The sequence below is a fragment of the Phaenicophaeus curvirostris genome, chromosome 2 (assembly GCF_032191515.1).
Source record: "Phaenicophaeus curvirostris isolate KB17595 chromosome 2, BPBGC_Pcur_1.0, whole genome shotgun sequence".
In the NCBI taxonomy this organism is placed as follows: domain Eukaryota; kingdom Metazoa; phylum Chordata; class Aves; order Cuculiformes; family Cuculidae; genus Phaenicophaeus; species Phaenicophaeus curvirostris.
The window spans coordinates 94,939,634-95,083,812 of record NC_091393.1 but is presented as its reverse complement, the minus strand read 5'-3'; the positions used below and the strand labels follow the sequence as shown (position 1 = coordinate 95,083,812).

The 144,179-nt window shown below is 45.1% G+C and overlaps 1 protein-coding gene across 8 annotated transcripts; it reads left to right on the top strand.

The window, feature by feature from the left end:
- The first annotated feature begins 47,378 nt into the window (after nt 1-47,378).
- On the top strand, nt 47,379-130,615 carry SERTAD2 (SERTA domain containing 2). 8 transcript variants are annotated; one of them, XM_069850094.1, is made up of 3 exons: nt 47,379-47,670; nt 75,798-75,914; nt 125,527-130,615. In XM_069850094.1, the coding sequence occupies exons 2-3, from the start codon at nt 75,901-75,903 to the stop codon at nt 126,473-126,475; spliced, it is 963 nt and encodes a 320-aa protein (XP_069706195.1). In that variant the 5' UTR covers nt 47,379-47,670; nt 75,798-75,900; the 3' UTR covers nt 126,476-130,615. The 8 variants fall into 8 exon arrangements, with proteins under 8 accessions (XP_069706195.1, XP_069706202.1, XP_069706194.1 ...); XM_069850093.1 differs by having other exon boundaries at nt 47,651-47,670; nt 75,802-75,914; XM_069850097.1 differs by lacking the exon at nt 47,379-47,670 and adding an exon at nt 49,791-49,808 and having other exon boundaries at nt 75,802-75,914.
- The last annotated feature ends 13,564 nt before the right edge of the window (nt 130,616-144,179 follow it).

The window sequence follows — 144,179 nt, the reverse complement described above, 5'->3', positions numbered from 1 at the left end:
CCTCGCTGGTGGCAGGAGGCGGATATGTTAGACAGCTGAGGATTTGCCTGGTATTCAAGGATTAATGCACAAGCAGAGCATGCCTTGAATTGTTTACATCAGCTGTATGGAATAAGCTGTAAAAAGCTGTGTTAGGAGAGAAAAAAGGAAGAGCAACTTCTGTACATTGGTAGTGATTCAGTAGCTAGAAGCAGCAAGGTTGTCTCTATCCTTGCATACTTTATGCCTGATTATGGTATGATAATGAATACTGTATCCCTGATTATGGGTGACAGTAAATTGGGATATCAGTAAAGCTTCTTCCAGGGAGCATAGGGAACCATGTGGCTGCTCATTCCCCACTGGGCTATCCAGGATGTCTTCCCATTCCCTCAGCTTGCCGCAGGAGTGTGACGGTGGCCGCAACCAAGGGCTGTGGGAGCACACATGTGGACCAAAGAGGTCTCTGAGAAGTAACTGCAACTTTAGAGATATTCAGAGCCATGCAAAAAGAGCAGCAAAACATCAGAAGAACAGTCATGGAAAGGAAGAATAAGCAAAGCAAAAACGTGTGGTATTTTCTGAGAATGTTTTCTGAGCATCCAGCAATCTGCAACTCAGATGTTTCCAGGTGCAGTCCTTTGGGTTTAAAAGCCTTCCATGTGTTTTCCTCTTGCAAATTTGTCTGCTGTTTTTTTGAAACCCATCATCTCTTTTCCAGAGATGTTTTTAGTCCCTTTAGAGCTCTTTGGATGCTTTTATCACCCTCTGCACCTTTCCCAGTTCTTCTGTACCCTCCGAGACCAGAGCACAAGAGTGTGGCACAGACTGATGACAGGTGAAAACTTCTCTCTTGCCAGCTACAGCCAAGGCAGCAGAATCAGCAGGCAGGAGCTGACGAAGGCAGCCCGTTACGACCAGAGAAATTGTTTCCCTACTCGACACTGCGCTTCAGTAGTAACACTGCTACATGCACTGCTGCCAAAGTCCGTGGCCCAGCCAGTAGTAACAAGGTCCCTGATGGCTGTGCACTAAATAGGCAGGAAAGTAACCAGCCTGGAGCAAAGAGCAATTGTGTGTGCTCGAATGTTGCAGTAGTGTTGTAATAGGAGTAAAAGTGTCAGGGAGAAAGCAGCTACTCCCATTTTTCAGACTGCTATTTTAGCATTGCACCACTTTGCCTGAGACTGTTAGATGCAGTGTTACTATAACAACTACATTTCATCATCAGGTGTACCCGAAATAATGTGTATGTCAGAGTAAAGCCTTCCCCTCCTCCCTGAAAAATCAGGATTACATCTGATTGGTGTAAGAAGTAGAGGCTATTGAAGAAAAGAAGTACTCGATCATTTATGCCAAGAACCCAGGACTGTATGAGTTTCTTACAGGGCAGTGAGAAGCAGGTAGCTACCAGGACTACATCTGACCTACTGCAGAAGGTAGCATCTGGCCAGCAATGTGTTCTGACTTGATTGATTGATCAGGTGAGTATGTTAACCACCTGTGTGAAGTACTAAACTACTAAAAACTTGCTGTGTTTGCTATATCCATGAAGTACAGATCTAGCAAAGCACTACAACTTCTTTGCCTCTGCCCTCCAAGCTGTGGTTCAGCCACTGAGTGCAATTCCCTCCCATTTCCCTCCTTTGTGATGAAGGGAATTTGGCATTCAGGCCCAGGAGATGCCCAAGATCAACCTGTCTAATGAGCTTGTAGTCTCCAAGGCTGTGAATCCTCAGATTTCTGCTCAGAGTAGTCTCAGAAAGCACCTCAGTGGAGGTTTCTCTTCAGCAAACCTGCCTATTTTTATGAAACTCCCAGAAATACACTTCCTTTGAGATGTCCACCCTTCAGTGAATTTTTTGTGAAACTGCATACTAGAATAGAGAGCTATTAATGAGGGATGAATGGAGGAAGCCACTCAGAAACACGTCTCCCAGAGCGTGTGCCAATGTACAATTTTTTTATGAACAAGGCTAAAGCCTGTCTTGTGTCTGCTGTTGTCCCAAGTCTCTGTGTGAATCACAAATTAGTTGTCCTAATATCAGAGAAACAGATGATGTATATTTTCACTCTAATCCTGAAAAGATACATAGAAATATGTGGAAATGTGGGGGAGTCACAAATACAGAAGTAAATTGGTAAACACATACTCATTGCTTTCCTGGGCAGCAAAATTTAAAAAGAAAAACCAAAAAAACCCAACAACCAAAGTTAAGAGAAAGTGGAAATACAGAAACTTATATAATGAGACTACAAATTAGTATGAAAATAACCTCAAATTCTTGAGAAGTCACAGCAGCATGTCACATTGCCACTCTCTCCCTTTCCTCCCATCATGTCTGCATCACGGAAAAATTATCTTTTTCCTACCGAAGTCCACAGTTTCAGATGTTTCTTAGCCAGACCTAGAAATGTAAGTACCTTATGGTTTTCTGGGGTTGTAATTCTCATTGATCTCAAAGCCTTTGAGAATCACAACTTCTGTCATCTATGGTACAATTCTCAAAGCTGTCTAGTGTACCTGCTAATGTGGGCATCTGAGATAACTGCTGGGAGACGCAAAGGCTGAACCAAAGGCTGAGCCTGAACCAAAGCAATTGTCTCCCTAATTAAGTAGTATTATTAAGAAATCCAGGAGAAAATAAACAAGCAACAACATACCTGTGCTGAGTAGAATACACATTACTGTGGCCGCGTAAGAGTCAGAGTAACAGCCCTGCTGGGAATTAAGGTGAGGAAAACAAGGCAGGAGGAACACACACTTTCCACCTGCCTTAAATCAGAGCCAAGATCTCCTGCACTGGGGAGAGCGTGATCAGTCCCTGGCACGGCACAGCCATGGTGCAGGGTGGCAGCCCCAGGCTGAAGGCCGCTTATCCTGCATTAAGGCTACTGACCCAAAAGGGTGTGTGTACTCTTTTGGGGGGGTTGGAGAGGTCCTGACTCAGCCTTGTAACCCCCCGCTTGCTAAGAAGCCTTAAGAAAAATACACAGAGGCAACACCATCTCACATGCCACCTCTTTTCAGAGGTGAAAGAGTGGCTCTGTTAGCAGCAGAGGATATGCCGAGCAGAGCCACTGCATCTTTATGGGGGATAAGGAGACGCAGCAGAGGTGGCAGCTGGAGCAGGCTGAAAGCTTTTTCTGAGTGCCACAGGAAAAGAAAACATTATGAGAGCATGCTAAAAGCCTATTCATTGCTAAGGAAAGGGCTACTGAAGAATGTGGGACACACTCCGAAAGCTGCCAGCCAGAGCAACAGGAAGATTATTAAAGCCCTTTGCAGAGACCCCTGTCTCCTTCCCTTGGCAGTCGCAATTCTGGACATGGAGTCATTTCAGACCTAGCCATTGAAATCCTGTAAATAGCTGTCTGCAGGGAGGGAGAAGCTGGGTTATAGCTAAGGGGGTTTCTTCGTGGGAATTGTAGGTGAAACGCCAATACTGTGGACAAATACAATTAGGAAAGAAGGCAAATGCTCTCCCTGGAGAAGCTCTCCTTGAATTATCAGACCTTACAGGGAGTAATTTGAACTTCTAAAGGGAGAAAATGTGGCTGTTTTCAGCTGTGCTCCTCATCTGGGAGCAATGCTGATCTACTCTGCACCAGCTGCTTGGGTGAGGTCTGTGCAAGCAGGAGGCTGGGGCTAAGAAAGACTTTTTGATCTTCAAATAATTTGCCCTCAGTCAGCAGCTACCTGTTCATACGGACACAAGAGCTATCTCCTGCTTACTGTCTCCCAGTTTCTGTCTTCCTTCCCTGCCTGCTCTTCCATTTCTTTCCTTCTCCCCTTCTCAACTTTTTATCTCCTTAGAGCTGCTTGAGAAGAGTGCCTGTGAGACAAACCTTAGCCAAGTGGCACCCATCCAAGGAACAAAGCCCCTGAGAAATTCCTTCTACAAGCCAGGCTATCCCTTTTGCTCTCTAGTGGTGATGCTATTCCCATGGCTCTTGAATAAGATTGCTGTGCCCATAACTTTTACTTTTTAGGAGGTGATTCAGTCCCTCCCAGCAAGGCACAACCTAGTGGGAACCCTGTAGTGGTAGATACTGTATATGGCAAGTAGAACTGCTGCCACCAAGGGTTTCTGCGGAATGAGAAGCGAGGTGGTAAAATGCTTTGCCCACGGTTACCCAGTATATCCAACCGTTTGATCTGCTTTGTCCCGTGCTGTCCCCTCCCTGAACTGTACCACATATTAGAAGGTAACAGAGCTCCAGGCTGGAAGTGTTGCTTTCTTGCCTCTAGGAACAGCTTAGCATGGAATTAGGCACGAAGGAGGAGGTGAGGCGGTACACTTGTGGGGTTGCGATGGTCTATTGACTACTCTTGGTTGCAAGGAGACTCGAATATCACTGCTTTCATACCCAAGGGTTTAGAAGTCATGAGACTAGTCTCTCCAAAATCATGAGACTTTACAGTTTAAAAAACACAGGGTTTAAAAGAAAAATAAGTGCATGTTCTTAATTTGCCTTTGGATCTGGAGCCCTTGGGTCATATTTTTGAGCTCCCCCCAAGACCACAGTATTTATTCTGCCCTTTAGTTAGGGAACACAGATCATCCTCCTTGCCTGCTCACTCACACATACTCATGAGACTTTTCAGAACCTGAAGTCTTTGAACCCACTAAATCTCTGTCCGTCTTCATTAAATTTGTCCAATAAGTTTGAGTTGTGAGGAAATCAACAGGAAATCAACATACCCACACCTAGCACCATTAAATAAACCTTGTGTCCTTATAAAACTGGCCAGAAGTAGAGACGTAAAAGGTTACTTCTACTTTTTTAAAGGATAAAACTAAATCTTCTTGGAGTAGAGGAAGGGAAAGACATGGAAGCACTTAATATGTTGGAAAAACAGCCCACAGGCTGGACCAGGAATCTCTCTGGAAAGAAGAAAGCACATTCAATAACCAAGCTCAGCTAAAGCAACACCATAGAAAGCAAACTGTCAGGAATCTGGGGAAAGGGCCAGTACTGGGAAAGGGGGAGAAAAGAGCACAGAGAATTATTTAGTTCAAGTAAAAACAGAGCAGCATATCTGAAGAACATAACAGAGAGGGGCATGTTACAGCTAGTCAGGATGAAAAGAACCAAAAAAGAAAGGAGAGGCAAACAGATTTAGAAGTAATGACAGGGAAATCAGATTTTCAGGCAGAGCTCAGACATGTCAGCTAAGTGGAGCCTTGTGAGCACTGCATGATGCTTAATCCAAAAGGAATCCCAAATTCCAGTAACAATATCCACTTCAAGCCAGCAGACGCACTCTCACCTACGCCCTTGGGGCACAGAAAAATGCTGGTATTTAGAGTCTGCTCTTCCATGCATCCATCCAAAATCCTTTCTTACCTATGCAGGCTCCACAGCTCCTAGCAAGGCAGGAAAGGAGAAGTTCAGCTGGGCTCAGCTAACAAAAGGGTTGGAGATCTGCCTGCAAGAGCCTTGTGGCGCTTTCACCCCAGCATGGCCAGGAGACAAGTGGCTGAGACAGGAACGCAGGTCACTTTGATCTCTTCGATTTCCTTCCCCAAAATTAAATCATTGGGTTCTTATCAATTCTCCTCCAGGGGACCACGTGTGCTGCCAAGGAGAGCGCAGATACTTCCAGTGCTGCAGCACATTTTTGCAAGTGGTGGATGGGCAGTACTTGGTGTCATAAAGATCTCATGCTAAGCAGAAAGAAAGAGGAGCAGACAGGGAACCCCAGGCCCTGCACAAGGGTAAGGTATGGCCGTGAGCCCCACGACTGGGGTTTGGGTGCCCCTTGCTGCCATCTGAAAACAGCCAGAAAAGCGGGTCAGGGCAAATTACAAGACTGATCCTGAGCTGAAAACATGAAGTTCTTGGGGACTGGGGGTCAAGTACTGTGGGTCTTGCAAGGCAGGAAATTCCTCTATGATAAAATATTGCTGCCTCCTCCTTCTGCTCAATCCAAAGTGAAGTGTGAGTGGCCAGGCACAGCCATGTCCCACACTTTGTGGCACACTCGCCCATCTTGTTAATTCTGTTCCTTCCCTGTGAGACAGGATGGAGCAAGATTTGGCCCTTTGTCTCTCAATGCCCTCACAGTCTGTGGGCTTGCAAGCAGTGAACTGTTAAAAATGAAGAGTTGACAATTAAATGCTCAAAATCTGCTAGGACTTTGTCCGAAGTGGGCTAAGCAAACAAGTACAGATGGAGTGACCTATGATCTACACAGTTAAGGGTGTACTCTACACTGCTTCATTTATTTTAATCATATTAATTTATGACCCAGGTTTTTTGCTTAATTAGTGGAGTGAAGAGTGAAAAGTGAATGCATAGAAGTAAGTCTTGACTTGTTCAGCTGGCATATGGCCCCCATTACTGAGCTGGGAGAGTTGTGTTGATTCGGTGTCTGAAGGTTTAATGTGCCTGGCCACGTGGTGCAGAATATGGTGAAGAACTGAACACACAAAGGAAAGGATAGAGTTTTTCTATACCCCTTAGCCTCCCAGTGAAGACCAAGGCAGTGACCACTGGATGTCCTTGGAAGGACTAATATGGGCAAAGATGTATGCAAGGCTTTGAGGTTCTGCGAGGCACAACATTTGCCTGCAGAACTGGAGCAAGGTTCCCGCTTCATCCCCAATGATTCCACCAGGAACACAAGGAGATCATCAGAGCGTAGTGTTTTTCACAGAGGAACATCACTAGCCAGCTCCAGCAGGTTCCGGATGTATTATTCTTTGCGGGACATTGATCACTGTTGATCCTGCTCATGTGGAACAAGGTGACACCATCTCTCACGTGTCTCCAGGCAACTAAAGAGGACCACAGGGAAGACAGCAAAAAATCTTCCCTGGGTCAGCATTTTCAGACAGAAAGCTGTTTTCAGGGAATGAGTTCTGATGATAAGGCAGGATTGTTTTTTTCCACTTCTCAACCAATCTTTTTCTAGCTTCAGAGGGTTGTTCCCTCCATACTGTCAAACAGGAAAAGTAATTAAAAAAATCCTGTTGCAAATGCCTCAATGTTATTCTCCCCTCCCTTCTTTTTATTTCTGCTGCTTTTAATTTTTGGACCAGCCCTGTTATTGGATAATTGCATTGTCTAATTACATTTAAACAGCTTTAGCAAAATGGGGTAATCAAATACAGAGCAACTGGGCTGAAAATGCACAGGATCTTGTAGAAGTATTTCACAAAAGGATGAATCAGACAAAGATGAAGGGATGCTTTAGTTTGTGTGAGGTTACATGCATACACTTACGTTACACAGCTCTGACTCTGAAACAGGGAAATAAGCCCAGGACCTGGGTGTTATAGAAAGAAATTCTGTCCAGCAGCGGGAGAATTCATGAATATGCCAAGATTTTCATAAACACCAGATAAACCAATTCCGAAAGTGAAAACCCCGCAGATGTCTTAGGAGGTTCTCTTGTCATTGTATTAACAGTCTCATTGGCAAGTACAACTTTTATTTCTGAAAACATTTGGTGAAATTCAAGTTTCTAGTAATTAAACCGTTGTAACCATGTGTATAATGGTACTCTTGGCTCTCTTACAGACAGCAGGAATGCAGCAATTACCCTTTAGCTTTGTCCATATTCAAAAATAATTTCCTGGGATCTTACAGCCTGCCATTTCTAAAGCAGTTGTCTGGTATGAAGGGGACATGGGATGATTTTACCCAAATTCTTGTTGCTAGCTCCTTCCTTAGCTCTCCCTGCAGCTGGCTACCACACGTAGAATTCCCTCCCCCAGAACTCAGTCAGATGGGAAGATGGGTGGGAAATGCCACAGATTTTGGTGGTCTCCAGACAAACCCAGAGGTTCTTCAGCCATGGAGAGCTGTGATGGAGCCCTAGACACGTAGCACATGGTCACAATACTTGCCAGAGACCCATGGCATACAAGCAGGAGGTGTTTTACCTTCCTAACACTGTGCTTCAGTCCTGACAAAGAAATTAAATCCCTTCATTTTCTTCTCCCAGGGAAGGGTTAACTGAGGAGCAGGCAGGAATTGCATGTCAAAAGCCCACTAGCAACATCTCTGATATAGCTGAAGCAATTTGTGGGGATGAAACCTGCACCAGTCTGCCTATTTACCCATCTTCACCCTATCTGTCTCTCTCATCTGTAAGCAAGACACAAGTTCGTGAGTCACAGTAGCCTAATTTGAGAAAGCTGAAGCCACTTCTGAGAGCCTCAGGCTCATGGGCGAGACTCTGGCCCCACTGGAACAAACCTCCTGCCAGTCCCACCAAGGCATCTGACTGAGACAAAACATGACAAAATGCTTCTCATTAGATAATTCTGGCAGAAATGGTTTCATGAAGAGCATCTTGTTGATGCTTAGTCCTTCAGGCCAAGGCTGTGAATCTTCCACATTAACCATAATGTCCACATCCTGCATGAAAAGGAGTGATGGAGAGCAAAGCTGGGTGCACAGGATTAAGTCAAGGGCTTCAGCGTTGGGGCTTTCGAGGCATCGCAGCCTGCGTGGGCACCAGACAGGCACAAGTCTGGCTGAATCTTGACATCTCCCAGCTGCATAGGCAGAATTTGATTTTGCTACTGAAAGGACAAGAAACTGGGGCATGGTAGGGATAGCCTTGGGACAATGAGCTTCTGCTCCAGTTGGAGGAAGAAAGAGGGAGCCTAGCTGGGCTTATTTTAGGGGAAACTGGCCCCACAGTCTCTAGTGTAGGTGACAGGACCAAGGTTGCCTTGCCTGATTTTTCAGAAAACCTCACAGATTTCACTGCAAGGGCAGAACTTCTTTTTTTTCCATCAGCTTATGTACAAAACACACTGACAGCAAACCCTGCAGTGGCAGACACAGTCACTTGGTGCTTCCCTGCTCTTGAGCACCGTACATCCAAGTAGAACAGGTGCCATTAAGTGAAAGTCTGACCCACGTGATTAGTACCCCTGAACCCCAAGGCCTCTGCCAAAGGGAGCAGGAAGGCTGATGTGTTGAGGTTTTTGCCAGTTTGGATGCTGAGGTGCTTAAAGACAGTGTGCCTCAGGGAAACTGGTATTTTCTCGCATTTAGACATCTGCCCTGGGACAAGAGCCCCTTGTTGTCCCATCTGGTCCTAGCAAGATGAATCTTGCTGGAGCTACAGTAAAGCACAGAGCATCACTGCGAGCAGGCAGGCTGAGCAGACCCTACGTAACATGAGGTAATGTAAACCCACTGGTGTCTGAAGCTAGGCTGATGTGTAGACACTAGAGAATCTCAAGTCCTAGCATGAAGTCCACAAAGTCATTTGTTTTAAAGCAAAGAAGAGCAGGGTATGACCTTGACACAGCTGTGAAAGGAGAAACACAGAGACACATACAGTTAGCACAATGTAGTTGAGATCGGTCACGAACTGGTGTCACCACTTGAGTTAGACATAATGATACCTAGAGACACCGGTCATGTACGTTGGTCTGGAAAATTAAAGTGTGCTTTGTAACAGCAAAAGAAATCGCCTCTGGAAGCAGAAAATGCAATACTCCACCTGGCACAGTTATGTCCTTTATTTGTGTAGCTCTTACAGGGTCTGTAATGAGTGTTCACTATGTTGCATGAACCCTGTGTATGCTTGCCCAGCCTCCCATTGCACTTCAAGAAGATTTGACGTCCATTGGTGTTTCCCCTGTGTTGCAGGGACCAGATTCCGAAATGCTGTGAAAGTCTCCTTTTCTCTAGGCTGAACCTGCAAAAGAAGAACAGCTATTCTCCGCAGAACTTCCTCCAAACATCTAAGAGAACAAAGAACTGATTCCAAGGTAAATTATAGACTTCTGAGGTTCTGGAGGTGCTCTCTCTTTGGAGGGAAGCTTGGTTCCACATCACCACTGTAAGCAGAGGCACCCCAAGCCCTCCTGGCAGCTAGTGCCAGTGCAGACCCCATTGCGTGACACTGACCATTTCCAGCTCACAGGATGTCTTTGTTTGCATTTGATTTCCCAAGCATGACTTATATCCTTGCTGATGGGTGTGTTCACACAGTCAGCATGCCAGGCTGGGCACTGCCTGTCCTCTAAAATGAGCCTGAGGTGCTGCGGGCACAGCCAGTGGCTCCCGGGGTCAGACAATGCTTTTGGCTCTGAAGATGTTTGCATTCCAGTTTCCTCATTTGGGTCTTCATCCGCCTCAGGGAAGTTGAACTGGCCAAGATGTGACAGAGTAGAGTACTCTTGGATAAAATACCCTCCAGGGAGACAATGTATTGTTGTTTTACATAGCCTCTATCACCCTGATTTCAGCAGGTTAGCACTGTTACTTGGGCTGCCTGAGTAAAGTGTAAGTACAGTGTTTTGCTCGTATCCTATTCAGGGGTTGTTCTCATTTAGGGTGAAACCAAGGCTTGTATGAATGTGGCTGTACCCGTGTCCTATTTGAAGAACCAAACAGAAGTCGTAATTCCCCTACTGACCTCTTTAAACACTGCTGCTGTTGAAAGCTGGTCCCATTACTCTTTTTAAAGTAGGGCCAACTTCCCAACAAATAGATCCTAGCAGAGCATCAGCCCCAACTGCAAACCGCGAGCAGCTCCTGCCTTAAACTCCTGGCAAGCACGCAGAGCAGAGATGGGAGACACTGACACCTCCTGGTATAATGTATCACTTGGAAATAATTCACCAAGCTTCACCTGAGAAAGTCTGATGTGGGATGTACCAAACACACCACACTGGATTTTGCTCTGGTGCATGGGCATCTTGAACCCCCGTCGTCCGTTGAGACGTCAGGAGATTCTGCATTTTTATCATGAACATGTGGGGTTTTTCTCATTATTTCTTTAGCATTCTACTGTTTCCCTCTAAAGGGTATGGTTTAAGTAAAAAATACCATTCACTTTCTAAACACAGTTTGCCATATCTTTGCTAATATCACAGAAGCTTTATTAATTTATTTGGACACGTCATTTTCATACAGCTCAAGCGTTCAGGACTCCTACCAAGTCTAGCAACCTGGGCAAACACTTCCGTGTCTTTTTCCCTCCTGATGAACATGACTGTACCATTGTTTATGGACTCACAGACCGCACCATCTCACTGTTGTTCACTCACAGTTGGTTTAGTTCGGCAGAAATTTTGCAATGGGAGCTGATTAGAGAGAGCCTTCTGATGAGAAAGTCCTAGGGGATGAAAGCCAGACCCCCACTACCTCACTTGCATCTCTAACAGAAGAGAAACACAAACAAAATTTGTTGCAGCAGATGCAAATCATGTTCCACATCCCTTGTTATCAAGACTGAGTCACAACACCAAATCCCAATATTTTGAAGTTATTTGTAGGAGAAAGAGTGACACAGATTAACACTATCCTGAAAGTGGATCAGTGATTATTCTCTGTGTTTTACAAGAAAATGGCCACCATACTTTATTTTTTTTGTAACAGACATATCTGGTTCCCTAAATTAAAAAAAAAATAAATTGATGAAGATCAAAACTGATACCAGGCTCAGCCTTCAGGGTAACTTTGCCATTTCTCATTTTCCTAGGGAAGCAGCCTCCGGGCAGTCTGTGGTTTGCTGTATGAGTTCCCCTCTGATAAACCTCAGCCTCGAGATGCTGTTGGTGTGAAACCCATGGTCCCTACGCCTCTGAAATTCCACAGCTCAAACCTCACCGGCCTGGAAGATTAAAATAGTGGAATAAAGGGGAAGCAAAACTATTTTGATTGCATAGTGCCACCCACTGTCGGAGAGACAGGCAGCACCGTGGCTGCTCCTCAGGCATGGGCTGCACATGGATGAATAACTACGATAAGACGTATCATTCAGATGTCTAAGACAGCTCGGATAGCGGGAAGGCAGATCTATCAATGAAGTGGGATTTATACACACAGCTGTACGCACACTGCTAGGGCTGGCCCAATGCAACTATTATGCACATGACTGTCCCAAGACCTGATGGGGCAGAGAAAGGTGATGTGAAGTGAGAGGTGCTGCACAGCACAGGAGATCCAGTAGGGAGGAGGCTTCACCAGAAAATCTCTGAGTGGGTCTGGGGGTCATGAGCACTCTGGAAAAAGTCAGTTGGGTGCCAGCCCCTCTTGGTGCCCTGCAGACGTGGAAGAGTTGGGCAAGGAGATTGGAATGGGATGGAGATATGGGGAAACAAGGGCCCATGCTCTTGTTTCTTCAGTGAAGATGCTTAGTTTGTTGTTTGGGTTTGATATGTGCCTTAATTATCAGCTACTTATTTGCATCAGTATGGAGGGAATTATGTGAAGAATCTCCTCTACCTGGGTGTCAGATGGAAAAAAATTCACCCAAAGCATCATGCCATGCTCTAGGCTATGCCATTGTAGACCTACAGCAGTAGAGGAGCTCAGACCAGAGCTTTCCAGCGCATCTCCGAGCCTATGAAACAGAGCACCCTGGGAAAATACCAAGTTGTACTTCTCTATACATCCACCATCACTTGCTAAAGGCAAGTCAAGCAGTCAGATAGCGGGGCATACTCTGGGGAGCCGGGAGCTCTTGCAGCACGCTGTACTCTTCTGCAGAGACGCCCTTAGAGAAGAGATCTTTCATTAAGATTGTCATTTGCCACCATTTCCATCTCTGCAGAGGCTGCCTCCTCCTCAGCAGGCACCATTCCTGGGGAGGGAGTGCTTGTGAAATATTCATACATCAGAAGAAATTGCATTTGTAAGCGTAGCCTGCAAGGTGACGTCTGGCTGGAGGGGTGAGCAGGGAAAAACAATAGGAGTGAGAAATTAAAAAAAAAAGGGCACAATCTGGGAAATAAAAGGTGAGCTGTGATTTGTGAAATGCAAGTTGAGTCGCACTGTGGCAAGGAGTCTCCTGGGCTCTGCTGGAGTTCACTTCTGGTGGCTGCAGAGACGCTCGCAGACCCTTTTGGGTCGGAGGCATGGATGGCTCTGAGCCTGTGATGCAAGTTGATTGTCTCCTCACTCAGGGATGTTTAAACAGCCTTTGCACTTATGCTTCTGTAAGGCTGGAGTATAACATCACCTAAGCACGTGCAAGAAGCAAAACCATCCCCCAGTTTTAAAGAACTTTAACAATAACAACAAAAAAAGCAAACTCACATTTCAGGATCTTTGGTCAAATTAGATTGAACAGCGAGGAAAAATGCAAAATCAAGCTAATTTAGTCCTGCACGACAGGAAGCTTCAAGTCCACGATGTGCAGGACACAGCTGGATGCAGGTGCAGCTCTCGGGTATCTCCAGTACTCAGCTGCAAATCTTTGACATTGTAATGGATCACTGTTGCTCTGTGAGCAAGATCTCCTTGAGAAATGTGTATTCCATCCTAAAACACCTGGTTTCTTTTCCTTTGCTCTCTGAGTTTCACACTGAGGACTGGATTTCTTATCAAAGTCTGAAGGCTATGATCTCTAGCAGGAACAATAATAGTAAAACCAGGAGTAATCAGTTTTTTTTAGTGCTGTAATCATTCAGATCCCCGCATTGCTGCTGCTGTCTGTTACCTGCTGCTGCTTAATTTACCAGGATACCTATAAGGAAGGAGTCCGGAAGCATCCTATAGATGCTTTCTTAAGGAGATTGTTTCCCCCCTGTGTAGGAAGGATCCTTACAGCCCTCCTGCACCCTCCTAGCTTGGTCCTCGCCTCTCTGCAAGAAGCCTACGCACACTTGCATGATGCAGGAGCAAGCTTTGACTATTTTAGGGCCTGAAATTTCTCTGTCGGCATGGCAACTTTCAACTCCTCACCTCTGACGGAAGCTGCTTAAAATAGAAAATCCAGAAAGCAGTCATTGTGCTCCATGCTCAGCAAGCCTGATTCCAGAACGGCAGGCAGAGTAAGATTTGGACTCTTAGGGCCAGAGAAACTCCAGAGCTCAGGAGGACAACCTCCAGGCCACCATCGCCCACAGTCTGCAACTGCAGTTTTTAAAACACCACTCAATCTTCATGATCTTTGTGGCCTAAAGGTATCCTCTCCCTGTAAGCCCTTCTTTGCTCAGCAAAGTGTTGTCCCAGTATTCTCAGATCCAGCCACAGCCATGGAACCTTCATATTTTCATGGATATTGGCTCCATCCTAGATATATTTTCCCCTGGAATTCTAAGGCTGTTCTGTGCCATGGGATTGCTGTTTTGAGAAAGTCGCTCCAGCTCTCTAAGTTTTATTTTTATTATTGCTTTTATTTTTTTTGCTTTGGAAAACCTATTAATTTTTCCAACCATGTTTTTCCAAAAGCATTTTTCCCCAGCTCACACATAAACAACTGCGACTGCATGGGGCCAAGTGGGCATGTGGTGTGTCTCCACTAATCCCTGCTTAACCTAATTCATTTTCTGTCTAAGAACAAAACTCTGTGAGATTCATTCAAGGAGCCTGGATTATGTCTCTCTCAGCCTACGATGTTCATATAGGATTAGGGAATAAAAAAACCTAGAAGTCACTGGTGAGCCACTAAACCTGAAACAACCTGAACACCTATAAAATCCCTTTCTATGCCTGGGTTTAAGCTAGCAGCCAGGGTGTGCAGGAAGAGCCTCTTCACTAAAATGTCATCGTCAATGCACAACTCAGTCCTCAGAGCTATTTTAAGGTCTTTGAGGATCCAGACCTAGCTGTCGTATTTTGTTTCTGAGGGATTTTTTTTTGTTATTTTCTCCTCTCTGTTACCCAAAGATTTCTGGAGAGTTCACTGGGGGGAGCTGGAGTGTCTGGAGGGTTTTACTTGTCTGTCTTGTGAGAAAGTAGGTAATCTGAAACTAGAAAAATAAAACTAATCTTTTATGTAGGGAAGAAGGTCTTGTTTTGTACAAGCACAATCACTGCTGCTTGTTGTTTCTTCTAGGAGAGGTTGTTGACATTTTTTCAGTCAAAATACTTTCCATTCTTCCTCCAATTGATGTCTTCTTCTTTTCTTTTTCTCTTCCTGCCCTTGAATTCTGGCAGGTAAATTTTATTTATCACATGTATTTTAAACAGTTTATAAGCTTCCACTTCAATGTGGTTTTGGAAGGGCAACAAACACACAAGCATTTTTGTCCCCCCTATCTACAACTATGCAGCTTTATTTTATTCATTCCCATCCTTTCCCACCACCTCTCTCCCTCCCAACTGCTCCAACCAAGGAACGGGAAACCGTCCAGTTCTCCTCCAGAGAACCTGAAGCACCCCACCAACCCAAGCTAGGCCAGTAACCTTTGCTTTCTTTAATAAAAATGGATTTACTTCTTAAAGGATTCCACTTTTCCATTCTGTTTCATAATTTGGGATCCACCTGAGCCACCTTTAACAAGGTATGTTTTGCAACACCCTGCTGCAGATTCTTGGTTCCAAGGGGAACCAAGGAGATAACTGGGAGAAGAAGTATCTCCAAGAACAGGGATGAGCTCTGGCCAGGAGCAAGCTGGGGACACTGTCCCCTCCAGCTCTTTCCAGCCTTTTAGACTCCCTAAAAAGCTACCACTGGAACTGGGGACCACTGTATTTCTCCTGGCTTGTGTTTCTCAATCTCAATTTTCAGATTCCTTTAGAAGAAACCAGAGATGCCTGTTCCCCAGACAAGAGAGAAAACCAGGTTTGCAACTCTTACATGTAATGTCAGAGGAGGTTTAACACTTAATTACCATGGGTGTGTGCTCTTGTTCGGCCTAAGAGGCAGCAAATCCTCATTCCCCAGGCAAGGCTCTTTCAGAGCTCCACTTAGGGCAGGGGAGCAGGGAAGAGTGTGGGTCATCAAGAAGCAGCAGCCAAGCTGGGCAAGCAGGTATTAGATGCTCACCCAAGAGACCAGTTGATAAGAGAAAAACAGCAAAAGAAATTTCAAAAGAAGAATATGGGGAAGGGAGGAGGGGAAATACACTCACAGCCCCATGTCCACGCTGGCATGGCCTGAGCCCTGCCAGGCCAACAAATTAGCTGTTTGGGAGGGATTTACCATGATGTGCTCACTCCAAACATAAGCTTTCCTGGAGCTACTGAACAGCAAAGCAAAGTTAATAAATTCATAGTTGCATTTATATATGGGTCTACTGTGTCATTAGTAACACGGTTGATCCCAGGAGTATTTTTCCTTGATTCCCCTGAGAGGGACACGAGTCTCAAGGTGTCCTGGGCATGAAGCCTGTCAGCCTGGAGCTGCAAGTGGGTTCCCACATGGGTGGGAGGAATACAAAGGCTGCCTGTGCTCTGGCTGCCCAAGCAGACAGGGTAAACACCTTTGGCCCCAACTATTATGGGAAAGGGCGAGCCCACAAGTCCTGACTCACTCCCTGAGGGACACCCAGCAGCGGAGCTCGCGGTCACCCACACATCTCTTTGCCGTGTCTGCAGCCGGCCCCCTCCAAACAGCTGAGCCTCTCTGACCTCTGTGCCTAAGGGAGTGCACCCTCCTTTCCCAAAGGCACCCTGTTTGCCTCCTGCTTCTCTTCCCATGCAGCCCCAGTTCCTCCTTGAGGTGCTCCTTTCTCTCTGGCAGGTACCAGAGGTGATGGAGCTCTCTCCAGGCCAGCCCTGGGCTGAGAATAGTCCATTGCTCCCTGCTTATGGTGTTAACCTTGGTGTGTGTGAGCAGGGTTGGAAAAAACTCATTCCAGATAAATCATAGGTAAATATCTAACCCCCCTCCCCTGTTTCAGGCTTGTCCATCAGCCTCACAGCCTCATCAGCTAATCAAGTGATGGCCAGGCAATCATGTTGCTTTGAACTTTGGCACAACAGCTGGGATGGAGGCTTTACTGTGTGTGTGTACAGAGGAAAGAGGATGGTCAGGATGAGGAGAAAGGATCAGGAAGTTGTGCAGCAGATTTATCCCAGCAAAGAAAGTTTCTCCTCTGCATCACCTTTGTTGCTTCTTCCCTCCTCCCTGCCCCTCACCAGCCACTGGCTGAAACCCAGACTGGTTTGGGTGCTCAGGCTCTATCCAAAAGAACAGAAATCTACTGTAAGAATCACAAATGCTGGAGTAAAGGGAGACAGGATCTCTTAAAATTATTTAAAAGCCAGCTATTACTTAATTTAGAATATATTTCTAATGAGAATTGCCTGGGTAGGTTGCACAGACTGCGACAAAGTCCCTTCAATACCTCATCATTAATCCGACCATTTAAAATCCTCTCCCTCCAAATGCCCCCCTGACTGCCGGTGCTTGCAGGACATCTGCCAGGGAAAGATGATAAGACAAAGAAGTAAACATAAATCACAGCTGCTAATTGCAAAGCCGTATGTGTCTGTCCTTGCCCTTTTGTGCCTTCGCCTTCAATCTGCGGCTTGCCCATCCAATCCATCTCCTTGTCATTACTGCTCTTTCACATCTCTCTATGCTGGTCCCCTTTATGTTTTGACACACAGCCGCTTCTTCTCCATAATCAGCTGGACTTCTTGTGTCTCTGTCCTTGAGCACCTCTGGCTGCCTTCTTCCCAGCTTGCTCACTCCTTTTATATTTCTCCTTCTCTTCCCCTAGCATCGTCACCCTCCTTATCTCCCTTCTTGTTTCTCTGAACAGGCGTACATGAAACATTTGCTGTTGCCATGCTTTTCAGACAGAAAAGAATTACGATCTACAAGCTGGCGGGTCAGCAGTATCATCCTTATTTTTGCAGCCCTTGGTCCCACTATGTCAACGCCTACACAAGGGTACATGGAGAAAAGATGAAAGTTTTTTGGGACATGGTCAGAGCCAGCCACCAAAAACCTGTAAAACCAGTAAAAAAGGGCTGATTCACACCATAGAAGCACTCCCTCACCAGCACAGGCTGCCCTTGGTGGTTGAGAGAAAAGCCACATCAGTGTCAGGAAATATTCTGGAAGCAAAGCTGCCAACCTTGGAGTCACCTCTTCATCCTTAAAATATTAGCCAGCCCCCAGATTACCAGGGACGGGATTTTTACTAGCCAGAAGAGTGTTGGGAAACTATAAGAGTCCACAGTTTAACTTTCAAGTGATTGAAAAAAAAGGATCAGTAATAAATCCCAGGGGAAGAAGAAAACCCCTCAGGGGTGATTTGGGATTAGTTTAGTGTTTCCTTGGTGGAAAAAGAGATTGCTGGACAAACCAAGAACTGACTGCCTCTATGACAGTGTTTGACTACCTGCAGGAAACAATGCCTGACATTTGCTGTCACTACCTTGTTCAAACCTGAACTACTTTCACCCAAGCAAAGTTGCTCCACAAGTTTCAAACCCTGAAAAATAAGAGGGATTAAAATATTTAGGAGAGCAAAGCAAACCAACAAAGTTGTTCCATAAGCCACGTATTGTTATGCTTTGCAGTATTGGTGGGAAACTTCTGGGCTACGGGACCTTAGCATTAGCAAATCTTGTTAACAAGCTGCTCAAGTGTTTGTGTGAGGCACCAGAAGAATGGATTTCATGTCTTATTGATTTAATGACAACTATCGCTGCTAGGAATTGATGCTTTCATTAGAGAAAGCAGATTAGCAATAGGCTTGTGGATGTTTGGCCAGCTCCGGAGATGGCAGGATACAAATGGTTTCCCCTATTGAAATATAACTTACAAGCAAGATCTAACAGAGGAAAACCCTGCTAGTATCATGGTGCTCTAACACAGCTCGTATTTATTGGATTAAAAAATCTGACAGTTCCTGATACCCACTGAAGATTATGATTACGATACGATGCCTTTGGAGAAGAGTGAAATACTTGGTGAAATGTAGCACTTGTTGCTTGTCTCTGAAGCCCTGGGAACAGGATTCAGTTTCCCCATATTGGAAACTTTGGCTGGTGATGTCAAATATCTTGGCTGATGATGCCTAGAAAAATATAGGCAATGTCAGGCAGAGAGAGCTTCCTCAGTTGAAAAAAAATCAGAAAGGGAAGTGGAGAGTCACAGAACAGTTAAGGTGGGAAGGGACCTCTTGAGATCATCTGGTCCAGACTCCCTGCTCGAGCAAGGTCATCTAGAGACAGTTGTGCAGAGCCCATGGTCCAGACGGCTTTTGAATATCCTGAAGGATGGAGACTCCATAACCCCTCCCACACAACCTGTGTTGGTGCTCACTCACCCTCACGGTGAAAAAGCATTTCCTGATGCTCAGGAGGAACTTTTTGTGTTTCAGTTTATGCTCATTGCCTCTGGCTGTGTCACAGGGTACCACTGAGAAGAGCCTGGCCCTGTCTTCTTTCCAACTCCCTTCAGGTATTTATACACATTGATGAGATTCCCCGGTGCACATTCTTTACTCCAGCTCTCTCAGCCCTTCCTCATGTGAAAGATGCTCCAGTCCCTTTACTGGCCCTTTACTGGACTCTATCCAGTATGTCCATGTCTCTTGCATCCTTAAGGACCCCATAACTGGACACAGCACTCTAGGTGTGACCTCATCAGTGCTGAGCAGAGGGGCAGGATTACCTCCCTCCACCTGCAGGCAACAACCCTCTTGATGCAGGATCATTTCCTCCCACCCAATCTGTTGGCCTTCTTTAGCACAAAGATGTTGGTTCACATGAACCTTGGTGTCCACCATGACCTGCAGATTCTTCCCTACAGAGACGCCTTCCAGCCACTGAGACCCTAGTGTGTAATGGTGACTGGGGTTATTCCTCCCCAGAGGTAGCACTTTGTGTTTCCCCTTGTTGAACTTCATGACAGCTCAGTTCTCCACCCTGTTGAGGCTCCTCTGGACAGGAACACAACCACCTAGTGCATCCGCCATTCCTTCAAGCTCTGTACTGTTTGTGAATTCACTGCAGATGCACCTTGTCCCATTGTTGAAGACATTAATGAAGACGTTGAACACTGTTGGTCCCAGTATCAAGCCTTGGGGTGCACCACTTGCCTCTACCACTCACTGCAACTCTCTGGACCCAGCTGTTCGGCTGGTTTTCAAACTACCTCACCATCTACTTATCTAGCCCACACTTTTTCAGTTTGCCTATGAAGATGCTATGGAAGACAGTGTCAAAAGCCTTGCTAAAGCCAAGGTAAATAACATCCACCACTCCCTGTGCACCCACCCAGTCACCTAATCGCAGAAAGCAATCAGGTTGTTTAATCGTGATCTCCTCTTTGCATTTCCCCTTTTCTGCTAAAATAATAGCAGAGCCCAGAGACATGATATTTCAAGAAAATGATGAGATTAAGAGACAGCCACTAAGTGCTCAAAGTGCTTCTGACAGAGATAAACTGCAGTATCAGTTTCTATCAGATTGAGAGCATGCGGCCTGCACTTCAGGGTAGAGGATTAATGATTTAATAGGGCTTTCCCATCCCTAGCTAGCAAACTTCAACAGCACACACAGGTATGTGAGCACCAAGCAGAGACAATAGCAGATGTAAATAAATAATTAGAAACCCTAACCCAGAGACTAAGCGCTGAAGAAGTTGCTTGGGCATATTTCATGCAAAATGCAAAGCAGGCTTCCCTGTGCTGGGTTATGTCCCACATCTCCCAGAGGAGGGATAAAGTTCAGCTCTCTTCATTCTTTCTACCACCCCTGGGGCTACAGCCTGTGTTTTGTTTGGTGTTTCAGGCTGTTTCACCGACACTTAATGGTCATGGGAGTGTACAGTGATCACACATGTAGTGGGAGAGGGGTCAAAGAGCAATTTTCTGGCTTCTGCTTCCTCTCTTTCTTCTTTTTCTTGCCTGCTTCCCTTCTCAACTTGGCCCCAGTTTCTGTTTCCCTGCAGAGCCACTCTACATTACCTTGCCAAACAAGGACATCTCATAGTATGTCTTTGCAAGCTGCCATCCGTTTGCAGCCTCCACTCTAGCATTCGATTAGGTGGAAACCTTGAATCTTTGATTAGATGGAAAACGAAGAAAGGAGAGAAATTTCCATGTGGTTTCTTGTGGCACAGCCTGTACCGTGTTTGCTGGGGAACAGGGATTTAAATCTCTGGCACCCACACTGACTTCATTACTGAGGAGGGATTTCCTCCACATCTCCATCTTCACTGTATAATAGTGGCCACCAAGGACTGATGTTTAATCATATAAATATGAGAGCATGTATGGACCCAATAAGACCTACCAAGTTTTGTATACAAAGAGAAGGGAAGCCTACATATAGCACCAAGTACTCTATTTCCTCTTAACTCAGGATTATCGTCATCTATTTACTGTGGCAGCTAATAATCACATTGTTTATCTTGATAAAATTAAGAAAAAAAAAAAAGCAAAAAGAACACAGTTGAAGATCAAGGACAAGTGTGCAGATCACCAGAAAGGAATAGTCCTGAAAATGCTATAAAGCCTACCAAGCTTCCTTATTGCTGCTCCAGGGGAAGAAGTTTTTTCAAGTACAATGGTATAATAGATGGCAGCAAATAGACCAAAGAAGAAAAAAAAAAAGTGCTTTCAGTGACTCCCTAAGAAATCCTCCTCCTTGCAGAAGCCTATGTGAAGCTTCACCTTCCTACTTATTTTTTAACATCCTGCTTAGACCACTGTACTCATTATGAACTTGATTAAGTTGGTCCTCAAAAATTGCCACATCTTCACGAACTTGCACCCCAGGAGGATACGGTCCCAAATCCCTCATAAGAGGCTCTCACACCCACAAGCTGCACACAATTTTTGGGTGCTCACCACCTCCCAGGCAGTGTGTATCCTCAAATGACAGAACTGAGAAGAAAAAAATCCAAGTTAAAAAATCCAAGTAAAACATGCTTCTGATGCAAAATTAGCATTTGGCAGAGAAGTGACTCATGGTGACTGAGTGCTTTGTGTTTCCCCCTTCTGAAGCAGCCAGGATCATCTTTTTGTGGCTTGTGAATCACCAGAAAATGGTAGATGAGCATATCTTGACCTAAGCAAAAACTGAGGGGGTTAAGGAAGAAGATGAACGGCTCTGCTCTGCACTCCAAAATAGCACTGCTGGCAACTTTGTAATGCCAGGAGGAGGGGAAACGGCTTTTTCAAGAGTGGGTTAAAACACAAAAAACCTCATTTACAGTGAGTTGCTGTCTGGGCAAGGGGAGAGATTGAAATACGTTTCATTTGTGATTGAATAGCTGTCCTGAGTGGATTTCCTGGTTGCTAAGGTGAAAATACCAGCCTTTCTTCTGCTTCTTGTTTCCTAATTATCCCCCTTGTCATACTTCATTCCTACTCTCCAATTATTTTTTTAATCCAGTTGACTCCCCACAGCAGCATCCCTGACTCAAGCAGTCTCTCACTCCAGAGCACAGAGAGATGTTGGTGATGATCTTTAGTTTTCTTCGCATCAGGTAGAATTAAGGGCCAGTTCTCACCACAGCTACAAAACATTCCCCACTTTCAGTAGAGGTTTCCCTTTGGATAATTACTCATCACAAAATAGTACCTTCCTAAGCACCCCTTGTTAATTATCCTCCTGGTCAAGGTTTCCAGGACCATCCTGTAACACTATGACACTGATGTCATGGTTTCACCTGAGCTGATCTTAATCAATCTAGCTCAGATTTTGTGAGAAGCGTAACCACAACTCAGGGTAAATATTCAAGGTGGTGCTAGTGGAAAACTTAGCTAAGCTGCGTTTTACAGCAGCAGTAGGATGTCAGTGATGCCAAAGGCACCTGAAGGATGCCTGGGCGAGTTGCTGGGTACGATGGTCATTCTGACTCCAGCCATACAGGTGGAAAATCCATGTTTGCCACTTGTGCTGTAAACTCTGGCAACTTCAGTCTTCTGTAATTCCCTTCCTCAGACTTGAAAGGAAAGTGAAAATTTCTTCCCCCATCACAGGAGAGCCACGCAGTGCTGGTGATAAAAGGCAACCAAGGTGGAACCTACAAAAGCTTTCTGAAGGGATGATATGCAATAGGATCATCCACCTGCATCAAGGTACCTGCTGAACCTTTCTGTTGAGTGGCAAAATAACACAAGCGACATCGGGCCAGGCAAGCAGAGCCGAGTACAAAACATTTCCTTAGTGAAGCTGCCGCATGGAGCTCTTCAGCTAAGCCTGGCAACAGAGACAGGTGGGAAAAAGAGGAGTAAAATTCAAACAGTGCCATTGCTTTTACAGTAATCAGTACAGCGTTACACAGAAAGATTTGTAATTTTACACTGATGGCTATCATCTTCTGGCAGCCACCATGACTTAAACAAATGTCTGATATTGCAAGGGGCTGGGGTCTTTGTGCCTTTGACAAGAATCTCAACTACAATAAGAAACCCAAAGAGAGGGAAATGCTTTTCTGCAGTCTCTGTTTCACTCCTGATGTATGAATTGTGGCAGTCCTTCCTTGGCACTCATTATGCTCAGTGTTTGTGCACTTTGATATCAACCTCACTTGAATTGCCTTTTGCATAGCAATAGAAGAAATGCCCTGTGGACTTTATTTGTAACAATCTCCCCTTTCTTATAATGGAGAGGTGCTCAGAGAAAGAAGGGATGCAGGGATAAACTCCACAGCTTGACCCAGCATGACAAATTTTTAATATGAATAAGTAATGCCAAATCAATATCCAGGTTCTTACTTGAGCAAAAACATTTTATTTTATTTTAATGCCTTCTAGATAGGCAAAACAGCAAATGCCTGGGTAATGAGTGATTAAATCACTTGTTAGCTGCACACTTTCACAGCAAATCATCAAGTCTTCCTTAAAACTCATAAAACAAGGGAAGTAGAAAAGTAAGAAGCGCAAAAGAACATAGAAAATGAGAAATACTCTGTTTTACTTTGACTTCTGTCTTTTCAGACAAATCTCTTAGAAATCCAAATCTTGAACTAGCCAAGTGACTTGGAGAGCTTCAGACTCATGAGTCGTCTGGTGCTGGACACTGAATGGGGTCAAGCACTAAATGGGACAAGGCTCCAGAGCTGGAATTCTCCAGTTTGGATTCGTTCATAATATTAATATTTCTCCTGCCATCAGGTCTTGTTCATTCAATAGATCTGGGTTGTTCAGACTCTCCCAACAACCACAAGAATACCCTGCCAATCCACAGTGATTTCCTATAGCACTGGTATTAAAAAAAAAGAAAATAGAATTTTTAATCAAAGAAAAATTACTTATGCCTGCGTTCCATTTGTGTGAGACCTGGCTGATTTTGGTTTTTGCTTAGTCTTCACTAAATTTTCAAGTTTTGATCGAAAAAAAAAGGAGGATTCAATACACTCTCCAGGAAAATTTCGTAGGGAAAAATTTTGCCTTTCAGGTAAACCAGCTGTAATTTGCCCAAAACTGACGCATACACACAGGACTTCTTTGGTTTCTGGGGATATTTCTAATTTTTGTCTGGCTATTTTAGATGGTTTATTTAAGGTGTTGTTGGCGGGAGTGAGGTATTTCTGGGCACTTCTCAAAAGACTTATTTTGCTTTTATTCTGGAAGGGCTCGTATGCCCAGCAGCTGACAAGCTGTTTCCAGCTCTAGCGGCTTGCCCAATAAAATATATTAACACTCCCTATGGCCTTGATACTTTTCTGGGATGCTCAGAAAAATAATGGGCTGCCTTTCCCACCTCAAAATCTTTTAGTACTCTGCTTGATATGTAAAACCCTCACTGTCCTGAGGCATTTGTATTTTGAAGTTGAGTGGATATAATGTACTATCCCCTCTAATTCCCGTTGGACCAGAATCAAGCCCACGTCCCAGTAGTTTCAGAAGACTTCGGCACAAATCCGTGGCTTCTTGTTTTATGATTATAAGCCACTTTTAAAAACCTTGCTTGATACCACCCAAAGCTCCCTAGCTGAAAGAAAGATGTTTTGCAAAGGTTTTTTTCCCTTGCAATACTCTGTTTTCTGGAGCTCCATTTTTAGGGCAGCGAAGTTTTAGCCAGCATCTTATTGAGATGTTGCATACTGTAAAACACGTGAAAGCCGTAGTGAGGTGGCAGAGGGACAGACCTCCAAGGTGGCTTCGGCATATCTGTCTGGGTTTTCATACACAGTGGCCCTTTCACATCTGGAAGCACATGAGCCTGGCCAGCTGGTTGATGAACATCAAACCAGCCCTATCCAAGTAAAGTTATTTTTATTTATATATGACGGAAGAAACAGGACAACACACAGTAATCAATATGATTCTTGTGAAGCCATTTAATCAAAGTTCATAACACATTTTATACCTTACTTAACTGAAGCAAGCCATTGTTTTGCATGCTGATTTGACAATTCTCCATTAGCAACAAGTAATCATTAGTTACAATACATTATTATATTTTCCCATAAGAAATAGCTATGTGAGCATTTCAGTTTACAAATTGATAGACTACGAAGTAACAAGTCAAGGACTACGGAGGAAAGCTTCCCGTGAGAAATGAGAGGAGCATAGTTCCGGGCCCCTCACCACAAGAAGGATGTTGAGGCTCTGGAGAGAGTCCAGAGAAGAGCAACAAAGCTGGTGAAAGGGCTGGAGAACAGGCCTTATGAGGAGTGGCTGAGAGAGCTGGGGTTGTTTAGCCTGGAGAAGAGGAGGCTGAGGGGTGACCTCATTGCTCTCTACAACTACCTGAAAGGACGTTGTAGAGAGGAGGGTGCTGGCCTCTTCTCCCAAGTGACGGCGGACAGGACAAGAGGGAATGGCCTCAAGCTCCGCCAGGGAAGGTTTAGGCTAGACGTTAGGAAAAAATTCTTTACAGAAAGGGTCATTGGGCACTGGAACAGGCTGCCCAGGGAGGTGGTTGAGTCACCTTCCCTGGAGGTGTTTAAGGCACGGGTGGACGAGGTGCTAAGGGGCATGGTTTAGTGTTTGGTAGGAACGGTTGGACTCGATGATCCGGTGGGTCTCTTCCAACCTGGTTATTCTGTGATTCTGTGATAAGGCAGAACAACTCTATTGTTGCAAAGAGAAACCTTGAAGACAGTGTGTCATTTACCGTAGCTGCTTCTTCTGCAAAGTTAGCTTTAATTCTGGTGCAAAAGCTGTGAGGCCTTATGCTAAGGTGCCTTCATTTCATTTAGCATAAGCTGTTCAGTGCTTGGGGTGCTCATTAAATGTCCTCTGGTTCATAACCATCCATCATACATACATGGCCACTTTCCTCTGGCACTAACAGTGAGCACTGCTTGGTAGCTTCTCCAGCCCTCTTCACCCCAAGCCCTAGCTGGGCCCTGGGCTTGTCTTATGTTTAAAATCTTCCTTTTGATCTCAGATTTAGCCTTGAGAAGAGCAAACTCTCTGCCGCCCTCCTGGAGCCAGCCAAGAGCTACTCCCCAATAAACATCACCTCCTTTGTTTTGCCCGGGAATGTTATCTGGGTCATTGTTTTACCTTTCCTGCTCAGCTCTGCTCAAGGTAACCCAAAAACACATACAAAACATAACATTGGGAGCTCCTAGTTTTCAGGGTCTGTCTTTACCCATTCTTTAGAAGCTCACTGCTCCTTCTCCATCCTACTACTCACCACGCTAAGAGCTTGTGAGATTACTCACTCCATCATGGTGATGTCCCACTGATCCCCCTGTGGGTAGGACTTGCTGGGGTAATTCTACAAGGAGGATGTGGCCAGATCCTCATCCTTTCCGGCATTTCAGGTGGAATGGGGTGTCCATCATTGACCCAAAAAGGAACCTTCCCTACGGCTCAGCTCTGTATCAGTGAGTAGGTCTGTAAAAATAAAAAATAAAAATTCAGAGAGCATTGACTTTAATTTCTTCGCTCCATTCTGTGTTTACCTCTGAACATTGGCACTCATGGCAGGACTGTGTTTCCATATAACACACACACCACCACCCCTTAGATAATTATACTTAATTGCTAGTGTCAGTGGAGTAAATGTCTGTCAGACTCCACTATGATTATGACGAGGATGCAGAGGAGCCAGGCAGATCCACCACGTGTGGTCCAGGCTGCACTCCGAGCATGTATGGTGTTGCACACACCCCCACCCAGCTCCCTTGGCAGCCCTGGAAAAATCAAAAAGACCTATGATCTGTTACTGTGAGATGCAGAGCTGACCCAAAGTGCAGGCATCTTGGGCCAGCAGTTATCCAGGAGGAGGAAATTGTCCTTTTCTTCTCAGCAAATTAACTCTGAAGGGTAAAGATGATGATGGAGCCTAGAGCAGCCTTTATCACAACTTTTAATTTAGAAGAAACAACCTGCTAATGTGTGCTCTGAGCAGATGGATGTCACACAAGCCAGGATTTTAGGAAGCATTCTCAGTTTTTCCAGACTTCTCTTCTTAAGACCTTCCCATTACCTTTTTTTAGCCCCATGGAGATCATAGAATCATAGACTCATAGAATATTTTGGGTTGGAAGGGACCTTAAAGACCATCCAGTTCCAACCCCCCTGCCACGGGCAGGGACACCTCCCACTAGCTCAAGCTGCCCAAGGCCCCATCCAGCCTGGCCTTGAACACCTCCAGGGATGGGGCAGCCACAGCTTCCCTGGGCAACCTGTGCCACTGCCTCACTGCTCTCATGGTGAAGAAACTCTTCCTTATGTCTAGTCTAAATCTGCTCCTCTCCAGTTTATACCCATTCCCTCTCATCCTATCACTACCAGCCTTTGTGAACAGCCCCTCCCCAGCTTTCTTGTAGCCCCTTTCAGGTACTGGAAGGTTGCTATAAGATCGGCAAAGGGCCAAAGTTGGATGATGGTGGAAAAACAACTAGGGAAATATAGGAGGGACTGGACAGAGCCCCTCTGACTCAGGATGGGGACCACTGAAGTTGATACAACTTCTGCCCTATGGGGATCCACAATGGATAACCCTCCTCCATGACCAGAGGATTTGCTCCTGGAGCTGTTGTTCCTGTGCTCATACACCTTTTTTCACCAGGGAATACCCTCTTTGAGGGACGGACCTCAGAAGCTTTATGAAGGCAATAGTCTGGCCCCAGCAGATAATTGAGATGCCAGATTTACAAAAGCCTGTGAAGCATTGTGTTCTTTCCTCGAGTGGTGTATAAAGAGAAATGCTGTTTTTCTGTCTTATTTTTCAAGCCCTTTGCTTGCTCTTAGATTAGTTTCCAAAATACCCAGCCCTGCAGGAAGGTTAGCAAGGGCTTAGTGTTTACCCGTTAGAGTAGAAGGCGGTGTAAGCAGGCATGCAATAACTCACAGCCTGCCTGGCTGGCAGCTCACTTAGGGATCTGTTTGTTGATGTGCACAGCACCAGGAATAGGGGGTTATGGCCAAATAATCCTTCATTCCTGAAAATCTTCTACCCTGGCATCCTGAAATATCAGGCGTTAAATGCTAATCTCAGTGATTCCCCGAGACACATTCACAGAGCTTGTTCACAGTGTTTATCTGTATTATTTCAGCCAAAAATTGTCATAATACTTCTTGGTAATTATTTGAAAAAGGCTTTGCAGTGTGCCAGCTGCCCCCCTCCCGGCAATGCGCCTGTTCCGTGCTTTTACTGGCAGCTACAGGAACCAGATGCCAATGTGTGGAAGATAATTACACCATGGCAAGGAACATCTGGCTTTTTGGCAAACTCAAAAGACCATCACGCCGACCAACCTCTCCAGCACTGCTTTTGGTTGTACAATAAGGTGGTACATGAACTGGCAGTATAATCTTGCTCTTCCAGGTATCTTCTGTTTTTGCATGTAGATGATCTGTTGCTTTCCCAAAAAAATCTAGTTTCTTGGAAGTTTTTCATCTTATCTATGTTGTCGTTGTTTCTCAGATGAACTTTTTCTCTAGCTTCAGAATTAAACCACCCTTCTGCTATTTACAGAAGTCTCTTCTTTCCTTCTAAGAGGCTTATATTATGTACACCAAGACTTACTGACCTTTTCCCCAAATACCTCACATTTGCCTTGCGTTTGTCTCACCTGATTTCAAGCAGTCCTCCAAAAAAAAACCAAAAAGGAGTTTTGTCATCCTGGGTTGCCCCTATAGCCAATGGCATAGAAGAGGCAAGAGCCATTTCTCCTAGCAGGAGCTACAGATAGGCAGGATTCTCCTCTATAGGGTGTGTCTTTCCACTGACTCTAGATGATGCCTTGAATGACCATGGCTCCACCTCGGGCAGCGATGCTTTGTCCAGACCTCGCTCAGCCAGACATCATACAGGTATGCAAAAATGACTATCACTAAGAGCTGGGCTACGGGGCTGGGTGGCATTGCCCACATCCCAGATCAGAAGGACTCTGTAGATATCTGCTTTGAGGAAGAACTACGGGTGTAAAATTCATCTCAGCTTAGGGCTCAGCTTGAGACCCAACAGCCACATGAGATGTGATGCAGGAAAGAAAGTAGCCTTCCACTGAGGATATTTTTTGGCTGATGAAAAACTTGCCTTTTGTCTTCCATTAAATGCATTAAAATGTAGACACGTTAAATTAATTTCTGCTTCCTTTCTTTTTTCTTTTATACCCAGCAGTTCTTTTCATATATTAACATTTGCTGTAGTAGAGTGGTGAATTATTGTGGTAAAGCTAAACTACTGTGGCTTGAACAGTTTTGTAAATATAGTTGTTTTATATTAGACAAACATGGATTTTTGGTTAGTCTGAGGTAGCAGCAAATGAAGCAGAAATGAAAAAAAACTTGGAAAGTCAAGAAACTGCTTTCTCTGTTCAGTTTTCTACTTATTTCAGAGGCATTCTTGATTTTACAAGAAAATTTCTTTATGCTACCCCTTAATCTGATGTTATTCTTCACCAGGACCTGGAATGTAAAAATTAAAATAATGGATCATCCTTGCTTATGATGTATTTACACCTCAAATGTAGCCTATTGCTATTATTAATCCATTATTAATCATCCTTTTCCCAGTGCAGGCTGGGAAAACCAGGTTGCTTTGAAAACAGGCTTCCCCAGTGTGTTGATGGATGGGGAGATGCTGAACATGGTTTGGGATCCACATCTTGTTGCTCCAGGGGCACTTCTGCCCATTCCTCCTGCCTGCAGGGGGAAAAACAAGAGTCTAGGAGTGCAACTGCCAAGCCAGAAGTCACAGTCTGCACCAGGTTCCTCCCCAAACCCATGGAGGTGCTCATGCAGGAGGGTTTCTCCCTTGGGGCTTTAATTTTGGCAGCACTAGCTGAGCAGAGAGGGACCACCAGGTCCCATTCACAGCCACGGGCAAAAGCCCCAGGAGAGCAGGTTAGTGCAAAGCTAGGTGTGGGACAGCTGCTCTTGTGAAATGGCTGCGGGTTGTGTCTGAGTGGAAAATCTTCATTAAGAGGTGCGTTGTGCTGCCTAAAAATAACTACCAATCTTTTATCCAAACCACATCCCTCTGGAGAGCTTCGGTATTTAAGTACATTTGGATGCTAAGAGGAATCCTAATCAGTGAGACATTTTGCTGTGCCTGCAGACTTCTTGGAAGTCACTGGGAAGCATCTGCAGAGGCTATGGGAGAACTTGGCTGTGACCCATGCCTATGCACTGCAGCGGCGAGTGTGCTGTTTTAGTGATTTCCTTTAATTAGGGCGATTACTCGCATATAGAGAAGCAAATTAAAATCCCATGAAGTAGGCTATATAAAGAAGGTCACTGCTGGGCGGACAAGGCTGGATAGAGTGACATGAGCAGGAGGTATCGCATGTCACCCCATCTTCTGCCCCGTGGGAAAAGACCTGCCCCCCGGCCACTGAATTTGCCTTTTCAAGAGTGTTTACTTGGAGGGAAGAGAGTCCCCAAGATCTGATGTCTTCCCACGCAGCGTACAATGAGGACACCATGAGCTGTCACACTGAGCCTGAGCCTCCAAGTTCGCTTCTTGTCTCCCAACCCTCCATTGGCAGGACCCCTGCATCTTGTGCTCAAACAGCCAGATGGGGTGTTGGATGGGAAGGGTCAAGGTCCAGTTGAATCCAGCAGCTCCAGTTCCTCCACCACTCTCACCCTGCCGAGGGCTGTCCTTCGTGGAGCTCATATTTGCTCCTTCCACAGCAGCAGATGATTTAAGTATTATTTATTAAAAAAAAAAAAATAAAAAACCAAACCACTTCCACTCTCTGAAGCTCTTCTTTCCTTTCTTTCCCAGTGACTCTCTTTCTTTAAATTTAACATGGTGCCAGTCACCTTTGCTCCAAAAATACACAAAGCTGCTGCATAACTATTTTCCAAATAATTAATCTTTCCAGTGGAATAACTTAAAGCCCCACGTTTCCTGTTATGTTATACAGCTGCAATTTGTAATGAGAGATCCTGCGCTGTGCTACGTGGGCAGAGGGCCAAGGACGTGGCACTTTACCTACACAAGAGCCCTACATAAATAATCCTTAGCCGCAAGTTAAACAGTTAGGTACTGTTCAGTTCAAGAAAAATGGAGAGGGAAAACAAAAGCCTTTCTACTAGTTGTCATTTCACAGTTCAGTCTTAAAATTTCAGTGGTATTTTATTTTGTAAGCTTCGGTAGCTGGAAATGCTCCATTCTTATGTGCCAAGGAAATAGGCGCTCAGTTTGACCACCAAAGAGCAGTTTTATTGATTAATTCATATTTCAAACAAATATTTTGTCTGCCATAAAGATTATAGCCTCCTGCTTAGCTGGGAGCTCAATATACGACAGGCATAGGCACAGCAGTCCTTGCTTCTATGCCCAAACCTAGACTTTGGGTGGAATTCATGGGAGATGGCCAGGAGGTAAAGGAAGCATCCAGTGCCCAGGCTGGGACAGCCCTTCAAGACTCATTGGAGTCAGGCATAAATCAGAGCTGCCCTTTGACAGAGAGAAAAGGTGCCAGGAGCAGCTCTGGTCCGCTGCCAGCTGCAGTACAGGGGCAGCCCCAGGATGATATAAAGCCTCCATTGGCAAGCGTTCGTCCCTCTGCTGCTTGGCACAACAGGCAGCACCGTCACGCTGGAACAGGGCGGGTCTGCACTCCCAAAATAGCTGAGCATCATTTGCCACGTGCCTTGTATGTATAAATAATATCACCATACCTATTGGCAGGGGGGATGCAGGATTTAGCTGCAATAGTAGCAGCGCTTATAGGTATTAAAAATCATCATCAGAATCATGCATACTGCTATTATACTTTCAGGATAATAGTGAGAAGGACTGGGATATGGCAAAAATCAGTCGTTAAATACTGCCTTCTCAAACTGAGGCAAAGAATTTCAAAGTCTTACCCCCTCAGGCTTTAATTCAGCAAAGCAGGTATACACAACGTGCATGCCCACAGGTCAGACTCCCAAGGCTATTTCATTCCCAAAGAAACAACAAAGAGCTTGGCAGAAGTTTGTTGTGGGATGAGAAGGTCCAATACCATATAAGCCAGTTAAGCATCTAACTCCTTGTGTTATCAGTGGGATTTTAGGCATCTATTTCACTTCCAGGCCCCTAAATACACTTGAAGCATCTAACTTATGGTTAACAGAGGATAACATGAGCCGAATGGGATCGAGTGGAGGATGTGTCCCTTGTAAGAGTGGGCACTGGCTCCTTGCTTCCTCTTTTTGGCAAGGAGATGAGGATCTGAATGCAGTCCCTACAGTCACAGCTCACCCAGTCCAGTGAGGGATCGAGTCCAGGAAGATTACTTCCAGCATCTCCTAGATTTGCAAGAGATCCTTGTCTGATCTGGGGGATATTGTCAGACCTCCAGCTGATGGAGTTTACTTGCTGTTAAGAGCGAGCAAGAGATCGGTGGCCAATGTTTCCCTTTGTTCCTATCAATGGCTCCTGCTCACACTGATGGGACTTATCCCAGCTGGTGGAGAAGAGCCTGATGCCTGTGTCAGGATGAGTCCTGGCTGGTTAGACACACTGCCCTGGTGTCCAGGACACATGGCACCACATTAGCTGCTATATACAGGAGTAAACCATCAAAAGGAAAACTATTTGAAACTAGGCAAACAGGAGTAAGTCTTCTAAAAGGCATGGAAATTATCTTGTTTCATGCTTAGAATAACCCCTTTACCACAATATCCTGAATGAATTATACAAAAATTTCCATGCACACACATACACACACAAAATATTCCCCTTTGGGCTACTTAACAACAGCAAGAAATTTCAGAAGGGGAAGCTCCTGAAAAGAGGGAATTTGGATAAAAAATGTCCTTTGGAACATAACTACAAAGTGGGTATCATCATGCTTTGATATTTATAATAGCAATTGTTCTCCTCATTTTGAAATACGTTTCTTTTGTACCAGCAAATTCTTGAAAAAAGCTTAATCTTGCACACATTGTGCATTAGAAAATTACTCAAATTAAGACCTCTTTGAGACTCCGATCAATGCAGCAGCTAGGAAGGCCAGCAGAAAAAAATAAAGAGGTCAGAGAAAATTATTTCCTCACAGCAAGAGAGTTATTTATTGTAAACACGGATGGGGGTGACTTATGCTGCATTATGAGAAATTATGTTTGTGTCTTAATTTCTCCTGTCCAAGACCATAGCTGGTGGATTTGCACCCTGACAAGGTGCCTATAGAAGTAAATGCACTTCAAGAGCATCCCGTGTCCTCCTTGCATGGGGGTAGATATCTCACGTGCTGTTAAACTCTTGAGTGTCTAAGGAAGCTGATATCACAGAGCTGGAGAAGTGATTAAATCACAGTCATCAGTACATCATCTCAGCAGCCTATTGGGCTGTGATGATGGAAAAGTGAAGCCCTTGCAAGCGGGCTGCAGAAAGAAATGATCACGAAAGAACAAAACCTCACCTTGTTTCCTTATTTGGCTCCTGGCAGCTAACGAGAGGGGTCTATCACATCGGTGCACTCATCAAAGCTTATAGGTGCTGCCTAAAGCTACCAAAGTATTGATTGAACCACCAAAACACATGGGTTATTAACTCAAAGAACTCCTCAATTTGTAGAAAGCTAATTTTGGGGGGCTAAGAGTGCAAGCTCCTGGGGAATTGACAGGTATGATTGCGACCTCTTCAGGGTTGCAGGAGAGATCTGGTTCGTGTATCGTCAGTATGTTGGAGTGGTGTGTGAGCCCTGCGTTGTATCCTGCTCTATCCTGGGCTAAAACACCACCAGTGGAGAGGGATGGTCTGGGAGAGCTCCTACTGGAAACTAATGGGAGCTGAGAAGAAGCGTAATGTGATGAGCGAGCTGGTATCAATAAGTAAACAAAAGTTACCTTTAGTTATGCTATGGGCTTACTTTAGAGATATGCAGCAGGCAAATGTGTTAAGGAAGGATACATCTAGTAAAATAAGGTGGTGAATTCAGCTGAAACACTGCAAGCCACCTCTGGGGTCAACCATAAAGGTACATTCCTGGGGGCTTTATGCCATTTGAGCTTTTCAGGAAGTTTTGCCACAGAATGGCAAAGGTCCTTGAGTGTATGTCTCTCTGCTGACATTCCTCTCTCTCCCTTTAGGCATAGAATCATAGAATGGTTTGGGTTGGAGAAGACCTTAAAGCTCATCTGGTTCCAGCTCTGCCAGGGGCAGAGACACCTCCCACCAGACCAGGCTGCTCCCCATCCACCCTGGCCTTCAGCACTTCCAGTCCTGTTCTCCCAGCAGAAACCAAATTCAGCACATGAAGAAAAGACCCAAAGGCTGTGTCTGTGCCATGAAATGAAAGAGGAACAGCGGTGGGACACCTGCCTGGCAGCACTGTCCAGCTGTTAGCTGCCCTCCTGCCTCAGACTGTGAAAACTCTCCTGGAACAGAGACAATCTTATCTCTGTCACTACTGGCCCCCACCCTCCCACATTTTCCCAGTGAAGTTCTGCACCCAAACACCCTTTTCATGCCCCAGGGCATGCAAAACCCCCTTCCTTGTCATCCCATGAAAACCTCATATTGGCGGGCTGCAGCAGAGAGCTCTTGCTATATTAAATACTGAAAAAAAATACCTACAAGAAAAATAGTAAGAATGGCTCTGCACTTCATGGAGTGCTGCACAGGGAACACATGGCCAGCCGGGCACCTGGCTTTGGGGCCAGAGGTTGCTCTCTGGCTTTCTCATGTAGCCATATCTAAGATTAATGCACAAAAATAAAAAGGCTTTTCTTCAAGGTTTTGGGGTAGAAGAGCCCTGCTGAGCAAAAAGCCAATGAATCAACACCTTCCTGTCCCATAGGGGAGTCCAACAGAGTTGTGCTGTTGCCTGCATTGGGAGTGACTCAGGTATGGCTGGGTATTTTCCCATGGCAGTGATTTAGGTGAGAAGCAAAACACCACACGGTTCTACTTCTGCATTTGTAGCATGAATGCAACCTGAGCAACAGCCGAGCAGCAGCTGAGGATACATGGGCAGCTTCAACTCAACCAGCGGAGCAGCATCTGATGGAGTTGCCTGGGTTCCAGGGGAGTTCACAGGTTCCCTGGAGTCCTTGAAATTGGGCTAGCAACCTGGGGCTTGGCTGGCAACCAGGGCAAAAGCTATCTTTGGTGCTACTCCTGATTATTTCCCATGGATGGTGAGGGCCAGAGCTAAGTAGCTGGATCTGGCCAAGCTCCTGAGCAAGCCCACAGGCAGAGCACACCATGTTGGTATTCAGTTTGTGCCTGGAAATTACATCTAAAAGGACTGTCAGATCTATACAGGAAGCAGGGGTGCTGGTCCATACTATACTTTCAATTTAATTGAAGTATTCTGGGTTTCTGTGAATTTTTTCTCAAAGGTAATCGGTTTTTATTTATGTATTTATTTTTTCATTTGTTTGCTTATTTTTACTTAGCATCTTCTTTTCTTTTTCAGCATGAAAAGCTGCAGGAGAAAGAGACCAAACCAGGTGAATAAACAGAAACTGAAATGCCTTAAAAAGCTGTTCATTAACATCTTTTTTTTTCAAAGCAAAATAGTCACAGAGTAAAACATGCGACTTGCATTAAATCCTGTTTTTTCCTAATTATTGCTCTTGAGTTCTTCTTCTCATCTGACAAAACTGTGAGTCCACTTTCTTCATCAGAGTCATGTCAAAGACTGGGTACCACCTAGAAAAAGAGCTTCGTGTCAGCACAACTCTTACTAGACATCAGAGAATCCCTACAAGAAAAATTGCTCCAACTCTGGAAAAAAACCTATCAACTCTTGCATATTGTATGACATGAAAGAGACACAAATTGAGACATGAAAGACATGAAAGAGACACAAATTGAATTTGGCTTTATTTTTTTCCACCATTCACAGTTTGGGTGGTTTCTTCCAAGTTTGAGGCAACGCGTGGCAAAAATGCAGTTAAAGAGGTTGAAGAAAAGGAAAGGACAGGATGAGAGACCACGCACAGCTTGGGGAAAGGGACGTAGCAGGAAAAGTGATGAACTGGTGAAAAAAAGCTAACCAAACCAAAGCAAAACAAACTTAGAGAAACGTGGAGGAGTTCTTGTAAATGGAGAAAGAGAAACAATCTGGAAACAGCAGGCCACAATGTGGACAGCTTATTTAGTTGAGCTACTGGCACTTTCCTCTGGTGGGAAAAGTGACAATTGCAGGGCTTAGGTTTTAATCCAACAAGGGAATTTCCATGTGGGCTTATTTTTAAACGTGCCAGTAATTCTCACTGTTTCTGTTCTGAAAGGTACAGCCCAGCTCATATCAAGACTGTAAGAAAGAAAAAAAAAATGTATTTTCAACCTCTTTTAAGACACATGCTTTATTTTTCCCATGTAAAGATGTAGATGTCCAAACTTCTTCAGATTTATATGGATGTGGAGGAAGCTGGTATGAGATGGGGAAACACGGTTTGAGGCTTCCCCAGGATTTAGAGAGGTCTGATGGCTCTGTTTGTGTTTTGCTGAGACCAGAGCTGGGGATCAAATTAGGGTGATGGAGACATTTCCAGCATGATGGAAAAACGCAAGTGGCCAGCAAGACACAGGCACCCAGGACATCACATCCTCTGAATGGGGTTTGCCTGGTGCAGAAAATAGAGGGCAGGATACAACCATCTCTGTCCCAGGCTCTTGAAACCTGTATGGAGCTTAGCTTGGGTGCAAAGAGAGGCAGATCCAAGGGTGAGCCTGGCTCCTGCATTCAGACCTCAATTTCTAATAATTACAATTTAGATGATGTAATATTTATTGTATTATAATAATTTATTGATTATTCCCAAATCTATTGTTTAATCTTAAAAGTCAGCCCAGACAGAAGTTTATGTCCAGAACTGAATTCATTGGTGATTTTTTGGAGGGGGAGGCAGGATCACTAGTTCTTTCTGTGCCCATCCTTTAAGAAACGCTCACAAAACCAAGTGTCTTAAAGCTTCAGCTTTTCAGACATTAAGAAAATAGTGATGCTTGGAGTCAAACACTCAGCTTGGGAGTGAATTGTTCTCACACAGGGGTGGTCCCGTTCTCTCTCAGTTGCATTTTATCACTTGCTGCAAGTGCTGCAATTACTCCTGACACAGCAGAGCCCACCCAATGCTGTTCCTTAAGTGCTGTTGACCTCCATCAATACCCTAACAGGTTAACCATAAGCCTCATTCACCTCTTTCTCTGCTGGGTTTCATACTGATAAACCCACAAGTTGTTCAAACATCCACCGTGAGCTGTGCCTCCTCTTGCACAGGCTGCTCTTAGCCAACTCTGTACTGCTCCAGGGTAGGAGTTAGCAGTTAATATCTGCAAGAAATTTGGGAAACTGGAATGCCTGGAGGGGTCTCCAGTTGCTGGACGTACTGCAATTTCATGGAGAGATGATTCCTCCACTGGACATTGATGTGGCACTGGTGGATTCCACAGAGAGCCCTGAATCTGGGTGAATTTACCATCTTCCTTGAAAAGGAGTATATCTCATGGCATTGGGTCAGCAGAGAGAGCTGCCTGTGTCAGCCTGGCAGCTCTTTGTTTAACAGGTCTATTTTTGAGCAAGTAGATGCAGACAGAAAGAATTCACCAATGGGTTACTCTACTTCTTTCCATCAAATTAATGTGAGTAACATCCACAACACTTCATGATGAAAAATTTATTTTGGAAGACAATTGAAACCTGTGAAATTTGGACAGTCCATCCTTTGCCTTTCATCAGTGGCATTGTATGTCACCGAAACTGTTGCCTGATAAGGAGATCTCTGTTCAATGGAAATTTACATTAAATTGTATCTGAATTTGCAGAACCTTCCAAGGAGCAATGAAAGAATAGAAAGCAGATGGAGAAGTGACTGAAATAAAGCAGGTCAGGATGCTCAAAAAACATAGCAGTGTTGCTGGAGTCTCATTTTAATTACTATTAAAATTCCTCCCCATATTTATGCAAGCATTTTATACTCTCTTAGATATATGCTTTTGCAAGGAGTGCTTTACCATGGCTTGCTGCTGTGTGGATGACAGCGGGAGCTCAGAAAATGATGGCACCATGTCCTCTAACATTGCAGCCCTGAAATCTGGGTTAGACAGCAATGGTTTACAAAGGCCAGGCAGGAGCAGCAGCCTTATTTACAAAAGGGTTATATCCAGTGGCGTAGGCTGTTGGTGACATGGCAGGGAAATTTGGGCTGGAAATCCTCTCTAGCATCCCTCAGGCTTTTGCCTTTAGTTCCCTTCAAAAGCAACATTTAAACCTGTGGAGAAGGGATCACTGGCTGGTGGCACTGAGCCCACCTGCCCATCTTGCCTAACTTACACCATCACCTCTGACCCTTACTATGGGGTGGGGAGGAGTGAGGTGGGGAAGCAAATAGTACGGCAGGACTTCAGAAACTTCCCCCCAACTTCCAAGTCAGGAGAAGGCACAGACCTCAGATGCCATTTATTCTAGGAAGAGGCGCTGACTGGGCAGCCAAGAGAGCAAGAATTGGAATACGCTTTGCAACGCCCGGGCAGGGCAGCTCATAAGGACATGTAGCTCATTCCCACCCCCTCTCTCTCCCTGAGACTGACTGCAGCAGAGAGCATGCAACCCCTTTTGCACCTCCTGGCCTCCCTCTCCCAGCTCCAGCCGTGCCAAGCCCAGCTGCTCAGCTCGGGTGCTGCTGCAGCTCCCGCTCCTGCTGGCACGGCTGCCGCTGAGCAGAGCTGGGGAGGGCCGTAATGACGCACCCAATTGGTATTAGAAGACTTCACCAGCTATTTATAGGCCCCCACTGACTGCAGAAGGCTCTCGGTCTCTCTTTTTCTCCCTCCCTCTTTCTGTCTCGCTCGCTGGCTTTAGCTCAGCACAGGGGAGGGAGCAAAAGAAATGCTGTAAATAAACCAGTGGGTCCAAGCATGACATTCCCGAGCACAGCAAGGTTTCTGCCCCTCCGCTCTCAAAATCACCCGGGGGATTCAATCTGAACAAATTATTTCCAGCACACCAGCTTTGTGCTCTGGTGCTGGCTCTGGTGCTCTTTCCTCACAGCTTTTCAGCTTCTATTTCTTTCTCTTTTTGCTTCCTGCCCCCCATCCCCTTTTTTCCCTCTGACTTTCCAGTTCCTGGCACTGGCTCAGCTGTTCCTCAGCAAGGCTGGATGAAGCCCAGAGAGGGGGGACACCTCTCTACTGAGCCTGGCAAATTTCCCCCAGTTTCCACCAAGCACTTCCCCACGTGTCTCTTCCCATACCCAGGTGGAGCCTTGACCCTTGTTTTGGCCCATGACATCTTCTGATGCTCTCCTGATGGCAGGACTAGGCTACAGCTCCCAGGCTCACTCTCTGAAGGGCAGACCCACAGGTTCACCACTCCTGTCACCTACGAGGCTCTCCAGCCCCTGCTTTGTCACTGTGCCACGGATGAGCTGATGAAGCCCAAGCTGAGCCGCAGATGGAAACAGACCCGCGCATCCATCCCGGCCACTTCTCCAGCGGGGATAACCACAGTGGTAACTTTGCATTGCTGTTGCGGAAACACAGTCTGACCCAGCTCGAGGCAAAGGCAGCATTTGGAAATGGGAGTAAAAAAATTAAGTACACCTGGAAATGGGCAGTGAGGTAAAAACAATGAACAGCGTCCACAGTAAAGGCGTTGGTGGAAAAGTAAAGTCATTTATAATCAATCCAGTGAAGTGAAAAATAGAGGTCACTGGAGGCGCACATCCATTCTTTTATTAATAAAACAATGCTGATTTTCACAATATTTATTGTCAGAAGCATTTCTAACAGAAACACTCCTGCCTCCATGCAGGCCTTAAGGTTTACAACAGAGGTAAAAGGACAACGGTGAGAATTAAATCTGTAGCAAGGCATTTTCCTTCCTGCTTTCTTGTTGAATTAACCATTGCCCTACCTGAGAGACTCCATCCCTTGCAGCTCCATCAGTACCTCAGAGATAAAGCAATCAAGGGGTGGGGGTGTCCTCACAGGGGAGAGGACTCTTATCCTCAAGTAAATCACTGTACCACTCTGTTTTCATATGACACCCTGCTCCAGGCTTATCTGTTTGGACTTGCAGGCTCTGCGTCTGTCTCCCACTGCCAGGTCTGGAGGGCGTTGAGGCTCACAGCGATGCCAGCAAACAAATAACAAGGCCTGTGTCCTCCTCTCTGGAGAAGAAATGCATACCCAACTGCAAACAGCTGGAAACAAAGCTAATGCATTTTATTATCATTATTTTTATTTTTAGAAAATAGCTTATTGGAAAAGGATACAGATAATTCAAGAGCTATAGTTGAACTTTGGGATGGTGCTTATCATTCACCCTCAAAACAAGAGCATGTCACCTTCTCTTGAGCAGCTTATCCCTTCACAACTTTCTGATCACATTTTTAAACCTCAATGTGCATGAGGCTCTTGCTAAAGATGTCTTACTGGGAGCAGTGTCACGACCTGGTCTTACAGGCTATGCGGGACTAGGTCTGAAAATCAGGTAAGAGAAAGAAAATTCAAATTAATGCTACACAGCTCCTTTAGAGGCCTCACAAAATCTCATTTGCTGTCCCTGCTAAGATGAGAAAGCTGCCACCAGTTAAAGACAAGTTGATAGAAAAGGGATGGGAAGTGCCCTGGCACAGGGAAAGCAAACCTTCCCAACCTGACCACAGTGGAGGGTGCACAGCATGATACCAAGAAGCCATGTAACCCACTGTCCTTCCTCCTCACACTGCTCCTCTGCAGATCTGAAAGCCCACAGCCCATTTTTCAGAGCTGGATCAGCACATTCAGATTCTCCTCGGCACAACAAACACTGTGCCACAAGCCAGGACACTTAGGTCTTGCATCGTTCTCAACTTGGAGATGCTTCAGCCCCACCTTGAGAACTGCATGGTCACCCTGAAAATGCAGGATAAACCAGTAAAATTTCCGGATGCCTCTGGAAGGCTGTTTTAAAAGCAGATGAGAACCAACAGCCTGTACAGGAAGATTTTGTTTCATCCTTCAGGTCTTGGGTCTTCAGTTTTGGAGAGGCTCATTCACAAACCATAAAAGCAAATTATCCCTCCACTGGCACGGGTCCTCCCTTTACCTCTCTGCAGCACGATTAAAATGTAGAAGTGCTCTGCTAGATTGCTATGTGACTAAAATTTTTCCTTTCATTTATATTGCACTTTCTGTGAGCACCAGCGTGTAAAGAATTGTTGGTCATGGCTCACAATATGTGTCTGGTAGTTCCCCTATGATAAAAAATCCTGACTTTCAGAAATTTGCAACACAAGCTGGACGAACACCTCATAGAATACCATTTACTCTTGAATTCACCGTTCTCGGCCACATGCAGCTTCATTTTCTCAAACTCTCACTGGCTGTTTTCTACAATTCAATCTTGTTCTCATGGACCACAGAAAAGCATCCCTGCTACAAGTACTTGACACTTGGCATTTGACAGAGGAATTGTGCTTGTTTCATTGCTATTATTTATTGTATTTTTGTCAGCATTCCAGTTCTGCCACTCCATTCCTAAGCAGCAAAATCCACAGGGCCTCTGACCCAAATGAGCAGCAGTCTGGTGACAACTGGTGACGCCGAGGTGCTGCAGGTAACCTTAATGCTTCTAGCACACTTGGCTGTGGAAGTTCATGAACAAATACCCATCATGCATCTAAGAGGCCCATGTAAAATTTCTGCCAGTTTCCACAATAAGTGTAAGGAAAAAAAATAAAAGGACATATTTAAACTATTGTTTGGACTTTGGACTCAAGACTGAAGTGTTTAGTATTGTATTTTAATATAATAAACGTCATGTGGTTTCCGGTAAGGAATAATACAAGCAACTCAGTGCATTATACTTTCATGGATTAGACCAGAAGTGTTTGCAAACCAGGCAATAAAGATGTTTGAGCAGAAGTACTTACCACATACCAGTGAAGTAATTTGAGTTTTGAAATTACATGACAAGTTGGTGTTTGACAGTGCTGTGTGGGGACACAGTGACATTGGACAGCCAAAAGCATCAACTAAAAGAAGCAGCACAGTGCAAGGCGCTGTAGTAGCTTATAAACACGTGTATAAGTTGCATGCTTCAGGGAAAAAAGAAATTACAGATTTATTCAGGCAAATTAGGGTCTGTTTTCTTGCAACTAGAGCTCTCAACTTCTCTCCTGGAGATTTGCTAAGCAAAGGGATTGGGAATGTGATACTAAACTGCTGGAGCACGCACATTAGCCTGCTTATGTGACATTAGTAATGATATTAAACTTGAATCTCACCCTTTAAAACCACACAATTATACTGTATGTCCTGTAATAAACCTGGTAATTTTTATATAACTATTTAGAAAGACGAACCTCATCTAAGATAAGTTAGCATGTTACACTGATATACCCTTGTTCCCAGTTATATTTAACTATTGCCAACAAAGAATAAAAAGTATCTTAAGATCTGCATGAGAGGTTTAAAACAGCAAATGATTCGATCTCAGCACAAAGTATTGTTGTTTCTTTGCTAAATTCAGATGGTCTCCAAGAATCTATAAGCTCGCTGCAGCTGGACAGTGTTTATAGACATATGGCAGAGGATGGTTTTCAAAGGAATTCAAATATTGCAGGCAGCGGTTTTATAGTCCTGGGCCCCAAGTTTGCTTTGTGATAGCGGCTTACTTTCACTGTTGCTCAAGAAAGGAGCCCTCTGTTCAGAGGGAAAGGCAGAAGGTGTAAAGCGAACAAATAAAACGTTACATTTTCCAGCCCTGGCACAGCAAAGGAATAAGAAGCAGCATGGCAGAAAAAGAGACCAAGACTGGATAAACAGGAGAGAAGGGCAATCCGAACAACTCAGACATATAATACTGGTTTGCATTCCCAGAGTCAACGAACGTAAATTAACACCCAGTAAGATGACTGAGTTTTTGAGATAAAATTTTGCTTTCCACAAATACCTTCTAAAATGGGCTTAAAATTCTTTCCATAAACATTTCTAGCCGCTAATCTAATTGGCTGGAATGTTTTCAAAAAGTAAACACAGCTGAACAAAATTCACTACTTTTATTCACATGCAAGTGAATATTTGCAGGTTTTTAAAGGTGTTCCCCCACCGTCAATAACTAACTAACCAACCTTATTTTGTAAAGAGCTATCACTCTGAAAAACCTAGGCTCTGAAATCTTTGCAGAAAATTATCTAGCAAATCATCTCAATTACACTCAAAAGAACAAGTACTTTTAGCAAGAGTTCCCTTGAATGAGATACACACCTTCTCGTGCTCCCTGGTAGATGTAGTTGAAAGCGAAGTTTATGTCACCCAGGCACCTGCACGGGATCAAAGATTTCTGAGAAGTGCATGAATGCAAGCAGGGATGGATCGGGCTCTTTTTGCCAGACCTTAATTTGATTTGGGCTTTTAAACCTCAAATTCATTGTTTTCAGGGGAATTATTCACCATTTACAAGGGCAGGAGAACTGCACCAAGCTCCTGGGACCCGCCCTGGCTACAGGCACACTACATCCCTCGAGCAGACGCAGATGCCCAAGCTCCTTTTCATTCAGGTTTTGTGGTTTGTTTCTTTACCGACTTCTGTAGCTGTAGAAACCTTGAAGTAAAGCCAGAGCCAAACCCAAGACATGCAACCTTCCTCCAGAGTTTTGCACGATGCACAAATTACGGAGGGCAAGCTACTCAATTTCCAAGCCAGGGACAACAAGCCCTGTGAGCTGATCGTCATCCAAGTGGCACTAGCTTAGTTGTGAGCAGTTTTGAAGCAGTTTGGTAAAAATGCTGTTAGTTCTAAACGCAATCTAACTGAAGAGTAGTTTGCCTCAGTTCAGCGGAAGCAAACACACTTCTAAACAACCAAACTCACAAAACCTAAAGTAAATCACCTCAAACAGAAACCACCTTCGGCAGAAGGCCATGTTTTCAAACTTTTCTCTGTAACTGCAAAATTGAGATTTTAAAAGCAAAAGCTTAGATCTTCATATAATAGCTTCCTCACCCATGCTAGCCCTGAAGAAAAAGTGATGTATACTGGGAAAGCTGCAGCATCGTGATGATCTGAAATATTAGCTCAGTTGCTGTCTCTGGAAGCCTGCGTGCAAAGCCCCTGTAGTAAGTCATAGCAGCAGAGCAGTTTGATTGCTTATAAAGTTTGACTCTCTAGAAGCAATCGTGCCTAAATTCATGAGCCCAATTTCTGCCTCAATTCATTTAGAATAATGCTGTTAAAGAAGATATAACTACAAAAGGACAATCTACTCTGAAATTCCCACCCCCTTCAGTTCTCTGAAGAAGGGGTGTGTATGTGTATATATACTTTTTTACCTATGTATCAGTAATACCCTGTTCTTAATTTTATTTGCAAAATTGCACAGGATCTGATGCAAAGCCCCTTTTTTGTGCAGCATTCAAAAGTCACTATGCACGAATTGGCGTGTGAGCATTGCTGAAGGTTGCAGAACCTTGCAAGTATTTTAACCTACAGCAGGAAAAAAGAGGACAGATCTTAAATTCTCTGCTTTTGCTATCAATTCAAATATGGGGTTCACTTATAAAAAACATTAGTTATTCCCAATGATTAGCTGAAATTAATCCCTTACGCCAAGTTCTTGGGTTTCGAGGGAAGCAGGTCTGCGCCAAACAAAATCCACATTTGTATTCATCAACTTTAATGCCAACAGCCAATCACTTGGACGAAGAGCAAAATGCAGTCTGCATATAATAAAATGCGATAAATGAGCAGTAGGGTGGATTCAGCTTATTCTAATCCAAGTTAAAGTAAGAGCACTTAAAAAAGCAGAGCTCAGCAGATTCCAACAAGAAAGGAAATATTAGTCAACAAATCCTCAAAGTTTTATGAACGTGCCAGTCGGGGTGAGGAAGCCTCCAGACACTTTCAAAGCAGGCTGTAGAAACAAGGAAGACAGGGTAGCTCTCAAAAAAATATTTTCCCAATATTATCTTAGAATTGAAATATTTATGGCTGATGAGCAGAGCACTGCCACTGCCCAAGGCACTTTGAGTGTAAGAAACTCCCTGGACCTGCAGCATGGTGAGGAAGGTGTCAGGAGAAACCACAAAGGCATTAAGCCAGTTGTATTCCATAGCGTTTTGGGATAAAATTGTAACATAAAATATTACAACAAACTTCTTAAAATTCACTGTGTGCCAGTGCTAGATGCTCAGGAGGGCATAAGGCCTCACTCCTGTTCTTTCTTTGATGAAAAATCCCACTTAAGCCCTACTAAATCTGTATGCCAACACTGTTTCTCTTAGCTTTTTTTATTATCTATATATAATTATATAGATATATATGTGTGTGTATATATATATAATTTTTTTTTTCTGACATGGTCTTATTTTTCTTCCCCTTTCATAGTACAGCAGTTTGAGTACTGGTCATCCCGGATTTCTTGCAGGACACTGTGGGCTGTAGGACAGCTAGCAGGATGACGCCTTAGATACTAAAACACAACTTTGGACACCATTTTTTTTGTGTGTATTGAAACATTCCTGCTTTAAGAACTGTAAGATCTTCAGCTCCATGTATCTTGATAAAAGCAGGCGGGAAAAAAACTGTAATTAGTTCCACTATTTCTCAGTTTAAAAACAAGAACAAATTATTGCAGTTTGCAGTTTTTCAGCTCTCCAATTGCTGTGGATGATGTCAAAATAAGTAAAAAAATAAAACAATAATCTGTATTTATAGCACTCCATCCAGGGAACAAGTTTGCTTTTTAAAGCAAACAAACCTGTCTATTTTCGCAACCTGGGAAAATGCCAATGTAGTCCCTTATTTGGATAGAGTTGTTATCTTACAAAAGTCTACCAGCTAGTTAACAATTTCACTGAAAAAAGCAGATCTTAGTTGAGGAATTTGTATGTAGAGATGAAGAGGTGAAATATAATTTGAATATCTCATTTCCTTCACTGGGATTACATTTTGGTGAGGCTCCAGCATTTGTTGGAAACTCCTAGCGGGCATTACTTCCTCATTCTACCCAAAATAAACCCCTCCAATATCAATCATTTGCGAAAACTGCGTTGCCTGTTTACACCACTGATACCAGTCCTATCAGTCACTTCACCCGGCAGCAAGAGAGAAATTGTGCTTTGTAAGGCAGCTGTACGTATGTTTTCATTCATCTGGTCAAATTTTGACATCTCGCTGGAATCACAGATTCCCTCCCTTGCTTTGGCCAGCTCAGTGCCCCCCGGCCAAGAAACCCCTTCCTCAGCCAGCCCGGTGCCCTCCCCCCGAGGTAACCCCTGCCTCGGGAACCTTGGTGCTCCCCCACGCTAACCCCCACCTCAGCCAACTCTGTACACCCCTCTCTCTCCCCCCTCCATCCCCCCTCTCTCCCGCATCCATGCCCTCTCTCTCCCCTCCATCCCCCCTCTCTCCCCCCTCCATCCCCCCTCTCTCCCGCATCCATGCCCTCTCTCTCCCCTCCATCCCCCCTCTCTCCCCCCTCCATCCCTTCTCTCTCCCCTCCATCCCCTCTCTCCCGCATCCATCCCCCCTCTCTCCCCCATCCATCCCCCCTCTCTTCCCCATCCATCCCCCCTCTCTTCCCCCTCCATCCCCTCTCTCTCTCCTAAATCCCCCCTCTCTCCCCCCTCCATCCCCTTTCTCTCTCCCCTCCATCCCCCCTCCATCCCCTTTCTCTCCCCCCTCCATTCCCCCTCTCTCCCCCCATCCCCTTTCTCTTCCCCCTCCATCCCCCCTCTCTCCCCCCTCCATCCCCTTTCTCTCCCCCCTCCATTCCCCCTCTCTCCCCCCCCTTTCTCTCCCCCCTCCATCCCCTCTCTCTCCCCCCTCCATCCCCCCTCTTTCCCCTCTTTCCCCTCTCTCCCCTCCATCCCCGCTCTCTCCCCGCTCCATCCCCTCTCTCTCTCCCCTCCATTCCCTTTCTCTCCCCTCCATCCCCTCTCTCTCCCCTCCATCCCCCCTCTCTCCCCTCCATCCCGTCTCTCTCCCCCATCCATTCGCTCTCCCCCCTCCATTCCCTCTCCCTCCCCACCCTTCTCTCCCCGCTCCCTCTCCCTCCCCGCCCCCGCCCCGGTCCCGCCCGGCTGCAGTCACGCCGCCGCCCCCGCGCTCCCCTCTCTGCGTGACCGCCGCCCGGGGCGGGGGCGGGGACACCGCGCCTCTCCCCACCTCTGCTCCCCCCGCAGCGCTGTGATTGGTCCGCGCCACGCGCCCATCAACCAGACGCCGCACGCTGATTGGCCGCGGCGGGCGAGGCCTCGCCCCGCAGGGCTCCCTCCCCCCCCCCCGGCTCCTCGCGGCGGTGTCCTCAGAAGACTCATCGTGCCGGGGTGTGTGTGGGGGGGGCCGCTCCGCGCGCCCATTGGCCGGCGGCAGCGCCAATCCGCCGGGAGGCGGCGTCTGATTGGCCGGCGGGGCGCGGAGGGGCGGGGCTTCTGCTCGGCCCCGCCCCGCCCCCCCCGAGGCCCCGCCCCGCGACCGAGTCCCGTGTGTGAGTCACGGCGCGGCCCGGCAGCGCCGTTCAATGCCGTGCGCGGGCGGGCGGCGCTGCCTGCGCTGCCCCGGCCGCCTCCCCCGCCCCCGCCCCCGCTACATGGCTGGCGGGGCGCACTTGTCACCCTGTCACATCCTCTCCTCCGCCGCCGCCCGGTGCCGCCGCAGCGGCATGGGATAGAGCGCCGCCGGTTCTGAAGCCATCGCTCCTCTCCGGTGCCGACCCCGCGCCCGCCCGCCTCCTCTCGCCGCTCCCGCAGAGCCGCGGAGCCCCCGAGCGGGTGAGTGCAGCGGCGGGGACTGCGGGAACGGGGAGCCGGGGGCGTACAGGTGTGCCTGGGACTGTGTGTATGTGTGTCTTGATAAAATAAAGTACTTACATATACTTAAAAGTACCATGCATACAGATAATATATACTTGTATCTCTAGATAGGTACTTTATTTTATCTATATACGCGCTTATATGCATATATGTACTTATATATAAACTTTTTTCTATATGTACTTTTTATATATATACACTTATATAAGTGTATATCTATGCACGTAAGTATAGATAGGCATATAAGTGCATATATAGGTGCATATAAGTACATATATGTGTGTGTAAGTACGTGTGTATGCATATACGCGTGTAAATATGTGTGTAAGTACTTATGTGTATGGGTATAAGTGTGTAAATATGTGTAAGTAATTAAGTGTGCATATAAGTGTGTAGATGCGTTTGTAAGTACATGTATATGCATATATGTGTGTAAATATGTGTGTAAGTACATGTGGATGCATGTAAGTGTGTAGATAAATGTGTAAGTACACATGTGTATGCATATAAGTGTGCAGTTACGTGTGTAAGTACCTAAGTATGCGTATAAGTGTGTATATATGTGTGTAAGTACATATGTGTGTAAGTACCTATGTGTATGCATATAAGTGTGTATATATGTGTAAGTATGTGTATGTGTAAAAGTGTGTAGATAAATGTGTGAGTACATATGTGTATGCATGTAAGTGTGTAGATATGCATGTAAGTACATAATATGTATATGCATGTAAGTACATAATATGTATATGCATGTAAGTACATATATGTCTGTACACCCTGGTGCTGTTTCTAACTACAGATGCGTGTCATCCTGCTGATGAGCATTCCATTTAATTTATTCATTTTTCCCTCCCCCCTGCTTGAGATCGTGGTTGAAGTAGTGGTGAGGGTTGACGTGACGGGGTCCTGAAAGCTTCCCCAGCCACAGTCCGTCTCAGAAAACCAGGGAAACCCACCTTTCTCTTATTGCCAGGCACACAGTCCTCCTCCCCGCCTCGTCGTGTTTCAGAATAATCCTGGTCTCCGTATGACCCTGGGCTCAGATTGGCGTGGCAGGAAAATGTGTGTATCCCAGGGGGAAGCCGTGGTCCATGGCAGGGAGTTTTGGTGGTGTGGATTGGGATGGGGAGTGCTTCATGTTACATCTCTATTTCAGTGCTGTTTTGGGTTTTTTTTTGTCATCATTAACGTATTTTTAGAAACATTAATGTGCTGTACCTTTTTGTGTGTGTCATACGTTCAAAGTAGCTAAAATAAAGTAGAGATAGGGAAAACCTCAGCAAGTACAGACGTGTTTCCGTACATAGGGTGTCTGAAGCTTCAGTACTTGCTGGGTTTAGTTTTTAATATTAATTGCTCAATCTCTGTAATTCATATCATATGGAAACTAATTGTTGAATTGAAGGTTTACCAAACCTCACAGTGCTCCAAAATCACCTTTCTCACATGTCTGTGAAATAAATCTACTGAACTTCTGTTAAGAGGAAGGGCCAGCATCATTCTGAGAATCCTCTACGTGCCGTTTCTTTTCTTAAGGCAAGCACTCCTGTAAATAAGAAGTAGCAAAGCATGGCTTTAGTCAGTGACTGCTTAAGTGTGATCTTAAGTATGCTTCAAATCAGTTAATTTCTAGAGGAAATAAAGTCTTAAACAAACCTTTATTCTATCTACAAAGTGAGGGAAGGAAACAAAAAACATCAGCCCCCAGACTGATGCCAAGTAGAAAATAAGCCTAAGGAGTAACTTGCCCAACGTAACCCACAAGCTTCCTAAACGTCTGTTTTACTGTCTTTATGGGGGTTCCTTGAGCTCTGATCTCTTAAATCACTATGAAGTGGGCCTGTGTCTCCTCTGGTACTAGTTTAGCACCAGTGTAACTTCATTAACTTTAATCGAGCGGATTTGCATTGATGTGAAAAGTAATCAAGAAACCCATGTTTTCAGAAAGGCCTCTATAGCAGTGACGTGACAAGCTCTGATTCCCTCTCTCATCAGACCCAATTACGCCACACTTACTCATGCTGAGTGGTACTTTACTGCGCAAGTGCTCCCTGTGATGCCTGTATGACTACTTGTGGACTACAGTACTGATCTGGGTGAGGTAGAGTGGCGCTTGTTTTTTTGTAACTTTTTTTTTCTTTTCTCTCAAAACAAGAATATATCGGGTAACTAATTTTCTTGGGTTGTGAAGAAATCTGAGGACTTAATGTAAAGGTACTTTGTTAAGTGACTTTACCAAACCCCCTTGTTTTTAAGACTTCTATACCACCAGTGAAACAGGCAGGTAAGTTTTCTGTGTGTTTAGCTTTACCTCATTGCTATGGAAAGTAGGAAGATGGTTGTTGAAAAATTCATTATCTTGTCCTGGAATTCCTCTGTGCCTGGGGGAATCTGGACTTACATGCGACGTTAAAGTTGGGGGTGATTTTTCTTTAGTTCCCTTCCTTCTTCAGAACCCTCCCCCTATATGTTCACATCCCATTGTTTAAATGTTTGCTACTGAAATCTCAGGGTGGCAGGATCAGGCTCTTGGTTATTTTTCTTTAAAGCAGTTGATAATGGCTTGAATGTGATGTTGTAGAAAGATAATATGGTCTGGAGTGTCCACAGTTTAGATCCGCTGTCTTGTTACAATCTCAGAAGAAAGCTCTGTACTAAGCAGCCTGTAAAGAAAATGTGTCTAACAAAGCAGAACTGTCTTGTGCCTTTATGTTCTGATTTATAAATATCTTGAAAGTTTGCTTGATACTGTTTCAGAAGAAGACAGGATTCTTTCATGTTTGTTTCATATTTTCACTTCCTTGTATGACTGTGTTCATTGCTAAGCTTTTGTGTCACTGATTGAGATGTTATTGTAATTAACATTAATTATGCAAACTAGATTGTTTTTAGAGACACTCCAACTCTGTATTGGTACTGTCAACTTGTTTGTTGAACGAAAATCCACACATTTCACCATTCTCAGAGGAAAGAGATTAACTGGTTCCAAATTAATACATGCATGGGAAACCGTAGCAAAATCAAGCTATTTTAGCTCAAACGGCACATTAAATCTTGATAGAGATGGTGAATACAGTATGGCTGGAGCTGAAAAATCAAGGCAGAGTAAATGTGGGGAGCAAGAAAGGGGACTAGGTACAGCCGTTTGGCAAGGGTGTTTACACTGCAAAGTTCTACCACTTTCTTTCCAGACAGAAAGTGCTAGATTAATTGGGCCAAGTTCTGCAGTCCCTAATTGAGCAGAACTCTCACCCAAGTATACTGGAGCTGTCTGCTTGGTTGTGGACGGCTCAATTTGTTCAAGAAACGGAGAAAAAATGTCATAGTGAACTTCATTAATTAGTTAAGTAATTTTGGATTTTAGACTCAAAGATGATTGCTTCCTTTAATATGGTTTAGAAGGTGTTCCAGGCTTTTTCTTTTTTTTTTAAATAAAAACTTATTAAAAATATCTTTGAAATATACATTCACTTACACAATAATCCCTGTAGCAATGGTAGCACTTTACAATTTTTTTTTATAATGTTAATTATAGTAACATTTACAAAGTCTCTATGTCTGATTCCAAATCACCCCCTTGAAACACTTCTGAGCTGAGCAAGACTTTAGAATCTCTCCCTAGAAATCACATTTGTTGCAATATTTGTATGTTGTATTGTTGTGTACTCTCAGGAAGAAAAAAAAAATAGGGGTGGGGAGAAGTTTTTAATTGAGAATTTGTTGTCACAGCAGCAAAATCTGAAAATATACGCAGACTGGCAGATTATTCCCCATCTTAAAAATCAAGTATTTCTAATTTCCTATTTAAATAAGCAAGATTTGGCTTGCAGTTTGCTTTGGCTAATGAGAGAGGTTTTTCTGTTTCTACTTCCAGTGCAGTGGTCCTCTGGAAAGTTAGAAACAGCGCCCTGGGGCTCAGCGGAGGGTGTATAATTATATGGGAAGCTCTACAGCACCAGTGAATTAGCATTAGCAGCTGAGTGAGTTTGTTAAACTGTAGAGATGGTATTATGGAAATCGATAAAATGCTGATTTCTTTTTCTTATTGCAGATTCTATGTTAAAGGGAAAAGATGCTATTTGTTTGTCTGCCTTTCACGTAGGCTTGCCAAACTATTAGTTGATTTGGAAGGGTAGGTTTTTCAATTCAGACAATAAGTAGTCAGATTTTTTCTTTTAAACTCTTCTAAATCTTTATTTGTCAGATTGTCATTCAGAACTCACACTAACATCCTGGCCTGCAAGTGGTTTCCAGTGTGCCTGTTTGTCAACAGAGACAAGAGTGAAGGTCACTTATTTTTCTTCTGACATGCTGGTGTGGCATTGTTTGCTGTAACCCAAATGCTAAATATTCCTGGCATTCCTGTTTCTGCTTTAAATTAAATTATCTCAAGTGTTTGGAGGGCTTTAATGAGCTATGCTGAAATACACAGTAAAAATAAAAGAGAAATGATGACCCTGAGTATTTTCAGAGACACGAGTCAGGAAGGCTGATATTACTCACTGTAAGATCCATAATGTGCATTGGCCTTTATTTCTTTGTCTCAAAGCTTCTCCTGCTTTTATACCAGAAAGACAAGTAACCAGATCATTCATCACATTAAGTGCTTACAGAGAAATGACAGATCAACAGCCTTATGTTGAGCACCATGTAACATGTATGATGTATTAAGTTCTGGTGATCTATATAAGACATTTTAATTGCGGGGAATAGTAAATGCCTGTCTTGTAATCTAAGGAGTTTATGGGATTTTTTTCTTCTTCCTGATTGAAATTGAACTTAAGTTCATAATAAAATTATTTTGTTTAAAATATCTATATGCTATGACCGTTTATAAAATACTCTGAAACATTTTATTCAAGCTAAGATACACTAAGGGCTTTGGGAGAACCTGGGAAGCCTGACAGTCTTAGTGGTGGAGAGCATAACTGATGGTAACCCAGTGGACTTTATGGGGCTAGGGAAGTCCATCTCCGCAGCTTCTTCAAGAATGGCACAGCAAGCATCTGTTTTGTGACTTGTGAGTGGTGTATGTATAGAGTTCAGATATTGTGAGGTGTGCGGAGCATGTTCTTGTATGAATAGGAACAGTTCAGAATGCTGGATTTATGATGCAGGCAACAGTAAAGGTCAGCAACTTGGAAAATTAATAATATGGTCCGTGTTGACATTTTAGAGGGAATTCTGATGGGGGCGTGGTTCCGGCAAATGTAAACTCGCTGGTCCGGCCGCACAGATAAAATTGGCAGCCTTCCTCTTATCTCTTTGGTAACCCAAACCTTTTCGCTGAGAAACTGGCAACATTATGTTTATATTCTCCCTATGCTTTATTGTTTCTCCTAATCTCTAATTAAATAGAGCCAGCAAGGGCCAGCATGGTGCTTCTAGTGCTCAACTACAGCTTAGAAATGATGCTCCGCTGTCTAATGATTATGAGCAGGTGAAGTCACAGGAAGGGCGGGAGAGCTGGAGTAATGTAGTATGCAAGTAAATTCCTGGTTCTCTAAAATACTTGCCTGTAGTATTTCATATCTCTGCCATGGCCATGAATGTCCAGATAAGGCCTTAGTTTAAGGCCACAAAAATGAAAAAAACCCAAAACCCAGGGGTGAAGAGATCTCACCTGAACTGGAACAAACCTTTTAAGCTCCTACTGTGTCAAATAGGGAGGAAGATCCTAAGAAATAACAAGGATAAAGTCTCTAATAACTGCAAAATTGTCGGAGCAATGGTGACTGAAATAGTATCTTCTGTATAGAGAAGGAGTTGTAGTCACTTTGCTCTCTTTTCATAAGCTGTTACCAGTGTCGTTAAAGCACTAGTCCTGAGAACAAGTGTGCTGAGAGCTTGGGTTCTTCGTCTTTAAGATTTACCAGTCTATATTCATGTATTTGCTGTAAGGCAAAATAAAATACTGCTTGTTTTATTATCCAAATGCAACATTCTCATTAAAAATACACACCTTGGCTTTTGTTGAAATGAAGTCAGTTGTTCCTGTGGATGCCTTTTTCACTTTTAGCTATCTTGTTTTTGTTTCCTTTCTTCTATGTGTCTCTTAATCATCTGCTTTCCTTCTTTCTGTCCTACCAAATTCCTTTCTGTCATTGTTTTTGATTCCCTCTACTTCTTTCCAGCCATTTTTTTTCTCCATTTATTGTTCTTCATTCTAGTCTTTTATCAACTATCAGTGTTGCTGCTTGCTTATAGAATAACATTAACTGCTCCAAATAACACTGCTTTATGGTTGGTACAAATAAGTAGCAACCTGTCCTTCCTTAAAAAGCTTATAGTGGGACTGTGACATGTGGGGGACTGGCATCTATATCCTGTTTTTGTGGCCCATACTTGATTCAGTGTCCTCTGCCTGTGGCAAGGAAAAGGTTCACCACCGCTGACCCATACTCTAAGAAGAAAACGTGAAGGGTGAGCCTGTTGGAGGTGTGACATGAGTTGGTGCAGTCATCCAGGAGTCCGGACCACAGCCAGGAATAACATCCAGGAGTCATCAGCTTCAGGCACATGCCCTGTGCTGGAGCAAAGCAGGGTTTCTGCTTCTTCTACACTATGTGGAGCTCAGGGGGTTTTTTTATTTATTTTTGGTTCTTCTGCTTTTGTTTATTTGGCTATCCTCTCTGTTTTAGTCTTTTCTCGTTTTTAATATGTCATGGCTACTAGGAACCTCTCAGACTGCATTGCAGGGATGTATTAAGACTTAGTGGGTATTCCCTCATCCTGTGCTAGAATATTTGGCTGTTGCCAAAGGAATTGAGGCCAACTGTATCCTGGGCTGCATCAAAAGAAGTGTGGCCAGCAGGTCAAGTGAGGTGATTCTGCCCCTCTATTCCTCTCTTGTGAGACCTCATCTGGAGTACTGTGTCCAGTTCTGGAATCCTCAACATAAGAATGATAAGGAACTGTTGGAGTGGGTCCAGAGGAGGGCTACAAGTATGCTTAGAGGGCTGGAGCACAGTCCATATGAGGACAGGCTGAGAGAGTCGGGCTTGTTCAGCCTGGAGGAGAGAAGGCTTTGAGAAGATTTCCAGTACCTGAAGGGGGCTACAAGAAAGCTGGAGAGGGACTGTTTATAAAGGCTTGCGGTAATAGGATGAGGGGGAATGGCTATAAACTGTAGAGGGGCAGATTTAGACTAGACATAGGGAAGAATTTGTTCACCATGAGAGTGGTGAGACACTGGAACAGATTGCCAGGGGAAGTTGTGGATGCCCCATCCCTGGAGTTGTTCGAGGCCAGGTTGGATGGGGCCTTGGGCAGCCTGATCTAGTGGGAGGTGTCCCTGACCATGGCAGGGGGGTTGGAACTAGATGATCTTTAACGTCCCTTCCAACCCAAACTTCTATGATTTTATGAAACTCTGAGGTCTTTTTAAAAGAACACATCAATCCTTTGCTGAACCTGGTACTTGGAAGGTTTTGGAAGGGAAGCAACCCTTCTTTATGTAGTAAAGTTTTTAAACAGAGATGAAGTCTCTAGGCCTGGTGATAGTGATGGTCATTACCTGATATGAAGTGAAAGAGGTAGCAACCAGATATGGAATAGCACAATACCCAAAACCAAGGCATCCTTCGAGCATTCAGCCAACAAAAGGAGGTTGTTTTAACTGCCCTTTGATTTAGAATATTTTTAATCCCCATTTTCAGATTTTCAGTGCGAATTCTAGGGAAATTGTCAGATTGGCAGATTTTTGTAGCATTCCTATCTTGGAAAGTCCAAAAGAGATGAAAAAAATACCTGAGCTATAGTCTTCTGCTATGCCCTATACCATGTTCAAAATGAGTTAGTCTTCTCTTGTTCAGAATACAAGCTGTGATAATCTATTTCCTTTGCTGTGATGATCCATTGCCCGAGTGTCCTGGTAGCATAATTTGATTGTGGTGCTTGGACAGCTATCATATCACTCCTATGAAAAAACAGTATTTGAAATCCAAGATATCCAGAGTTATAGTGCTTGTAGCAGCGACTAGTTCCATGCTAGTGGGTATTACTGTATTTTCCCAGTTTATGACTCTCATTCACCAATATGGACTTGCAGATGAATTCTTCACATATTATTTAGCAAGATGGTAGTGCTCTGTGTTTAAAGTGCTTCTTGTTGTGGTTTTTTGACTCTCCCTCCCCAGTGTGGGGTTCAGACCTTATTAGTTTTGTGTGAAACTCACAGATCTAGATTTCTTCTGGAGCTGTTGCAGCATGAGTGAACATTGCATAGGGCTTCTTTCTAGACCTACAACAGTATCCTTGCCCCTCACCCAAGAAAAGTTAGGAATCCTTATTATCTCTGGGACTTTTCTGTGGTTTTTGTTTTATTTTTTCTTTTTCCTTGCTCTTTCTTCCACATTTGAACCCTGATTCTGCAGGAGCTGGTGCAATTACACAGCCTGTCTTACATCTTTCCATTCAGAAGAAGGTGGAGTGTGAAAAGTGGTCTGCATTGAAGTGCAGATATTTCTCTAGCCCCTTCATCACCCCCAAGTCTAACACTTCTTTGACCTGAAAAACGGCAGAGGAATATTTCCCACTTGAATGCTTTTTCCTGGCTTTAATGAGAGATTAAGGAAAAATCCTTCTTTTACAAAGAAAGGAAGTGGTGTAGGTTAATGCATCCAGCACCCTTTAGGAAAGGGTCATCACTGTGTGAGTGCCACTAAGAAAGGTTGCCAAATCCTCCCAGACTCTGCAACAGGCTGTTGTGAAAGGCTCCTGTGATATGAAGAAGCTATATAGCCAGTGTGTGCATGCGTATTTCTGAAGGTTATGCTGGATTGTTGCCATGCCACAGAAGTGATTAGAATAATTTATAATAAATAGTGGGGCATGGGTTTCAGAAATGGATGATGTGATGGGTGAAGGACGGAGGTGGGTGGCAGGAAAGGCAAATCTGACCGTTTTCCTGGTCAGTGGATGTACACCGAAGTGTAGTTTTTCTACCACTGTCTGTTAGAAGAAGCTGCTGCCCTCACTTTTGTTGTCGGAGATGACTGTTATATGCTTGGCTTAATACATATTGCATGCTTATGCATTGCTCTTTGTTTATTTACTTGCAGTAGGGCTCAGAATACTCCAGGTACTTTCCAAGTGTTTACGGATAATCTCTGCTCCAAGGACTTCACAAATCTGAGAGAAACCAGAGGAAAGTAAATAGATGGGAATTTACAGGTTGGTACTGAGAAACAGAACGAGATTCACAGGATGCAGGGCTCTGAGAGGAGTGTGAGTGTGTGGCAAAGGTGCTGTACAGGTGAGGGGAGGAAGAGGAGATGTGTAGTGGCCTCCATGAAAGAAACGGGCACCATGCAGACAAGTGCTCAGACTGCCGAGCTTTCTGTCTGTTCTGCATTTATCAAGCCATCTCAGCCTAGCAAATGTGTGCATTTTGGTCCCTGGTGTGTCTGGAAAGAAAAGAGATCCTTTGCTTTGCTTCTGCATTACAAGTCAGTCCTTGGTCAGTTTAGAGCTCCTGACACCTGATCTATCTCTTGGATGCTTTCCCCTGTATTTGTCATTGTGTGGTGTGACGGCTGTGTGAGTGGAGTTACTTTGTCATGCTCTTTGCAGGGAAATGCTGTGAAAATGAGAAAGCAGGGGAATGAGGCCTGTGAGGTGTGTGTGTGCAACATGGGGTTTGACAAGGCCAGCGAGAGGTAGCACTGGGGTTTTGCATATGTGTTCCTTATGGCACAAAGTGTCAGCATCTTCAATTCAATTTCTGCTGTGATTGAGGTCCCTGAGCATGTCTGTAACACAAAACAGAAAACAAGAAAATGTTTTCTCTTCAGCCGTCATTCTAGCATTGCTTATGTGCGTATGAATCATTCCTCCTCCATCTGGAAGGATGAGATGCAGAGCTCTTTTCTAAGGAGGTATATAACATACATCCTCATAGCAGCCAGCAATTGGCATGACAAAAGGGTTACAGCGAGTGGCTGGCACTTTTCCCATCCATCTTGCTGCTGGAAACATAATGTTTTTGCAATGTGCATGCTCTTCAGGCACCAGCGTGCAGAGCCAGTCCTTGGGACATGCAAACAGAGCTGTTGCATGTTGTTTGCTTTTGTTTGTGGTGCCTCCACAGTGGCCCAAGAACTGGGAAGTGGGAGTAACGGCCATGAACTGGTTTTCTTTATTGGAGTGTGATATGCAGTGGATGAGAACGGTTGGGTACTTGTGGAACATCCCCAGGTGTGGTGAGGATGAGCAGCAAGGCACCTAGCACTGCCAGTGTAACATAAGTGTGAGAGAAGACCTTGTTTTGCTTCTATACATGTATGCTTGGCACAGGACAGGGCAAAATTTGGTACTATTTAGTGCACAAGGAAAAAGAAGTCTGATTTTAAAAGATGTCATAGGCTGTTCATGTAAACTGTCTTGTATATATTCTGTCCTTTACTTGATTTTCAAGAAGACCAAGGCCCTGACTCAATTAACTTAGTCTGAAGTGTTCCTGTGATGTCAAGAAAGAATTTCATGGCCCATATTTTTGTAGAGTGGCATTTAACATTGCGTCGTAAGAGGCAGTGAAAAAAAAGTGCTCCTTAATCTCAGTTCTGTGGTTTAACACATCTATTGTTATCTTCCTCTGTTGCTAAGCATAACTGGAAATGTCCTCATCTTGCAGCAATGACCAGCTCAATGTGCCGCTCAGACTTAAGTGTAGAAGCTGGATGTTCTGCTGAAGCTTCTTGAGGCATTCTTGAAACTCACCAAACATATGCCTGTGGGATTGGACATGTCTTTGCAGCTTCCTTCTTTTGAAGGATGGTTGGAGTTGAGGTAGAGAGTCCAGGATACACTGCAGGGCCCAGGGCCTTTGATGCATTTAATGAGCTGATGTTTGAACCATTTGTTCTCAGAGCTGGGACTGGTGGCTCTTTCTCCCTGGGGAGTGTGCCTGTACGAACAGGAAAAGCCTCTCTGCTCCCCATTCCTGCTCTGCATTTTAACCAGTTCTGTAGGTCAGGCTTGTTTCTGCTGCAGGAGCTGAGTCTGGCGGTTTAGGGCATTGCTCCCGCAAGACCTAAGCCAACTTGGAGTGGGGTGGGAATGGCAGGGAGGAAATCTTTAGTCTGCCTCACCTGAAGGAACTAAGTCCTGCTGTGCTGCATGGCAGATACAGATTTGGGGCCACTGCTGCGAGTGCCTTGTAGATGAAGTGAGCAACTTTGGCTTTTGGAAGGACGGATTCCTGTCTTAGTGTGTCAGAGGAGGAACCTCCGTTCTGCTTCTTCATGATGGGTGGGTTTAAGATGCAGCTCTGGTCTTAACATCTCCCATTAGCTGACCCTAGACAGAGACATGCTGAGCTTAGGGGGTGAAGTATTGGCATGTTCTATTGTGTGGTTTGAGGAAGATGGCCCGTGTGGTCTGTAGGCTTTCTGCAGCCGAGATCCTGCTCTAATGTGAGAACAATTGTGCCCCTTTCCTTGGAGCCATTGTGACAGCAGGTAGGGACTATGAAAACCCTTCTGTGTCAACGAAGCTGCCTACTGCTTGAGAGAGACTCTCGCTGTCTGTTCCCTCCCAAAGTGCTTTTGGGAGGATGCTCTGAAGCTAGGATGTGAAACAGTGTCATGGAAAGCCACTCTGCCCTGGGGAGTGAAATACTCCTGCAGATTAGAGTTCAGCATTGGACTTTCGTATCTGGGGAGAGCTTTTCTTTCACTGTGTCTCTCAAAGCTTATGCTTTTATCTTTCCTCTGATACATAATAGCCTGGAGAAGACCCTTCAGGCAAGGATGCTTTGTTACTTTCTTTAGCTACATGATTGCTGTTTATACTATAGTGTAATAAGCACAATTAGCATTTCTGGCTTATTTCAGGGTGTGTGCTTGTGTGTGAAAAGATTTGGATGCATTAAATCTGCCAGCTTTCTTACCTGTGCCTGAGATTTCATCAGCTTATTACGACCTTTTTCTGATATGTAACAGATACGGAAAGGAAATAACATTCTCCCTGCTCTTGGAAACATTTCAGTAGCTTGACTTTGGTAAGCATTAGGGTGGTAATAGGGATGAGTGGTGATACATGCAGTGTCTTGCTTTGAAAACTGGCTTCTGGATCCTGCAGAACATGGTGAGTGGGTGGAGGCTGTTCACATCAAGAACTTCACCTGCAGTGTCTAGGTGCAACACGCTCCATGTATGTCAATTCAGCTCTGCTTTTCTTTGTGTGACAGATCAGTCTTAGGACCCCCGAGGCAGAAGAATTGCATTGCTGTGTGTGTTTGTGTGTGTACACTCAGCAGGTGTATTTTCTCCTGTGACAGGTTCAGTGTCTTCCAGCCTGAGTCACCTGTGGATATTACCACTTCCTGAGAGGCTGAAGACCAGCTTCTTATGGCCTAAATACCACCTAAAGCTCTGTGCTTGAAGGCCAGGAGCCAGCTGGAAGGAAATAAAACATACAGGGTCTTAGGTGCAATTTAGGGCATATGAATCTGGCTCCTCTACTCCTGTGATACCAATGTGCCATAAGCATCTAATGTAGGAAGCTAGTGGTGGACAGGTCAGGCCAGTGACTGTATTTTCAGTTTCCAAAGTGTTTCTAGACACATGGACCTGGACTTCCCGCCTCTAACCCAGGTCCATTTTGAATTCTTAAGCCAGTCAGTGCTAGGCAGAGCAAAGAACCTGGTCCAAGCAGTGCTGCTTATTCCTGGAAAGGTCCTGATATTTCACTGCATTTACCTTCTGGAGGGTAACTGGAGGAGTGAGGGATAGGCCTGGAGCTATGCTGGAGCGTGTGTTGTTTTCTGGCTGTGGAGTTTGTTGTTGTTGGTTTTGTGGGTTCTTTGTTTTTTTCCCCTCATGTAAGGTTTGAAAGCTTGCATTGCATCCATGGTCAGGAAGGACTCGGCAACCCTCTGTTACCATCAGCACCAGATAGATCTCCTGCTGAATGAGGGAGATGCTTGGGCTATTGGACCTGATGGGCTGAGGGGTGCTTTGCAGTGTTCCCAGTGTGCTCGGCTGTGGGGAAACAGCCCTCCCAGTCTTGCTTGTGGCCATAAAAAGTGTGATCTCTCACTATGTTGGCCTTGGTAATCTCTGACTATCAATCATCCTCTTCTCATTTGAAAGAACTTTGACTTATTAATAATGAGAGATACATCAGTGTGAGTAATTTCTGTTTGAAGATATTAAGCTCTGTGAATACTGAAGAATATCGTATCCTAAGCTTTTGAGCAGTTCTGACTGTAGTGCAGTGCTGTTCTTGGAATGATTTGTTTCAACTATAGGGCCAGTTTAAATAGAGCTATTTAAGTGTATGTTGCTGTTCCTCATACATCAAAAAGTGAAGTTCAGTGAATCATGAGTTATCGTGGGGCACCACAATGAGACAAGAACTCATCATAGCTCTGTAATAAATGGCAATGTCATTAAAGGAAAAAAGGCTTTTTGTGTATAAGCTTAATTGGAAAAGCCAGAAATCTTGAGTGGAGATTTTTAGCATGCCGACCAACTGGAATATATTGTAAAATGAGCAAATTTCTGTGCGCAGAGGGTGTCCAAGGTTTTGATTGCTGTGTGAGCCACATGGCTGTGGGATATTTTCCTTTGTGTGCCTTTTATGTAGGTAAGTGACAGTACCTGATTTCTGGTCCTGGAGGGGAAATGTAGTACCTTATTACTGAACAGCTTTCCAAGATGCAGCAGTTGTCGTTTAAACTCAGCAGTGGACAATGGAACTGTATTTGGCAGGTGTGGGCTTTTTTTTTTAACTTTTAATGGCAATGACTTGCAGTTATGTCACACTGTAGTTTTAAACTGTGCTAGATGGTTTGACTCATTTATGTTCTCGTTCAGATCTTTAATGCGCACACAGAAGCAGCTGATTTCTGGCATTGCTGATCATACAGCTTTGAGGTGGGGATGACCAGCCCTGCTGTACAGAGGTTTTGGGCACTCGCTCTTTCACTGAGTTTTGTAACAAAGCCACTACACTCAAATTTCCTTGTCTGCAGAATATGGGTCCGTCCTGCAGTTTATAAAGAACTTTAAGAGGAATAATGTGCAAGATCCATGCTACTTTTCTTCCCTTTGTGGTGCTTAGTTAAAATTATTGCTTTTAGTAAGTAGAATCATTGTACCGCTGTGGTCCCGGTGATAGTTAGCAGGACACTGCGATCTGCCCATCTGCAACTGCTCTGCTGGAAAGGTCTAATCTGCAGGAGCCCTTGTTTGCTCTTAAGTATGAAATGCAATTGAGCATCTGGTGAAGTCAGTTCTATGGTAGAAATTAACTATAAATATATACCTGGGGATTTTTTAATCATTAGGCTTAAATTGATTGTTTCCTACCAGTTGTAGGACTCCTAAAAACTCCTTTTTCTCCTCCCATAAAAAAAAAATACCAGTTTTGTGGGCGAATGCTGTGGGTAAAATGTGGCAACAATAATGCATGAGGAGTGATGCAAGAAAAAAAGACAGGTTCATGCCCTGCATTGCTTCTGACTATTTTTTACTTCATGATTACATGGAGTTGGAAGAATGAGCTGGTAGGATATGAATGTTGCCGTCCCATAATAAGAGCTGTGGCCATGAGTGCCATGTAAGCTTGAAGCTTCAAGAGACTGATGTGTTTTGAGCACAGACCAGGAATAATTCAGACCTGCACATGGCTTTCTCAGGTGGAAGGTAAGCTAAGGGAATGTCCACAAAGCTAAGGCCCAAAGCTGGAATTGTGCTTCCAGTTAAACCAATACATAAACAAGCCAGTTCACTTCATGTTCCCATTAATTTGGCCTGCTTACCTTTCCAGTTTTTCCAGCTTGTGATTTGAGCAGAATGAGCCAGCAGGAAAAATGACAGTCTGGAACTAGCTTGACTTGTCTCTGTCTCTCCCCAGAAAGCCAGTTTCTTTTCTACCACCAAAACAAGGACCGGCTCCACAGCTATTGTTCAGGACACCTGAGACTCCACAGCAAAATCATCTGCCACTGCCTAGAAAAGGGACGGCAGAGGAAAACTTGCAAACCTTTGCCAGCTCCTTCTGTGCCACTCTACCTACTAAGGCTTCTCTCCACTGTGCAAATGGTGTGGCAGCTGTGGCTTGAAAATCGCTGGGGCTTTTCCCTCACCCTGGGGTATTTAACTATATCCAGCTCTGGCATCTTTACAGGCACAGGCAGCAGAAGCTGTGCATGGGGCCAGTGTCACGTCTGTGCTGAACGCGCTGCTTTCGACAGCCATGCTCTGCCTGTGCTTCCTTCCACACTGGCCACAGTGAACAAAGCAGGCTGGCCCGTGGGAAGGCAGCTGCACTGTTCTGACTGGAGACCTTCAGGCCTGCGATAACCTTGAGCCTCTCGTCTCTGAAGATACCAGAGAGTAGCTTGAAGAAAAGCCTTTCCTTTTTAGCAGAAAAACAAATGCTTGGTCTCCTGAGGGATCTCTGGGGCTGGTTGGATTGGGCTTTCCTGCTCTGTGTGTGTGTGAGAGAGAGAGGGGGCATGACACAAAGAAGGAGACCGGATACTCAGTACAACATTTAATTTGATTGTGTAATTCCACCACAGTGTGCTCATGATGTATGTTTCTGACTTAAACAAGAACCACTGAAGGTGCAAAGCCCCTCTGTGTCCTCCTTGTTCCAGGAAGTACCGAAGAGTTTCTGGCTAAACAGTCAACAAGTCCATAGAGTCCCTTTGGTGTTCTGATACCTGTGGAAGAAGTTGGCAATGAGAGTCATTTTCTGGCTTGCGTTGTTGGGTGTAACAAAAAAAAAACCCAACAAAACAGCTTTCTTGACCTGGAACGATGCCGAGGCTGTGTGCAGGCTAGAGAATACCGCCAGTAGTCTTTCCCTGTTGCCTGGGGTCTCTTGAAAGATTTATTTGGTATCAAAGTAGACCTTATTCTTCCATGGGATCACCTGGTTGAATTTGGAGGTCTGTAGCTGAGATCTTAGGCTTGCTCTCTCCTCAGACTCCCTTTGCTATCTATGTTTATATAGCTCTGCATGGGGCACTACTGTAGACTTTGATGTACTGTATTCTCACCCGTCACTGGGGGCTCTGTGCTTTTGTGCGCTGCGTGTGTATCAGTGGATACAGCTGGTATGCTTAGCTACCAAAAGTGCTTCTTTTGTTTTCTTGATGTTGCTGAAGCCATTCTCAATTATGTTCTGCCAGACAAAATAAAATGAAACCTGTGAATGTTAAAAACTTGGAATCTTGAAGAAGACCAGGTAGGGAAATTGTGTCTTTGGCAGCAAGAAAGTCCTCTGACAGAAAAGACCACAGCAGTGATCCATGTCTCTTGAGACTTTGGAGATCAGGAGCTGGATTTCTCTTCTTATGCTGAAGGTTACCAACCTCTGACCAAAAGAAAAAAGAGAAAAAGAGAAATACAGGTTGTTTTCACTGTAAAAAGAAAAATGGACACTGAAAACCTGTAACTGAATTGGCTTGGGCTTGTGATCCAAACTCTTGCAGTAATTGCCTGTGATCTACTATAATGTTCACACCCCCCACACTGGGGTGGGTTTTTTGTTTGCTGCTGGCTTGTCTTTTCGTCATGTGTGTGCACAAAGAGGAGGGAATAGTGTGGCAGGTGGCAGGAGGCAAGAAACGTGCATCTGAGGGACTGACGGTCAATGACTGGTGTTGGGGGTAAACTGTGTCTTAGACCAGGAAAAAAATAAAGTGAGTAAACAAAGCCACTAGAGTTGGTTGGTGTGCAGAACAGAGTCTGGCAGAGGAGGTGCTGGCCGCAGCATTGCGCATCTTCCTGGCCTGAGTGATGATGTGTTGGGGAATCAGGAGGGCTGAAATCCTCTGTGTTGCTTCTGAATCTGGCATATGGGATGATTGAAATTTGACGGAGGCTCCAGTGGGAGAAATGGAGAGGATCATAAACTCCCAGAAAGTCATTTGAATGCTGTGTTTACTTATGTGAGGAATGTCACCTGGGAAAGGGGTATTCCTCCTCCTTTAGAAGGAACTAGAGATCAGCTGAGACCATTTGCTCTAGCATTGCATGGTAGCGTAAAAGTCAGCCATGGGATTTTTATTTTTGAATAGTTAGCAAATTGGGGAGTAGTGATAGAAGTGATTAGAGCAATGATTAACTGTGTTGCTTTTGATTTTGTAGCTAAGCAAAAAATGCGTGTTGGTTTGAACAGAAAGATGAAACACTTCTTTTGCCAACATGAAAAAATAACATTTTGGGTAATCCTAAAGCCAAGTTTTGGTTTGTCTAAACTCCGTTAGCTTAAAGAGTAAATGATGGAAAACAGTTTTCTAGTTTTAAAGAAGCAGAATTCTTAAGGGCTGTTCATCAAATTCAAATTTATTTCAGTCCTCCTGAATCCACATTTTGCCGAACATAACATGGGACAGATTCCCCTGCAGAGGGAAAGAGAGCTACAGTCACCACAGCTGCTCACTACACTAGCAGCTAGGATCCCTCCTGTATCATGGAGGTGTAATAGCAACTTTTCAGCTCCTTTATTCAAAGCAGTGCTGTGCACACCCTCGAGATAGTTGTCCAGACTGAAAAACCTTCCCAGCATCTATAACAGACAGATAAAACTGAAAACCAGCCACAGTGAGAAATAGAGCTGGATATTTTTCCAAAGAGCAGTGTGCGTGTGGAAGGCAAGTGAAAATTATTCCTTAATGAGAAAGCAGTAAAAGAGCTGAAGAGCACAGCTAAACAAAGGTCAAACAGTTTAGGCTTGAATGCAGACAGAGGTTAAACTTATTTGCAATACATACAGAGAATGGAAAAGGAACTGTAAAAGGAAGGTGGCCAACCCGAGGAATATTACCATGCATAGATAAAATATATATAGATAATATATGCAATCATACATTCTGAAAGCCTGTCATCAGAACAAACTGCAAAGCACAGAACAAGCGCAGGAGTTGAAAAAGACATATAGCTGGAGAACATAATACCAAGATCACCACAGAAACGGTGTTCCTTAGGGGTCACTTTGTTTAAAGCAACCCTTTTAGGCTCTACAGTGCATTGGCAAGGAACTTCATAGAATGTGAATTTCCACATAGGGGCTGGAGCTAGGTACAGTGAAATTTCAAGTGCATGAATGCAGCAAGGATTGGTGCCAGCCTGTTAAAAACAAAAAGATAGACCCTCTCAGGTTTACCTGCTGGGCACAAGATCAGCCCATGTGGCAAAACCTGTGTCGACACGTCTATATAAAGTTCAATACTACTCACTGCTGCTTTGCTATGGAACAGAAAGTCTCATGAGCCTGATTGGAAACACTCTGCAAATGCAGATTTACAAGTGTATGTGCTAAGCAGTGTTTTTAAAGAATACGAGAATTATTTCAAGGAAGAGTGGATTTATGGCAGCTGTGTGATATACTGATACAGGTCCTTGCATCCCAACAGTGTTTGTGATCTGTGCTGAGCCCCCCTTGTCTTTGAGACGTGAAGTAAAAGGTGAAAGTATTAAAAATAAGTGTTTCTGATTCAATGTAGTTATAGACCAACTTATTAGCAGACGGTTCTGGTTTAAAGAAATAATTGTTATTTTGAACTGTTGTCTGTATACAGAAGGTCTGAATGAGGCCACCTAGAGAACTCTTTACCCCAGTGTGGTTGCATGAGGAAGGTACAGAGATGAGAAGACTTCCAAAAGAGGAAATCACGTCTAGACTTCAAAATGCCAGTTCTCAGTTTTGTTTTAAGTGTCGATATCCTGTCTGGTATCTTTTAGCCTGTATGGAGGAGAAATAATTGACTGAGAGAAAGAAACAGTAACATGAGGAGATGCCATGTATCATTTCAGAGTAAAAGTTACTAAACTTTCATAATGAATGTTGTCACCAGCCTTCAAAATTTGTCACAGGCTAGAAAGGCAGTGTGTATTTATTGTCTGATAGTGTATCAATTTACTACCACTTCCAGCAGCAATGGAAATTGTTCTTGTGAAGACAGCCTGCAAGGTCTCGACTGATTTGCATACTGTAGCTAATGCGCCTTCTTCGTGTTTTATGTTAAAGGTTAAATATTTTGTCTTATCTCACATTTTGGCTGTCTTGGGGGTTGGGATGGTTGTGCTTATTCACAGATATTTTTCACTGATGACCTGATAACTCCTTAGATTCAATGTAGTTTATTTATGTTTAAGTTTGCTGTTTCTGGTAGTTCAACTTAATTCCCCCAGTTTTGCATATTTTCTGTGTGCACTGCACCACTGATACTGGGGAGGCGGGGGGAGAGGGATCTCAAACTCAGTAATTCCCTAAATGAGGAGAAAGCCAGTTTATGTTGTTTGCGGTCAACGTACAGAGCAGTATTAAAGATTTGTAAAACTTCTTCAGATAGTTGACTCCATAGAAACTTTGGAGAAACTTTAATCTTAAAAGAAAAATTCCATGAGAAGATGGGATAAGAGTTAAATGGGAGTTAAAATCACCAGGAGAGTGAGTTGGTGTACATATGAAGAACCCCTGCTGATGCATTTGTGGGAAGTAAGAAGATAGAACAGTGTGTGTATATAGGTGCTGAGGAGAAGAAGCTGGTAAGTGGAAACTAAAATCTTTAGTACAGTTAGGTCTTTCATTCAGATGACAGTGGTGGTCCATACTTGGATGTAAATACTGGAAAATAATTGCATTCCTCAAATTCAGCTATGCTGGAATGTGTTTCCAGGCAGAAATGATACTTTAACACTTAAAACTTCAAATGGATCCTTACAGGCATTGAGATAAATACATTTGTAATGTTTAAGAGTTGTGCTTGAAAACAGGACTTCATGCTGTCATGTGTCTTCTGTCTCTTCCCATCTGCGCACATTCACTCACAAACAAATTCTGCCCCTTTACAGGGAATAATGTAAGTGAACAAATGTTACAAAAACATAATACTTGGTTGGATTTCATGGGAGGTTTTGCCCCCTCTGGACTGTTAATATGTTTTAGCGTATTTTTCATCTAGCAACTTTTAATCAAGTAGTTTCATTTAATGCAGAACTGGGGCTTTGAGAGGAAGGCAATACAGTTACTCTGAAAACTTAGAATACTATTAAAAATCAGCTGTTTCTTCTATGCTGTTAAGTATACAGATTTTTGCCTTGGTCTTTGTACTGATGGACAGGCATGTTTTTTTAAATTATTTAATTGTATATGCTGCTTTCTGATTTTAGGGATATCCCAAGCTTTCTTTTACTCCATTATGTTTTAATTATTAATTTCATCCATACTGTGCTAGTTCTTGCAAGAAAACCAACAGTGTTTTCCTTTTCCTCCTTTTCAATTCCTTAGAGAAGATGGAGCGTTGAGGTTTTGTTGTTTCTATTTCTGATATTGCAGTGGAAAATAAAAGCAAGTCGCTTTTCCCTTGCATTTGTATATGCCCACAAATAGACACAGATGCATGCTCTTCCTCTCCCGCGTGCATGCAAACTCACACAAGGAGTTTGTTCTGTTCTTGCTTGTGTGCAGCCAAAAGAGGCTGGACACTGCTGTCTTCAGCTCAGTGGAAATTGGCACCATCCCATCTCCAGCAAACAACAGCCTGACGTCAGCTCACGCAGCGGTGATAGCAGGATAACTTGAGAGATTTTTCAACTGGCCAGGCTGTTGAAAGGCTATCGCTGCATTTGATAATCTCTGGCTGCACTTGAGAGAATCTGGTGCAAAGGTTGGGGGTGGAATGGTTGGTTAATGACAGAAATAATAGAGCAACTCCTGATAACTTCATACGAGGTGGAGAGGTGATTTTGTAATTCTTGCACTGAAGAGTGTTTTGATTCCCACCTCGGTGGCTGCAGCCATTCTCTTCAGTGTTATTCCAGGTTCTGAAATCCTGGCTGCTCTGTAGAATTCACATTCGTTCTGCATTGGAAGCTGGAGAACAATTAAAGTGCCGTATAACAGTCAATCAAGCAGATGATGAAATTTGACTTTTCTATTGTGTTGAATTAAGCACTTTCATTATGATTTTAATTCCTGATGCTTGCTTTATTCAGCTGTAGATATAGTTCAAAGGACTAAGCCAGGCAATGCTAAAATTTTTACTAGTTTCTGTATATTTGATTTCTCTTACTGGGATGTAAGCATGTAAGTTGTTGAGGACCCGAATTACAACTAGAGCATCCGGAAGACATTTACTTGAAAGATACTTAGTTATTCACCATTATCGGGTTAGGCTAGAATAAAGGTATCGCTTTGTGGTGCTAGTTGCAGAAAAGGCCTTTGGGAAAGTAGCTGTTTTACTGCAATGCCACAAACACCTTGACTGCAAAGTTAGGGAAGCCTCTTGTTGCCTTTCTGAAACAGAGCCACTGTGACTTAAATTTAATAACAGATGGTTCTCCTCATAACCCGACAGTTGAAAGAGACTTTTCTATTGTTCAGTACTACCACTGAAAACACATTTCCATTATGAACTTACAGTTCTTTTATGCCAAAACCAACAGTTAAAAATGAATGGTTTGCTCTGGTAACAGGACAAAAAACCCTATGAAATTGTTGTGTTGTTTAACAGAAAATCAGAATATTAAAAGAAAAAAAAAGTTGACAAGCCTACAGGAATAACTATTTGGTGGGATATTCTTGAATCAATGAAACTTCCAAGCAAGTATTTCAAGGACAAAGAATAGTATGTTGATTTCTGTTTTGTTTCTTGTACTTCTGCAAAGATAGCAAAAAGTTCATATTCCATCTAGGTCCCGTCACAAGGGGTTTAGAGTTTTGTGAAATCCTGGAAGGGAATGTGAACAACTGCCAATATTAACATTTTCTAGTGTACAAATTTTACATCTGCTTTTAGGGTATATTCAGACTAGGTTAATCATAAAATCTGCCTTAGTAAGGAGGAACAAGAATGTGAGAGGGAAAGAAAACCTGGACTTTTCTTAGTATAGTGGCTATCCTGTTAGTAGCTTTTGAGCCTTTTGACCAAATCTGATGGAGGTGCACATGTCTCAAAGATTCACCATTTCTGTGGAAAAAGTGGACAAGACAGTGAGGATCTACCTGAGCCCATACTTCTCAATGAATTCTTTGAGATCCAGAGCAAGTGTGAGGTAGATCTGTGCATCTTGATTAGAGAATGATACTGCTGGGATTGGTGATGTTGCAAAGGGGAAGGAAAGGGCAAACAGCAGCTCTGTCAAAACCAGGAAAGCCCTGACTTTCTGCGAGACTGACAGTCCCTGGAGACTCGTGTGGCTGCTTGACATCCTGCATCCCGGAGGGGCTGGCATGTCGCAGGGTCTGACCGTTCTTCATTTATGAGCAAAGCTCAGAACTGCTTTAGAAGAGAGCAGAAGCCAAGCAGTCAGAAAGCTTGTGCTTGACAGCTTGCAGTAGCACAAGGGTTGGCAGCTCAGGTAGGGGATTCATACAAGAGGAATCAGCTAGTGCAGAACTTTCCTAGATCTCGGGCTGGATAGCCAGGCTGGCCATGGGTGAAGTAAGGACTGGCTGTCAGCAGAATCAGAGCTCTGCTGCAGTGTGGGAGATGGGATGGGTGGATGGTGGGGCCCCCAGAACCACATCAGTGTGGTGAGGGGACTTTTCCCCAGCTGGAGACTTCTTACATTTCAGGGCCTGTGGGCAACACCCTTAGCAAGTTTGTGGACGACACTAAGCTGGGTGGAAGTGTCGATCTGCTGGAGGGTAGAGAAGCTCTGCAAAGGGATCTGGACAGGCTGGACCGCTGGGCAGAGTCCAATGGCATGAGGTTTAACAAGGCCAAGTGCCGGGTCCTGCACTTGGGGCACAACAACCCTATGCAGTGCTACAGACTAGGAGAAGTCTGTCTAGAAAGCTGCCTGGAGGAGAGGGACCTGGGGGTGTTGGTTGACAGCGACTGAACATGAGCCAGCAGTGTGCCCAGGTGGCCAAGAAGGCCAATGGCATCTTGGCTTGTATCAGAAACCGTGTGACCAGCAGGTCCAGGGAGGTTATCCTCCCTCTGTACTCGGCACTGGTGAGACCACACCTCGAATCCTGTGTTCAGTTCTGGGCCCCTCACCACAAGAAGGATGTTGAGGCTCTGGAGTGAGTCCAGAGAAAAGCAACAAAGCTGGTGAAGGGGCTGGAGAGCAGGTCTTACGAGGAGCGGCTGAGAGAGCTGGGGTTGTTTAGCCTGGAGAAGAGGAGGCTGAGGGGGAGACCTCATTGCTCTCTACGACTACCTGAAAGGAGGTTGTAGAGAGGAGGATGCTGGCCTCTTCTCCCAAGTGACAGGGACAGGACAAGAGGGAATGGCCTCAGGCTGCGCCAGGGGAAATTTAGGCTGGACATTAGGAAAAAATTCTTCACAGAAAGGGTCATTGGGCACTGGAACAGGCTGCCCAGGGAGGTGTTTGGGTCACCTTCCCTGGAGGTGTTTAAGGCACAGGTGGACAAGGTGCTAAGGGGCATGGTTTAGTGTTTGATAGGAATGGTTGGACTCGATGATCCAGTGGGTCTCTTCCAACCTGGTTATTCTATGATTCTATGATTCAACTCCGGCATCCCAACTTCAGCCCCATGCAAATGTGAACTTGCCAGCATGCAGGAGAGAGCTAGGCCTCTTCAGTTGTCCTTCCTAGGCAGATAGGACACAGGCCGGGTGGCCCTACCTGCATACAAAGTTTGGAGCAGATTGTATTACGTCTATTTATTAACTCTTTCCTTCTCCATGGCCGGGTGGCAGGCTGCTGGACTGTCAGTGCCTTCCCTATAGCCTGCCTCCTGCCTGGCTTCTGCCTTGCAAGGCTGAAACTGGGACTTGTAGGACAGTAAAACACAGTGGTCTTAGTTCAGCGGGGATCTTGTCCTAGGTCACTTCAGCATTGCATGTGGCTTGTCACAATCCCCAAAAGAACTTCTCCTTCCAAAAACTGTACTAGCAGCTAGCACAGGCAGATAATATATCAGCTGCAGATCTGTTATGCTGTGAATGGGAGGAGACGTGCAGTAGGAAAGTTCTTTTTATGTTCCCTTTTTTTTGCTTTCCTTTATTGGCTCTCATCTTGTCCAACCAGCCTGCTACTGCTCTAAGTAGGGAGAGGAGCTGGTGGGAAAGGCCTGTGCACTTTGCCTCTACCTCCAAGTGGGTAACATTTGCGTTTGCTGTCAGTGGTAAGCATTAGCCAGAGCTGCTCACGCTAGCCTTGACCTAAACCACAAGTCACAGACACGTTGCAGCATGTTTCTGTGTGCTGCGAACCTGCAGAATGGCCGTTTGGATAGCCAGCCCTGCTTGGCTCTTTTCTTCATGTAACATATTTACTGGACAGCCATTGAGGTTCACTTTGTGATGAGCGAAGCACTAAGCTTAGCTTTAATGTGGCTAGGGATCTAATAAGGTCAAACTATGGAGATAGTCCTAAAAAGGCACTCAGATAGGCTGGACTGTTATCAAGGTGTAGTTTTGGTATGATATTGTCACGGATCTTAAAAGAAACTGTCCTTCCTCAAAGATTCAGCAATTTTTTATCCTGCAGGTTGATATTTTCAAATTTCTGTGTAGCATGAAAATCAAAAGAAAGGGAGTGACGCTGATGTTCTCCTTTAATCACTTCTCAGTACTTGGTAAGACTGCAGGTTCCTGCCTTTGCCCCTTCTGTGCTTCTGTAATGGTTACAACTTTTCTGAATAGAAAAGAGTCATGGTAAGGATCGGCTCTCCCCATGCTTGATTGCAACACGAGATGGGAGCAGATTGCACAAACTGCTTTAGGAAAGACTGAGGGAGGGAGGGTTCTTACCAGTATATTACCACTGGAGCTTTGTTGCTTTATAACACACGAGCTGCTCCCTGACCTGTTCTGTCTCTGCTACTGCATGCACATCAGTGAGTTTAATGAGGTGGAGGACAGTCCTCAGTAGATGTTGGGGATTTGAGGTTGTTTGTTTTAAGAGACTCCTTCAAAATGAAGGAGCAGAATTACTCTTACAACTCACATCGGCTCCATCTAAACTCAAAAATCCGAGAGTAATTCCTAGATTTGGTTTCATACCTGGACCAGCTCCTTACAGCTTATTGGCATAAAGTCTGGGTTTCCAACCAAAGGAGACTAGCAAATGCAAAAAGAAAGGGGGCCACAGTAATTCTGCTTCGTAGCTTAGAGAGAACCACCATGGCCTTTTCTCTTTAATTATTGTTCCCTCCCCCATAGCAGGCACAGGGTCTTGCGGAGCATGTATGTGATGCCTACGCATCCTCTCCCTCGCTCATGTCTCGCTGAATAGAAGACCAGTCCCACCCAGAGGGTTCCCATAGCTTCCCATAGCCTTTTTCTCAGACTGGAACAGTTCTTCTTGTTTGGCCTTTTAAAGGGTAGTATCAAGCACACAAAACTTACTGATGTTTTCTCTTGGCAGCACTGCGAAAGCCCATCAGGGAGGAAGAAATCAAGAAAACCAGAAGAGAGGGTGGGGTAAACTGATGAGCAGGAGGAATCAGACTTTTATGGATCTATGCAGAGGAAAGTAGGGGTTTATGTGCTATTTAGACAGTCAAACAAAGCACGCAGCCCTCTGTTCAGCACCAGGGCTCTGCTGCTCCCCATCACAGCCCCACAGTTTTACCTGTGGAAATGCCTTTAAGATTTTTTTTTCACCCTGAATAAAACAATATGGTTAAAAAAACAACCAACCAAACACAGAAAAAAAACCCCTCAAACAAACCTGAAAAAGGTCTTGCAGCTGAATTGCCTGTTTCTACCACTAAAAACTCAGTTTTCTTGTTACTACAATAATGTGTTGAATTACAATGGCTGAAGAACTTTAATTATGATAGTGATATTTTATTTTTCTTTTTAGTAGCAATAATGGTCAAGCAAAAAACAGCTTTGACTGAGTGACAGTCCTGAGGGGTGCCATCCAGCTCCCCCCAGCCAAGCCCCATCTCCCAATTCTTGATGAAGAAAATGATTTGCTGCCTATTCAAGATGTTTCTTGTCCTCTCTGGTGACAGGCTTAAGTGTTGGTTATATCTGCTGGCCCGAGTTAGCTTCCTCCCTCAGCACTGGTCTCAGGCAGGGCCGCACGGATGAGCCAGCAGCAGTGGGTGGCCTGTGCCAAGCACCCAGTGTGGCTTTTCCAACCAAAGCCTTCAGCAGAGCTGTGCCTGTGATAGCAGCAGCACAGGCTTGACACAACTGACGGGGCTGTGTTTATCTCGTGGTAGTTTCTTGGGCCCTAACGCTCACAAGCGGCAGGGCTTTTTTTTTTTCCTTTTTGAATAATGAATGTTATTTTAAGCAAAACAGCCAAGGGGGATAAACAGATCAACATGTGGATCTGAAAACATTTTCTATTAGCTTTAACTTAGAAAATTACTGTAAATGACAGATATGACAGGGGACACTTTTCTTTCACAATCTGTTCTTTAAGTTGTTTCTGCATTTCAACGACATTTTGTAAGTCGCTAGTTTTTCTTTTTTTAATTTGCTCTGTCAGGTTTCCTTGATGATGGCAATATTTCCAGAGCAACTGGGAGGAAAGGGATACCTGTATATATTTTAACAGGGGCACAGCATCTGTAAAGTCACAAGAAAATGAGCAAACTGTAAAGGATGCAGAACCTGCTGTATTTATTTTGTAGTTTTTTTGCTCCAGAGTTGGCTAGGTTTCCCTGTGGATTGAAGGGACAAAAATATTTTGATTTGTTTTGCTTCTTTTAAAGTAAGAAATAGGTTTCTCAGCTGCCTCCTAAGACTAGTTGGTTGTTTACTTTCAGTTTTTTCACCGCATTGAAAAAAAAAAGAACTTAAAGGAACACGTGGAGATTTGGTCTATTTCATGTTACACATGAAGTCAATGGAAAAAAACCCTGATGTGCATCTAAGTAAAATTGATCTCAGACTTGTGAGCTCCTCACAAGTAGTGATCTTACTGCTTGCTCTTAGGTTGTACGGTACCTGCAATATGTGGAGGAAAAAAAGGCAGTGACATGGTGCTGTGCTTCAGATCCATTTTGGGGGGGAAAGGGGCAGTAAGGACTTCCTGAGGTTCTATGCAATTTCCTGATGTGAGAAGTTTTAAAGACCCTTGTAAAGATTCATTGAGATTTTTCCTGTAATAACATCAAGAGGCAGCCTGAAATGGTACTATCCTATACCTCATTCATATCAGCCTTATACAATAATCTAGTTGTTTCTTCCTTCTAAGTACACACTGAGAGTGTGTGATGATGATCCTGGAGTCTGCAGGTGGCTGCAACAGAGAAGGATTTTCATGGTTTGCTTTTGCTTTCTCTTCCTGTCCCCTCCATCATACATGTTTTTAGAAGGCTGAGTTTCTGATGGACTATTTATTGCAAGATCATTGGAAAGTGAAACTGTGTTCTGGGGCTTTTGTTAATTCTTTTGGTTTTCATAGAGTGCTCCATCAAAGGTACTGTTCTTAATATTAAAAACAACCCAGTGGACTAAGAAATTTTAAATGTCAATCAATAAAAATGAAAACCTGAACTTTATCTGTAGGAAATATTAAGCTGAGTGTTTCTTCCCCCTAACCCTGTCCCTCATAGAATGCCAAATGTAGTCATTCTCCATCATTTAGCAATAGCTCCAATGTCCATCTAGTAGCTGAAAGTTAAAAGATTAGAAATCAAGTTGATAATATAGTTTCTTTCCAAATGCTTCCTCTAAATGATTAATATGGTGTCCCTGAGGAAGTCCCATTATTAAAGCTACATGACTATGAAATCACTTTCACTCTGAGGGGTAGATAGCTGAGAGTTCTGGGATTTTCCTCTTCTGACTCTTACAGCAACCTTTCATTGCAACCATTACAAAGTTCTTTGCAAAACACACACCTCAGAGTTTATATCTTCTCAAATCAAGTCACATTGACAAGGGTGGCAGGAATTGCCACTTGTACTCTAGGCGTACAAACTCAGTCATGTTACTTTTTAATCCTAAAGGTTCCTGTAAACTTTTCCCAAACAGTTTTAGAGCTTCTTCACAATTAAAAACTGAAGACTTTCTGTGCTTTTCAGACTCCTGTTTCCTCATGCTGTATTAATGACGCTAATGGAAATAACACAATGGTTCATACTTCTAATATAGAATTAATCACAGAAGATCCTAATACACTGTGCAAATGACACATACTTGAACACTGGAACTGTTCCTCTCTCCTCTGTCACAGACAGCCTGGCGTGAAGTGGAACACAGCAGCTCTTTGACAGCACAACACCTCATGAGGCACTGGGACCAGAAGTAGGAGAACTTCACTGTGTCCTGTAGAAACTATGAAGAATTTAAGGTAACCCAAAATGGAAGCTGCTCAGGACACGAGGGTTTAACATTTGGTTGATTGAGAGTTTCATTTCTCTGCAAAGTGCACACTGTTGGTTCAGGGTCTTTTTCCCCCTGAGTTATGAAAACCTGTGCATTCTTTGGTTCAACTTTCTTTACTCCAGGTTTGCTTAGAGGGCAGTTGGTGAGCCAAGGCATAGGGTATGCAAGGCAATGTACAAGGTGCTTTGCCTTATCCCCTCTTATATGGTAGCGTGCTATCTGCTTTGAAAGTGGAGTTATCTGTGTTGCATAAGGGCATCTTATGCCTCCTTCGGTATCTACACAGAGTTGTTAGGCTGTAAGATACTGCGCTGCAGATAGCAGCTGGGTGACTGTACAGCAGCTTCCCTGGGGGTAGGCGGTCCATGAGAGAGAAGAGCAATGCAGCTACATCCCTACCAGTTCTAGTATCTGCAGCACTTGGATCTTTCCCTGGGGGCCTCTCCTTTGCAGTATTGACCCAACCTGACCCTGCTTGCCTTGCAGGAACTGCCTAGATTGCAGCTAAAGGTGGTGTGGCTGTAGGCATGAAAGTGTAAGGTCTGACACTGATTGTATCAATGAGCAGGAAGCCTCATACTGCTCTCTGTGTTCTTAATGAATGCTGAAGCCAAAACATTCATACATTTTTCTTCTCATCTGTAATCAGTACAGTATATTTAAGAGTTGTTTAAAAACTACATGATAAAAAAAAAGCCGAAACACCTTAATTAAATCATTGTTCTTGTTCAGGATGGGCATTAAGGCAAGCAGAATACCCTCTTGGTTTTCTGTGACAGGATCATTCAGCCTTAAATTGAAGTGACCTCATTCTGGAGGGATGCAAGGAGCTCAGGCTCTGGATTTTTTTCCTACCATGGTTGCTGATGATTTTTATACTGTTGGCAGAATGTTGAGTAGGTGATGTACCAAAAATCTTGCAGGGACAATAATCACCTATCAATTCACTCAAAGGAAGCTCTGTGTTCCAAGGAGAAGAGAATGTCTTTGGATCTTGGTTGTTTCAACTTGGGCTTTGGTATGTAGTTTCAGTCTGGTCCCTTGAGCTGCCTATTTCTGACAGTGACTTCACATTTCAGTGTTTTGTCAGTTGATTTGATTTTGCATAAAGGGTCAGGTTTTTTCCTCAGTTATGGCCGGATAGTGCTGATGCTTTTAGTAGGACTGGTTTTGGGGTATAACTCAAGGTATAAAATGATCCTTTGTGTTTAGGTGTACGTGAGCACAGAAGTATTTTTAGTGACATGTTTGCACTTGAAGTGCATGCTCTTCTTAAAGCATTGGTTTTGTTGAGTTATAGATACCAAAACCACTTTCTCTTCTGTTTTCCTCTTTCTGTTCCAGAAACTGACTGGTCAAGATCTGTTTGACTTCAGGTTTTCTTTTTAATAAATTTTTCATCACCTTAGCACTTCCTGGAGTGAACTGGGCAAATTTCAGCAGTGATTTAAATGAGCCCAGGATAGACTCAGTGTGCAAAGATGGCAGAAGATATTTTCCTTCACATAACTGAAGATAGAAGTGTGTCTATAAGACTTGCCACTGCCTAGAGACAGAGACTTGGGATAATTCAGCAGGAGCACAGACATCTAAAGAGAGAGACAATTACCAATAACTAGACATACAAAATTAAACCAAACTGGTGGTTCTAGTTTCAGGTAGTAACTCTACTGGTTTGGCACGGCAGAGACACTGTACCCAGGGAGTGTTAAGTTATAGTGCCAGCAATGGCTTTCCAAGTACCACTCAGACAGCCACAATTGATTGATTTTGCTCCTCTAATTTTCACTTCTTTTGATCAGTGGGAAAAAACAGATTCCTCTAAGCCAAGATGCCAAACCCCACTATCTTGCAGTTGCAAGCAAAGCCTGGTTCTCTCCAAACTGCATTGCGATTTGTTGTATCATGAGTGACTCACGGCCTAATTAAACAGTCTGAAAAAGAATACAATCCCAGCATTAGCTGCATTTTTACTAAGCATATCCAAGAATTTTTTAGTCTCTTGGAAAGCCAGATATGTGGTGTTAAGTCATCTGCCTGTCTGACATCAGATTGCCAGACCATGAGCGGTGTCTGTCATGAGCATGCAGGGCTGGGTTGTCCTGTGAGCATGCTGGATGGCTGCTCTGGAAGGGGAAATTTCTAGGGCTTGTCAACATGTACTCGCACCTATGTGTTCATCAGGCCCTCAGTTCTCAGATGTGCACCTCTGTGTGACTGTATGAGAAAAAACAGCTCTAGAAAGTAAAGCTTCTGATTCTCTTGTGCAACTGTAATGGAGGAAGGAAGCGCAAAATGTTTTTTTCTTAGCAGAATAATGTGAGGAGGCTCAGCCCTGTGTTTGCAGTGAATAACTTCTTGGTGGTGAAATGAAGTAATGAAAACCACTCAATTCTGGGGTGCAGAGCAGAACCCCAGTGAATCTTTTGGCTTGGGGAGAGGAAAGCAGTGACTGCATTACCATCCTGCAATTGCTGTGATTATATTCTCATCTTGGGAGCTCCTTTATTGAAGGTTGCTTGTCTCTAGGTAACTCCTCAGTGTAGGAACAAGAAAACTACACTCCTCTGCAAGTTGCTGCAGCAGGTATAAGCAGGAGCATCCTGCCACATCCAGTCCTCGCCTTCCTGAGGCTCCGTGGTCACTTCAGCCCATATTACACACGAGGGCTGAGGAGGTGCAGTGCTGGCTATCCAGGAGCCCCAAACCTATTAACTAGACCCACTAGGGTGACTTTGGTGTCACCCCTTTGCTGGTGAGGTTTAGGGAATTTGCTGGCCTGTCTGCAGGTGTTAAAAGGCTTTGTTACTTCACTTCTGTCTTGACTGATTTCCCTCTGAAAGCAAGGTAGCACTGCAGCTGCATGTGGCTCAGGGTGAGTTGCCTAATCTGCGTGCTGCTTTGAAGCCTCCTGGATTTTGCCGTCTCCAGGAAAACTAGGTCCGTAATAGTAATCTGCTCCATCTGACTTAAAGCTGTAGGATGCTTTCTTTTCTTCTTGCTGCATCCTTCTTACCTTTATTCAATAATTAGGCAGTGGGTGCTTTCTGTAGTTGGTGCTTCCCTCCCCTGTTCCCTTGCTATTGAGCGCACATCACATGATAACAGGCCTCACCCAGACCCGAGCGGCTGCCTATCGCAGCATGTCGTCAGCTGGCACCGTTCCCAATTCTCCAGAGCTGGCAACTGTCCTCTTTTCTTTGAGCTCTGATAACGGGAACAGATTAGCGGTGGGAGCAGCCGGAGCACCGCTTTATGGGGCTTTACTCCTGTATACCTCCGGTTTTCCACAAATCTTGCCAAGTGAGTTTCCTGATCATGGGCTGTGTCATTTGCTGTTCGCCCCTTCCCTGCCCCCACCCATTTCCTGACATCACTTTTATTTTAAATCCCTCTGTAGCAGTGGTCAAGTTCTGCTGGGACACTCCACCCAGGACTTCCGAATGCAGTAAATCTTGCTGACCGGGGGACTTGTATGGTATATGGAGCTAGAAGAACTACACAGCTTTGCTGAGACTAGGAAAGAAATCAAAATAAAATTAATAAGAATGTGGAACTCTTTTTTTTTTTTCTTTGCCTTTTTTTTCTTCCCATGCTGTGTAAACTCTGGTGAGACTGTTCTACCTTCAGTAGAAACAAACAAACAAAAATCTTAGTTTGTTTCTGCTGCAATGTCCTGCAGTGATTTTCAAATCATCTGGCAGAAAGGAATAAATAAAATGCATTCTTATTGCTTTAAGTGGTCCACTCACGGTTCCTTTCTGGTCTGTCATCATCATCTTATGAAATGCTGTGGGCAGTGTTTAGTTTGCCAGTTGTTATAGGTCTGGCCTTGGAGGTAGGGGCTGAAACTGTCTGAAACAAAGGTTTGCAGTTCTGCTGTTACGATAATCCCTTGGCAATCTTACTGTGATATACCATGCTAAAGGAGGGCGATTTTATTCATAAAGAAAAGTTGGAGCCCCCACTGATGTTATGACCAGCTACTTTTCTGCGGAGGTCCCTAAGAGCCAGGATTTCCTGACTTTCCTGGCATTTGGGCTTGTCCCATGTGCCTGCTGATTCGAATCATAAAAGCAGACAAAGGCTGTTTTTTGTTCTCTGCATTTCTGCTAAGCATGGACACTGGGAGTAAAAGGACATGTCAAATTTTGAGCATCATTTTTCCTAGTGTAAAGTCGAAGTCCTTACAGCTTCATAACTGGGAGAGGGATCAGATGGATTTGAGTCAGATATGTTTATAACTGGTCCCAGCATGCTCCTGTTCATAAGAAAACAAATTTATTTAAACAGTGGGCAATTGATGGAATTTATAGCCCAGTGCTATGTGCTACAGGATTAATAAGCAGTGTCCAGTAGGATACCAGCAATTTGCTGCCCTGAAACACTGCTTGGGATCAAAGCGTCTGTCTGCCATAGTGCCCATGAGCTATGGATGGTGACCAGACATTCTTGCAGCCCGGGGCACATTTGCTGCTCTTTCACAGGGAGGAGAGAAAGACTGAGGGGAGTAACTTCTGTGTGAAGTGCCCTCAGGTCCTTTCTTCCAGATCCGTTGTCTGATGCAACTCTCTTCTGCTTACCTCTGCCTCCTTGCCCTTACCCAGCAGTTGAATCTTTTGCTCACTTTCTATCAGTCTAAAGATACCTTCCATCATAGTGTAGTGTCAAGAGCCCCGAAGAGAAACAATGCCTGTTGGAAGAAGATATCTTGTGTTGATTTATCTGGCTTTGATGAATACTGCAGGAGTGATACTTGATGGTAAAAGTTATACGGGACATAGCCTGTTTCTTGGCAGGGGACATCACAGTTGTTCTGGATGTTCCACCATCATGCTGGGGCAGATGTTCCTTTTCATTTTTGTCTGTTCTATATTTTTAATCATCTGTGGTTACCTCCCTCACAGTGGATGGAATTGCAGCATGGCACTTGATCTGAATTATTTTTATTATGTCCCGTGGCAAAGCACAGTGATCCATCGTGAGTGGAGCATGTTTGTGTGATACCCTTTACAACCTTGTCTTCCACACTTTAGTGTGGCTCTCAGGTTACTTCCAGGGGAAGTTCCAGGGACTGACTGTTGTGGGATGCAACGTCACAAATGCGCTAGGACCAATCTGTGTCCACAGGAGTTGATTCCTGCGTGTCCTCCCCAGAAGTGACACACGGTGGGTATTTTGCTACTTACACTTGCAAATAATATCAATGTGGAAGGAGCTCTGAGCTTTTGGGAGAAGAGGGTTAGGATTCAAAATGATGACCAGGTGGAGAAATCAGCTGGAAGAAAGAAGAGGTGATTCAGAAAAGAGTGAGCATAAAGTTGTAAACTTAGGTGAGAATAAGGGACTGCTCAGATACAAAATGGGAGATGGTTGGCTAAGCAGTAGCTCTGCAGAAAGGTGCTGGAGGTGATGGTGGATTCCAGGCTGACTGTGAGTCACCAGGCTCATACAGTTGTGCAGAGGGCAAGCTGGAGTTCTTAAGCAAGAGAGGGTGCAGCGATCCTTCCATTGAACTCAGCTTGGTGAGGTCTCAGCTGGAGCTGTTTTTCCCATTGCAGGAGAGTTGTCTCTTGTCCTGGAAGCCAAGGAAAGCTGAAAAGCTGACCTGCTTCTCTGGTCAATACATGTAATGGCAAAGCTTGCCCCATGCTCTCACACTTGAGAAGGCAGCAGATCAATATCCAGGTGTGGCTCCACAAATCCTTGGTCAGAGATATGCTCTGACATCAGGCAATGATAGTTTTGGCTCCTGACGCAGGGGAGTTAACATTCACGTTTGACTTGCACAAGAAGGCCAGTCATTTTTCTCCAGGAGTCTGAAGGCACGGGAGGTGACCAGGGAAAAAGCAAGAGTACTGCTTGAGACTTGCTGCACGACTTGGTGGTAAGAGCACACAGATGTGGGCTCTCAGGATATGACAGACATGTCCTGACAGATGACCAGCAGTCAAAAGGTGATGGTCACATCACTGTGAGGGGATCACTCCCATCTTTAAGGGAAGTTTTCGTCTTGGGGATGGGCTTGCTCTCCTCCACCATGCAGCAGCTACTGCAGCAAAGCAGTATTAGGAAGTAACATTTTAGCTGGTTTCCACGTGATTAGTCCTGCTTGTGGGAGGGGGGAAGGGCCTCACTCTCTTATTAATCATTCCTTCTTCCCTCCTCCCATCTGCTCAGTGATTTTCTCACTCTTGCATAGACCACTAATATTTGATCACTTTATTTCTCTGTCTCTCTCCCTTTCCTTGTTGATTCTTTGCTTGAGTCTCTGCTCTCCCTGCTCCTAGCTTCTTGCAGAGATGCTACACAATGACCTGATTCTCTCCCCTAGCACCCTTAAAAAAAAGGAAAAAAAGAAAAAAAAAAAAAGGAAGAAAGGAAAAACACACCAAAGTGTCTAGTGCTTCATTCCACTCTCCCTGGCCATTATGCTTTTCCTAGTGGTCAGCACCTTCATCCAAAGTTGTGCAGCACATGTAGGCAGTGCCTGCTTCCCTATCCTCCCCTTCATGCCCTCCCCAGAGACTGCAAGCTTGACTCCTCCTCCACCTCCTTCTCTTCCAGCTGCTTTCACTAGCCTCCTAGCTCGTCTTGGCAATGAGGAGCCCGGACATCTGTAGAAGCAGCTGGAAGCAAGATGGAGAGCCAATATCCTGCAGCTCATCAGATCTCTACAAACCTCAGCTCAGGAACAAACTGCTTAATTCACTGTGTTTTTGTACTATTTAGTTTGCGCTGCACACACTGCTTTTCTCACCATCCTGACAAAGCTATGACTCTCGATATGTATGATATCATAGCCATAACTCATTGTTTTAGAAATCTTGTAGCCAGTCTGTAAAAATGAGTATTCTTATGCTATATGGAAGAATGCAAAGGTAAGCTTTGTTTCTACCTGGATCTTCAGCATTACCTCCCAGTGTCATCATGTGGCTCTAAGGACAGTATTTAATCCTGCATTAATTAAAATTTGGCCTCTGTCAAACAACCATGGTACCACAAATTCATATTCCTGAAAATGCAGCAAAAGTATCTTTACGGGTTCCCTGTCAGTTTCCTACCTGATTTACATCAAAACCTTCTTCTGAAGATGACTCCAGTGATGTTCTGAAAGGTGACAGTTATCTTTCCCTGTACACACGAGGAGCCACTGTTAAACTGAGCGCAGCGGGGCTGATCCTTCCCCAAAAGAAGCAAAAGAGGTGCAGGATTCTTGCTACTGTTCGTGGGGTGGGGGAAGCTCACGGCTGTCAGGAGTTACAGCGCTTTGCAGCAGGGCTTTTGGGGATGGGCCCCCGAAGGGGAGCTTGCGAGTCGTGTTGCCGTGAAAAGCCTCACAGCATGTTACATGATGCAAGCTACTTGGCAAATGCTGTAATTGTGTCACTGAAATGGCTGAGCCACAATGCTCAGGGAGAAGATTTTGCCTTGTGAGCTTGTGACCACACTGTACCCTTCCCTGATGCACGAGGGCAGTCTGGGAATGCCGATGATGCTGCATGCTGATGTGAGTTTGGGGGGAGCTTCTTGTACTCTGTTTGGGGCTTTGAAATTTGCTGGTTGCGTGGCTGAGAGCATGTAACAAGACATATAACTAGAGAGATACTTGAAAAATATTTTTCAGGAGACTTGGAAGATGTGTGATGATTAGGGACAACATTTCTGCAAAGCCTTCAGCCTGGCATCCTGTTTTACTCTTGCAACAAACTGCAGTTACGCGGAAAAGTGGCTGTTGGCATTTTTAGTATCACATTCCCTCAGCAGCTAGTGGTAGCTGTTTGCTTTTAATGTTATTATTTGCACCCACAGCAGCTGGAACTGGGAGGTATAAAGTAAAGGGAATAGCCTTAGAAATCAGGCTTCAGGCCTGATTCCGGGTCAGACTTCAACCCCCCAGCTCTGACAGGGCTGAGTAGTGCTTTGTAGCACTGGTGTAGGTATGTATGTGTAGGTACACAGAGCCTACATGCGTTGTTCCTGTCAGGTGTTAAAGTCCAGTGCAAAGCAAATACAATTTGCAAGTAGCCCTGAGATGTGTCTCTCTTATTATTTTTTTTTTTCCCTGTCTCTAAACCTTTGCTGCGAAACAGAGCTCTCATATTTTCCATTCCTAATTCAAGAGCTGGAGGGATCACTGAAGCCAGGTATCAAATTACAAGAGAATGAGTGAAGACATTTGGTTGCAGCTTCATCGGCTCACACAGTACACCCAAGCGACTGCCTTTATCAGCCCCCAAGTCAATATTAAAACTATGTAAGGGAAATCGTCTTTTCTCTGAGTTTGTCCTTGGGAAGGCCGGTGTCTTCAAGGCAAGTTCCCACCAGTAGAGGTGTGTGAGGGCTGGGGAGAGGAGGAAGGAAAAATCCTTTAATGTTCAAAAAAGCATCTCATCCCTAGTACAGTAAATGTTGTTCCTACTCATCTGAGCTACTAAAAAAAATCAAACCCAACAAGTTTCAACAATAGCAATTTTCAAATGAAATCCTTTGAATGGGTAATGTGTGTAGCTTAAAATGAAAATATGACTCAGCTAGGAATTGTTACTATTACTGGTACTGTTTTAGCTTTTAAACCAAGTCTGCTTCAGACATTTGGCACGTCCTTGGTTGTGATTGGAGGCTGATTAGAGGTGGTGGCGAAATATCCTTTATGGCCTGACTAATTCAAACTTAGATCTTTTCTGCTGAAATTGAGATTTGCGAAGTTAGACATGAATTTGGGCAAAGTTTTCAAGGTGTAAAAGAAAGCCAAATGCCTGTATCCTGTGTTTTCCCCTTCTCATTACCTTTTTTTCCCCCTGCCTCTTTGCTAGCATTTATTTTCTTGTTAGTGTCTTCCAGACCACGTTTTTTCCTCAGACAGAGCTTGTTCACTTCCATGTTTGGATGCTTTCTTCAAACTTTTAAGTTTCTCTTGGATTCTTGAACTGGTGCATGTGTTTGGCTGTTTCCTGACTGGTTTGTCCCACCAAAACAGAGAGCCTCCTCACCCTCTTTTCCTTTCCTGTATATTCTCTTGGTCTTTCCCCTGCACACTGGTTTACCTTCCCCCGTTCTCCATGTGTTACTCCTTCTCATTCCTTAGTTGCACTTGCCTGGCTGGAAGAAGTCTACAGCCAGCTCCTCTACCGTTTCCCCACTGTGCCTTCCCTCAGTAGAGCTGATGGGAAATGCTGTATTTCCCCCTTCCCTCCTCTCACCACCCTGTTCCTCTCCTGCTTCTCTTTCTCGTATAGGTCAGTGAAAAACACTTAATGAAAAGGACTTTGACTGAGAGAGGAGCAGAACAAACTAAAGTTATTTCCCTGTCTGTATTTTCTACTGTCTGCCTCTTCCTGTGAGCAGGTACTCAGTACTGTGCCTTTGAAGCTGGATATTCTTTGGAGTCTGTAGAGAGATTAATTTTTGAAAGGGTAGTAGTGGACTGACATTTAATTTCCTTATTTAAGCGTGACTGTTACCCATGTGCTGGAGACCACATGTGACTTACAACGCCTGCTCTCTGCGCTTCCTCAGTTTTTCTGCCCGACCTTCAGTTCACATTTTGGTGGCTATCTTCACCATGAAAAGAGGTAGAAATTGTGTTCCCTTTCACATTGAAAGGTTAGGTTAAAATTAAAACATGTACAGAGCTGCCGAAGCTCTAGGACTCATCTCCAACAACCCCAAATGCCACCTTACACTCAACTTCGAGGCTTTTCAGAGAGCTGAAAAGGGGAATTTCAGTGTTGTATGCAGGCATTTTGTTTCCTGCTGCCTGTGTGGCAGTTGTGAAGGTGTCCCTAAGCTGTAGTAGTTGTTAGTGTATGATTGCTGTATTGAGATTCTCTGTGAACTGTGTGAACCCTAAATGTGAACCAAGTACATAAAAGCATACTGAGATGAGAGAGGAAAACATAAATTAATCTGTGTATTTTCAGCTTATCTGTCTTTTTTTTTACCCAGTGTAGTGGACAGGGATTTGTTGTGTGTGCTGCTTGTGAACTGCGTTACATGAACAAAAAGCATCCATGCAATATTAAAGACACAAATTGAATTAAAACTGTTGAGCTCTTCCCCTCCTCCTGCCACTTTTCCAGGCCCATTTTTTCCTGTGTGGTCTGCGTGTTGCTTGCATGCTTCCAGTGCTCAATGAAACATGCAGCATTTCTGGATAACAGACAAAACAGAATTAGGTGCTTTGTTGTTACCCATATGTCCAACGCTAAGGATAAGAAAAGACTTGTCTTTTCCCTCCCTCCTCTCCACAGACCTTCAGCGCAAGGAGTCAGAGTTTGAAGAAGTTGGGGGGAAACCTCAAGGGAGTCCAAGATCTTCTTACATCTGTGTAATTCATAGTGGGAGCGATGTGATGTAACACTGAGCTCAGGCACTGTGCTCATACAACTTTGGGTCTGGGTGAGAGGAAGAAATGCCGTGAGACAGCCTCTTGTCAGGAGCTTTTCCCTGCAGTCCTCCAGACAGGCTGGCTGTATTCCTGAAAGACAGGTCATATCCTGCCAGACATGAGAGACATGGAGTGAGGCTGCACAGTCTGTGCTCTGCAGGTCTGCAGACTAGATAGGTCCTTTGAGCCTTTGCTCATGAATAAGGACGCACTCTGAAAGGTCCTTTATGTAGGTGCCTTCCTGTAGGGGAGGAAAAAAGAAGCCTAAGTAACCTTCCTCTTCTTCCACCTTGCCCTACAAATGCTTCCCATGGCTGCTAACCCTTTACTGGGAAGCACAAGGCCCTCCAAGGGGCTGTGGATCGGTGGCGGTGAGTGCTTGCTCTAGGGTAGCCTGAAGAGCCAAGTCACCTTTGAGAAACAGAGGAGGATACGCAGATGATACTGGAACGCCCTGTCATGCACCCTGGTGCTCAGGAAGGGATATTACTAGAGAGCTCTAACAGGCAAAGCTCAGATGAGCAAATACAGATGTCAAACATATTTTCTAGCCATCCAAGCTGTCCCTTAACAGAGGCATCAGAAAGAAATGTGCATTTATGTTGTCTGCAACTGAAAATGTAGCCCCAAACTCCAAATTGCTGGTTTAGCTGCTGTGTCGGATGGATTGTGTGATACAAACACACATCCTCTTCTGTCAGTGTGTGAGGCTCCTGCTGCAAGTTAAAAATGACACTTGGGTTGGGACAGCTTAAAAGGGCTCATCTACCTGTGCTGTTAGTCACTGCCCATCCTTTACTCATGCAGAGCTGTGCATGAGTTTCCAAGTGGCTGCTGTAGCTCACAGTCTGACCCCAGATGTGCAAGCCTTGCCTTGTCACAGCCAAGTGGATATAGCACCATCAGATTTCCTCTGTGCCACCTCTTGATGGTTTCTGCACCAGCCATACTTGGCTTACAAGCTTAAAACCCTGATCCTAACTACTTATGCGGTGTTAGCCGTGATAAGCAACCAGCAGCTGCCTAAGCTCCGCCACGTCTTTCCCTAGCTCTGAGCCTGGCTTGCAGGCCCTGTGGGCCAGGGTTTGCTCCCTGTTGGCCCTGGTGTATCAGGTGGCGTGAAGGCAAAGGATGGCATTTAGGAGACTGATGACCTGTGCTAGAGGTGGCACAAAGGCAGGTAGGGCACAGGAGGGGGGCCAACTCTGGCCTGGCAAAGACCGCTGGCAGTGGTGCGGCCATTGAATAGGACACATGGAACAGCCATCTCCCACTTTAAACACGAGGGAGAGAAGGACGGGAGCAGGCAAGAGCAGAATTGCATTTTAAGCCTCACAAACATTATGTGCATTGTTCAGATGTTTGCGGAGTGGTTTTTACTTTCAGAGCCTTCCAGAACTGCTGCATTGGGGTCCTAATAATTTGTTTTCCTACACGTGTTGGCAGATGGTCAGGCAAAGAGCCTGCTGAGCATGGTGCATGCTTGAGGGCAGTGATTCTGAGGCAATTTGTTGAGATTATCTGATATTTCACGTTTTCTGTAATTTTGTGTGTGTGTGTGTGAAGAGAGTATTTAAAACTTGTAGACAATAGTTTGTTGGGTTGCAGGGAATGAAACCCCTAATGAATAGTCCATTGTTTACATCCATTTGAGGCTGTTTCTTTCCTGAATTAGTGCCATGAAACAGAGCTTGCAACTCTGTTGTTGTTAACACCCCTCTCCTTGCCCATCCCCCTTCCCATTCCTTACGGTTGCTAAATCTTGCTGTTACCTTCTTGACACAAGTTTACAAGCTTCCTTCTTGCCTCTTCATTTCCCTCTACTTAAACCTCTTGTTCAAACCGGATCACCTTTTGCTTCTAGTTTAGCAAATTTTGCCATCCTTGGCCTCTTGGAGTCACATCTTAGTCCCTGTTATTTTTATCCAGATGAATGAGGAGGGCGAGGAGGTGCCCTCAGACCATTTCCTGCTGTCATAGTCAGGTCTAGGATGCCCCTCTTCCCTTTACCTTTGCCTCCCCACCTCCTTGCTTTGGAGTTCTTTCTGTGCAAGTCTACAGCTGCAAGACCCCTGCCTGATTTCTAGCCCTTATTTCCCTCTCTGTTCAGGTGCTTTCCTTTCCTTTCTTGCTCCATCCATACTGCTCCATGCTCAGATCTGTGTGCCTTCTTCTGGTGACCTCTACAATTTGAGGTATGGCTCAAGCATACTATTACGTGTACTGGCCCTGTGACTGCCCTTGTCTGTCAGCCAGAGTGTTTGGACAGCATGCCGAGGACTGTGGTCGGGACAGGATGACTGCCTTGCTAAGTAGTTTTGTCCCCATGTTTGGTGCCCCTTCTCATACAAGTGGAACCTGGTCTCTCTGCTTGTCCTAAGCAGTGTCTGCTGGGGGGTAGCTGCCTTTTCCCCCTGTTGAAACAGGTAAGCATGGCTGGTTGGCAAAGTTGTAGCTTTTTTTTTTCCTCTACTGGGTTTGTAGGTGGTTCTTTCCTTTGCTGACTGGGGCCATGTAGCTGTTTACCTGCATGACTTGCTGGAGTGATTGCTCAGACCAATGCATATCACGCTCTGGGACTGTTTCTTCTCTCTTTGGCCCTGATTTACAGATAACTGGAGAAGGGAATTCTTGGCTGCTTTGTTTTGAAAACTATTACACTGCAGAAAAACTCATGAAATACAGCACCTGATACAAAACCAGCCCTAGTCAGCTTTCTGGTTTTCCACATTAAAAAAAAAAGCTTCCCTTTATTATTTCCCTGAGATGATATTCAAGAGATGTAGACACAGAGGCTTGCTTGCCTGCTTTTCCAGGAGTTCCTGGAAACTGGAAATGAGGTGATTTCCATAATCAATAGAAGGCATGGGGTATTTTTGTTTGTTGTATTATGTTCTCCTGGATAGGCAGTATGCATGTGCCATGTAGCTTTGTAGGCTCTCTGTGTGCAGACTGAAGTACCAGGACAGCTTATCTACAGGGATCTGTAGAGGCTTCCCCATGGCTGAAGAGACTAGCAGATTGGGAGGGCTGGAAGGCCCCAAAGATTTCCAGAAAGTACTTGCAGACCAACCAACAGCCTCCTTTCATTAAAGGAGCACTGTGCCTTGTGCAAATCATCTTCTGCTTCCCTTTTTTTTTGTAACTTCTGTGGTATGCCCTCTGGATTGTGGCTTGAGGGCAATGGTGTAGAGTTATAATGCTGTTTGTATGTGTAGGACACTGCTGGCCTCCTCATAGTTGCAAAGAGCTGCTCTAAAATATGGCAAAATCATCAAGAGACAAGAAAACCAGTGATGCTTTAGCCCATGCCAAAGAAAATCCTGCAAAAGGGAGAGTTAGCTGTGAAAATTTACCCTGTTGCTACGGAGCTCATTTAGTTGCATATATCATGTGGGAGAGGAATGATTGAAGAAGTACTCCACCTGGTACATGAACAGAGAATACATTTGCCCCAGGTACAGGACAGTTTATACAGGCATAAAACCTGAGACAGCTGGTAGTGATGCTGGGCAGGTACTGTCTGTTAATGGTCAGGTGGGGAAGCAGATAGTTTCTGAATGAATGGGCTCATTGGGAGGCAGGGGAGGAGAGAATTTCCTGTCTGTCATTAAAGTATCTTTCCTTCGTGATGCCATTTGCTGTTAAGGAAACTAGATTATAGGGACATTAGTGCTGTAAGCAGCAAAAGTTCCTATTTCTCACAATGGGGATGTTTTCTCCTTACTTCCACTCCAGATTGACGGTGAGGTCCCAAGGCTGTGATACTGTGCTTTTGTTTGGGCCTCTGAAAACAGAGAGACAATACATAGGATTTAGGATACATTCCTGACTTTCTTGTAATGATTCACTCCTCCTCCCCACTCTGTCACTAGACATTGTGCATTCCTCCCAACCCAAAGCTGTCACCCAGAACTAGGTCACACACCACCTGAACAACAGGCATTGCTCGCGTCATCTGTGTGACATCTGATGTGATGGGGAACATGCTGTGTGAGTGCTTGGTTAGCCAGACCAGCTTTCTCAGAGAGCGGGATGTGAGAAAGCCCCTTGTAATACCTGCCATATGGGCATTTGGAGGTGACGGGGCAGGGAGAACTCTGTTTACAAAGCTAAAAAAAAAGATAGGAGAAGGTATAAGCTAACTCCATCAGCACATAGATTTTCTACTGGCTGGTTTGGATAATTTATAATGGTATACAGAGCTTTGTCACCTTTATGCTGATTCGTTCCAATGCTGCACGGAGGTCAGCCCCTTGGCCTGTAAAGAATGAGTTGTTGATCTGCGTTGCTTTTCCTAGTGGTCTTGGTCCTGGGGCTGTTGTCAGTCCTCTGCAGAGCAAAATTGGGGGCTGCCCAGGATAGCCGGTTGGTCTGTCAGCACCGCTGGTTTCATATTAGGCAGCCTTATAATGTGACCCTACACAGGACATAAACAAATCATCTTTTTACTTACTGGGTAGAAGAGCAGCAATGCCAGTGGGTGGATGTGTAGCCTTGGCACAAGAATGTGATTTCTCATTTATGTGGTTACTTTGGAAAGCTTGCAGGTGAGGAGCGTGTTTTGTTTTTTTTCAAAAGCTGTTAGTGTGAAGTAACAGGGCCAGTTGCTGCCACAGATTAGCTGCAAAGGGGGTGGGCACAACATAGCAGCAGAGTTGGAAGTGTCTGTAAGCCATGCAAGTGTTTTCTTGGGATGTCTATGTTGTGCTTCTCCTTCCTGAGAAGTGCTGAGAATTGTCATAGAAATGCAAAATACATTCAGCCGGATTGGGTTGGGGCGAGAAATGAGGGCCCTATAGCCTGGAGAGACACGTATGAGTCTGTATGGGGAAAACGCACCTTAATTAGATGGGTTGACAGGTCCTGTTTCTCCTGCTCCTTCCACAGTTAGCAGCGTTCAGTCTAGGAAACGCCTCCTGAATTCGCCCACCAGTGCCCTTACGGTAGGTCTGGCATGCTCACCCGGAGTCCTCCATGCTGTAGAGCTGGATGTCCCTGACACCCAGCTCGTGACCTGTTTGGCTGGATGGACAACTTCACCCTGGGAGGGGAGCCCAGCACATACCCTGCCCTCTGCTTGCAGTGTTCTTTAGTGCTTCTTCCTGGCGGCTGGCTGGGTTTTGGCATGGAGAGGATGGCGTTTCCAACATCTCTCCTGACACAGCCTGGCCAGGCGCCTTGCAGTGCTGCCGTTTTGAGCAGCACTTCTCTGGAAGTTACTTAATAGACATGCTAGGCTCTACTTTATCTTGACAATACACCCTTTTCTTGAGAGAAATGAGAAGTTTCAATTTCAGTCACTAGCCTGTTTTTCATTAACCTGTTTTAGTCAGCAAGTCATGGCTTTACTGTGCTACTCTCTCAAACAACTGCTCGTAGGCCTAACAAGACAGCAGAGCAAAACTCCTGTCCTCTGCAAAAAATGCAAAAAGAGAAGAGGCAGTTTCACTCCAAGTGTTATAGGAGACTTGGTCAAATTAACGCTACAGTAAATGTCAAATATTTTGGATTTACAGGGTACTTTAAGCCCCAAGTGGGGGGCGAGGGGAGGAAGGGGGGAAGGGATTGCAGTGAAGTTAATAAACCTTTTACAACTTTTGACTTAATCTTTTATTCAGTGTTTGTATAACTCAGTTATCTGTGAGTTAATAGCAGTATTTTTGATACCTCTCCAGAGCCAATACACTGCAAACCTTCAGCCCTGTTGGGTATTTGTGCTACAGCATATTTAATAGCCATGACAACAATTCAACAATTGTACAGCAGCCTCCCCTCCCTGTCTGAGTGTTGCAGGCACCAGAGTGTCTCCATTGGAAAACCCCTAAACATACAGTTTCAGCCAAAACTGGTTTAATGATAGTCTACTGAGAGCTTGACAGGCTTTTTTTTTTTAAAAAAAAAAATAGGCAGTTTTTTTCCTTCTCCCCCTGTCACTGATTTTTTTTTCTTTACTTCTTTGCTTCTTTTGAAAAAAAGCTGCCGCTGTAAAATACAAAGCGAATTAAAAAAATAAATTGCTTTAAATTGCTTAACAGGCTTGATGAGACAAAGACTGGTGTGTTGGAGTGGCTGCAGGGAGCTCTGCGGCTGCTTTTGTATGATTTCAGAGGTGAATTTAGATGGCTGGAAGATAGATGGGTGCCAGATGCAGTTTGACACAGATTCCGGCAGCTGCTCCTGCGTGAGGTTTCATTACCGGCAAGTTAGCCAGCAGCAGAGCTCCAGCGAGGCCCCGAACACTGAATGACGGAGAGAGCAGCGAAACAATACAATATTCGCTAAGTGATTTTAATCTGGGAGATTAAATGCACCCAGTCAGTTTTCCAACTCAGAAAGCCAACTCGATGTAAAGCTCTTCATGGCACTCACTCTATCCAGGCGTTTGTCACATATATTTACATTGTGAGTGCTTTCCCGATGCCCCTACCCTGAAATGGGAAGAGAAGGGCTGATTTTGTGTTGCAGTCATATTTTTCCATCCTAACTGTATAATGTGTTTTTAACTGCGACAGGAAATAGTGGCCTCGCTTTGACAAATGCTTACATTGGACTGAAGTGCTCCTGTGCTCCTTCTAAGCACGGGCATAACTGTTTGAAAGATTAAGGCCACAGTCCATAAAGAGAACGGCTTCCTTTTTAATAGATGGGCAAGTCCCCAAATCAGGAAGTCATCAGTATTTACAGGCTTGGGAATTTGGTTTGGATTTAAGTAAACCAGTGTACTACGATGGATGACTTGAAGATGCAGTGAAGCTGCTGCTCTCCAGGCAGCTGGAGGTTGGTTTGTGGAGGGACGATAAAGGTTGGGATTTTGTGAAGGAAGAGGAAATATAATCAAATTTATTTACAATAAAACCTGAGCTGACTGTGGTTAAAGATTCTTCGGGAGGGCTTCATGGGCTGTGTTTTGGGAACACCAGTTGTGGTACGCTTATTTTGTGGTTATTTGGGCTTTATGTATTTCTGATTGCTTTAACAAGTGAATCCCTGACTAGAAGAAGTTTTCACTCAGCTAGCTAGGGGAAAGTATATACGGAAGTAAACAAACAAAATCTCTTTTCTTCCAGAGGTGCCACCTGGATATTGCCATTACCTATTTAACTGCTGGTGTCAAACTCCTCTGTTCACTTTGAGTCATTTACTGTCCTCACAGTAAGCAAACAAACCAGCCTTTTTTTTTTTTTTCACTAATTAGTAAGCACAAACTTGGATGTAAATGGGTTGTCTTTGGGACTCAACCATCGTTTGTTTGTGAATGCTACAGTTCTGTGTCTAGATGCCTTCGGTAAGTACCCCATTCGTGGCTTCAATTAAGCTTTCTATATCGAGAAAGTATGCCTTAATTTAGCAGGTTAAAGATATCTCTGTTACATCAGTTTGTTCACAGTGTGTTGTGACCTAATCAACTAGAGATGTAAGCCATTTCATGAGGAGTAATTGCTCAACAACAAAAAATGTTTCTCTTCCCTAATAGCTGTGAGTGTGTTGGCTAATTGGAATCCATTTTGGTAGTGGCAGGTCAGCAATCAGGAGGTGACTTTCTAGGTGGGAAGGAGAAGACAGCAGAAGCTGAAACACAGAGCTACATCTTCCTGAGGCTGCTGTGAGAGCATCACTGTCGTCCATATCAGTGCCCTGCGCACTGAGAGTGCAGTGCCCTGGCATGGTCTCATGTCACCCATGATGCTGTGACACAGTTTGGTCAAAATCCTTTCTTGGATATTTGTGAGGGAAAGAATTTGTGAGTGGGTTGGAAATAGCAGATCTGCTCTCAAGGCTTGTGAAAGAGCTCTAGCTTTATTGTCATTACAGAGGATAGGGGGTTGTAGTGATGGCATCATCATGTGACAATTCTTCTCCATTGCCTTGTTAGGCCTTGGTCAGGAAATGGTGCGAAATTTAGGGATGTTGGCTCATGTCTCTACACAAAATAACTTATGACAGTGACAGAGCACTTTTTGCTTTCACTGCTTCATTGCTTAGGAGCACGGGCTGCCAGTCCTGCCAGAGGTGCCATGCTGAGGCATCTTTTAGATGACCCTGGTGGCTGGTGTCCTGCTTTTCTGCTTCACAAAGAGATAGATCACTGAAGTGCACTCTGATTATTTCTTTCTTCTGTTTTCTTTTTTTCGTTTTTTCTTCTCCTCCTTGGATTCGAATCTTGCTGAGAGGGAGGTGGAGGAGAAAATCCTCATGAATTAACATTATTTCCCTGGTGGGCTTTGCTGCCATTTTATCTAATTACGCCTGCTGTTTTCCAGATCACATTGTAAGCATTTGCATGAAGGGGCTTTCACTTACCTCCTCAAGTAAATTAAATAACAGCCCTTAGGCTGGGCTGACAGCATAATGCATTTTCATGTGGGAGATCAACAGCTCCCATACCTTGAGATGGGAAATGCTGAAATGACCGGGAAGCTCTGCACTTTTGTCTTGAATTAGGGCAACTAGACTGAGTTAGGGCTGCTTTGAAAATGCCTGCTGCTTACTCTTGTGGTGTGCAGGGATCAGAGGGGAGAGAGGGACATACAGGAATCTGCAGCGAGGGTAGCAGAGAAGACTCTGGTATTTGGCTCACGAGGATCCACAGGCTACGTGTAAGATGTGCAGGAAAGCCAGGGAAAGCAAGCCTGTTGTCAGCAGGTTTAAATGCACAGCCCTATTGGAAGGTGTGAAGGGAACCGCAAACCAGGAAAAATTGGAAGCCGTAGATGTAAAGCGAATGAGAGGTGCAGGCCCTGCCCTGAGGATGTTTACAATATGACTTTGTGACTTTGTGGATGAGGAAGACTGAACTTGTGTTGAGTGCTCTGGAAATCAAAATACATGGGCTTGACTTTAATTTCCATAATAAGCCATCCTGTAGTTTCCCTGTGCTTCATTTCTTCATTCTGCTAAATGAGGCAGCAGCCCATCCTGCTGAAATGACAGTCCGCTGCTTTCTTTGCCTGAGCCGTTACTCCAAATGAGTATCCAGCTACAGGAGCTATCCTCCTCTAAATATTTCAGAGCTCCTAGAGCCCTTCATAATATCAGCCTCATGGGATGATCTGGTTCCCTCCCAGTTATGTGTGGTATACATCAGAAACTTATATGACATTTTCTTCTCATGCCTCAGTTTCTTTGGTAGAGTTGAGAGTTTCTGAGGAGGAGAAGGGATCAGCAACAAATGACCACGAGGGAATTTCAGCTTCAGCACCTGATCATCTCAGGCTTGTCCTGGCAGAAAAGAGGAGGTTGTTGGGAAGGCAGAGGAAGAAGCCCCGCCTCCCCCAAACATTAGTCTTGAATAAGCCTGAGGTGGCCCAAAACGCTGGTGTCCTCTTGGGCTCTGCCTTTGCAGGATGGTGAAGTATGCCCAGACTGGGGACCTGGTAGGAAGTAGGCTGGTGAGCTGCATGGGCAAACTGAATGAGCATTTAGTGAGTGAGGAAGAGGAGGAGATGGGTCCCTACAGCAAGCAGGGAATTTTTTAATCTTTGCTCTGACTCACTGGTGATGGTTTTGAATAGGAGTCAGTAACAGGAGAGGCTGCTTAGCTGAGGGTGTGTGTGTCTTACATGGTGGGGAGCATACACACGTGTTTCATGTAAAGGAGAAAGACCATATATGTCCTCTTAGATCACTGTAGCTCTGAGGTGACAGCAACTCAATGTTCTATTTGCAGTGTTGAAGTAACTTCTAGCTTTTGGTGCTAATTCTTCTTTCTCGGTGTCATTGGTTAGGGATTAAGGAAATCATGCAGATTGCCAAGATCTGCTTGAAGGAGTCTGCAGTGACTCACTTTTGTCTGGGGATGTTTGCTGAAGAAATGCAGTTGACTTGTTTTTCATTTGAAAATCAAGATTTCTGTTCCATTGAAACACAGTTACAGGTTGATGGTGGGGCAGAGTTAGAAATGTTAGTGTGATGGGGGTGTAAATACCTTTTAACTTACATGTTAAAGCAGCTTGGCTCTTCCAAGTAACTAGAGAACTACTTTGTGATGCATTTCTGTGTCTGAGATGAATTTTGGATGCCAGCGAGATAATGAGATTTATCAAATAAAAAGCCCGTCTTTCACTTTGTTCAAGCTTGGCCTCATGCCTCAAATACATGGAGTTTAGTTCAGAAGCAGCTTGTAATTTGTATCACAAAACCACTGCATATAATTCATGATGGATGGTAGTGACTGGATGCGAGAGGTTTGCAGTTGGGACATGCTAACAGCTTTTGCTGACATTTGCGCTCAGTCACAGCAACACGACAGAGGACAAGTGAATGGTCACTGTGAGGGTTCTGGGGGAGCGGCTAAGGAGGTGTTTGCCATTGTAAAGCGGGGATTCTGGTTTAATATCAGTAATTTTTTTAGTATAAACATGCATGATATTCATGATGCAAGGCACTGCTGCTTTTATAACACGTTAGTGCAGATGATTCAGGATTCATACAGCTTCTTCAGTGATCGGGTAGTATACACCCCATTATTCACTCCCTGTAGATGTTAGAAAGCTTTCTAACGATTCATGGTATCTCTCAAGCTCTCATCCCCTTCTATCTTTTTAAAAAATTGTTGTTGTTGTTTTTGTTTATTATTATTATTATTATTATTATTATTATTATTATTATTATTATTATTATTATTATTATTCAGAGTCATGCTGTACACATCCCCCAAGCAGGTGGGAGGGTGAGTTGGTGGGAGATGACTTGGCTTTGTTAGAACTTCACTTAATGCAGGATGGGGGCAGAGAAAATGAAGCTAAATTACGCAGATCCTGAAGGCACAGCAAGTGTGCTACATCACTTGTGAGCATGACTAGAACTGAAAATGAATCACAGCCTTGTTAGACACTGTATGTGTCAGTGCATGTGGGCAGAAATATCGTTCAGTGAGAGAGAGAAAGAGACAGACTGCATCTTTTGAAGTGTGCTGGTCCCACTGAAATCGCTGCAGTATTTAACCAAATGGGTGAGAGCTGGGAAATGGTGGGACAGCTGCTCTGGGATACTTTGTTATGTCGATTTTTCTTCCTTTCTGAAAGTTCAAGAGGAGTCTGGACCTCTCAGCAGTGAAATCTATTTTCTAAACCAGAAAAGGCTTTATAATACAACCACCAAGATTTATTCTGGGCTAGATTTGAATGTGGAGTTGTTTCAGCCTGCGTGTTCATTTTGCATTAGGAAGCAAACTTGATTTACTCTTCCTGTGAACTTTTGATGGTGCGCACACACGCAAACACACAGGCTCACCCACGTGCACACCAAGCTAGTTAACGTATTCCAGCTACAAAGATCCAGTCTGGTTCTGTAACCTTGATTCTTGCACCTGCATAATTGAAACAAGGCTTTTTTCTAAAATGGAAATTGGTTTTGCATTTAGGTTGTGATGTGACAGAGCCACATGAGGTGATTTGATGGAGAGATGCTAGAATCAGCTGACCACTAAAATCTGCTGTATACGTGTTTGCACTCCGGAAGACACTTGCCACGAATGATAGCAACGTTCCTAAAGAATGTCTCCTTCCTTCTGCAGAGACCTATCCATGGCAACTAACAAGCAGCAGCCATCTTAAACTTCCCTACTCTGGCACACCAAAGCCACACTTTTTCAGTGCTGGATGGAGTCAAACAGTGTATTCTTTCAGAATTTTTGTTGTGCATTTTTGTATGTTGTGCTGAGGCCTGCAATCCGCATTTTCTTTCACTAGCCCTGACCCTGTCACTGCTTCAGCAAAGGAAAGGGACCTATTTATGGACTGTTGATCAGATGGCTGGGTGCTTCTGTCTTCTGGCCAGTTTGCTGTGGTGATACTCTCCTCCTGTGTCTTACAAACAAATGTATATCTAATGTGCCCTAACAGAGATGGGACAATCTTGCCTGGGTCTGCAGTGTGAATGCTTTGGAGCTGTACTTCTCCACTGAGGGAGCAGTCTTGCCTCTCTAAGAGGGATTGCATTTTAAGTTTCTGTTAGGGTGAAAGGGGGAGTTTTCCTATTTTGAAGCCTGGAATCGTCTTTACTCATCGTACACTGGAAGCTGTGGAAGGGCTGAGGTGTGTTCTCAAATGACACCTACTAGAAGGGCTTGGTTGTTGTCAGCACCAGACTACAAGTGAAAACTTTACAGAATTAAAAAAGCAAAACAAAACAACACCAAAACCAACAGATTGTTAACACTAGTTTCAAGACTATAGGGCTGTTTGCGTAGCTGTTGTGGGCACTTTAGGCTAGACAGGCTCCTATGAAAGAAGCTTTAGATGCTATTTCACAGCCTGAAGTTTAATCAGAAATAAAACTCTTGTTGTGCTGTGTTTCACTGGGATTTTTTTCTCCTTTCCTCCTGTTTATATTCCCCGAGTTTCTTATCCATTGATTGCTGGTATGGCTAAGTTTCTTGTTAACTGGAGGTTTATATGCTGTTCCAGGCTGGTCTGGGCTGCTTTTGTCCCCAGCCTGCCTTTTCAGTGTCTCCTAAAAGCTTTTATCCTACTCACCCTTCTGCCTGAATCCATACTACAAAGGATTTCCTCCTAGAGCATGTCAAAGCACTGTGTCTTGAGCAGAATAAGGTGCATCTTCTCACACTCTGCTGCCTGAAGAGGCTGGCTCCAACCAGCTTTGCTAACAACTCAGCTTTCTCCTGTAGCCAGGCACTCTTACTGTTTTCCTATCGAAAGGGTAAACCATGGGCTGGGAGGAGGAAGAGAATACAGGAGTGGGATCAGCAGGGATGCTGTTGTCCCATCTGCCTAATCTGCACGGTGAAGGCAGGAGTAGCCTGTCAGCCCAAGCAAGTTAATCTGAACTTGCAAAACTCCAGAAATCCTGGTTGTGGTCGAAAATATTTCCTCCACAAAGTGCAGTCAATGCCTCCATGTGTTGCTTATCTTACAGCCGGGTCAGATCCTGACACAGGAGAAGACAGGTCGTCTTTGCTGGTAGTGCTTGCAGGCCTAATTTAAAAGCTGATCATTCTACGCACTAGCTTGATTTTTTTTAAAAATGGCTAGAGATGTGTAGTTTCTCCTTTATCCCCTTCCCCACAGGCCAGGCGCTCTCTACTTTCTGAACATTAAGAAGGAGGCAAACTGCTCACAGCTGAGGACACAAGAGTGCACGTCCCTCCTGCCAACAAAGAAAAGAAAAGGAAAAAAAAGATAAAAGATAACATCAGTAACTTTTGAAAATCCTGGTCATCATGTGTTGTTCCTAGAATGTCCTTACTCATTAGATGAAATAGGAATAGCTTGTGATTTTCTGACTCTTGGATGTGACTGGTTTGGGAAAAAGGCAAGGAAGGGATCCGTACTTGCGACAAAAAAAAAAAAAAAAAAAAGTTTTAATTACTTAGAGCAAGAACATGTTCTGAAAAGTAAAGATTTTAGACTTAATGTGCATGGAACAAAAGGCCGTTGTGAGCTATGTATGAGAGTTGCTGAGAGTTTGTATTCTGCCCTTTTTTTTCTGTGGGAGTTATTTCCTGTTGTTGACTAGAGTTCTTTATTTAGAACCACCTAGCTACTGAATGACGGCTCACTTGCAAGAAGAAAAAGTGCGATTAGAACTTGGTGAGGCTTATTTCCACATCTCCACACTTCCATTTATTTAAGGGGAATCTTTGCTAAATGAAAGAGAAAAAAAGTTCAAAACAACAAATGCATTTCCTTCTCAAGATTTTGCCCACATCAGCCATGAGAGCTAGCAAAAATACGTTGGGAGTCTGAGGTCTTTCACCTGAACATCTCATGGAAGACAACATTTCTCTAACATAAGTGGTTTGGTTTAGGTTGTTTTGCTTTTAAAATCAAACTAAACCCATCAAATGCCAGGTCTCCCTTTTTGCTGGTAACACAAAGATGTTCTTGGGGAGCAGCCCTTTCTACGAACCCCTCAAATAGAGTAGGAGCAGGCACTTGCACTTTCCCAGCTGCTTAGATGCAAAAGAGTTTCCTTTGAAGAGCACTGCCAGCAAAAAGAGGTTTCTGTCTGCTGACCCACACGGGAATTGTATTTGTGTACATGTGTGGAGTCAAAATTATCAGCAATTTGACATCTGCTTAACTTCTTCTTTTGGCTGAACATCCAGTTAAGAGTTAAGGAAAGTTAGCAGAAGACCACGTTGGGCAAGAAAAAATAAAGATTTAACCTGAAGGTTAACACTAGAGGACCATAGGTGTATGGAAGCGAGCAAAGTAATTGGGATTTATTGTGACTTTTTTGGTTAGCAAGAATCACACTAGGAACACCACCTGGATGTGGATGATCAGAAAATTACCTGAGGCGTGAGGTCTAGCAGATAGACAACCATCCTTTATGGTCTTGGTCAGCCCCTGGCTGTGAGCCTCTTCAAAGAAGGTGCCTGTTGCTGCCCAGCTCTTGCAAATAGACTGGTGGCTGCCTCTTGCAGGCAGGTTGTGAAACAAGAGTTATGGCTCTAGACAGCCATTCACCTCTCCTTCTACAAACAAAACTAGTAGAAGTTGGTTTGTAAAACAACCTGTGCAGGAAAGTGGATCTCTCTGTGAGGGGGGTTGGGAGCCTTCTGCCCATCCCTTTGTGCTGGGAAAGTCCGCGGTTGGGAGAAGAAGCAAGGAGAGCCTCAGTGATATTCCTTGTGGTATTTTCTGCTGCTGCTCTCAGGAAGTCAAAGCAGCGAACACCCTTGACTCAATAGCAGCGCTGCCAATTGGGAGGCAGCTCTTCCTCCTTGTTTCTTGGGTCTACTCCTTTCCTTGACTTGTTCACCTCTGTACTCAACATCATGGATCCACTTTGCTCCCCCACCAAGGCTAAAATCGAAAGAAGGGGGGAATGATTACTGTTTGAGAGAACTGCTTGTGGCTGTCTCAGAAAGCCATACTTGCTTTAGAGACAAGTATTTTTTTTCTCTCCTGAAAATTCTGACACATGCTGTGTGAGATGGGGGTGACCAGACAGAAGAACTGCCTCTCTGCTCTTCCAGACTCCCTGCCAATTTCAAGGACATTAGCACCCCAAAGCCGCTGTGGGAGGAAGAAAGAGAACTAAGAGGTGTGAAAGGAAAGATGGATGTGATGATAAATGGTGAATTCTCAGCTTTTTTCTTTGTCCTGATGGCAGATACAAAATACTGGGTGGGTTTGCAGTGATTTAGTGTTTCTCTTTGCTGGGAATACTAATAGGGCGTAAACCTCTTTTAGCCTTTGGCTAATGGTCACTATAAGTGAACAGCTTCCTTTAGAGTGAGAGAGCATAAAAGAGGTTAGAGGAGAACCTAAATTAATTTGTGCAAGTTCCCCTTTCCTTCATAAAGCTAAAATGCATTTCTGACCGTTACAGGGGTGGTTTTAGGTAGAGTTAAGAAATGCATACTTCACCCACAGTCTGCTTACCTGCATATACAGTATGAGCTTTTGCTGACTCTTAGTCGTGCTAGCACGAGGGAGTGTACAGAAGCAAAATGAATCATTACCACAGGCATAGTCAGTAAAAGCATCTGATGTACTCATTCACTCTTTTTTTTTTTAATTTCTTCTTTGCACATGATCTAAGAAATCACACATTTTGCAAAGGGTTAAAAAGGAAAAACGTGTGCATTCACTGCATTGACTCAATGAGTTCGACTCTATATGATCTTCATTTATTTGTAGTAGAACAGAATGGCAGTGGGAGTTTATGCTACATTTGATGTTCTTGTGCTAGTTTTTTTGCCAGCTCCTTTTTTTTTCTCCTCTTCTAAATTTGGCCCTGCAGATTCAACTTCTGTTTTATTGGGGTTTGTTGGTTGGTTGTTGATTTTTTTTTTTGAAGAAGTGGTGTAGGTTACTCACTGCTTACTTAAAATTAGACGCTCAGAAACCTCTGTCTGAGAGGAGTACAGATAAACATTGTCAGTAAAGAATTTTGCACCTGGGGCAGTCAGAGGATGGATTTATCATTACAGGTCTGAATTACCTTGAAAATGCCTCTATCTTACTTGGTAAGCATGTCTTGAATCTAGTGGCTCTAGGAAGCTGCAGAAACTAGTTTTAAACAAAATGCCCAAGCTCCCAAAGTGATAATAGCAGCTTTAATGTGCTTTACAGATTATATTCCAGCCAGCAGAAGCAGCTGGAGGTGAGTGCATTCATTTGGATGTCAATGCGTTAACTCATGTTTTCATGTAAATAAGGATAGAAATTGGGTTCTTTTCCCTGGTAATGCATCTGAGCACAAACACATTAAACTCCAGTGACATGGTTTTAAGTGCTATATAACGTATTGCAATGCTATATAACACCCTACATCAACACCGTAGCCATGATACCGTTTTGGTTTTGCCCTTTCAGCCTCAAACACATTGCTTTTGTTGTGCAGTGCTTTAATGAGACAAATCTGAGCGGGAACATCCATTTCTAGAAGCCTCTCGTCACCCGGCCAGCAGCCCCGTTTACACTATCAAGCCTTTGGCATTTCAGCAAGGTTGAGCAGTGCTAAACATATTCCATCTTGACTAAGCAGCCAGGCCTCTTCCAGGTTTCATGTGTGTTCAAGAAGAGGGGAGGGGACATCTGCACTCCAGAAATGTATTGCTTCAGATAAAGCTCTGTTGGAGAAGCTTTGCTTCAGAAAAGGGCTGTAATATGTGCAACACACATGGTAAGCCGGATCAGTAGAGCTGCTCTCCCCAGTGAACCAGGAACAGGTTGTCCATCAGCATAAGGGAGATGGTAACAACCTTTGTATTGAAGTGTGTGTGGGGCTCGTGTGTTTGACAGCCCCATGTTGTTACTATTTTCAGGCTCATGTTGGGTTTGTACTCAAGACTAGTGGGTGGCCGAAGTCTTCTGGCTTGATTGCAGCGACATCTGTTTACACCAGTGGTTAATTAGGCCTGAAGACTGGCCATCTCTCTGTATTTTTCCCCATCTCTGTGTTTTTTCTTTATTGAAAGTATTCCCTCTTTGGTTGTAAAACCAAGCCTTTGGTTTTATCTGCAGGGGTTTTTTTCTTTTTAACGCACTGGCCCCAGTATGAGATGAATATCAGAATACGAAGGTAGTCTCTCTTCAAAAAAGTAACCAAGTGTTCCAGAAAAGAATGACTTGTGCTTTTGATAGAGGCTGCAGAGTGAACACTGAAAGGGAAAGAAAAGCAGCCTAAAAATGTTTTAAACTCAGCTCAAAACAAAGTACAATCCACTAAGTCTCGAGAAGCAGGAATGGAAAGGGGAATGTTTTAGGAACTGTGTGCCATAGAGACAGCAATGGTGTGAACAGTCTGTTCTGGGTCGAAAGTGGAGCACGTCTTGCAGGTGATGCAGCCCAAACAAGATTTGGGAAAGAACATGGATGTTTATGAAAAAGCAAAAAGATGTGAGAAGATATACAGCAAGGGTAGGCAGCCTGAACCCCTATCAGAGGACAGAGTGTTTCAGCTGGAGCAAGGATGATGCACACCAGCAGTCTCCAGAGGACTGGGAGTGCACAGGGAATTACAGAGGGAGGGAGTCATCTCCATGCATACGGAATGCAGCAAAACCTCCTCTGACTAAGACAGCTAATGCACGCTGCTTTTTTTTTTTTCTTTCCTGACAATCCTGTTCCATAATATTTCCTTAATAATTTAATATGTGACGAGTAGCCCTTTTGAAAAGCATCTAAATGACCGAGCCTTACTTTCAGATGAAACCTTGCCACCCCTGTCCTTGGCACCCACTGGGGATTTTTACTGGGTATGACTATTTGAGAGCTATCTTGGAGTTAAGGTTTTTTTTCCTTAATTACTTAATGAATTTACCATGTGGCACAACCCTTGGTAGTGCCAAGCAACAGCTTTCTATTACTAGACTGTATGGGCCCAATCCTGTGTTACTGAAGCCAAAAGCAGTATTTAGGAACAGACGTTGGTATCAAAATCTGTAGGAATGCTTAGAATAACTATACAAAAGGGATTGGTTGCACTCAGAATATTGATTCATGAGCTCCATGGTTTTTTTGCATCTCTGCCCAACTGGACATATAATATATGATACTGCATTAGAACTAAGGCTGCATTTGGTCATACTCATTAATTAAACTGATTTCTCCTGTAGGTTTTTTTTTTTTCCTAGAGAACTAACAGAGAATGATAATTAAGCATATTATGCATTCTAGGGAACGGTATTTCTCCTACTGCCACAAAAACATTAAAGGAGAAAAAAGCAGAAAGTGAAGGAGAAAATAAAAGAGTCAAAAATGGAGTAAGAAAGGATGGGGGAAATTTCTTCCTTTGGTTTTAACCGATTCCTCTGGGCCTTGGGACGTGTGGGGCAGCCTTGTTACAGTGAAACAGTTGCACCAGCAAGAAAAAAAAAAAGGCATTGAAATCCCCAGGAAAGCAACCCAGCTCACTGTTGCAGCTCCCACTCTGCTAACGTGCAGGTGCAGACTGCATTAATGCAGCACCCCAGTTTGTTTTGAGGGGATTGCTTTTAGTTGCCGCTGAGCCTTACATGAGAAGGGCCCTGCTCTGGAAGCTCTGTATTAACCCCTGAGTTGGCCTGAATGGAGACAGCACGAGGTCTTAGTGGCGTTTGATCACTTAGCGTGCTTGCTTCTTACCCATGAGACCCGGCTTGCGTTGCTCAGTGGGGAGCGTTGCTCGAGTGGGACGAGCATCCTTGGCTGCAGGCAGGCTCTTCGTTTATCTTCTCCCAAGTTATTGATGCTGACGGGGTCTTATTTGCAACAAGTTGTCTGCTTCGGGGGCAGTATTGGGTATTTGCCTGTCAGCTCCTGCATGCACCGAAGCAAAAACATCCAGGGAGAAAATGAAGATGTTTTGTTCTTACAATTACATGGTGAAATCTCACAGTATTAATGTGTACTGCAATTAGAAAGAAAAAGGCCAAGGGTGCAATTAGAAACATAGGAAGCAGTTCACTGCCTCTTTGAAAAACGTGAAGGATGCTGACGTTCAACACACCAAACGCTGCTGCTTTTTCCTAATTAGCGCATGTGTTAATAGGCAGAGATTACCTGGCAGTCTGTGGTATTTGTAATGATTTGCCCTATGAAGTCTGGTGTCTGTTTTCCCCTCCCAATCTTTCCAATCTTTGATTTCTGTTTGTTAATTTATTTACCTTTAACACAGGAGGGGTTTTGAATGAACTCCAGGAGACCTGGCCTCAGTCAGGCAAGCTTTGTCCATCCTTGCTCAAAGACAAGGCTGCACTTAGGCTGTGCCTGTGGCCCACGTCCCATCAGCACCACTGGAGAACAACACAGTTTGGTTCCCTCTCTTTTAGTGTGTCGTCTTCATGTGTGAGCAGTCTGAGGGCCTGCATCGAGGCTGCAATTGCACAATTACATCTGCACTACTGCTCCTCCGGAAGCCCTTGCGTGCACCATTCAAAAACGGGATGCATTTCGGGTGGCTGCTCCTCACAGACACGCAGCCTTTCTCCCCTGGCTCCTGCAGGCTCTGGAAGCCTCTGACGACACACTTCCTCGCACGGCGTTTTGTGGCTCAGTCGCAGGCTGTTTCTCTGCGCTTACCAACGTGTTCGGGCAAACAGCATTTGGGCCGTGCAAACACCTTCTGGTCACATTGCTCTCGAGCTGCCACACGGAGCTTCATGGCCAGAAAGGTCTCATTAAATCAGGCGAGGGCCAGTGTGAGAAGTGACTGGCAGGAGGATTATTTGCCTTGCGTAGCCTAACCTCATAGCCTCTGCTATGTGGGAAGCATGGGAAGGAGCTCTACTTATATCGATTTGTATTGTGACCTATGCTCGGTTGAGAGTGCTTCTGAGTGTGGATGCAGGTTGTACTTGCTGCGTTCGGAGGAACAATCTGAGTTACAGTGTGACTATAAACTCCTGCCAAGAAAGGCCCAGGGGAGTTACAGTAGGAAATAGAGGGACGGTGAGTTTTTTCTTATGCTAGTGTAAAATTGGAGCAACCTAACAGAATCAGAAGCGTTTGGAACTCAGACGATACAGGCTCAGGCCTTTTGCTGCCGAGTGTAACATGGCAAGATCGGGGCCTTGGATATCGGACTGGAGCCTGGCTGCTTATTTAGCAAATGTTGGTGGCTATGCCTATGGTGCTGGTGATAGCGTGCACACACCCAGGCACAGGGACTGTAAACCTGCGGACTTTGAGCTCCAGAAGGCAGGCGCTGCTCTGCTGGGTGCATCCATAACGCAATTATGCAAGGCCAGATCCTGCCCTCTTACAAATCTGGTGTAAAGGAGGGCAGAATGTGGCCCCCAAAATGTGGTGAATGTGGCATGGAAAAAAGAAAAACGTGCAGATTTTCTGGCTGGTTTTTGAATAGTCTGAAGCCCCCCCTAGACAAGTAGCACTCTACTCATACCCTGAAGAAAATGAAGCTTTTCCCTTTATTTAACGATTTTTTAATCACGACTCTTGTAATTTCAAGAGGAGGCTTGTTTTCCAGAGTAGAAGGACCAAATTTCAGTGCCTGGCTGCTGGGAAGTATCCAGCCAGGGGTAATTCTGGTTTTAATTTCTGCCGGCTCCCGAGCAATCCACAAATCACTGGTCAAAATTCAGTAAACGATTTGTGAATTGCTTTGCAGATCTGTTTCAGGGCTACCTCTGTATTGCAAAGGGAGAGGATGGGAGTGTCTAGGTCTCCTGAAATGAATGGCCGAGAGCACCAGTGGAAAGGGAAGGATGAATAGAGGCCTCCAGAGCTGGGGAAGTCCAACAGCAGTGTTTAGATCTGATGCCCTTTGCTCTCCCTTTAGTGGCTTCAGCAGAATATCCCCCGAAATACCAGTCCTGGTGTTTTAAACCCCAAGTAGATGGGATCTTTTCAGTTATAATTTTAAGAATCCATAAGATCGCCAGTTAATCTCCTTCTGTTTTGGCAGATTCACTATTTTAATCGGGTTTATCTTTTCCTTTGTGGATTTTTGACAGGTACGATTCCAGGTTAAAGAAACCTTCCCTCTAAAAGTATCCTCCTTTTTGCCTTTCTAGCCGAAAACGGAATGCGATTTCTACCAGGACCATCAGCTTGATCGATCACAAATCTTTACAGCCCGTTTTGAGCGTAATACCTAAACGAATCATGATATTAATGACCGATAATCGCCTTTATGTTAGCTCCTACAGCTTTATTGCCCCGAAGCGCGGCCGGTTTAGAGATGCCGGGGCGATCCGAGGTCCCTTTCACACACACCATGACGGAGGTAACTTTAAATCCATCGTCTTCTTTCCAGGTAGCGCCCGGCGCCGAGCTCCGCTCCCCCTTCCCCCTCAGCCTCGGGGCGCTCGAACGTCTCGGTTTGGCCTCATTTTCGCGGTACCCGCCCAGCCCAAACTCAGCAGCGAGGATCCCGCGGAGGGGCCGCCCCCCGCCCGGCTCCCAGGTGAGCGCTCGGCTGGGAAGGGGCAGGGGGGGACACGGCGGCGCCTTTGTCCCCGCGGGGAGCCCCGGGGCAGGAGCACGCGTGGGGAGGAGGAGGAGGAGCGGCGGCGGAGGAGGAAGGCAGGGGCCGAGGCGGGGCTTGGACGGAGGGCGAGGAGCTCGCCGGAGCCGCCCCTGTCGTCAGTGCTGGCGGCAAGTGCTGGGAGACGGGCTGGTGCCTCCTCCCTCTCCTCCTCCTCCATTGTATAATGCTGCGTGATCGCAGCCGCCGGGGCACAGCGGAGGCTTAAATCCTCACGCCGCCTGCGCCTGCCTCTTCCTCCTCCTCCTCCTCCGCATCCCACCCCGCTCCTCCCCGGCGCGGCACGGCGAGGGAGCGACATATGGAGCGGCTCTAGGGCGAGAGTTTGCGAGCTCCTCTCCCCCCCCGCTCCATGCGATAGTTCTCAGGTGGAGCTGCATGTGGTGAGCGGGGCCGGGGGGGAACAGGGGGCTGGGGGTTCAGTGGGGGCTGGGGGGGTAAAGGAGGCTGGGGGTGTTCAGCGGGGGATGGGGGGGGAGCTGGGGGAGTAGGGGGGGCTTCAGCGGGGGATTGGGGGGAGCTGGGGGAGAGTAGGGGGAGCTAGGGGCTCAGTGGGGGATTGGGGGGAGCTGGGGGGAAGTAGGGGGTGGGGGTTCATTGGGGGATTGGGGGGAGCTGAGGGGGAGCAGGGGAGCTGAGGGAGAGTAGGGGGAGCTAGGGGCTCAGGGGGGGATTGGGGAAGCTGGGGGGGAGCTGAGGGAGAGTAGGGGGAGCTAGGGGTTCAGGGGGGGATTGGGGGAGCTGGAGGGGAGCAGGGGGTGGGGCTTCAGCAGAGGATTGGGGGGAGCTGGAGGAGTAGGGGGTGGGGGTTCAGCGAGGAATTGGGGGAGCAAGGGAGCTGGGGGAGAGTAGGGGGAGCTAGGGGTTCAGTGGGGGATTGGGGGGAGTAGGGGGTGGGGTTTCAGCGGGGGATTGGGGGAGCTGGGTGTTCAGCGGGGGCTGGGGGAGAGCAGCAGGGCTTGGGGGGGCAGAGGAAGCTGGGGGCGTTCAGCGAGGGGTTGAGGGGGAGTAGGGGGGCTGGGTGGAGTAGGGGGAGCTGGGGGTTCAGCGGGGGCTGGAGGGGATTGGGGGGGTTCGGGGGGGGATTGGAGGCAGCGGGAGCCGCGACGCCCGCCCCCCTCCGGGGCTCCTTTCGGCTCTGCCTTTCGATTCGTGCCCGGGCAGAGGAGCGCGGGGTGGGTGTCCTCCCCCTCTCCTCCGTGCCGGGATGAGCGGAGGAGGAGAGTTGCTCTTAAAAATACCTCCCCCTTCGTGCGCCCCCGCCGCTGCGCGGGGATCCCGGGCCGAGGCAGGTGCGGTCGGTCGGAATTGAGTTCTTTTTGCGGGCTGCATCCCGGCTCGCCCCGGTGAGGATAGCGGGGAGCCCGCGGGGCAGGGCGCCTCGCTCCCGCTCCTGCCGGAGCCGGGGACTCCGGGGGCCCCCGGAGAGAGCTCAGAGGGGCCTGGGGGAGACTTTCACTCGGCTGGAGCAAAGCTGCCATATGGCTGGGCAGGACCCGCCCGGGTGGACCTTCCCAGGGGCTGGTGTCAGGGCAGGGATTAGCCTGGCTTCTCCCGAGCCGTTGCAGCTCGGGGCTTCCTTGGGAGCAGCGCCTGGGCTCTGCTGAGCAGGGCGGGTCATCTCTTGGAAGCGACGGCTTAAAAACTCCTCACTGGGGTTTCTGTCCAGGTAGGGCAGCGCTTTTGGGGGGGGGGGGGGGGGGGGGCGGGAAAGCGATGCTTCTCTAGTCTAGAGCGTTTGCTGCTTTATTTGTGTAGGTGTGTAAGGATCTGGAAAGGTAAGTTCTCCCTGAGCGTGAAAATGGGAGTGCAGTTGCTTGCTGTCGCTTCTCGCGTTTTGTGAAGCTCAGCTAGAGAAAACAGGGCCACTTTTGTTGAAAATCTGCGGAGGGGTTCGTGTGCTCTCCCCTGGACCGTCGGAGGCTGATTTACAGCTAGCTACAGGTCAGCTGCCAGCGTGAAATAAAGTGAATCTGCCCAGTTCATCTCCGGCACACCAGAGCTGTTGCGTGTGGCAGTCGGCGTTCAGGCAAGTCCAAAGCTCTGGGGAGCAGGGAAGTCCAGGCTTTTTCGGCCGGTGCCCAGTGAAGTCAGCAGGGCAGCTCTCGCTGCTGTCAGTGGGTGCTGGATTTGGCCACCGCAGAACATGCTGTTGCTCAAGCAATGGTGGTAGAGGGCTTGGGTGCCCCCTAACATCAGTTTCATGCTTGTCTCTCTCAAATAGAGTAAACGGTTTCTATTTGTGTGAGTTGAAATGACGCTTCCTTTTTATTCTGATGGCTAGGGCTTCACCTGCATAAAAAACTCAATCCAGATGAAGGTGTCTGTGTTTTATGGGCTTTTTTATCAGAGTACTAAATTGACAGGCACTTCAGTTTCAATCTAAGTGCAGGGGAAGCTTTCACATGGTGAAGCGAACCATATAAATGGTGTTTCCTTAAAAGTTGCTCCTGCTCGTACGTACATTGCTTTAAGAAATTAAGCAGTTGATTAAGCAGGGTAAATTGAAAATATCCTTTTCAGCGTGAAGTTAAAATGCATACATTTTTACATAATAAGGCGGTATCTTTGGAATCTGATTTACCATAATGATCTAGTGGTGGTGGTAGAGATATGAGGAGAATTAGCAGTTTGTGCTGCCAGACAGGTATCCGAGAGCCTGTCCAAGGGAATACTTCCATTATCCCGGCAAATATTGCAGCACCTAACGTAACAGCTGTAGATCTCCCTCCTTTCCTGACAGATCCTACTTCCATTTTTAAGTTGTTAGCAAAACTCACTACTCGCTCATTTTCTGCAGCAACCGGATTGGACTGCTAACAAATGAAGCTAGACTTTGTGCATATTAAAACACCTCTTTGATTTTCATGTAAAGCTGATTTCTTTCTCTCTGAAGCTGATTAAAAACAAACAAAAAGAAACTTGCTAGCCGTAGGTACTTCAGGTTTTGTCTGTAGATGAAGCAGTCTTAAAGAGCATTAAATATGTCTGTAGGTGCTTATTTATTAAGAAATGTAATTGTGTTCCTTTATACACCTGTTCTTTTTAATGGGAAAGATGAAATAATGGCAGTTTCTCAGTGTTCTGGTGAAAATAATAATAAATAATCCAAGCGCTTGAATTGTCTGCCTGAGAGGCATTAAGGAATTCAAGATAATGTCCTAATATCAAGGAAAACATCAAATTTCACATTCTAATTTTTTTTTTAGCTTCCATGAAGTATGACAGATCTTATGCAATATCTGATATGAAGATTTTTGTCATCATTTACACTAGCTGCTTTTATTTTTCCAATAAATAATGCATAAGAAAAAAAAATTTTTTTAGGAACTCTTGACTTTTTTCAAACTGATGTAAAACACTCCTGGCACAGTTTGTGTCTGGCAGTGCTAACACCAGACAGGTGATCCAAAATACTTGTGACTATTTTTGCTTTTATGTAACATCTTAAAGTCTAATCTGCCAAGGAAGGAGAATGTAGTACTTTGAAAGTGTAAGTAGTCTTCGGGTGATTTACTTTTTATAAGGGTTGGGTAGCAAGAGAGACACCTTCTTTTAACTCAGCTTTATACGTGTAACCGGTTCGTGAGGAGACAGCTCCAATTGCAATGGTTCCTTAACACGCACACACACAAATCCGTGCCAAAACCGGCAGCTTTCAATTACCAAGTCCAAAGATCAGGAGTGTACCAAAGGAGAGAGCAAGGTCCAGCTTAAATGTAAGCAGGTTGGCAGTAAGCACAGATCTTTAGTGTAGATGAATCTCTTCCTAATTAATAGTTTGTAGAAAATTGAATTTGCCAGTCAGAGAACAGGGCTCATTTCTTGGGGGGGATATAATTGCATATTTTCTGTCACTTGTTTTATTTCTAAACTTCCATCAGTCAGAGAAACTGTGCTGTCACAAACAAGTGGCTGTCTACTGTAAATGGAGAGAGACCCTCAACATGTGTTAGTCAATTTTTGTTTGCTGTAGTGGAGGCTTTAGGTTTGCTCAGCATTACCAGTGCAAACACTATAACAAGAAATAATACAACAATGCTGACTAGTCAACACACGTGGGGAAAGAAAGCCCTGTAAATGCAATGCTAACTTCTCCGTTGGGTGTTTCAAACTGAACTTAAACAGAGCTGAGCAAAACAGAGTCCAAAGTGGATGTGCTTCTGGGAGGTGGCAGGGGTTTTGTGGAAGAAATAGGGCTGCATGTTCTGGGTCTGTACAGCACTGATCCCAGCAGGATCCCTACCCTTCATCTTAGGGCTTTATGTGGTATGAAACGGTGTGTTGATGTGCAGGATAGAAACGGCGTGGAGACGTTTGCTTCACTGATGGCTCCCAATGAATGTGTCAGATGCTTGGTGTCATTGCAAAGTGGCCAGGAGGAGCTGTGAAGACACGCTAGACTGGCAGCTGGGAGATTCCTCTATCTTGAAGGGGAGTTCCTAGGTGAGGAAGAGCTGATATGAGGGGCATTTCCAAAGGAGAGTGGGGCTGGTCTCCAGGGATATTGAGCAGCTGGTAGTACAGCCGCATTCTTCTTCAGAAATGGCTTTAAGTCATTGAAAGGACCAAAGAAGCAGTAAAGTCACCAGAGTGAATTTTTGGTTTTCATGTGTCCCTTCTTTGAGGGTGGAGGCTCAGCTAGCTTAGGTGAGGCGACAGCCACCACCACATCAGAGTGACTGTGGATTCGGGCTGCTGCAGTGATATTAAACCATGCTCAGAGCTCTGTGTTAGGTGGGTTCAAGCCGGGCTCAGTACTTTGCTTGCTGCATAAAATTATAGGTGTCGCCAAACAATGTCTGAACTTCCTAACCTATATAACGTGATCAGTGTTTTGAGGGACAATAGGCTTAAAGAGGAATTTCTCATTAATATCACTCTGGAATTGAGTTTTAAGTGGCATTAAATTACATGAGTTTTGGTTTGTGTAATTATTAGGAGCCAGAACTTGTTTACTTTGCTTTCACACCAGTAAGACGTATTGGATTTCACCTGACAGCTTCTGCTTCCAGTGAAGTTAGAATAAAAATTGTATTCTTAATATAATAAAATACAAAGTGCAAATGTGGGTTGTTTTCTTAATGCTATTTTTAAAACCGGGCAGTAGTATGGAAGTAGCAGAAGCAAGAAGTTCCCTTTTCAAAGGAACTCTGAGTTGGTGGAAAGATTTAAATTCACTCTAAAACTTGCTTGGATAATCTGTAACGAATAAACTAAAACAGTTTTCTTGATCCCAGATTTTCAGTTTCCCCAAGAAACCCTTGTGCCATTTGAGCCATGCTCACATTTAATGGAAATGTGACGATTATTGGATGTTTTGTACAGTTTCTTATAGTTGCCTGTAACATTCATCTTTTTAAAACTCCAGTCGTGCCAGGCAGGCAGTAAGGTTGAGTGAACTGCGCTATAGAAAGAACCACCCAGAACTGGAGGTAAACTATGCGGATATATGTCGGGGTGGAGGTTGAAAGGAGCGTGGAGGGCATATTTGAAGCAGACTGTGCAACTGCTACAGCAGGTCTGACTAGTTTTAAATGCCTAAAGGCAGCTTTGTCTTAACTTCAGGTAGCTGCAAAATGAAGTTCTAGAACCTAATTCAGAAATACATCATCATCTTCCGGTGCTTCCACAAACTCTTTACTTTTCATGTGTTTTTACAGCCAGTTGTTCACCCTTGGAAGAAGCGTTTAATAGGTACACGTACACGTGCTTGCATGTAATTTGCATATTTTTAAAATATACATTAAAATACATTTCATCAAGATAGGAGACTGGCATTCATGCAAAAACCACAGTGTTTTTTTAAACAGTGGTAGGATTTTTCTTCCTTATCACTTTGTGTGTGTGTGTACACGTGTGTGTATGCAAGAGAGAAGCCACTCTATTTAAGTATTTTTTGTATAGCATGATTTGTTGCCAATCAGTTCTTGTGCTTTTGCCTGTAGCTGTGTAGGAGGAGGGACTTCCACTTTATTAGTCTTGTGCTGTGGTCAGAGGGGTTTTGACCAGGATTGCTTTCATGCTGGTTGTCCCAGGGGTACGATGACCTGCTTAGGTTATCCTCTTGTGATCTAGCTTACAATCTCCTTTAACCTCCCGCTCCATCCGTTTGGCAAAATTGGCTTTTCTAAACAAGCCTTCCCCACTCCTCCCTGAACTAAAGTATTCCAGAAATAATTTGCGAGTGAATAGGCGAGAGAGAGTATTTTTTCTGTGTGTAACACACAGCATAAAGCTTCCTGTTGCTGCTGTGCTTCCCCTTGCTGGCAGTGGAACATACGTGATGCACATGTGCTCTGAAAGTTCGGGTTTTTTTTTAATTGTGGGGAAAATCAGTGTAATACTATCTTGGGCGAGGTGAATGGGTTGTGCCTGACTGAATATGAAATGAAGTTTAGGACATTTAGTTTCAGTTTCCAGATCTCTTCTCCTTCTGTATTTTCCACTCCCAATTTCCAAATACTTAGTTTGTGGTTAAGTTTGTTTGTTCCATGTTAATTGACCTGTACAAAGCCTGCTTTGAAACAGGGGCTTGGTACACTTTTTGTTAAAATATGCTATTAGAAGGGTGTCCCCATGCATGTTTAAATGATTTATTTGAGAACGTTTAAATTACTACACGTTGAAGTTAAGTGGATCCCATGGTGACTGTTTTAAAAGGTATCGCTTTGATGTAGTAGGTTTTATTGTGAAATCAAGCAGGTGCCACCAAAAAATGGGATCTTTTTCATTTCTAACTTGTAGCTGTTATGGGTTGAGAATAATTCAAGGCTGGCCAAAGTTTCATCAGTTTTCAGAAGGCTCCTTCCCTGAACATGAAAACGCGTGCTATGTTTGAACAAACTCAAGACCTTTAGTACGCTGGACTGAAAGGCCAACAGTTACCGTCTTGTACTTAACATCCTTAACATCCTCTAAGCAAACTTTCATATCAGACTTTAACTACTTTTTGTTTGTTTGTTTGCACTGGTGGTGGAAAAATGTCCAACAACTTTTCTACCTCTTTAAGAGAAACTTGGGGGTGGGTGGGCAGGCACTTTTTCACAGGATGTATTTGTAGGTCTGTGTCCATTTCATTTAAGCAGAAGTGTTGAAAGTAACTCACATGCCATATAGGCACTTTAAAAAATGCCAGGGAAGTGCCTTTCTTTTCTCCTCTTAACTCTCAGTAGCAAAGAAATAGTGGATAAAACCTGCAGGCCAGAAACTAAAATGACTTGTCATTGCTGGGATGCATGTTGCATTTTGCAGTGTACATTTCTTTAGAGGTTGGTTTTTTTTTCTGGTCCCTTCTTCCCCCCTGCCATTCTCTGCTTTTCAGTTTGACTGTGATAATTTATTCAACACTGTTTTCAGAGCAATAACCTACTTTTTGGCAAGCCATTCAGTTCTTTACACAGCAATGTGGGTGTTTCCACCCCCACCCCCCCCTTGTGTTTATTAAGGGTCTACGACAAGGGGGAAAAACAAGGTATCTTTGGGGAAAAGATGCTATGATATTCTTGAAAGCAAGGATTCAATCCAAGTAATTATACATACGTGAGGAAAAAGCTCTCTTATTAGACACAAAGAGGTCTCGTCTCTCTTGGATGCACACACAATTCTCATTAACCTTTGTAGGAATTCTACACATAGAGTGAAGATGGTTCTACAATACTCGATCCCTACGTGTACTGAAAATATCAGCTAGGCCATGACATGCGTGTGCCAATAGAGACGTCTTGTACAATCTACACAATGTTGCTGAAATCTATTGTTCAGAGCGACGTTGCAGGGGAGGAGGGATGTAGAGCCGGTCTTGCTATTTCACCATTCTCCCTTAGATTCTGACCGGTAGCGTCTTGTCATTACAGGCGTGTAATTTTAGCAGTGAAAAGGGAGTATATATTTGTTAGCCTGTGTCACTTTCTGGTGGCCACACTAGCTCTTTCAGATTGTTTTGAATTTAATTTACAAGTCAGGTGCCTCTTTTTAGTCAGTGCTTTAGCTATGCTGATGCCTGCTGGCTCTGCAGTGGGAAGAAATGGGAGGCAGTCAGCCCTTGGCTGAATTGGGCCCTGAAGCAGTACACGGCCGCCTTAATTGCTGCTGCTCTGCCGCTTGAAGAGATTACATCCCAGGTTCTCCCAGTGTGGAGCTGCATGCAGTGGCTCCAGCACAGCTCCTTGCCTTCTGGTGGGGAGATTTTATCCTGCCACGGTCCTTCTTGTCAGACAGGCATCTGCTTCAGTGCAAGGAGTGCTGGACTTGGGAAAAGAAACTGTGATGTGGAGCAAGGGGAGCTTCCTGGCTGATCCCAGGGAGGCTTGTGCATAGAAGCTCTCGCATATATTTTGTGTTACAACAAACAGAGTCTGCTGAATAATCAGCTAATCACATAGTAAGGTCAAAGGAGCTGGCTTAATGCTGTGCCTGGTTTTACTTACTGCACCTCTGATTTCCTGCTACTCATGCCCAGGTGTGTAATGCAGCTCCTGTCTTTCAGTTTTTGATACTGGCAGTGGAGTTGCTCAGCCTGTGTGTACACAGCACAGTATAATTTGATTCGTGCTTGGCAGGCTTGGTTGCTTCCTTAATGCTGCCGTGTGGAGACCCGCATTTCAGAATAACCTCATCCCGGCTCTTTTGGGTGGCTCTTTGAAGTGCAGAGTCTCAGCCAAACTGATCCAAGTGAGGAGGCTCTCTTGTTGTGAGCAGCCAGTACGTGCAGCCACCCTGAGGAAGGGCATAAAGAGGATTCAGCACAGAGGTGACCCGAGGAGAGGGCAACTTTGTCACATTGGTGAAAATCTCTCTCCCTGCTGTGATTAACCCTAAGAAAAAAAACTCCCGGTACTGGGAAGGGGAATCCTCCACTCCGGTCTGGCACCAGGAAGGTCCTGCTGGGACTGGTGGTCAGCAGGGCTACATCTGCAGCAGGTCTGCGGAGGACTGAGGCAGCACTGGCAGTCAGAAAGCTTGTTTCATAAAACTTCCAGTTGTAAGAGCAAGACCAAAAAAGGACAGACTGGGGTCTTGTTTGCATCTGCTGGGCGCTGTTGTCAGGATGCTGATGGGAAGTCCTGTCTGAAGCAGAACATGTGAGAATTGGCATTTTGGCTATGCGAGACCTTTGCAATAGAAGTTACTTCTGCTGGGCAATTCAAAGCTATTCTTTTTTCTGGTAAAGGCAACCACCTTGCTGCACATGAATAAACCTATTCTGGATAAATGTTTTCTAGCCACAATATGTAACAAATATTCCCCTTCTTGCTTCGTTCTGAAAAGAAGTTGTCAGGGTTGCTCAGAGCTTGTGCTCGACTTCAGCCTTGCAGCCGGTTCAAAATAAGCTTAGCGAGCTTTCCCCACACAGAACCTGTGCTGTCTTGTTCACCTTCTGATTCTGCCAGGGTATTCCGTGATGTTTTAACAAGCTAGCAAGCGCTTGGCTGATTTAAACTTCTGCTACCCTTATAGAATTCCTAATATTATAAACATCCTTAATAACATGGCTATAATCTAGAAAACCTGCTCTCCTTTTTCCAAACAATTACTTAATGAGGCAGTAATTTATTTTAAGCTATATTTATTGGAGCCCATTCCAGCTTTATCAGACATACTCTGTTTGGTGTGTGCTGCTAGTCAAAAACATTAAAACTGCTCCACTTCTTCCAAGGGAACATGTCGCATTTAGCAAACTGACAGCATTAGAAACTGTTTCCAATTTAATAGAAGCATATGTTTCCTGCAAAGCTTAACACACTATGGAGTTGGAGATTGCCTTAGACTGTGGCTTTGCGTGGTAAAAGAGCTGAAAAAGTGGAGTTTGTAGTTGCATTTTTGGTTGGTTTGCTCTCTTTTGTTTTTCAGAGAGCCTTCTAGCAGGGCTTCAACAGGCTGCAAGTTTAAGAAACTCAAGAAAGTAATGTGGGCGGTACACGTAGAGCTCTCACTCGAAATGCAGTTTCTGATCATTAACAAACAGCAAGAGCTTGCTTTGCCCTCTGGGCCTCAAATAGTACAGTATGCAACAAGGGAGAGCAGGCAAGGCACGAGGATGGAAACAGTAGGATCAGATTACAGTTTCAAAATATCGCTGGAACACGTTGGCTGGCGTTACACTATTGACTGGCTTTATAATTGCATTGCTTATTTGCTAGGAAGGCTTCACCTTACTTTGTGATTAACATGGGTGCTCCTTCAGGGACCTGGGGACTCCAGGCTCCAAGTACTGAAGCCCCACGAGAGCTGTGTGACTTCAGATGCTCCTCAAATTGAGGGTCTGAGCTTCCTCTGATGGTTTGTCTCCTGTTTGCCAAGAGGTTTCCTTGTGCAGTCTCTAGCTCATTCCTGCTTAGATTAGCCTCCGAAAGTCACCCACTTCTTATTTTGATTTTAACCTGAGACTAGAAATGACTGCTGTAACTCAGCTTGCTGATTGCTCTCCCCAAATCTTTGCTTGCCAGTGCCTAAAGGTGTGGGGGGGTAAAGCTGTGATTCTTGTTAAATGCAGAAGTGGGATGCTTCCCCCCGGGGTGCTGAGAAGCTGTGCTTGCCCCTCTACGTCTGGAAGAGCCGAGGTCCACCTCAGGAGATGGGAAGAGTTAGGTCCCTATAAAATATATGTGAAAAATACTTGCTACTTACAGTTAGTGCTGGCAGTGACAGCCTTGCAGCAAAGGCTTACAAACGTAAAACCAATTCCCTGTACTCTCTGGAAGCACAAAGCTACCCAGGAGGCTAATGTTTTTATATAGCTCTAAAGGAAAGGTTTGTAAGTGCTTATTAAACCTCACTTAGGTTTGGGGTTTGTTTTGTTTTTGTTTTTTTTAAAAAATAAAAAGCAGCCAGAATTAACATAAAATGTTAGTGTTGGGGAAAACAAACCTTGTAGATGGGAAATGTCTGAGCTCTGGATCTGAAGAGGACAGAAGTGTCAGCGCAGCTCTGTTCCCTGTATGTCTTGTCTAGGGTTGGGGATTTTGTTTTGTAACTCACGTGTGATACGAGACCCAATTCTTACCAGGCGGTGGTTGTCAAGAGTCGTCTCTAGCCAGGCAGCATGGATGCATTGCACTCGAGCAACTAAAATCTGCATCAAATCCTGAGAAGCGGACTTGGGGGGAAAAAAAAAACCAAACCAAAAAAACCAACCAAACCAAATGCCTCACAGCCCGTCCGTGTGAGCCAGCTGCAGCATATTGAACGTAGCTGTGAGTTACTGCATGGTACGTGCTGTACTAGCTCCCAGGGATGCTGCCGTGCCAGGATATAAAGACCCCGATGTCAACAGATGAAATCATCAAGGAGGTTGATTTTCATCACACGGTGGCTGTTGCCTCTGAAAGTCCACGTTGCTTATTTCCTCTGGTCCTGGAGTTAAACCTCAGCACCTGGGTTGTTCAGCTTTCTTCCTTGTTTTCAGTGAGGTTGGGAAGGGATGCCAGATTTATACTGGCGTTCTCCTCCACTGTTTCCCTTCCTTTCCAACTTTGAATGGGAGGAGGATGCCTGCACTCTTGGAGGGCAGGCCAGCTGTTGCTGCAAGGTTTGCTCTGCTTTGCTGTTTGCTCTGCTTTGCCAGGATCCTGCAGGTCAAGAAGCATCGTTCTGCGGTGGCTGAGCACGTGATCCTGCCCCAAGGAGGTCTTCCAGAGACACAACGGCTCACTCTCTCTGCTGTAGCCTTGGGGATGTGGAAACAGACGAGGAGAAAAAATTTTATCTGTTTGCCTACCTAGCTCTAAGGGACAAATGCTTTCAAGTCGTGGGGACTGGTTCAGGTGGTCTCTCAGGCTGGGTCTGGCAGCACTGAAATGCCTTGCAGCAGCCCAGTGTGCCTCTGCTAGTGCAGAGGCTCTAGCCCTTGTCTTACCCAGTTGAACCCAGTTGGCACAAAAGGCCTTTTTATTTGGATCTTGCAGCTATCTATGCCAAATCCTGATCCTGCTGAAGTCAGTGACAAAACACTCATTGACTACCGTTGGGCCAGGATACAGCCAATGCAACCCTCAAGGATGAGGAGTGAGGGATGGAGGAGAGGAAAATAATATTTTGTGTGCCAGAAATGACATAGAAGGCACTTGCGTAATTTACTGGATAGAGCCTCCAGGAAGCCCTGGTGAGGTTCGTTTACACCTGAGGTTTGGGAAACTTTCTTATGGGAATGAAATATGCAAATTCAGTGCTCTTTTGTGGTTGGGGGTCTTTTGCATTACTTTTCTGCACGTGTGTGTGTGAAGTAGTGTTTCATTTTCATTCCCCCAAGTTGCCTTTTTCTTTCTCTCTTTTTTTTTTTTTTTTCTTCTCCCCTGTGGTTTTAGTTACCCAGGATTTCAGAAAGCAACTGGTTCTGCTTTAAATACTGCTTTTTGTACAAGCCCCTGCTGTTCACAACTCTCTTCCAGCTTTTGGCTTGGCTGCGTGGGGAGGAATGGTTGCCTGTGGATGCAGGAGTTTGATACTTTTACTTTTTTGAGCAACGTGGTGTTTGTTCTGAAAGTGAACCGCTAAGTGTACTGAGCTGTTCATCTTCTAGACTGACTGATAGGATGGTGTAAATAAATGAGTGAAAATATGACCTCATAAAGATCCTTTTCCACCATCCCTCTTGGTGTTTGGTTCCTCTTTCTTTTTTTCCTTCCTGTCTGCCTCGATGAGTAGGGAGGAGGGACTTAGTGGGTTGTGGAATTGATTTCCAAGAAAAGCCCTCAGTCTTGAGAGGCATTTTAAACTAAACTGCTAAAAGCCTTTGAGAATTAATGTTAAAGGGTATTGTTATATTGGTGAGATGACCAAATCGCTTGTTCCTCTCCATTTATATATATATCCAGTGCTTCCCTACACCCAACTCCCATTTATTAAAGACTCCAGAAGTAGTCCAGCAGTGACAAGGTATAATGTCCTAAGTACAATCAATAAATACAGTGCTTCTCTCACGATGTGCACATACCCCTGCCCTCTGGAGAGTGAAGGATTCGTCACTAAGTGGGCATAGTCAGGTATTGCACAAGCTTTTCTGTGTTTAATCGATGATGGTTGACTCCAGAGAACCACCCACTCCAGGCTGATTATGTCTTCTGCAGAGCCCCGACTGCATTTTTTCCAGCTCTGTCTGAAGCGCATGCAGAGCCAATAAAAGGAAGCTAAATGACATGCAAATGAAAAAAAAATATACATTACTTTTGTTTTTCAGTTAAGAAGAGCCAATTCCCAAACAATGCTCTGGCTCTGAGGCGCATGCAGTTGCCCTACATGGGCAGAAAAGCAAGTTGAGTTGTTTTCAGCCCCAATGGTTCAGCTTTTGAGGCTTGGTCTTCCAGAGCTGGAGCCAGTTGGTGGATGATAGTGGGGAACATCTCCAAGTAGTTCTTCTTGCCCCAATACAATAAATGTTGCTTTTCCCCTTGCCTTTCTTCAGCTTTCTGGTTCCACATACCTGAGTAACATTGAAAACTGGCATACCAAAACCCCGCAACACTTTTTATTAAATCAGCAACAAAGTGACACCACTCTCTACTCTTAAGGCAGACGGATGGAGATGCAACAGAAATACATCTGTCTGAGATTGTTGCTCAGCCAAAGTAGGTGCATGGAAAATCCTCTGTGGATGTGACCCTTTGTCCCTGCCTGTCCCGTCTCTAGTTTTGGTGGGTTGTCGTCGTCTGGCTGTCTCCACTGTGGTCATAGGACTTCGTAGGCTAGCTCTGTGTTCTAGAACTCAGGAGGGTGCAAGTACATCTCATTTTGTACCCATCTTTGGCCAACCCGTAAGTTTGGGATTTCATTCTCCCAGCAGGAGCTTTTGCTGGGAAGGCTTGAAGCAAAGTTTTTGAGATGAACAGAACCAAACCAGATCAAATGTTGGTATTGTACAGCTTGTTTGGATTTTTTTTAAAATGTTGTTTAGAATCTTAGTGCTTACAAAATCAATCTGTTTAATGCAGGCATGAAATTGTTGGTTAAAAGAGGAAAGAGATGGTTTGAACTGTAAAGAACAAACAGGCAGTGTTGTCTTAAGCTCTGGTGGTCAGAAACTATAAAATTTCTTTACAGGGATGCAGAGAAAGGCTTACAAGCCTGAAATCCTGTCTGTTTTTACCAAGTCTATTAATTTGTCTAAGAAGATACTACCTTCTTGCTTCAATTAGAATTAATAAAGTGATTTATGGAAACTTGAAGAAAATGTTTTCACAATGGAGAAGGGGATAAAATAAAACTCTATAAAGCTGAGAGTCTGGTGGTGCTCATTTGAGCCCCTTGTTTTGAGGAGTAAAATCCCCTTGCTTAGGCTGATATCCTGCTTTGCTGCTTTAATGGTTAAACTCGCTTCAGGGAGCATTTCTGGGGAAAAGAAAACTGAAAGCTGTACTGAAAAGCTAGTAGGTGAAATTGGGAGTTGCTTGATCTATTTTGTCTTTCAAAAGGACAAGTCCTGAACCAAGCTACATGAAGTTCGAGTGAGATGTGAAAGCTTGACAGTCACACATACAGGAAACCTTGAATCATTACTAAGCTTCCTGGAAAATGACGTGGTGAGGTTATTGCCATGTTTACTAATGATGATCCCAAAAAATGTCTTAACTACCAGCCCCTCAATCTTGGATGCAAATGGGCTCAACTGGGTTCACTCAATGCTTGCTGATATTCCCTAACAATAATAGCTAATAACCAAGTGCAGAGAATGGAGCGTGGCCACGCAAATGGTCTGTTTTCTTTATCACGAGGAAAAAGGTTTGCTTTGTGCAGTGGATATTTTTATATGTTCCTGGCAGAGCCTGACAAACTTCAAAACTCTCATAGTCCCTAAGCCATTTAAAAATTTCTCCTTTAAATAGAGCATTGTGGAAGGAGCATTGGTATGTCTTTGGGACAGAGTCTGTCTTTTTTCAGGGGGAGGAGGTATTACCAAGGGACGCAAAGCTGCTAGCTCTCCTCCTAACCCATTGCTGTTTCGAAAACGTGCCGGACTTTGGCAGGAGTTTCGATTCTTGCTAGCCTGCTCCTCCCTTTCTTGCTCGTAAGTGGAAGGAAGCACGTCTGTCATGAATATTTGAACAGCAAGGCACCCCTCCCCACCCCCCAAAACCCATGTGCATGGCTCTGGATTAGTCCAGGGAAGTGACACTAGGGAGCAGAGGAAAACCAGACTTCAGCTGTAGTGCTAAATTTCAGAAGTTTTGTTCACCCAAGATTCCAGGCGCGGGGATGGCTGGTAGCTGGCCAAGGAGCTTGGATGGCAGCCTACCCGTTCCTCAGCTCTGCTCAGCTTGCTCCCTCCCCCCCCCCCCCCCACCTTTCTTTTTTTAATTGCATAATATACTAGAAAATGATCTGGATTTGGGACTTATTTTTAACCAGAAGAGGCTCACTTCCCCCAATCTGATTTTGGATTTAAAGTCCCGCAAATGCTTTCTGAAACTCTTTTTTTGCATTGAAGCTCTGACTTCTTTTGCCCCCACTCCCGCTTTGCAAGGGCTCTTCGCTTTTAAATGTTAGCCATTCGTGGGGGTGTTTGCAAGTCTTTAGCTACTGCCCGACCAGTGCCTGATGATCAAACGGATGTTAGGCCTGCCTGGTGCAGTCATTTGGCAGGTAGGGATCCCTTCGGGGAAACTGGGAATTCTACTCAGATAAGGAAGGCAACTTTTTTTTCCTAGATGATAACTAGCCAATAGCTGCATAATAAAGCTCATACAAGAGGAGTCAGGTTTGGGGTTGAAAATCTATTTATATGCCTTTTGCAACTTCTCTCTGGGTAGCTGGGGCTGGAAAGCATGTTCCACTTCTGTTTTTTAAAAAGTTGAGGCAGAAGTTTTCATGCCATTTTATTAGCATTTTGTTAAATGGAGAGAAGTGTGCAGGAATGAACAGCAGACCGTCTTGTGATCCTGCTATAAGGGTGACTGCGGTAGTGCTTCAGCACCTCAATGCTCTACCTGGGAGGATGAGGGGAGAAAGCCAAATGTTTATCCTAAGAGGTGAAAGCAAGCCAAGCCTGGGGTGCCGCTCTGCAAAGGCTGCAATCCTACCCCTGTCTCCACAGAACTTGCCCTTGGCAGCCTGTGGGAGAAACAAGTGAAGAATAGTAATGGTCTCTGCCTCTTCTAGTTTGGATTGAAATATGATAGAATACCTTGTCTGGTAAATTTGGTCCAGGCAGGTAGTGGGGAGAGAGTCGGAGGGAATTGGCCACCTTGCACGCACTGAAAGAAGGGACCATGCTGCTTCACCCAAGTACTGCGTGGCTGTTTCGACAAATCAAAGGTGGTTGTTGGCATGGGGCAGAGGGTTGCTGACCCAAAAGCCATCCCAATCACATGCATAACGTTAGTTTGTGACTCATAGGGGGATCTTCAGAAAATAATGGTGACAGAATGAGGCTGGGGATGTGCTGTGTGGAGGAGCATTTCCAGGTGCTCTGAAACATCCTGGAAGAGACAGTGCTAAGGATGGAACTGCCCTACGTACTCTCAGCTCAGAAATGATTTATTGTGTGGGGCAAGTTTGGTAAAATTCCCTTTGTTTCCTTCTTCAAAATCTGACCAGGAGAAAAGCATTTATGCTGCTTTTTGTTCTTTAGAAAGCCCTACGGCATTCGTTTGTTCTCAAATGAAACCTGACATGGATGTAGTCCTGAGTGAGGGACATGCTTTGATGGGGGAGAAGCAATGACAAATGGTGCATGTGGAGCAACACATCCTATCTCCGGTGCAAAAGCTGTTCTGGGTGGCTAGCAAGCTCCTGAAAGTATTATCAGAGGAGACAAAGGCAAAGAAGCTGAAGAAAGGCTTTCAAAGCCCACTGTGTGAAGGTGCTTCCTGTACCCAGCAGAGCAGGCAGTGAGCTTGCATCACCCTAGCGCTCCCACATGGATTCAGCGTGCAGGATGAGGGGTGCTCCTGGGGCTAGTTCCTGGAGTGGGGTGCTCAGCATTTCAGGAAATGCCAGACTCCTTTGAAGCTTTCCAAGGCAGCTTACCCCCGTCCTCAAACTGGCACTGGGGCATGGTCAGTACTCAAGGCCCTGGCTGCAGCAGCAGAGTGTAGTGCGGAAAATGGTCTTGGAGATTAGACAAAAATACCCGATGTATCTTCTTCTTCATCTCTAATTTGTCTAATTCTGAGTGTAATAACTGCATTTCCTGCTCTAGTGGTGTAGTTCTCAGTTAAATAAACCCATGAGGTCACATATGCATACATGCTGGTGTGCTGAAGAGTTGAATCTTCCCGACTGCACCAGGAAGGTTTCTGTCGGTATACGATTGCTTGAGCCTTGCTCCCCTTCCCCCCATGAACAAACTTTTGAATAAATAGGGAAATTCATTGTAAGAACCTCGGTGCATCATGTTTGTATTCCCAGTCATAGTACTGCATCAGCGAGGAAATTTAAAGGAACATTCCATATAGTAGCTGTGGCTTGTGCACCTAGAGGAGATATTTGGGCACCATACGTGTAACATACACAAGAATGAAATTTGCTGCCAAGCACACAAGGGCTTGAGATTTATAGATGATGATTGCATTCCTGTTTGGAATCTACCAGCATGGCTGTGCTTTAACACGGTGGACCAGAGTGCTGTGTTAAGGCAGTTTCTGCTTCCTCGTCATGCTCCTGTGGGCCAAGAGTGAGTTACTTATGTGGACAGATTTCCACTTGTGACTGTTGGGGTAAGCGAGGAAGGGACAGAGCAATGAATCTGTCCAAACCACATAAGCAAGGGAGCGAGTGGACTCAGAGGCAAAGAAGGGCTAGCTTCAGGCGTTGCTTGGCTTCATTGATCTCCTTTTCCTTTCAGATATATGTTGGGGAAAGGAGGAAAGCGGAAGTTTGACGAGCATGAAGATGGGTTGGAAGGCAAAGTGGTGTCTCCTACTGACGGTCCCTCTAAGGTGTCTTACACCTTACAGCGTCAGACTATCTTCAACATTTCCCTTATGAAACTTTATAACCACAGGCCATTAACCGAGCCAAGCTTGCAAAAGACAGTTTTAATTAACAACATGTTGAGGCGAATCCAGGAAGAACTCAAACAAGAAGGCAGCTTGAGGCCCATGTTCATGACCGCTTCGCAGCCCGCTGACCCTCTCAGTGACAACTTCCGTGAGGCCCAGCCGGCATTCAGCCATCTCACCTCCCAGCCTCTTCTCCCCGCCGACTTCGTAAGCACTACGCCTCTGGAGTCTTGCCTCACCCCAGCCTCTTTGCTCGAGGATGACACTTTTTGCACTTCCCCGACTGTCCAGCATGATGGTCCGACAAAACCACCACCTCCTGCTCTCCAACCAGTAAAGGACAGCTTCTCCTCAGCCTTGGACGAAATTGAGGAGCTTTGTCCAGCACCTACCTCTGCAGAGGCAGTAGCAGCCAACACAGCAGCTGATGACTCTAAAGACCACCCCAGCGAGTCCAACATTCAAAAGCCTGAGGGCCTCCTGGAGAGCAGAACGGCTGAATCGAAACTTATGGACTCGCTACCTAGCAACTTTGAGATAACGACTTCCACAGGTTTCCTCACAGACTTGACTCTGGATGATATTCTGTTCGCTGACATTGATACGTCCATGTATGATTTTGATCCCTGCACGTCTGCCACAGGGGCTGCCTCAAAAATGGCTCCTGTCTCAGCAGATGAGCTCCTAAAAACTCTTGCTCCGTACAGCAGTCAACCAGTAACTCCAAATCAGCCTTTCAAAATGGACCTCACAGAACTGGATCACATCATGGAGGTGCTTGTTGGGTCTTAAAATATAGAAATATAGCAACTTTTTTTTTTCTTTTTTAATTTCAAGTACCAGTATATACACTTGGTAGTATTTCCATAGTCCCTCCCACCCCCAATTCACAGCACTGTGCATGCGTCCTTGCTTGCCTTTTTTGAAAAGAAAAGGATCACACTAGTTTTTGCTTCAAGCAGAGTTGGAGTGCCTTCATCCATGTATGACCACTTCTAAAGTATTTTTTTTAAAGTGGTTCCTCAAGGAAGACGGAATATTCTGGTATAGGAGAGAATATGTATTGTAGACAATGTTATTACAAAAAAAATAATTGTAAAAGCTAAGCACAAGGATTATGTTGGGGAAAGCTGTAAATTGCATGTGCATATTTGTCTATTTTTTCTATAAGTTTTATTGCAAGAGGTAAAAAATTTTATTATTTAGATAATCTCAATACCATTTTAGCCCTGTATAGGTTGACTTAGCAATTCAGCCTTTTGGAGGCATTAACCTGCTCCTCTTTAAGTGTTGCATTTACATGGCTGTTTAGAAACTGCTGCCCAAATTTATTTTATATTTTTGTACAGATTCTGCAGTTTATGATATTGTTTTTTCTAAAAACAAATGCTGTTTATACACACAAAAAAATAGCTATTTTGATAGGATTTGCTCACATAGTTCCTGCATAATTCAGATGTACAAGAACCACTTGTACTTTTATACAGAGTTGTAATGTTTTATATGTGTATGGTGCAAAGAGAAAATTGGATCAAATAAGCCTGCAGTTGGTTTCCCTGAATGCAAACAAAAAAGTGCTTTAAGAAAGGGCTGGGAGCTGCTTCTGCAGGAGTTTCACAAATGTTTGCTCCCTGCTGTACCACTGCGCACTACTGTGATTCCTGAAACTTAGAGCCATGTCCTTTTCCAACACCTATGTGAAGCAGTTGGCAGGAAACAGTTGTGGAACTTCGCCCGGAGAGGTCTGGAGCACCACCGTGGCTGCAGCCCCCAAGCCCGCCCGCATCTCTGTGCCGGGCCATCCATCCTGCGTGCCGCAGAGCACCTTTACACGGCAGTGAATCAGCACTTCCTCACCCAAAGCTCCAGGGAATGATACAGAGGAGGAACGTGCCTGTTGCTCACTGAGAGCCAACCTCGTGGCAATCTTCCCAACCGCCGGGCGTACACACAGAGCAGGCAGAAGACTGGCTTTGACGGCGTCCACTCGCCCTTTCTTGGAGCATTTCACCTTCCCTCTCCCCACCTCACTGTGCTAAGTGCTGAAAAAGGCAACTTCAGTATTACTGCAGTGAAGCTCATCTCTTACCTGCACTGGATGGACTTGCTTTAATATCCATTGCTGTTAAAACTGGAGGCAGTCGTGTTACATCACTTGGCATCTCGTATAGGGTTGGTTTCTTGTATCAACTGTGTTACCTGCTTTACACTTTATAGACCTGTTTTACAACAAATATACAGACACAGCTTTCTATGCATGGTCCCCTTCCCCTTAACACCTGAGAAGTCTTCTCATTACTGCACCGATAGCATTTTTTTAAGTTCATTGTGGTGTACATTTAATTTAAAAAAATATGTTTGCAATGTATCATGCCTATTGCTGAAGTTGCTATGGCATTTTAGTTCTTCAATGGTACTTTAGCTGTTGAGCGCCGGTTACAACCTATATTGTTGACATGCCTATGGCTTCTTTAGGAATAACTTTTATATTTATTTAAGAAATTTTAAATTATGTTTTACGTCATTTGGCAATATTCAGTCGATTCTGCTCCCTTCTTGTCATGGAAGAAATTGGGTCTTGTCTGCCTCTTAAGGAGGCAGCTTTTTATAAATTGGCACTTTAAAACAGGCCATATATATTTATTAGTATATAGATAGATAGATGTAACATAGATATGCACACAGACACAGCATAAAAGCAAATGTGTTTTGCAATGAAGGAACGCCTAATTGAAATGAAATGCGTCGTGTAGGCGCTTTTGGCTCCTAATTCCATCTGCCAGGGTGAGATGTGGGGCTGGGGGAGAAGGGGGGAACTGACTGAGGGAGTGGGTTTGCTTTTTTCTTTTTTCCAAGCTGAACTTGGTGAAGCAGCGGGATGCTGACGGATTTGCTGTCATTTCCTTACGCAGACTACAAAATATATATATATAAAGTTATTGCTTCAAACTGACAACCGTTGACCAAGAGTAGCTTTAGGGACCATCAGCAGTGGGGAAAGAGGGGGGGGCTGCTCCATCTCGCAGCCAGCAGCGCTGGGACCTCTCTCGGCCACACTCCTCACCTGTGCAGGAAGACAGCCCTGTTGGATTCGCCGTCTCTTGGAACTGGGACAGTGCTGGGCTGCCCTTATTTTGCATTACTTTTGTATTTAAACATACCACATGCCAGGGAAAAGGCCACATCAGCACTGTTTTTGGAGAGCTGTGCTTTTGTTTAAATGGGGGTAGTTAGTTGAAGTTTTTTGCATCTGCGGAACAAGAGTCGAGCTCTAAATCCACTTTACCACTCGGAAAACGATGTCTGCATCCTCGGTGCTGGAAGTGCTCAGCCTGTGGCGGGTGTCCTTGTGGGAATCCCACGGGACACAAACATACCGGACGTATGGGACTAGGCGCAAGGTTAGCAAGGCTGGTGCTGGTTTGTAACTGCAGCAGGCAGCGGCTTTCTCCCCGCACGGTCACTTACTGGCTGTAGTGTGGCCTTTGCCACCATCCCAACAGCAGCCACACGTGGAACGTCTCCGAGACCGACACCAGGGAGGGAGATTGACATTAATGTGCAATGAAGTGACAAGATGGGAGCAGAATAAGAGAGCTTTGGATTTGAAGTGATTTTTTTTGTTTTTCATAAATTATTTATTTTTTTTTCTTCTGTAAATATATTTATTTTATTGTGAAGCTAACAACACCTGGATTGTAACATGTACAGAATGTATGGTAGGAATGTATTCTCTTGTAGGAATGTAAATCTGTATGAAAAAGGGTATGGGAGCCAGATTCCGAGAAAATTAGCTGAGTTCCAGTCAGGATATGCATGGTTCACATGACTTTTTTATTTTCTCCACCCTTTCTACTATGGGTCTGGTTGTTTGAAATATGCAAAAAAGGTATGCATGAGGGACGGTTTTGTGTTCAAAATTAGGGTTTGCTTGCTCCGAGTTCAAACTCCCCACATTGCTCTCTGCGTCTGACCAGCCAGTCCTCAGAAACCACAGGTCCCCTCCAGAGCCTGACAGGACCCACACAGCCCCATATGCAAAGGAAGGGGAGCTGCCCTCTTCAAGATAACATCGTTGAGCAGTGTCATATATAAATGCATCGATCTGGCACCTTCCTTGCAGTCAGCCAGAACAGCAAGATGGGAATGCCACCACCTGAAGCCTGGATCACTGTAAGAATAAATCTGTAAGAGGTAATTTGGTTTCTCCTCAATGCTGTGTGGCAATAGCCTTGGTTGTTTAAAACCAGTGTTTTGAATCCAAAGTTTACACTTCTATCACCATTAAATTGAGTAAATCGCTATGGGTTCCTGCCTGACAAACGGTTTAATTCACTCTGGCATAATTGTGAACTTTTTGTTCTCATTACATGGTTTCTTTTGCCCCCCCCCCCCCCCCGCCCAGGTTTTGGTATCCTGCTTCTGTGCAAGTTGCTTTCAGTGCTTCTCTTAATTAATGAGACTGAACGTTTTTAAATAAATTAGTTCTTTTTTAAGCACTTTTCTTTTTTCTGAAAATAAGCCTAATGCAAGTTCTGGAACCTCATAAAACAAATTGCAGATAAAAATCCAAACCTCAACTCCTATCTAGTTCTGAGTGTAATCCATACTAGTGCCTGCAACGGCCAAGAATCTGGAAACGGTGTAAATAGTGTGACATGTTCAGTGCATGGTTGTTTGAACAGGGCTTGTTATTGTCAAAAAAAGAAAAAAGAAAAAAAAAAGAAAAAAGGCTGTATTTCCCCTTCCCCTCCCACAGACCTTAGAGCTGTGCCTTTTCTATGCAATATTACAGACATATACATCTGAAACCAGATTACTGTATTCACATGTAGGTATGGGCTGTAATCAAAAACAATTGGACAAATGTACATGGAAATGAGCAGTCTTACTTTTGTAGTTTTATATTATACAATAAACGATTAAAATAAATTCTGGCTTTTTTTCATTCCCTCCACAAAAGAGGGTGAGGGGGAGACAGCAGGGGCAGCAGCGGGCAAGGGTCTCGCCCCGCTCGGCTGTATGGAACAAGAGGAACAAGAGAAACGTCGCCTGGTGGAAGGCACCTTCCTGGCGTGAGGCTGCTGTCCCCTCTCTAGCACTGGCCTGTGGCACTCGGGAGTCCTAGAAGGGCCAGGGCTCTGCTGCAGCACTGAAGTGGACCCTGTGGGGTGTGCAGCTGGGCCAGCTGAATCTCTCTGGTTTTAATACATATAATGCCTTGTCCTTTAGGGCATTTAAATCGCAGCAGGAAACATCCGATACCTTCATCCACTGCTTCATGTGTTGGTGCTCTCTGGTGTTTGCTTTCAGGGCTATCCCGGAGGGAGATCTCACCCCTGTTTTCAGCGCGAGCCTTTTGTGGCCATAAAGCCGCGCGTGCAGCCCGTGAGCAGGGCTGGGCCCCAGCTGCCGCGCACAGTGGGTGACTCAACACCCTCCTACTCCCCCTGCCAAGTGCCGCTTTGCCCGGCTCTGACACCCACAGAAACGCTCCATTTTGGATTTGCAGAGAACCAAAAACCATGGAGAAAAGCGGCAAGGTTTCCCAGTTGGGAGGTGCCGCACAAGGCATCCCCGCTGCAGCAAACTGGCTCACGTTACCGGTGCAGCAGCCAGCAGCGGCGCAGGGCCCTGCGCACCAGCTGCCACTCGGGGACAAATGGCTGCGGGGACACGGGAAGCACAAAGAAAGGAGTAGAAGAATTAAAGCCAGCCCGAGGACTGAATTTCTGTGTGCTTAGAGGGGTGAAACACACCCGAGACTGGGATGTAAATGCTTTCCCTGTTCCCTTCCAGGTACCACAGTGCTATTACCAGCTCACCTACTCACATTTCCAGTTGTCCACACATTGACCTGATGCAGGATGTGTGGAGGTGCCACTGTTGCATTCCCAAAGCTGCTCTGGGTTTGTTACCATTTAAGAGCTCATTTTTGCATTTGTGACTCGTCAGTAAGAGATTCTTCTAGCCCAGAACATCACAGCTACATGCAGAGTCCTGCTTACTCCTTCCTTATGCAAGTAGCTTGCCACCCGCTCCAGGTCTTCCAGCTCAGCAAGAGCAAAGTGCTGCTCTGAGCATTTGAAATAGGGGGGACACTTGCAGAGAGCCAAGGTGTGGGGGAGTGCACCCGCCTCTCACATCTGTCCCCACCTGCAGTGGACAAGACTCAGGCCTGAGGTGTCTCGCCACACCAGAGGAGAATGGCACTTACCGTGTTTGTTGGGATGACAGGAGTCTGAGGTGCCCTCATTACTGAAGGACAGTCCATCCCTCTCAAGATGCATCTCTTCACGTGTCCCAGAAGTGGGGTTTCCAGTCAGAGCCAGCGCAGTGATGAGCAGTGGCTCCTGGACCTCTCCCAGGAGGTTTAATGTTCCCTGCCTCTAGCTTGCGGGTCCAACCCAGGCCTGGATGGTTGCATTATCTTCCCCTTGTTGACAACAGGAGTGAGTTGTGCTCCCCACATCTTGTACTCACCAGAGAAACCATACAGAGAAAAAGCCACTGGGGAACAAAAAAACCCTCTAGCCACAGGCAACGCTTCGTAGAGCTGCTCTGAACCACACCTCACTGGTCGGCTGAGACGGGTACATAGGTATACTGGCTCAATGGCTGAGCTGTGCAAGGAGCTGTTTCTCCCTGGTCCCCCTCTCCATTTCCACTTCATCCCTTTCTTCTAGGTTGCATCACCCCTGCTCCCGCTGAGCTCATGATCCCAACTACCTCCATTTCTTCCTGTTCCCTGTGTGCATCATCTGCCTCTTCTCCAGGCAGTTCCCTCCTTCCACAGCTCCTCTCCCTTTTGCTGAAACTGCCTTAGCAACTGGCAGATGGCCAGCAAGATCATGGGTTTTTTCCTCCCACCCTCCTCTCTCCTCCAAATGCCAAGATGGCCAGGGAGTGCGAAGGAGTCACCAGAGCTCACAGGCTGTGGCCACAGCAGCCAGGATCCCTACGTATGGGCTGGGCACACCTGCAGCCTTCCAGACCTGCAGCCTTCCAGACCTCATCCTCAGGGACTGATGCTGCAGGTACACCAGCTGCTCCAGGGTCATGGGCAGGGAGGTTTCTTCCCAGTTCTCCTTCCCTCTCCCCCTTTTGCAACTGACGTGTCCCCAGTTCCCAGCCAATTGCTCGCCAAACCTCTCCAGATCTAGAGCATCTGTCAGGGAAGCCACACCACGGAGCACAGGAGGAACAGGTTTTAAATCGCCTATTTCTGTGAGGATTTCCTTCCATTCTTCTGGCCCTGCCTGACCCACCTCATGCTACTCTCCCCGGACTATTTCCTCTCCTTTTCCCCCTATTCACTGGGCTTCCTCCCCCTCCGCCTGTTCCGCCCCTCGCTTTCTCTCCCTTGTGCAGTTTAGCCTGCAGCCTTCATTACTCGCTGCCTTTACCTCTCCCTTCCTGATGCGAGCAGGGATGACCTGGATTTTGTGCTTGTGCCAAGCTCAGCATTTATTGGGGCAGGGGAAAAAGCCACAAAACCCTGGAAGTTTGCTAGAAAACAATACTTGGGCAGGGGAACATCAGTCTTGCTTTCCCTGCATCCTGCCTTACAGCTCACATGGGGAGGAGATTATTCGGGCTGCTCCAAGCAGAGCTCATGGCATCGCTCAGCAGAGGGAACGTGGCCAGCCAGCTCCTCCTGCTCGTTCCTGCCGGCGCTGGGGTAGGAGGCATGGAGGGACAAAACCTCCTTCCCTCCCTTCCAGTGTTGTGTCCCACCAATTGTGTTTTTCCTGCCTCTGAATTGCAGCCAGGATGACCCCTTACTTCACTCAAGGGTTTCCTCCTCAATCCTTCAGCCTTGTCGCTCTAAGCAGTTTGCTTCTCTTCCCCTGCCCTGTGTGGGGGCAAAGCTGAGTGAAGCAGATCTGCCCAGTATGACCTCAGGTTAGATAAAGTGCAGGAGAAGCCACTGGGAATTTCAGCCTTAGGGCCGTGGACCCAGGGACCTGGGGGACACTGGTGAGGGGGACTTCGTGTCCTGACTTTCAGAAGGGGCAGCAGCACTTTCAAGCGAGGCCAGGCAGCTGGCTTGGAATTGGAACACGAGGGGCTATTGATTTCAAGACAACCACTTTTAAGCACAGCCTGTGTGGGGCTGGGAGCGGGTCAGGAAAAGGCGTGCCGAGGCTGCCAGGGCTGCCCAGCACGGGGAGGGCTCCCCTCGAACAGCGGCGCCAGCTGTGGCAGCTTTCACACCTCCTACCTCCAGCAAACATAAAGAAGCTGCATGTGCTGCACTGGATAGGACTGAGGGTCATTCCAGCCCCTAATGGCTGCTCCCAAATAGAGAAAACAGACAAGATAATGCTCTCATTTAGGGCATGAGGAGCACCTTTTCTCAATTTGGAGAACACCTGTCCTGTTATTCCATTTTTAAAGCAGGGCATCACCTGGTGTGAGTGCATCAGAACATCTGGCTTCCCTCCAGGCTACAAGCATGGACTTCTGTGAATCCAGCAGCAAGGACACGGCTTTGGGCTACACCAGGGATTAAGGAATGTCCACTGAGCTGAGCTGCCAGACCTCGGTTTTCACTGGAAAAAGGAAGAGCGAGGTCTGGACCCTGGTCACACCCCCCAGCAGGGAACACACACAAATGCGAGCAGCAGAGATTCCCAAAACCACTCAGGGTCTGGCCAGCACATCCAGCTTCAGCAGCAAGACTTGATCCCACCTATGGACCTTCATCCAAGGAGGGCTTGGAGGTTAGGATGGGAGCAGCCCAGCTCCAGGATCTCAAAGGCTTTGGGGGTTACCTGTGGGTCCTAGTGGCCTCCACAAGCAGCAGCTGCTCTGCCTCCTGCCCTCTGATGCTGCCAAACAGGGAGGAAGCAAAGCCCAGGGTACGGTGTCAGCACAGACCCGAGCTGGCCGTGCTCCAGCGGTGGCAAGGACACAGTTCCTTAGACCAGTTCCTCCTGCTGACAAACCTCCTAAGCACACTGACTCACAGCTGCCTTGGCCAGGGAAAGAAAACTGGATTTTGCTGCTCTGGGAGCCTAGTTGCTTCCACTTTGCAAAGAAAAAGAGTTCAGGGAAGCATTAGGGCAGGGGAGCTGGGGAAGAGCTGAGCCTGCAGTTTGCTCTTTTTGATGTCTCAGATGCAGGCGACGGCTCTGGCAGAAGCGATGCTGGCAGCGAGGCCACCCCTGTTTAGATGTCCCCTCCCCATTACTTGGCAACAGCCTCAAACACGGAGAGCAGAAGCAGCTCTGAGCAGAGTTCAAAACACCTCCAGCCCTACAGATTACTCCCCAAACACCGCACGACCTCACCAGTCTTGCTTCTTATTACTGCAAACCTTTTTCTGGATGGTTGCATTTGTCCAATCTAAATGAATAACCCTTATGCAACAACAACAACAACAAAAAAATCTCCAGGTCACCTAGTCACCTCGGCCACTCAATTGAAAAGCCTCGACTTAATGGGTCAGGGAGGACTAGGACAATCGGAATTACTTGCGGAAAAGAGCACAGCTCTGATTTGTACGTCACCGCTGCCTGACAGGGCAGTGCCTGGCGCACGGCGGCCGCGCCACGGGCAGCAGCGATACACAACGACAGCCAGCACGGCTGTGAGAATTGCAGGCTGCTGACAGAGGCTGCGGGGAAAAAGTGAGGGCTGAAACGAGTCCAGTGAATCATCCCCTGCGAATTGGTTCAACCAGTTTAAAGTCCCACACCCGAAAGCAAAGACAACCTGGGACTGTGTAATCCCCAGCAAAGGAGTGGGGGAGACGGGAGAGAGAAATGTGCTGGGCAGGAGGGACGGCTCTCTGACCTGGCCCTGGAGATGAGCTCAGAGAGACAGCGAGTCTCAGCTTGCTCGCTCCTGCCAGAAACTTATTCCTGCCCCAAGTCCCATGGCCCATGCTCCTGCCACGACCTTGCTCCCAGCACAGCTACTCCCTCTGGGCAGGAGCTGGCACCCGGGGATCAAACTGGAGCCTAGAAAAAAGCTCCCCACGGGGAGGGGAGGTACTGTGGATGAAGTGAATGAGACCAGGGAAGGAGGAGGACTCCAAGGGACTGATACTTGCTGAACTGAAGCGTCCTGGGAAGGGATGTGATGAAAAAAGGCCTTTTCCTAGTCCGCAGGTGGCACCTGCAGGGTTGCAAATCCGCTTGTCTCACGCTGACTCCATCTTGTGTCTCAACTTGAGCCAGGGTCAATATTCTCCAAAGATGATGATAAAACAATTAAATAAAGAATACCCCTCTCCAGTTAATCACAGCCCAGCCAGTGCCTTCCTGGCCCTATTTGTCGTGTTTGGAGCATGAACAGTGGCTCCAGCCCATTCAGCACCCGTGCCCAAGTGAACCCAGATTTATGCACCAAGGCTGGGAGCTGAACCGCACCCTGGCTGGCTGGCAGATTCACCATGGGACAGGGAGACAGGGACACAGATGGAAAACTGCAGCCTTGGGAGCACTTAGCATCCTGTCCCCGTTTTCTGGCACTGCTCTAAGGGCTAAATGCCTTCACCTGAGATCACAGAATCATAGAATAGTTTGGGTTAGAAGAGACGTTAAAGCCCATGTAGTTCCACCCCCGCTGCAATGAGCAGGGACACCTCCCACCAGACCAGGCTGCTCACAGTCTCATCCAACTCGGCCTTGAACACCCCCAGGGATGGGGCAGCCACAGCTTCCCTGGGCAACCTGTGCCACTGCCTCACCACCCTCATCGTGAAGAAATTCCCCCTTATGTCTAGTCTAAATGATGCACCAGGAGTGCAGCTTAGATTAAGATTTAAGATGGATAGCGGGAACAAGTCTATTCCATGCAGCTCCTTTCTCTCCAGCAGACTTGCACTCCGTACCAGGTAAGCAGGACTGGCAGTTGCTGGTTACAGTGGGTCTCTAGTGCAGGAATTAATCTAAACTTTTTCTACCAGCTTCAGTACCTGCCATCTGCCGATAACTCTTTATACAGGGAAAACGTGCCCTGCTGGAAAGGGTTAAAATAACCTCATTTAGATTGTATAAAAAAACGAAGCCATTAATTTTTCACGCAGAGTAACCATAGGAAAAGCATATTTTAATTGTGGTTTTTGACAGTGGTTAACCCTGAAATTGGGGACTTGATCTTTTCTTGAGGATCACACTCATGTTTTTGAAGCACGGCTCTCCCTGAAGCCAAGTGCAACTGTGCTGCTTGAAACTAGCTCTCAATGTGATGCCTTCTCCTGACAGAACCGAGTCTTCAAAGAGGTTAACCTGCCCCTCCGGCACAGAACAGGTCCTGCAACTGTACGGTGGCCAGCAAAGTTAATACTTGCCACGCAATGAGAATAAAGTTAGAAACATATTTTATAAAGCATCGCCTCCTCATTAACCCTAGGGAGAAAAAACAGGCACTCACTGATGGTTTACTATCTCATACAACCCTGAGAAGCATAATAATTTACTGACGTATAAATGGAGGGCTTAGTGGCAGCTGCACTGCATAAACAGCCACTGGGGTGCTCTGAAGTTTCTGTCAGTAGATGGTATATAAAGCGGGGTGAAAAACTGATTTTTCGGTTCACTGACAATCCTGAAAAAAAAGTTTAAAAAAAAAAAAAGAATTTCATTTGGGGTCAACTACAGCAAATGTTTCACGTTGACTCTTCAGCCCCTAACAAAAGTTAGAACCTAAGAGCACTCAAAATGAAAAGTGGCTTCCAAGAGAAAAATCTCAAAGCCTTTCATGTGAAAAATGCTGAAACAAAGCAAGGTTTGGGGTTTTTCTTCCTCTCCAGAAAAAAAAAAAGTTTGGCAAATCAATCAACTCAAAATGTTCTCATTTTGCCAAAATTTTACCCAGCTCTGATATAATCAGTTCACACCTCTAATAACTTAAACAGAGACACTGGTAATCCTGATGAAAGACAAGATTTGAAGAGAAAAAAGTCTCGGCCACTGCACAAATGTCCCAAAACTGAAAACCCAGAAGAAGAAAGAAAGCTAAAGCCCACTAAGCTTTTCTTGGCTTGGCAGGAGAATCTTATTAAGTCTCTGAATCGTACAGCCACAGATTTGGGATGTTGTAAAAATTAAATTAGTCTTACTCCTTATTAGCAAGGCAAGAAAGGAACCGGGAGATTATGATACAGCAACAGCTATTGTGAGACAATTTTCAGCATGTTTTTGCTTTTCTCGTGTAAAGCAACAATTAGTGAGTGTTCTCACTGCTCTCATAAAGGCGGTGTGATTTTTAATCTTAGGATGCAGGTTTCTGACTTTCAGACTAATGCAATTCAAGGATTTAATGCCACGCCACAGCGAGATGCTCATTTCATTTCCCTGATCTGTTCCAGGTGAAGCCTCTGCTTTATTTGTGCTCTGTGTTTGTGTGCACCTATACAGCAGGCACATCAAAGAGTCAGAGCAGCCAGGAGTTAAACACCTGGGATAAAGAGGAAGAAAAGGCATCCATCCACACACACTTCCAGAAAGTTGGATGCCCTCACCCCCTCCCATTTCGCCATTTGCTGCGAGTTTAATACAAACTACTCAATGGCCCTGATGTCTTGAACAGGGACAGGGACTGGCTGGCAGGGACAGGAGTGGTGCCAGAGAAATAGATGGGATTTATCCAGATTTATCCATGTTTTCATTCAGAATATGACTGTTTCACGTGCTAGGCAAGGAAGAAGAGGGAGGAAGGCAATGTGTTTTTCTAACTGCTGTATGTTTAAACTAAGCTGGGCTTTAGCGCAGCTTGCCTTTGTAATTCACAGCTTCCAGACATCCCACCATGATCCTTAGCAGAAACAGTAGAAAGCAAAGAGCAGATATTCCAAATGTCACACTCAAGCCTGATTTTAAAACAGTAGAAAACAAAATAAAAGTGTTTTTCCTATTTTATAGGCACACAAGGACGAGCAGCAACAGTTTCATAGAATGGTAGAATAGAGACATAGAATAGTTTGGGTTGGAAAGGGCCTTGAAGATCATCCTGTTCCAACTCCCCTGCCATGGGCAGGGACACCTCCCACTAGATCAGGCTGCTCACAGCCCCATCCAACCTGGCCCTGAACACCTCCAGGGATGGAGCAGCCACAGCTTCCCTGGGCAACCTGTGCCAGTGCCTCTCCACTCTCATACTGAAGAAATTCCTCCATATGTCTAGTCTAAATCTGCCCCTCTCCAATTTATACCCATTGCCCCTCAGCCTGTCACTACAAGTGTTTGTAAACAGTTCCTCCCCAGTTTTCTTAGAAGAAAAAAAACCAAAGCAGAACTTTGACCATCTCAAATCACAACTACATTATGAAACTGTAGAATTCCCAAGGGCAACCCCCAAAGAAATATTTAATGAGCCAGTACCTCCATTTATCATGAGTTCATTTGAATACTGGAGTCCCTGTAAAACACTGCAGGCAGGTTTGATTTATTATTGTTACTTTTTAAACAGCATCTTTAATCCTTGAAGGGCTGGCTCTCAATACAGAGGGACAGAGCCAGGCTGGAGGTGAGCAGTTGCGCAGCACAGAAGCTCTGGTCCATCAGGCAACGGCGTTCCCAGCAGGTGAGGTGTGAAGGGTTGTCCTGCTCATTCATCCTCAGCCCTCCTAGGAAAGAGCACTCACATGAGGGAGAAACCAGCCATCTCCAAACGGAAGTAGCGGGAAATCCCTCCAAGGGGACGTTGCTTTTAGCCCTGTGCACTCAGAATGGAAGCCCAGGGAGCTCTAGCACCAGACAGCTCCAGCTACCACTTCTATCAAAGACAGGATCTCATCCCTTCCCCCTCTGGTTTACAGCATCCCACAAAACAGCCAGGTTTTACATAATGGCTTGCTAGCCTGAGTTAAATGAAAGCATAAGAAAGCTTAGTTCTGTGCAGAGGAGTATGGAGAGCTGGTGTTCCCGCACACCAGGACTTCTGCAGTCCTCCACGGTGTCCCACAAGCAAACAAGCCATGGGGAGCCCCTGGCACATGCACTTCTGTCCTTCAGGCAGGCTTGCACTTCCTCCTGGCTTCACACCTCCTGTCCTAAAGCTGCTGCTGTGTGCTGGGCCGCAGGCATAAAGACTCCCGCCTGCTCCAAATCTCCCCTTGTAACCTTTTAAAGGTTGAGCTTTCCCCTAGTCAGAAGTCTCCAGACCAGGGTGAGCACTCAGCCTTCCAGGGTTGATCAGAGCCTACAGACTAATTTCTTGAAGACTGCAGGCCTTTAGAGCTGCTGGACAGCCCAGGTGAAACCCATACAAGACGTGATGTGAGGCCACCGGTTTTCCTTCCAGCAGAGGACAAAAGGCTCTGTAAACACACCAAACACCATTTCAACATTGAAGATGGCATCTCCCATGTGCTGCCAAACCCTGGGCACTGGCACCAACCTAAGGAGCACCCAGTACCTCCCAGAATAATCCCAATTGCACCAAATATTGGGCACTGGAACAGGCTGCCCAGGGAGGTGGTTGAGTCACCTTCCCTGGAGGTGTTTAGGGCACGGGTGGACGAGGTGCTGAGGGGCATGGTTTAGTGTTTGATAGGAATGGTTGGACTCGATGATCCGATGGGTCTCTTCCAACCTGATTATTCTATGATTCTATGAAATGTCATACGTATCTTTCTCCAAGTATCCATCATTGTGTGTGCATATAACCATATAGAACTGTATGTAATCATTAGATAAAGTAAACCAGTAACAGCAAACTCTAGACAGGGAAAAGTGGTCTGGGCAGCATAAATTATATATAAAAAAAAGCAAATAAAAAATCCCTATTTAGACACTTAAGTTCAAGTGTTTTTCCTGAGAAGCGCCAGTCTTGAATTTAGCAGCCACTTCTTCGACCAGCTCCAAAGCAGCCGGGAACAATCACACTGCGTCCGTAGCGTGTCTCTTGGCTCTGGTGTTTGTGACGACTCTTCTTGTAGGGAAAGGGCACTTGTGATTTGTGAGCTGCATTTCTGCAGCTACAGCAGCAACTGCAGAAGAGCCCTTTCCTCTCCTTCCCGAGGTAATTCACATTTCCCACGTGTGGGTTGTTTTGCAGAAGAGCAACGCCTACCTCTGTCTTCATTTTCCTCTTTTTCCAGTGACAGCTCTGCTTTTGGGGAACCTCCTGCAGCAGTGGGGTCTGCAGTGCTCTGTCAGGCCATAGTGTTGAAAGTAGAGCACGAACTCCCTTGTGATTCTGCCAGCGTTCCCTTGTCCGCCTCTACCTGTTTGGGTTGCTGAGAAGAAACTAGAGCCTATTATCAGGCCTGCTTCTTTGTCAGGGGTTTCTTTGATGTAAATTCAACCATGATCAAATGTGCTGATCACAGCAAACAGCCAAGGAGTAACAAACATGTAAACCGCACAGTGACCTGCAGAGATTAGAGCAACCCAGGCTGTAGACAAATTGGGAAGATTAAACACAAAAGAGGTAAGATGTCTTGGAAGAAGTACCCAAGGCGACAAAAATAAGCAATGCAGACAGAAAATAAGAGAACAAAGCAGACCAAAGGTTGAACAGACCCTATTAGTGCATAAATCAAAGTCTGCCCCTGCCTCCCAGAGCTTTAGCTTTACCCTAATGCTTCTGCTCCAAGAAGTCAGTGCTAGGCTCACTCCAGGAAAGCAGGCTGAGGGAATCCCTTCGTTCATCTTGGCTGTACTCTGCCTCTCATGCTGTTGTCACTGCAGAACCAACTTAGCCACTACAGAACAAAAAACAGTTGTTTCCCCCACCCCCCTTTTCTTTTTTTTTGTCCTTTTTTCTTCCTTTTTTAATAACTTAAATTAAGTTATTATTAAGGGGAGCTGCTGACAGGGGTTCCTTGCAACCAGAACTGCCCTGCTAATCTCAGTATCTGCACAGTCCACCTTCACTGACAACCTTGTAAATTCAAGGAAAGCCTGGAGCCAACGGCACTATGGGCCTCTGTCTTCCAGCAGTGTAACTTTCCCAGGTGTAGAGGACCCAGGAGGCTTGCAAGGCCAGAAAAATCACATGCCCGTATATAACATGATGTAGTTCCATGGTTGTGCATCTTCCCCACTTGCTTTACATTGGAGGCGCATGTGCTCAGGAACAAGCTAGAGTTCCTTGCCTGCCTCGTGCCATTCAAAGACACCACAACTCCTTCCCTGCCTGTGTCCCTGTCACAACAGCATCCTGAAAAGTTTCAAAATTTGGAGAGTAGGGCTATTCTTTGGAAGGTGGAAATAAATATTTCAGGGCAGCCCAGTATACTATTGCATTACTATTCATGTCATCATCCTGCAGGCTCCCAGATTTGAGGCCCATTACTGATTTAGGGACCCCTCAGTGGTATGCCAGGTGACAGAAGTGCATTAGACATCCAAATTCATGGAAAAAAACCCAACAGAGCACCTGATAATGTAGTACTTTTTTTCACTAACCAACCTCTCTGCAGCAAAATGACACCTGCTCCCTTATTACAGGCATGTAACTCTTTCAAATCCCATTCTTGTAGACAGCACTTTTTGTATCCCTCAAAAAGTGAACCTCTCTAGCAGCAATACTGGGTAGTTTGTAAAATTCCTCCTGTAAACATACTAAAATCCCCCTTGCCACTGCACACCATGGCTTTTTCCACCATCACTTCTAAACCAGGGCAGTTACATCGTGTTCATGCTTGCAAAACAAAAATAAATTTTCAGCGCTGCCGATCAGAAGTGGCTCAATTAAGATCAAGATGTCAGCAAGGCAGATTTCTGCTCACAAGGCCTATTATTTGCTAATGAGATTTCAGCGGTGATCCTCCCCATTCACATCCCTGAGATCAAAAACACACTTCAGAGATCAGAATGCTTAGAAAGAGGTTGACAGCGAGTCCTGAACGATTTCCCCTAATGCTGCCTTTAGGCTGGCCTGGGCAGTGCTAGTTAGTGTCTAGTCTAAGTGTGCACCACTCCAACACCTGTCTGACTATTTTTTCCTGGGAGTTCAGAGTATTTTCCAGTCCATATAAATGACACAGTATTAACCCGTTGTGCAACACAACAGCTTAGCAGAGCTGCGATCCACCTGCATTTTACAGAAAAACTGGAGGGAGATCAGGACAGATGTCAGAAGGCAAAGACAAAAGCCACCTTTCTCATCAGGACTGAGGCAAGGTCTGCAAGTCCTGCAGAAATCACTCAAGTATTGACCATCCCTGTCCCCACCTGCAGGAGCCCCGGGTGCTGCGCTGCACTGCCCATGCAGGTCAAGGGAACTATGGCACTAATAGCACCTGAAGGGTTGACTCCATGCACCTCATTTTCTTACATCTGCTCAATTCAGAGGTTTAACCCAAGCAAGGCTCAACTGGAAAATCCAGATCTCCTTCCTACACCCACTCCCAGTCTGAGGGGAAGGTGGCTTTCAGGAAGAGAAGGGAATTCAAGCATGCACACTGCAACATTTCAGTAATTTCCCCAGACAGGGTAACCTCCAAAATGCCAACACAGTCCAGTGCGCTGCATGAATGAAATGTTGGGAATAGGAGTCTGTGCCAGCTGCAATGGTCCTACCAGCTGGAAAGGACCAAACCGCCTACCTCTTTGGTCCTGGATTGGGCGAGAATTGGCTCAGGCTGCCTCTTGAATGAAAGAGCAGCCTTCCTAATGACTGAGCTCACACTGCCAGCCTGTTATAAGGAGCTGCATTGATTTGAAACCTAAAAGACAGCTGTTTCTTCCTCCCTCTCCACCCTGCTTCCTCCTCCCTGGCCAAAGAAGAAGGGAAGTTGCCAGAATAGACTTCATCTAGGTGGACAAGAGAGAGAGGATGCCCAAAAAATGGAAAAGGAGGGGAAAACATACCCTTAGGAGCACAAAGCAGCCATACAACTGCTCACTTTGCCATTGCCAGAGGGAGGCAGCTCAGTCCAAGAGAAAGCGGAGTAACCTGCAGTACTCCTAACAGCTGCAAAACACTCGCCGCCAGCTGCATGTTGATTCTTAATTCGCTGCAGCATTAACTAAGTGACAAAAGGCTTTAGTGCTCCTAATGAAAACAGTCCCTGAGCTCAGTAAAATAACACAGACATGGAAAAAAACCCCTTTTTAGTAGTAGAATTCTTGTCCAAACAGGTTTTGAGTACAGGTTTTGAGATTTGGACAAAATGTTTGTGGAGATTTGGGGCTGGGGAGGGAGAGGGAAAGGAAGGTTTGAAGGTGTGTGTCAGACTTCATGCCTGGTTTTGGTTTGTTTCCAAAACTGCCACACTTTTGCATTTGTGCTACAGCCCATTGTAGCTTAAATGCTAAAATGTGACCAGAAGAGGCCTTATGGATGCTGGGCAAATCTCTGCATTTTTTTGAAGGAGCCTGTTAGATACTTGCCACTCTGCTCTGAACACCTATGGAAGCTGCTCCCAGACTCTTCTCCGAGGCTGCTGTGAGGACCTGAAGGGCCTTAGGAAGCGGAAAAGGTCATTGGGCACTGGAAGAGGCTACCCAGGGAGGTGGTTGATTCACCTTCCCTGGAGGTGTTTAAGGCACGGGTGGATGAGGTGCTGAGGGGCATGGTTTAGTGTTTGATA